The sequence below is a fragment of the Neoarius graeffei genome, chromosome 12 (assembly GCF_027579695.1).
Source record: "Neoarius graeffei isolate fNeoGra1 chromosome 12, fNeoGra1.pri, whole genome shotgun sequence".
Classification (NCBI taxonomy): domain Eukaryota; kingdom Metazoa; phylum Chordata; class Actinopteri; order Siluriformes; family Ariidae; genus Neoarius; species Neoarius graeffei.
Window position 1 is genome coordinate 69,510,298 of NC_083580.1, and position 144,179 is coordinate 69,654,476.

The 144,179-nt window shown below is 42.0% G+C and overlaps 1 protein-coding gene across 6 annotated transcripts; it reads left to right on the plus strand.

Moving 5' to 3' along the window:
* The first annotated feature begins 9,024 nt into the window (after positions 1-9,024).
* slc8a4a (solute carrier family 8 member 4a) lies at positions 9,025-116,411 on the plus strand. Of its 6 annotated transcripts, XM_060935198.1 has the most exons (9): positions 9,148-10,335; positions 12,373-12,881; positions 88,842-88,948; positions 90,489-90,495; positions 93,435-93,472; positions 97,789-97,910; positions 100,589-100,688; positions 104,022-104,294; positions 116,032-116,411. In XM_060935198.1, the coding sequence occupies exons 1-9, from the start codon at positions 9,262-9,264 to the stop codon at positions 116,409-116,411; spliced, it is 2,610 nt and encodes an 869-aa protein (XP_060791181.1). In that variant the 5' UTR covers positions 9,148-9,261. The 6 variants fall into 6 exon arrangements, with proteins under 6 accessions (XP_060791180.1, XP_060791181.1, XP_060791183.1 ...); XM_060935200.1 differs by lacking the exons at positions 90,489-90,495; positions 93,435-93,472 and adding an exon at positions 92,043-92,060; XM_060935201.1 differs by lacking the exons at positions 90,489-90,495; positions 93,435-93,472 and adding an exon at positions 94,695-94,706 and having other exon boundaries at positions 97,786-97,910.
* The last annotated feature ends 27,768 nt before the right edge of the window (positions 116,412-144,179 follow it).

Here is a 144,179-nt window from a genome sequence, read left to right on the forward strand (position 1 = left end):
CTTTATTTTATTTCACATGAATGAACTCAAAACATTGTCCAATGTTAAAGGGGAACTGAAGTCATTTTTAAACTTGCTTTATTTCTTAACATGTTATTCAATTACTTTTTCAGTTTTAGTAACCTTATATTGTGACTTGTATTGGCAACTAATTGCAATTAAATATTCTACTTATCGGCCTATTCAGTTTTTAGCCATGTTGAATTTACAACCCTGATTTCCAAAAAAGTTGGGACAAAGTACAAATTGTAAATAAAACCGGAATGCAATGATGTGGAAGTTTCAAAATTCCATATTTTATTCAGAATAGAACATAGATGACATATCAAATGTTTAAACTGAGAAAATGTGTCATTTAAAGAGAAAAATTAGGTGATTTTAAATTTCATGACAACAACACATTTCAAAAAAGTTGGGACAAGGCCATGTTTACCACTGTGAGACATCCCCTTTTCTCTTTATAACAGTCTGTAAACGTCTGGGGACTGAGGAGACAAGTTGCTCAAGTTTAGGGATAGGAATATTAACCCATTCTTGCCTAATGTAGGATTCTAGTTGCTCAACTGTCTTCGGTCTTTTTTTGTCATATCTTCCATTTTATGATGCGCCAAATGTTTTCTATGGGTGAAAGATCTGGACTGCAGGCTGGCCAGTTCAGTACCCGGACCCTTCTTCTATGCAGCCATGATGCTGTAATTGATGCAGTATGTGGTTTGGCATTGTCATGTTGGAAAATGCAAGGTCTTCCCTGAAAGAGACGTCGTCTGGATGGGAGCATATGTTGCTCTAGAACCTGGATATACCTTTCAGCATTGATGGTGTCTTTCCAGATGTGTAAGCTGCCCATGCCACACGCACTAATGCAACCCCATACCATCAGAGATGCAGGCTTCTGAACTGAGCGCTGATAACAACTTGGGTCGTCCTTCTCCTCTTTAGTCCGAATAACACGGCGTCCCTGATTTCCATAAAGAACTTCAAATTTTTGATTCGTCTGACCACAGAACAGTTTTCCACTTTGCCACAGTCCATTTTAAATGAGCCTTGGCTCAGAGAAGACGGCTGCGTTTCTGGATCATGTTTAGCTACGGCTTCTTCTTTGAACTATAGAGTTTTAGCTGGCAATGGCGGATGGCACGGTGAATTGTGTTCACAGATAATGTTCTCTGGAAATATTCCTGAACCCATTTTGTGATTTCCAATACAGAAGCATGCCTGTATGTGATGCAGTGCCATCTAAGGGCCCAAAGATCACGGGCACCCAGTAGGGTTTTCCGGCCTTGACCCTTACGCACAGAGATTCTTCCAGATTCTCTGAATCTTTTGATGATATTATGCACTGTAGATGATGATATGTTCAAACTCTTTGCAATTTTACACTGTCGAACTCCTTTCTGATATTGCTCCACTATTTGTCCGAGCAGAATTGGGGGGATTGGTGATCCTCTTCCCATCTTTACTTCTGAGAGCCGCTGCCACTCCAAGATGCTCTTTTTATACCCAGTCATGTTAATGACCTATTGCCAATTGACCTAATGAGTTGCAATTTGGTCCTCCAGCTGTTCCTTTTTTGTACCTTTAACTTTTCCAGCCTCTTATTGCCCCTGTCCCAACTTTTTTGAGATGTGTTGCTGTCATGAAATTTCAAATGAGCCAATATTTGGCATGAAATTTCAAAATGTCTCACTTTCGACATTTGCTATGTTGTCTATGTTCTATTGTGAATACAATATCAGTTTTTGAGATTTGTAAATTATTGCATTCCGTTTTTATTTATAATTTGTACTTTGTCCCAACTTTTTTGGAATCGGGGTTGTAGTTCGTTTGGTCCACAGCAGGCGTCACTTATCCGTGCGATCTTCATGAGACTTGTGCGAGACTTCGAAACGTGAAGTGTCAGCCAGGTGTCAGTGCCACCATTTTGAAAACTGTTTTCCAAACAAAATATTGCACAAAAACGAGTTTAAATGACTATTACTGCTTACTTTTTTTCAAACTTTCCTGATTGCTATCAAAACAAACAAACAAACAACTTCCAGCTTGATTACATCAGCATTCGAAAGAAGGCGCGTGTGTCTTGACAACGTTGGCAGATGTTGGTCACCTTTGATTTCCATTTTACTTCCGTCCTACGATGTCTCGCACAGGTCTCAATGAATCTCATTTACGGCCGTTGCTTTGACATATGGACTGATATATTACAGAGCATATTTCAAACACTCATTTGTTAAAGCAGTGACAAAATGGTGATCAAAAATGCGTTCCTATATTTAATAAAATGAGAAATAGAATTAGATGTATCACATTCATTATGTCTTCTTATTAAATCAAGTCATTAGTTTTCTTTTGTTACAGACATGTAAAAGTTTTTTTCCTTTACCTGACATGTTTCGTCGAAACATGTCAGGTAAAGGAAAAAACTTTTACATGTCTGTAACAAAAGAAAACTAATGACTTGAGAAATAGAATTTTGATGATAAATTTGCCTTCAGTTCTTTAAGCTGATATCGGAGAGTACAAATCCCCTCTGCAAAACATTCCAGATGGATCTACTGACTGGCTCATCACTGGTTTGTTTGGGGAGAAAAATATGCTGAAAGAGCAGTCTTTTTGAATGATAACCTGTTGCACTGATGTTAAACTGAAGAGCTCCTACAGAAAATGTATAAAAGGTCTGGCAATATAATCAGAGTAAATGTCACTGGATATTCTTAGTGTAAAATTATGTAGGGAACGTTTTTAAGTCATTATATCGCACAAGCCTATCTCTGACCAGAACTGAATTTGCTCATCCAGATATGCCCAAGATGGAAAATGATAGAGTACTGACTGAACTTTTGCGTATGATTTGACGGTATGCAGATTTGATTAACCCTTTCTCGCAGTACGCTGGTGGATATCGTCTTATTCATTATTAACCCAAGTTATACATCATTGGAAGGCTGTTATAAGATTAGTGAAGACACTACTAGGTTTCTGTGTGCAGAATACTGAGACACTGTGTTTAGCTGCTGGTGAGTAGGGTGATGGGAAAACAAACCGCACGTCTCCACAAGCTGGTGGTGGTTGTTGTAGTAGTACCACCTGCCATGATAAAATTATAACATTTTAAACCTACCAACCCTATTTCCAGGAAAGTTGGGGTATTTTCCAAAAGGCAATAAAAAAAAAAAACTTGTTAATTCAAGTGAAGCTTTATTTAACTGACAAAAGTTTAGTCCTGGGTATGACTTTAAACTGCAACCGGTGGTGAGTCTCAGGTCCGGGAGGACTTGAGTATTGGGGAAAGTCGAGTTACCCCTTAATTACCATTGCTCCCAGGTCCGTTCTGACTCTGACCTGCCTGGGTTCCAGCTATGGGTTAAATAGTACATCAGTAATAAGGTGCTAGCAGCAGGACACTTTTTGGTGCAATGTGGCAGATGAACCCAACAGGGTCAATGGCACACCACCAGATGGCATGAGGAAGAGCCACTCAAATGGCCAGCGGATGGCATCGCTCGGCAAGTCCGTTGTCACTGCAGGGCAACTTCCATACCCGTCAGGTCTGTGGCACTTTTGTGCACCACTTGGCATCAGGTCTGGAGGTACAGAGAGACAACATGATGGGGGCATGACATTTGTTTGTCTTGGCTTACTGTGCAAGGTGCTTCATTAAGAAAGAAGTCATCTGGTGCAGGCCTCGTAGCCCATCTGTGTTTCTGCACATCTTAATAAAACAGTCATCGTCGCTCATGATGGACGGCTGATGACAAACTGACAAAAATGCAAAGAAAAGATTTTCATAAACGGTTAGTATTTGATGCCTGCAACATGCACAAAGTTGGAACGGGGCAAAGTAAGACTGAAAAGTTTATAGGACGTTCAAGAAACTCCATTTTGGAAGATTCTACAATAAGCAGGTTAGTTGGTAACATGATTGGGTATAAAAGGAGCAGTCTTTGCAAGCAAAGATGGGTCGTGGCTCATACCTTTGTGCCAAAATTTGTGAGAGAATTGTTAGTCAATTCAAACAGCATATTTCTCAACACAAGATTTTGGGTCTTTCAAAATCTACAGTACTTGTGAAAAGATTCAGGGAATTTGGAGACGTTTTATTGTGTAAAGGGCAAGGTCGGAAACCACTGCTCAATATGCATGACCTTCGAGCCCTCAGGTGGCACTACCTGAGATATTGCCATGCTAATGTGACAAATATAGCCACATGGGCTTGGGAGTACTTCAGAAAACTGTTGAGACTTCAGAGTTGGCTGCTGCATCCAGAAATGCAACCTGAAACTGTATTACACAAGGAGGAAGCCATTCATGAATTTTATGCAGAAACGCAGGTGATTTCTCTGGATCCGAGCTCAGCTCAGATGGACGGAGACGGTGGAAATGTGCGTTGTGGTCAGAGGAGTCCACATTTCAGCTTGTTTTCAGGAAAACCGAAGGTCGAGTTCACTGTCAAAGGTGAACACGACTATCCAGTTTGTCAGAGAAAGGTGCAAAAGCCAGCATCTGTGATGGTATTGGGAGTTATCAGTGCTCATGGCATGGATGAATTGTGTAAGAAGGTACCACTGATATAGTCGGGCATATATTGGGATTTTAGAGAGAAATATTCATCTAGGCAAAGTCTCTTCCCAGGAAGTCCATGCTTATTTCACCAGGACAATGCCAGGCCTCCTTCTGCGGGCTACAACAGTGTGGCTTCATAGACTGAGTGCGTGTGCTTGACTGGCCTGCTGCCAGTCCAGATCGGTTTCCTATTAAGAATGTATGGTGCATCATGAAGAGGAGAATTGGACAAAAGCGACCACGGACTGCTGAGCAGCTGAGGCCTTGTATCAAGCAAGAATGGACACAAATAATTGTAAAACTGCACCAATTAGTATCCTCAGTTCTCATTTGATTAAAAAGTGTTATTAAAGGAAAGGTGATGTAACAACGTGGTAATAATGCCTCTGTCCCAACTTTTTTTTTTTTTTGGGGGGGGGATGTTGCAGGCATCAAATTATAACTTTTTACAAAATACAATTAATTTGGTCAGTAAAACTATTGAAAATCTTTTCTTTGTACTTTTTTGTCAGTTCAATAAAATTTCATGTAAATTAATGAATCACATTTTTGTTTTTAATTGCATTTTGCAAAATATCTTAACTTTTCTGGAAATGGGGTTAGTATATGAAACCTATTAAATGAGCGATAACGAGAAAAGTTCTGGATCATTGAGCAACAATCCTGACTCACTATGCTGCTGGATACACAAGGCAGCATCTCAGAAATCACTGAAGTGCTCGGAGCCTGGAGTATAGGATGGAGGTGTGTTGTGTATGTATGAGTCAAAGAGACAACTGCATCGGTCACCCGTACATGATTCAGGCCCTTATGTAAGCATTACTGTGGTAATTTTTATTTATTTTTTTCTAAGCCACTTGTGTGCAGTACACGGTTTCAGTATGGGTCAGTGTTCCGGCTGACCAATGGATCTTGGGAGTTTTGTCAAAGTACCCGCATAAACGGTGCTTCTGTAGCAAAAATATCACATTTTGTAATTTGACCATACTTTCAACAACAATCAGTTGAAATTAAAATAGTTTTGTGTTCAAAAACTAATTTAAATGCATACGTCTGTTCCATGTGACTGAGTTGAGTTAATACATTACAAACGTTGAGTAAATACATTTAATGCAGTGCGTTTGTACATCCAGCATGATTTGATCATGTAATTTCAAAGCCTTGAATAAAGGATGCTCTGAAGCTTGGATGCTCACCCAAGCTGATGATTGAACCTGGGTCGCTTTAATTAGGTTAATTTTACTACTGCAGACTAGTAGTTTGTCAGTACTAACATCCTCTTGAGATTTTATCAAATAATTGGATTATGTTAATACTGCACGAATTGATAATTGACTACATAATAGAAATAATTATTTATAAACCTGTTTAAATTGCATTTCATATTAGCAATTAAATCACATTTTTGATTAGAAAATTAATATTCATATGTACTGTGTATATACGAAATGTTCTCTTAAATCTGATCCACCACATGTTCCCTTTTTTCTTTCAGTATACTGTTCATGAAATGTTCCTTTTCATCACAAATCTTTGTTGTAGGCATTGTGGTCTATTGGAGCAGTTTGTGTTTTTAAAAGTGCATTAGAAAAACACTCGTTGAGACATTTAATAGCTGCATGCCACCAAGAGCAAGACACCCCCCCGAAGTTATGAGCAGTTGTGACAGGCAATAACCCAGGGATGAAATCTAAAATTGATGAGATTTATGCAGTATTGACTTCCTCTACATTGTGACATAATAATAAGAAGCCTGCATATACTGTGCGTAGTATGCAGAGATGGTTAGTAATATTAGTTTTCTGTAATCAGATTATAAAACTGAAGAATTTATTAACGGAGTACTTAATTTAGAGTGGTGTCATTTAACTATGTTTACTCTGAGATGATTACATTTCTTCAGTGTTGCCTGTAATAATCTTTTCGTAAGTATTTTAATTTATTTCCATACGTATTTGCACACATCCAGCTCATTTAAGTTCTACACAAGAATTATATTATTAGAATCTGTTTGTTTGTATATGTATCATTTAAGCAATTCATTTAAAGGTTCTGACTGCAGAGTTGAATTCTGGGCAAAATGTTTTATTTCTATTGCTGTTGGAGTTTCGAGATGTTGCGCTGCTGCACACACGGTGTATCCTGTGTGTAAACGTTTTGCTGAGATAAAATGCGTCCTGCGTTTTATGATTCCAGAGATTGCCGAAGCAAGTGAGCAACATCATAGGACCACCGTTTGACCTACTTTTAACTAAAACAAGTCGGCATGGGCAAACATGGCGGACTCCGCTCTCCCAGCAGCTAAAAGTTAGCGGAAAAGGAAAGCTGACTAGTGAGTGTAACTGCAAGATAGAGCAAGGTTGGATGATGTGTCATTTTTCTGGACAGAAAACTAATTCTAGCTAGTGCTTAGCTGTCTTGGCCTTAGAACTCATGGGCTCGACTCCACAGTAGCGAGTATGGAGTTATACACCTAATGTTTTGATCTTCCGGGGGGGGAAGACGATAACAAAAGCAGTGACAGAGAAAAGATATATTTGTCTTTTGTTTCGCAGATCTATTCACAAATGTCAACCAGAAATTACATCCCTGCGACTCAAAACTCTCTCAGGTTGATGCGGAGTCGCAACGTTTTCCTTGCGTCGTCATCTTGGTGTGACACCGTTCCATAATAATTATGCTAATTAATTAAAGCTCTTCGCGTCCGGTTATTTCTGTAGAGCCATACTGTTTACATCAAGAGGGAGGAAAAGGGTCCCAAAACGGAGAAAAAGCAACCCTCAGGACATCAAAATGATCACATCTCGTCCACATGATATTGTTCTTGCGAGACGACATAGGAAAATGCCATGCACAATAAAAATGTTTTAAAATTTCAGATGACTTTGCAGTCAGCACATTTAAGACCCAGAACATTGTGAGGTAATAATGAAACTTTTTCTAAATGGTTTTTCAATAAAATGCAAACCAGTGTTTTTCTCTGAGCAAATGTTTCTCAATTTGTGTTTTGTGAATCGGAATGTGGAAAAAAATTGTGAAAATAGACATTTGGGATTGTATGTGGTTTACAAATACCTTGTACTCAAAACATCAAATACATGATTTTTTTTTTCAAAATGGATTTTTTTCAATGATTTGTGACACAATAGAAATATAAATTATGAATTTGTAGATCAAGTAACTTGTGTGCATCTAAGCACATGAGTCCCCATCTCCACTCACTTTAGCCCCAAATCTAAGGGTTCTAACAATGCTGTCCCCCCCCATAAAAAAAGCAAGCGTTCTTCATAGCGTTATGGCAGGACTTGATTTGGAACTGTGAAATTAAGCTTCATAAAATGGAGAACAAGAAGGAAGGATGCATGCCCGTTACTTGATCCATAAATGCAACCCTTCAAATTCAGACCTGTTTAAACATAGAATATTTCTTTTAGACCTTTTGCATCTTTTCTAGTAAAATAAGCAAAATTATCTGCCAATTAAACAAGAAAATTTCAAGTTTGATATTAGTAATAAGGTTAAGAAAAAGGTTTCAGAATCTTATATTTTGGTTTACTGTTTATCCTTTTTATTATAATAAGAAACACGAGAGAAATTTCACCATGTTCAAGATACACTGTCACCAAAAGTATGTGGACACCTGCATGTTGAACATCCCATTCCAAAATCATGGGCATTAATTGTGAGTTTATCTGCCTTTGCTGCTTATAAGAACCTCCACTCTCTTCTAGCCAGGCTTTCCACTAGATTTTGGAGTATGGCTCTGGGGATTTTGTGTTCATTCAGCCACAACAGTGCAAGAGGTTGGGCACTGATGTGCAGCAGTCATTCCAGTTCATCCCAAAGGTGTTCAGTCGGGTTTGAGGTCAGGGCTCTGTGCAGTACACTCGAGTTCTTCATCAGCCTTGGGGAAACCATGTCTTCATGGATCTCACTTTGTGCACAGGAGCATTGTCATGCTGGAAAATGTTTCAGTTCAACCCCTTAGTTCCAGTTAAAAGAAATGTTAATGTTGCAGCATACAAATATTCTATGCAATTTTATGCTTCCAACTTTGTGGTAACCGTTTGGGGAAGAACCACACATGGGTATGATGGTCAGGTGTCCATAAACTTTTGGCCATAGTGTATTTCTGCTTGCTAAGATTTCACTTTTTATTTTTTATTTTTTGGCTTGTGGATAGTTAAAAAAAAAAAAAAAAAGTGATCACAAATCTATGGATTATGATGCATACATTTTGTAAATAACCAAAATGTACAAATGTGTGTTAATTGCTGTCATATAGAAAGGTACATATTTGAATTGGAAGATACGTCATGGTGTCTCTGGTACAGTGTGTCAAATTTAAAATGTGCCCTTTTCTATTCTTGTACATTTCAGAGGTGGACATCGTGGGGCTGATTTACCACATTTTAGGAGCTGAATTCTGCTTTTGCTGGATTCCATTATCAGTCCTGCAACACCATGCATCGCCTCCGTCTCATGCATACCTCCACTACCTCCCTGTCTGCTCTCATCATCATGCTGAGTGTTACTCAGCTTTCCCAGGCCACCTCTGATGCCTCCCACAGTAGCCCAGGGAACTGTTCTGGGGAGAACAGCTGCTCTGAGGGCGTGGTACTCCCTATATGGAACCCCCAGAACCCATCAGTGGGCGATAAGGTGGCACGTGCCATTGTCTATTTCGTTGCCCTCATCTACATGTTCCTGGGAATGTCCATCATTGCAGATCGCTTCATGTCCTCAATTGAGGTCATCACGTCACAAGAGAAGGAAATCACCATTAAAAAACCCAATGGAGAAACTAGCACTGCCACAGTGCGCATCTGGAATGAGACAGTGTCCAACCTGACATTAATGGCATTGGGTTCTTCAGCACCAGAGATCCTGCTGTCTGTGATTGAAGTCTGTGGGCACAAGTTTGAAGCTGGTCATCTTGGTCCAAGCACCATAGTAGGCAGTGCTGCCTTCAACATGTTTATCATCATCGCTATCTGTGTCTACGTGGTGCCCGATGGTGAAGTGAGAAAGATAAAACACTTAAGGGTCTTTTTCGTGACCGCAGCTTGGAGTGTGTTTGCTTACATCTGGCTCTACATGATCCTCTCTGTATTTTCCCCTGGCGTGGTGGAGGTTTGGGAAGCTGTGTTAACATTCCTCTTCTTTCCCATTTGTGTGCTCCAAGCCTGGATCGCAGACCGTCGTTTGCTCTTCTACAAGTACGTTCACAAGCGCTACCGTGCGGACAAGAATCGTGGCATCATCATTGAAACGGAGGGTGATGGTATGTTCACAAAGATGGACATGGAGATGGATGGGCAGGGCACCAACTCTCACCACAAGGAGGTTCTGGATGGCATGCTTGCTGGTGTGGAAGAGGGAGGAGGCGGTGGAGGAGGAGGTGGAGAAGAAGAAGAGGCACGAAGGGAAATGGCTCGGACGCTGAAGGAGCTGAAGCAAAGGCACCCTGAGAAGGACATGGAGCAGCTGATTGAAATGGCCAACTACCAGGTGTTGGTTCAGCAACAAAAGAGCAGGGCGTTCTACCGCATCCAGGCCACACGCATGATGATTGGCGCAGGGAACATCCTGAAGAAGCATGCTGCAGACCAGGCTAGGAAAGTAGTGAGCTGCCATGAGGCCAATGCGCAAGAAGAGGATCCTCACACCGTCTACTTGGAGTTTGAGCCCTCTCACTACCAGTGCTTCGAGAACTGTGGTTCCCTCAAACTGGCTGTGGGCAGACATGGAGGTGACAGTGGCTGCACAGTAAAGGTGAGCACTGGGAAAACGTTAATATAAAAAAAAAAAAATCTGCCATACTCCAGTCACTTAACGACTGTTAAGAGAATCTTGGCCCTGAAATCCACAGAAGCGCACTGATGGCAGGAAGGGACTTTGTAGATTTTTAGAGGATCACTGAATTTTAATGAAAAAAATTATGGAGATGAATTGCATTAGACTCACTTAGCATCATTTGTCATTCTCAAACTAAATTATCCTTCAGGCATTTTACTTACCAAGCACTAAATATTATGACTTTTCAGAAATTAGAATGAATATCATCAAACTATGATGGGTGGCACGGTGGTGTAGTGGTTAGCACTGTCACCTCGCAGTGAGAAGGTTCTGGTTTCAAGCCTTATGGCCGATGAGGTTTTTCTGTGTGGAGTTTGCATGTTTTCTTCGTGTCTGTGTGGGTTTCCTCCAGGTGCTCTGGTTTCCTCCACTGTTAGGCCAACTGGTTACTCTTAATTGCCCATAGATGTGTGTGTGAATGGTTGAGTGGGAACTGTGCTATGTCCTCGATGTCCACCCTGGGTCGCTCTCCTGAGCTAGCTAACAAATCTGCAGTGAACGGTCAACTATGGCTGATGTACGAGGAAAAAAAAAAGATTAAATTGATGAATTCTGGTTTTTGTCTGTTTTTACATACACTGAATTTAGTTAAGTTTAATTATGGAAAATGTTGAAGCCGCCCAGCCACAGACGTGCTGAGCATCGAGCTACTTTCATTTGCAAGTGTCTAAACCAGCTGTTTGTTCATAAGTTTGAAATTAATTTCAGTGATGCTCATCACAACTATAACACCTAGATTTAGCAGTAATATTTGAAAAAACGTAGCTGATAGAAACTGGGGCTTGTGGGCATCTACAAATTTTGCTGTAGACAATTGAAACAAGTTAAGTCCTTGAAGGAAGTGACGACATGGAGAAAGTTTTTAAAAAGGCCTCTGCAAAGTAGTTTTGTAGTCAGAAAAGATTTTATGTTTAAAACGCACAATTTCATAACTGCACAACTTTACCTGTATTTTTTTAAAATGGTTTTTAATGTAATTACATTTTTTGAGAGCCCTTCTGTAAATCACTTCTGTGACGTTAGTGTCCTCAATAAAGATCGTTTTAAAATAGTTATTTGGTTATTTTTTTGATAATATACTTTTGTCTATTTTATATACAGACTGCTTTATACACTTTATATAAGAAATGCCATTAACACCGAGTAACTTTGTGATAAATTCAATACAAACCAGTACACAATTTTAAAAGAAAATATAATGCAGTGTGTGCTATAGTGTCATATTAGTTTCCGTTGGAAACTTGAGGAATTCTGCTTCAAAAATATCTAACACTTATTACGACAAACTGAACACGGGTAAATTCACTTCTTATCCACTAATATTTACTGAAAAAAGATGCGTAACTCTAACATATAAAATAACGTAGTGCTTATCTAAATTGCGTTGTAGGAGATCCCGAAGAATCCGACTTCTCAACCAATTGGCATATGCAATACACAAGGGTTTCCCTCATACATTAAGACTGGAATAGCAGTCTGCAGTGATGAAAGGGTTAATTACCTGCTGGGAAGGATGAGCACTGAATTGCATTTGAAGAGAAGATGGTGTGGGGGGGATTTCTAAACTTTTAGTCTACAGCCCATGGGGAAGCCATGGCCTAATGGTTGGAGAAGCAGCTTTGGGACAAAAGGTTGCTGGTTTGATTCCCTGGACCAACAGGAATGGTTGAAGGCACCTAACCCCCAACTGCTCCCCAGGCTGCTCTGGGTATATTGTACGATGCTGTGGATAAGGGCGTCTGCTCAATGCCAGTAATGTAACGTAACCTAAATTCCTAGCGATGTTTGTTTGTTTTTGCTCCTGTATGAAAGCTCAAACACTGCTCCACCTGTTTCACTTGTTTCAGCACTAAAGTTTTGGGGATTTTTTTTTTTTGGGGGGGGGGTTGAACTGTATCATCTCGGTATCCTCAGGTCTCTGACTACAGAATCCTGTGCTGTGCCTTCCCCTAGGTGGACTATCGTACTGAGGATGGCACAGCTAATGCTGGCTCTGATTATGAGTTTGCTGAGGGGACGCTGGTCTTCAAACCAGGCGAAACCATAAAGGAGTTGACGGTTGGCGTAATTGATGACGACATCTTTGAGGAAGACGAGCATTTCTACGTGCACCTCAGTAACCCACGTGTCGTTCATCGAGCCGAGGTCTCCATTCTCGATCCAGATGCCCCAGGTAATAGCCTTTTAGGTTCCGTCCCCATTCAGCCAAAAGCTGCGCTGGGTACTGCTCACACTGCCACGGTGACCATCTATGATGACGACCATGCGGGGATCTTCACATTCGAGAGCGCATCGATGCGTGTGAGTGAGAGTGTGGGCATCATGCAGGTGAAGGTGCACAGAACATCTGGAGCACGAGGAAAGGTGGCCGTGCCATTCCACACCAGTGAGGGGACTGCCAAGGCTGGAGAGGACTATGAGGAGGTGGCTGGAAAATTGGAATTCCTCAACGATGAGACCATGTAAGTTTCTAACACCCTTGTTTTTGTTTTTATAAGGCGTTAGCTTGTTAATTGAGCTTTGTGTACAGTATAACAGTACGAAATGAACAAAACCTGTTACAAAACAATCTTGAAAGCATAATCCAGAGGAAGGATTTTGGATACATATTGGCAATTTCTGAAAAATACACTAGAAATGGATTTACTGGATTTATGCAATTGAGCTGGCAAATGACTGTGCTTTTCAAAAATGGCATATTGACTTCATACTCCTCCCTTTATTTGTGAAATAAAGAGAGATCTTTCCTCTGACAGATTCTTAATCTCAGTGGCAGAACCAGTGAACCACCAGTGAAACTCTGAGAACCCACCAGGCGTACATTCCTCACTTGCACTTTGCACACTCATCCCATTTGTTTTACTGTAGATATTGAATTTTTTCTTCTTTTTTTTTTTAATATAAAGAGTGGTGACCTGAATAATATTCTTTAAGATGATTAAAATGATGTGCGCTTGTGTGCTTTGATGGTAATATTAACGTAAATTAAATTTTATAAATGTTGAGCTGAATTATTTCTTGCGGCTATGTTTTTAAGTTGTTTTGAGGCTTCATATGCCAGCAAGAATGAGTTGGTGGGTTTTTTTTTGTTTGTTTGTTTTGTTTTTGTTTTTTTTGAGCGAAGACAAATGAAGAGTACAGTGTAGGTGCAAACATTATTCTATCCACATTCACTGGATATAAGCAATTGCGTGCTGTGATTGGCGACTCTACTACTCCGATATCAGCTCGTATACCGTGAGTAGAGAAAAACAAAATGGCAGAGCGTGTTGCTGAAGCAACCAAGGAAGAAATAAAAACTCTACTTGAACACCCCCCCCCCCCCCCCCCCCCCAAAAAAAAAAAAGCAACAAGATATGGAATGGAAGTATTTGATGGTAAGAACATACCATAGCTTTTTAGAATTATTATAGCATTTTTCACAAATTGCTACCGTCATTTCACTGAGATTTTGTCAGATGTTTTGTATAAAGTTTTTATTTATCAAATTTGCAAAAAATAAAAAATGCTGCTTTTCTCAAAATCCAGGGAATGTGGATAGAATAAAACAGTTATTCCACTTAATCTCATTCTGTATGGCTTATGGCCAACTTGGTGCTACATGCTTCATCGGTTATCAGTTCATGTACGGCTCGATTTCGTGGAATAACTGTTAAATATAAAACCAAAAAGTGATCTAGAAATAAAATACTCTAATTCTAATGACAAGCTACAAGTGTACAGTGTTTGTATGAAGGAAATTATTCAATTATTATTGAACTGAAGATTCTAAAGAGTTTGGAACGGTTTTATTTTAGAAGGGAAGAATATGTGATATTGGAACGACAATCTGGCACATTGTTTTTAAACATAAATTCATGGTTAAAATAAATAGCTAGCTTGTAAACATACCATTATTTTACATCATGTAACCTTTAGACCACGAAGTTCCAGAAAAAAGGGGATCTTGTTCTTCATATAAAGCTTGTGTTAGTGTGGCATGTTTGAAATCGATGAAATACCATGAACTGGTGAAAGTCACTCCTGAGGACATATTGGATTTGAGTTGCACAGGTACTTCAATTTCCAACCAAAACCCTTTGAAGATGTACCGTCACCTCTACCAACATAATCCACCTTTTGATCTTTTAGTGATGGGGATTTCTGCTGTTTTCAATTGGTGGTATAGAGAAGAGATGGCAGGATACTGGAGATTAAGTTCTAAAGAAAGAGAGAGCATGTTAATCTGAGGGAGTGAGGGATGAGTGCTGGAGAATCCCAGAGATCTAACACGGAGTCTTTTATATTCACAGTTGAGAATCAAGATTGATCTATGCATTAAGCTTGCTTGATACTGAAACTGGTGGTCAATTATTTGAGGAAAAAAGTGGGGTGGAGGGGAGGAAAGAGCTTCTTGAACCCGAGTGTGAAGAAAACTGTTGAATGAAAGTTGAATACAGGGCTGTATGATGTGCTAAATTTACACACACACATTTTTGCTCATTATTGAAATCACGACTTTTTTTAATACCTATCCAACCACTTTAGGAACAACATATTGACCTCCAAAAGGTATGATTACTTGCACCAGTATCTAGTCTTGTGACCTTTCAGGAAGTGGCAGTTTTATGAGCAGGAATATTTCATTAATGTGAGAAGAGACTGGGCAGGCCTGAGTTTTCCAAAAGCATCGTAGCACAAAGATGATCGTTAAATGGTCGAGCGAGCAGCACAATGAATGCTCTCTCTCTCTCTCTCTCTCTCTCTCTCTCTCTCTCTCTCTCTCTCTCTCTCTCCTCGTTAAGATGCTCCTAGTGTTGAGGTTTTTGGGAAACCCAGACCAGTTATAGTTGACAAGAAGACTATAGTAACTCGAATAACCACTCTTTACAAACCTGGTGAGCAGAAAAGCATTTCAGAACACATCAAATTTTGAGTTGGGTGGGCTGCAAGGGCAGATGAGCACACTGGATTCCAGTGCTATCAACCAAGAACAAGAATCTTAGCTATCAAAACCTCACCTGATCTTTTTTTAGTCTTCAGCTAGTCAGGTTTAGTGACCTTGTACCCAGTATAGCCTCAGATTTCTGTTCTTGGCTGATGGGGAAGGAACCTGGTGTGGTCTTCTGCTGTTGTAGGTTCAACCTGTTGTGTATTTTGAGGTGATGTTCTGCTCACCATGGTTGGAGAGTGATTATTTGAGTTAAGAGTCTTGCTGTCAGCTTGGAACAATCAACAAATTAGTTGAAATCAATGATTTAGTATGAGAGAGGATCAAGAGACTGATAAGAGGAGGGGATATAATGGAAATTGGCAGGGGTTTTTTTTTGAGGATTGTTTTTCTACAGGAGTGACACAGCAGTGCAATGGGATGAGGTGTGGGTGAACTGAGCAGAATTAAACAGGGTTGCGATAAAACAAGGGATTAAATGGAGAGAGGAGGTGAGCAGCAGGTATAGAGGTGGGAGGAAAGGTACGGTAGGGAAGAGAGGAGGGATAAGTGTGTTAGAGAGAGAGAGAGGGTGATTTGTTTGAGCAGTTAGATCTCAGCATTCATAGCGTTGGTTGACTGAAGTGGTTGAGATGAGAAAGAAGCTATGTAGGTGTGTGTGTGTGTGAGAGAGAGAGAATGCTATTCTTAATCACGCAAACAAAAAAGGAGCTGTGTTGTCTGTTTACAGTAGCGCTGAATTTGTTAAATCAGTGTGTTCATGTGTATAGGTGTGTGTGTGTGTGTGTGTGTGTGTGTGTGTGTGTGTGTGAGAGAGAGGGAGAGAGCGAGAGACGAAGGCTCGATTGAAGTGTGTGCATGTGGGGGTGGACTGAGTGGATAAGCCTGGGAGTCTGTAACCGCAGAAATGATTCTGGCAGTATATGTGTATGATGTGCAAAACCTAAGCAATCTGTGTTCATCAGTGCAACATGGGTTAGGTTTCTTTGACCCGTATCTGCTCACAGCTCTTAGAAATGGACACACGATGCAAAATGGAAGTGTTAAAGGTGGGGCCTTCACATTCTTGCAGCTTCAGAGGAATAACTTCAGTCACTGTGGCATCCTAGGTTATTTAAACTACAGAAGAAAAATGTGGACCAGTAACATGGAACCAGTTGGGACAAAGAGCCAAAGAGCTCTGCTTGCCTTTTTATTCAGAATTGAATGATTGCAGATCAGACGTTTCTGAAATGCTCATACCAGACTGTCTGGCAGCTACAGCCATACTAATGAATCACTGATCACTTTTTAAAATGTGAAGACCAGAATTTGCATTACTTTGTGCATTGTACTGCTGTCATGTGATTGGACAATTGCATGAATGGGCAGTGGTGTTCCTAATAAATTGGCCAGTGAGAGTGTGTTTGTAGGTAGGGGGAACCCCTAAAGAAAATTTGGCTTCGGAACCAGCTTTAACTGAAGTTCAGCTCACTTATTCTCTCAGGAGCTGCAGTTCAAGAGAGCGGACACCAGAATACAGGAGTCTGGGGAACTCTCTCTCCCCATTCCCACTCGCAGTGAAAAACTATAAATTTTCCCTTATTATGCAGTAATGGTGTCATGTGGGAATGGAAGCAAAATGGCCAAGTCAAAACGTTAACCTACCCCCTGGCGACCTTGTAACATTTACAGAAATCTTTTGCAGAGGTGGACAGTAACGAAGTACTTTTTTTTTTTTTTTTTTTAACTTTTATGACTTTGCCTTTCAAATGTAAAGTTAAATATCGTACCTTTCACGCCACTACATTTCTGTCAAGGTCCTCGTTACTATGAAGTGGCTTGGAAAGTGGATGTTTGGGTTTGTGGGGTTTTTTTTCCCCCCTTTTCTAAAACATGATTTTTTTTCGCAGGTGACACCGAGACAGACCATCAGTAATCACTAGGGTTACGTCCATAGACTGTATAAAATCAAGTTCAGTGATTTTCTCAACAGCATTATTTGAGCATGACCAGTTGATGGCAGAATGGAAGGAGGTGGTTCTTCTGGAGAACGCACATGCACTCATGGCCCATGAACCCATGTTTTAGTTTTCTGAAAGGATTAAAGATCCGTTTCATTTTAAATGTTTGCCAAAAACGAACCACATCACGGCCTACAAAAACTTGCCATCCAACCTGTGGAAGCATCTTGAGGTATATAAACGTTTCCAAGAGAAAGCTTGCAACAAAGTTGTCTGTGCTTTTAGAGCTAGCGATAACATTGCAATAGCTATGCAGTCTGGTTAGTCAAATGACTTTCTATGGATTTGCCCACCAAGTTGCCATAGCCTTGTCCACGGCTAACATTAACACATAGCTAGTTAACTTGGACACTGTTAGTTAGCATGTAGAAATGGAGTTACGCGAACATGAATAACGTTAACTTATCTGAAGTCCTTTCAGAAATGTTTTAGCATAAACTTGCCAGATAAACAGAATGTAGAAATCTTTCTTTTCTAGCAGCGTTAGCTACCCAATATGATTTCGAGTTTGAAAAGAGTTTGCTAGCATGTCAGGTGGAGCTTCACTGACTAGCTAGCTTAACATTAAACCATCATGATGGCAAGGCATGCGTTCATTTTGTGAATTCACATTTCTTTCCTTGGTGATGGCATTAGGTTTTGTAAGCATTGTGGCAATAATACAACGATGCGTTGACCAGAAAATGCACTTTTAATACTTAAGTATTTTAAAAACAAGTACTTAGTACTTAAGTAAAAATTTGACTGTACAGCTTTCACTTGTATTGGAGTAACGTTTGACCAGTGGGCTCTGTACTTTGACTTAAGTAATGAAGTTGGGTACTTTTGTCCACTTCTGATCTTTTGTTATGGCTCCACTGGGAATCATGTGACTTACCAGTCACATGTCTGGTAACCAGACTTGCATGTCTGGTCATGATGTTGCTGGCAGTGATGTAAATGATGTAGTGATTGTGCTGGCTGGCACTACTGATACTCAAAACAACCAGCAAACATCAGCAGATACGGTGCGAGCACCATACCTGTGTGGGATATGTTTCAGGATCTAACGCAGACAGCCGAAACTGAGGATCAGAGCGACCCATATATATAAAGCTTGAATTTTTTTTTTTTTTTTTTGTAGCCTACATACATACAATAGTTTTATTTCTAAACTACACACAATATGACTTCAACAACAGTAGCTAAAATATTTTTAAAAAATAAATCACCTCAATGAGGCTGTAGCTCATACCGGCCACTGTTGTGTGTGAGTTTGAAATCTGATCAATCCTGTCGGAGGAGTATTGATTTTTGTGAAATTGCATATGACCTCTGTGTTGCTGCATCCATGGCAGGTGGCGCTACCTGGTGAACAATTCTTGTTGGAATATGTCTTTAGATTCTTCTGGATGAGTTTCAGTGAAAACATCCTAGCAGTTTATGAACAGTAGTGTTTGGTGTGACGAGTCACCCAAAATTTTCAAACGCCCATATGTTAAATATGACAGGTGGCGCCACCATCTTGACAAATTTTATACATACCAACCTGGGGAACATTTCCATAGGAGTTTGAATGAAATCTGATCACTCCTGTAGGAGGAATAGTGGCAGCAGTGACATTCATGAAATTGCACATGACCCCTCTGTAGCCTCATTCATGGTAGGTGGTGCCACCTAGTGACCAATTCTTGTTGGAATATGTCTTTAGATTCTTCTGGATGAGTTTCAGTGAAAACATCCTAGCAGTTTATGAACAGTAGTGTTTGGTGTGACGAGTCACCCAAAATTTTCAAACGCCCATATGTTAAATATGACAGGTGGCGCCACCATCTTGACAAATTTTATACATACCAACCTGGGGAACATTTCCATAGGAGTTTGAATGAAATCTGATCACTCCTGTAGGAGGAATAGTGGCAGCAGTGACATTCATGAAATTGCACATGACCCCTCTGTAGCCTCATTCATGGTAGGTGGTGCCACCTAGTGACCAATTCTTGTTGGAATATGTCTTTAGATTCTTCTGGATGAGTTTCAGTGAAAACATCCTAGCAGTTTATGAACAGTAGTGTTTGGTGTGACGAGTCACCCAAAATTTTCAAACGCCCATATGTTAAATATGACAGGTGGCGCCACCATCTTGACAAATTTTATACATACCAACCTGGGGAACATTTCCATAGGAGTTTGAATGAAATTTGATCACTCCTGTAGGAGGAATAGTGGCAGCAGTGACATTCATGAAATTGCACATGACCCCTCTGTAGCCTCATTCATGGTAGGTGGTGCCACCTAGTGACCAATTCTTGTTGGAATATGTCTTTAGAGTCTTCTGGGTGAGTTTCAGTGAAAAATGTCCCAGCAGTTTACGAACAGTAGCATTTGGTGTGACAAGTCAAATGGCCATAAAATGTTAAATATGACAGGTGGCGCCACCGTCTTGACAACTTTTATACATGGCAACCTGGGGAACATTTGCATATGAGTTTGATCAAAATCTGATCAATCCTGTCAGAGGAGTAGCGATTTTCTTAAAATTGCATATGACCCTTGTGTAGCCACATCCATGGTAGGTGGTGCCACCTGGTAAACAAATCTTGTTGGAATGTCTTTAGAGTCTTCTGGATGAGTTTCAGTGAAAGCATCTTAGCAGTTTATGAACAGTAGCATTTAATGTGACTAGTCACCCCAAAATTTCAGACTCTCATAAAATCATAAATGACAGGTGGCACCACTGTCTTGACAACTCTTATGTACACCCACCTGGGGAACATTGCAAGTTTGATCAAAATATGATCAATCCTGTAGGAGGAGTAGCAATTTTTGTAAATTGTGGACGGATGGACGGGTGACGCGCAATTGCATAAGCTCATCTGGCCTGGTCTGTGGCCGGATGAGCTAATAAATACTGTAATGAATGTTATGTGAATATACTCGGTCTCTCTCTCAAACAAGATTCTGACATTTCCACTTTAATATTTTTATCTTGGTTGAGGCGCACAGACAGATGTAAGTGCAGAAACCTTTTATTGACGCACTCTAGTCAAAGCAACAACAAAATATCATCAGGCATGACAACACGACAGTAGAAGAGAGGAACACAATGAGCATCAGCATGGAAATGCAAACAAACGCAAGACAAACTAACAGAAGCTGGGGATTAAATAAGGTGATGGTAATAAGTGGGAAAATGTGAAGACAGGTATGTATGTGTGGTGAATGCTGTCTACAGAGAACAGGCAACTACATCATGGTGCAGTGTATTCTGGGTGTGTAGTTCAAGGAGTCGTGCTTGTATGGTTGAGTGTGTTGGCAGATACAGCGGTCCTACTGTGTGAGCAAAAATATTATAAATGGCCTTTGTTTGAACAAAACAAATGTTGTGAAACAGGAAGAGAACTTTCTCAACAGAGACATGATTCTGCTTGACTTATGTTGCTAACTAGCTAATGTCTCAGCTTGGGCTCTTCACAACAATGGACTTGCCACCTTGGGAATTGTTATATTTAGTCTCGCACCATTCACATGTTGTGCAGAGGTTTGTGCTTTGTAGCATTCTGTTAAATGCAGTCGCATAGGAATACATGACATCTAACTTTTCTGGAAGAGTGGGAATGAAACCTTGTAGACATATGGATATTTCATATATGTTTAGAAAGGAAGAGCCTTGGTGTTTTTAGTAAATACACCCAAGCTGCAAGCATTCAGTCTCCTGTGTGTGTTGGTGCATGCGTTTGTATACATGATCTACATTCATGTCTGTGTATGTGCGACTGTGATAAATGATTGTTCTCCTCCAGCATGCTTCTGTACCAAAGCCAGGCTGGAAAGATTGAAGGGAAAGGGGACGCTTATGTAAGCCTGCATTTTAACATGAAGCTGAAGCCATGACTAGAACGAGTTCAGAAGAGATGCTACATGAGTAAGGCGGTGCAGCGTGCTCGCCTGGAAATGACGGATCGATGGTGACCCTTGCATTCCGAAACCTTCAATCTACATTCAAGAGGTTGAAGGTTTTACTGTGTGTGTGTGTGGGGGGGGGGATCAGGTTGAGTGAGCTCCTTTAAATCTGCATTGGGAAACATGAATTTGCTCAAAGCAAGCCCTCTTTAAAGGAATATACACCAGTGTTTTCATCTTAATCTCCGTCTACTGCACGTGTAATATACGGTACAGCTGAGACTTTTGTCGCATCTTACTAAGACCTGTTCACTGAAAACTCGCTTGTATGGGGAGCGGCTGTTGAATTATTCGATCAATAAATATTTAAAATTCTTTTGCATGAATTTACACAAATATTGCTATTGTTAGCACTCGTAGCTGTTGACCTAGCTCATGAGCTAGCTCATCATGGATGCAAACAGCGCGCCTTTTGGCGGATGCCGCCTTTTTCACGGCTGTCTGGGGAACTTGTGTGAATCATGCAGAGCTGATGAGGGTTTTTTTTTTTTTTTTTGGGGGGGGGGGGGGGGCGTTGGAGTGTCTGATTTATAATTTCGTCAAAGTAAATTCTATATTAAAATTACTAAATAAGCAAATCCTGTTACAGTCCATGAAACATAGGAAGTATAAGTATGAGAAGAAAACAGTAAATCAGAAAGCTGCGCACGTAAAGCCAATTACGTAACTTGCGTTGGACTGATGGAAATCCTTGCGCGTGCAGTGAAGTGCAGCCAGCAGCAGATAATGGCACGCAGCCAATTGGCTTTACGTGCGCAGCTTTCTGATTTACTGTTTTCTTCTCATACTTCCTATGTTTCATGGACTGTAACGGCATTTGCTTATTTAGTAATTTTAATACAGAATTTACTCTGATGAAATTATAATCAGGCACTCCAACGCCGCCCCCCCCAAAAAAAAAAACTCATCGGATCTGCACGATTCACAAGTCCCCCAGACAGCCATGAAAAAGGCGGCCCGTTTGCATCCATGCTCATGAGCTTTAGCAATATGTCTGCCTAGCCTTGTGGAAGACTTCGGTCACGCACAAGAAGTGCATGGATGGCGTGCACGCAGGTACGTAGGAAGGTGAGTAGGTAGGCCATGTAATCCTTTCTTTCGGACTGAATGAAATGATTGGATTGGCTTTTTGCAGCACTGCGACTGTCACAGATGATGGATTTTTTTTTCTTTGTACCCTCAGAGCATTTGATTTATTCATTACTGTTGAGATGTAAAGAGAATTTCAAGAAACATAGCAAAATCCTTCTAAAATAAATTACCTACCCTGTTAACTCATTGTGTAGGAATAAAGTGTTTTATTTTTATACTCGTTAGCCAACAAGCTTTTTCCCCTTTGTAAATGAGAAATGCAAGTATCAGAATAAATAGTATAACTGGCCCATATGGAACCCAGATATGATGGAAGGTCATGGGTGGTAAAGACAATACAGTATTTCTCCCAGATTGTTATGCGTGTAATGCGTGGCTTACAAAAGATGAAAGCTGACTGACCCAAATGGTCTTATAAACTCTGACATTTGGCGATGTAGCATTTTAAAAAGAATTCTTTTTATGAAAAAGTCCTTGAGAGTACATGAAAATAATGGAACATTTTCTGACTGTGTCTTTATTGATCAATAAGTGCACAGATCTACTGGCATTACAAATGTACCAGTCACTCTCGTTAGTAAGTACGGTTACTAATCTCAAGCACTGACCGTGTACTTGTTCATTAGCCTGTTTTACATGAGGAACTTGGATTAAACCTGCTAGCTATGGTAGATGTAGCTTAGTTGGAAGCACAGGTGTTACCTGCAGGGCATTTCTGCCTGTTGCATCTCTGCCAGTGCCAGTAGGCCAGCCACAAGTTCGTCAGCTGGCAGCCACCCTTCACAGATGTTTTGCCCCTTTGAACCCAGAACATCTCTAGGTGCTGGAGCAGTGATGGGGATGTCTCCCTACCGCTCCCTGTGGCTGGCCCGAAGATCCTTGGTTCCCCCACTTTGGGTCTCTTCTTCTGAGCCAGAGCCAGAAGCTCCCTTTCTCTGCTTCCTCAGCCAGTTCCCTGAGGGCCGCCTTCTGCTTGGACCTGGTGACTCCAAGGGTCTTCAGCAGCTGCCAAGTGGATTTTCCAACTAACTAACAATACAAAATTGATACAAACTATTTGCGACTTTCTGATTTTCAGTTACAACATGACATAGTAAGACAACTTGATTCCCCCTTATCTAAGAACAAATTATTTAAATATACAAGTATGGAACCCCTCCTAGAACTGCCACCTTATTGTGGTGGAGGGGTTTGTGTGCTTGAATGACCCTAGGAGCTATGTTGTCGGGGGCATTACGCTCCTGTTAGGGTCTCCCAAAGCAGACAGGTCCTAGGTGACAGGCCAGACTAAGAGCAGTTCACCAAAACCCCTTATGGATAACAATCAATCAAGGACTGTGATGTCGCCCAGTATGGCGCAGCCGGGGCCCCACCCTGGAGCCAGGCCCAGGGTTGGGGCTTGTGTGCAAGCGCTTGGTGGCCTGGCCTTTGCCCACGGGGCCCAGCTGGGCTCAGCCCGAAGCAGTGACGTGGACCCGACCTCCTGTGGGTTCACCACCCACAGAGGTAGCTGTAGGGGATTGGTGCAGTGTGGATTGGGTGGCAGTCTAGGGCAGGGGCCTCGACGACCTGATCCCCGAACACAGCGGCTAGCTGTTGGGACATGGAATGTCACTTCGCTTGCGGGGGGGGGGGAGCCTGAGCTTGTGCGGGAGGTTGAGAGGTACCGGCTAGAAACAGTCGGACTCACCTCCACGCACAGCTTGGGCTCTGGAACCCAGCTCCTCGAGAGGGGCTGGACTCTCCACTTCTCTGGAGTCGCCCATGGTGAACGGTGGCGGGCTGGTGTGGGCTTGCTTATAGCTCCCCAGCTCAGCTGCCATGTGTTAGAGTTTACCCCAGTGAATGAGAGGGTCACCTCTCTGCGCCTTTGGATCGGGGAGAGGGCTCTTGCTGTTTGTGCCTACGGGCCGAATAGCAGTATAGAGTATCTGGCCTTCTTGGAGTCCCTGGGAGGGGTACTGAGAGGTGCTCAGACTGGGGACTCCATTGTTCTACTGGTGGACTTCAACGCTCACGTGGGCAACGACCGTGATACCTGGAGGGGCATGATTGGGAGGACCGGCCTCCCCAATCTGAACCCGAGTGGTGTTTTGTTATTGGACTTCTGTGCTAGTCATGGTTTGTCCATAACGAACACCATGTTCAAGCATAGGGGTGTCCCATAAGTGCACGTGGCACCAGGACACCTTACTGTAGGTTGGAGGTCGATGATCGACTTTGTTGTCGTTTCATCAGCTCTCAGGCCCTATGTCTTGGACACTCGGGTGAAGAGAGGGTTGAGCGGTCAACTGATCACCACCTGGTGGTGAGTTGGATCCGCTGGCGGAGGAGGAAGCCGGACAGACCTGGCAGGCCCAAACGTGTGGTGAGGGTCTGCTGGGAACATCTGGCCGAGCACTCTGTCGGGGAGGTCTTTAACTCCCACCTCCGGGAGAGCTTCTCTCAGCTTCTGAGGGAGGCAGGGGACATTGAGTCTGAGTGGACCGTGTTCTCTGCCTCCATTGTCGATGCGGCTGTTCAGAGCCGTGGCCGCAAGGTCTCTGGTGCCTGTCGTGGTGGCAATCCCTGAACCCGGTGGTGGACACCGGAAGTAAGGGATGCCGTCAAGCTGAAGGAGTCCTGTCGGGCCATGTTGGCCTCCAGGACTCCTGAGCAGCTGACGGGTATCGGCAAGCCAGGTGTGCCGCAGCTCAGGCAGTTGCGGAGGCAAAAACTTGGAACTGGGAGGAGTTCGGTGAGGCCATGGAGGAGGACTATCGGTCGGCCTCAAAGAAATTCTGGCAAACCGTCCGGCGCCTCAGGAGGGGGAAGCAGTACTCTGCCAATACTGTTTATAGTGTGGGTGGGGAGCTGTTGACCTCGACTGAGAACATTGTCGGGCGGTGGAAGGAATACTTCTTCGAGGATCTCAATCCCACCGTCACGTCTTCCATTGAGGAAGCAGAGGCTGATGACTCAGAGGTAGACTTGTCCATTACCCAAGCCGAAGTCACTGAGGTGGTTAGCAAGCTCCTCGGTGGCAAGGCACCAGGGGTGGATGAGATCTGCCCCAAGTATCTCAAGTCTCTGGATGTTGTGGGGCTGTCTTGGCTGACACGCCTCTGCAACATCGCGTGGCGGTCGGGGACCGTGCCTCTGGAGTGGCAGACTGGGGTGGTGGTACCTCTTTTTAAGAAAGGGGACTGGGGAATGTGCTCCAATTATAGGGGAATCTCACTTCTCAGCCTCCCAGGGAAGGTTTACTCCAGGGTACTGGAGAGGAGAATTCGGCTAATAGTCGAACCTCAGATCCAGGAGGAACTGCGGTTTTTGTCCTGGTCGCAGAACACTGGACCAGCTCTATACCCTTCATAGGGTGCTTGAGGGTTCATGGGACTTTGCCCAACCAGTCCACATGTGCTTTGTGGATCTGGAGAAGGCATTCGACTGTGTCCCTCGTGGTATTCTGTGGGGGGTGCTTCAGGAGTATGGGGTTCGGGGCTCTTTGCTAAGGGCCGTCCGGTCCCTGTACGAACGGAGCAGGAGTCTGGTTTGCATTGCTGGCAGTAAGTCAGACCTGTTCCCAGTGCATGTTGGACTCCAGCAGGGCTGCCCTTTGTCACCGGTTCTGTTCATAATCTTTATGGAAAGAATTTCTAGGAGCAGCCAGGGGCCAGAAAGAATCCTGTTTGGGAACCACAGGATTTCATCTCTGCTTTTTGCAGTTGATATCCTGTTGGCTTCTTCAAACCAGGACCTTCAGCATGCACTGGGGTGGTTTGCAGTTGAGTGTGAAGCAGCTGGGATGAGATCCGCACCTCCAAGTCCGAGGCCATGGTTCTCGACCGGAAAAGGGTGGCTTGCCCCCTCTAGGTTGGTGGAGGAGTTTAAGTATCTCAGGATCTTGTTCACGAGTGAGGGAAGGATGGAGCGTGAGATCGACAGGCGGATCGGTGCGGCCTCCGCAGTGATGTGGTCACTTTACCGGTCCGTCGTGGTGAAGGAGCTGAGCCAAAAGGCGAAGCTCTTGTTTTACCGGTTGATCTACGTTCCGACTGTCACCTATGGTCATGAGCTTTGGGTAATGACCAAAAGAACAAGATCGCGGATACAAGCGGACGAAATGAGTTTCCTTCGCAGGGTGGCTGGGTGCTCCCTTAGAGAGAGGGTGAGAAACAGTCACTCAGGAGGAGCTCGGAGTAGAGCCGCTGCTCCTCCACATTGAGAGGAATCAGCTGAGGTGGCTCGGGCATTTCTTTTGGATGCCTCCTGAACGCCTCCCTGGGGAGGTGTTCCAGGCATGTGCCCCCCCCCCCCCCCCCCCCCCCCCCCCCCCCCCCGGGAGGAGGCCCTGGGGAAGACCCAGGACACGCTGGAGGGACTATGTCTCTCGGCTAGCCTGGGAATGCCTTGGTGTTCTTCCCGAGGAGCTGGCTGAGGTGTCTGGGGAAAGGGAAGTTTGGGCTTCCATGCTTAGACTGCTGCCTCCGCGACCCGGCCCCAGATAAGCGGAAGAAGACGAGACGAGACAAATATGGAACTGGGGAACTCTATCCCCTGAGACACACAGAATTTGGACTCAAAACATTTGAGACTTCTAAATGATTTTATAAATTTCTAAATTTAAAAATTAATTAGTTCCTTATACCTAATAGTACATGTATTTTAAGTCACCTATTGAATTGTTTTGATATTGTATCTCATAGTAAAAAAATTTAATTTATTTTATTCATTATAATTGTTTTTGTATCAGGGCACCTGGGAGAACAGCTATGCTGAACTGTCCCCTGTATTTTATTATTATGAAAAAGTGGCCAAATTTCACAATAGCAATCAGAAGAGTACATTTTAAAAGTAAAACCCTGTGCCAAATGTATTCAGATTTGTCCCCTAAACCTCCACCAGTGCTAATTATTCACCTTTAAACAGGTTAAAGTGGAACTTGATAGATGACTCATTAATAGCGCTAATGATCAATTTGTGTAGAATTAACATACCTAGGTTATATTTTGGCCCCGACACATGAGAATATTAAGCAATTCAACCGGGACAGTGGGATAACATGGAAGGTAAAATAAACAGTGCTGTACTGCACCATTTTGTGGTGGTTTATTTTTTGCGTGTGTGTGGCATAGAATCTGTGTTCTGAGATCTTTCACTAGTTAGCTAGCCAACAAGCTAGGTACATTTGCACACAACCCAATAAACAAATTTGAGCATAATGAGGACGGATTAAAGATAAGATTTATGCTAACGTTATAAAGCTTGGGATGGGAAGCCATGGCCTCATGGTTGGAGAAGCAGCTTTGGGACTAAAAGGTTGCCAGTTCAAGTCCCTGGACCAACAGGAATGGCTGGAGTGCCCTTGAGCAAGGCACCTAAACCCCTGACTGCTCCCCAGGCTGCTCTGGGTATGTTGTATGTCACTCTGGATAAGAGCATCTACTAAATGCAATTAATGTAACGCAACATTTAAACCCTCACTCTCTGTGCATGTCGCATCAGATTACACTATAAACTGGACGATGTCTGTTAAAGGCAAAAGATCATTTGGTTGTACTCCCCCCACCCCCCCCCACCCCACCCCCGGTGAAATATGACCGAGCCTTATCGTTTCTGTGATATGCTGACCTGACTTTGTTTTCTGCACTTGATTATGGTGTGTGTGTGTGTGTGTGTATACAAGCAGCAAATTTGAAAGTTTTACCCTTTCCAAGTTATGATTCAATTTAAGCCCTAGGTTGCAATGGATACATTGGGGCAGGGGAATGTTACAGTGAGATTTACTCAAGAAAAATGTAATAAATTGTACACACAGTCTTAGTAAATTTAACTAAGCATGTTTTAAGTATGAAGCGACACCAAGTGGGGTCTTTTGTGTGGAGTTTGCATGTTCTGCCCGTGCCTGTGTGGGTTTCCTCCCAGGCCACTAGTCTAGCCCCATGATAGATTGACGACCTGTCCAGGGTGAACCCTGCCTCTCGTCCAATGTCAGCTGGGATTGGATGTGCAAGTTTGACTCAAATTTGGGTTAAATGGTTAATTTATGTCCAAATTAAACAAATAAAATTTTGCAAATCATTTCATTTTTATTACTTAATTCCAATTAACACCTCAAATATTTCAAACCAAATACTGAACTCCAATCTTGTAAATGCGCTTACTGTACATCAGCCTTCATAAAGAGTGAACGGTCTTAACTGATTTGCTTGCGTGTGCGCTCAAACTGAAACATTTAAAGATGTGAATCAAGAACACTTGATCTTCAAAAAGATTCCATAATTCAATAATCTTAGGCCTTAAAGCCAACATAAAACAAGAAATATTCAAAACCACCCATCCACAACACTCAAAATTCAACCAGTTTAAAATTTTGCAAATGCAGGCAACAGAAAAGCATTCACGCTATCATCCAGAGATCTCCAGTTTGAATCCCGATGATTCCGGAACCATCCGTGGACAGAAGCCTGAGAGAGCAAAAGTTGGCTGTGCTCTCAGGGAGCGAGGGCTGATGTACTCTGTCTCTTTATCAATCACAGGCAACATTAAACCTAAACCAATCATGGGTATCTGAGTGTTCATGCAACTGGAATTGTGCGGATTGTGCTTTGCTCCCTGTTGCCTGAACAGCAATTTGAAAAGATGCTGTCGGTGCCTTGGAGAAGGAAGTACTGTATGTGATGGCCTTTGCCCTCCCTGGTTGCTAGGTGTTATGTGATCATGGGAGAGCTGTCTTGTGGGTGGGATTTGGCCATGACTAACTTGGAGAAAATCTGGGGGGATTCTGCAAACTTGTATGCAAATCAAGTTGAAAAACTACACCCACGTATTCATATGCAGTCAGTTCAAATAGACATTGCTGTTTTTTTATGTAGTTTTGTAAGCACTTGCAAAATAATAGTAAATTTAACCCAGTAACGTATGTAAAATATACATTTTGGGTTTTAGACGTATAATTACCTACAGTACTTAAAGCGGGTGGCACGGTGGTGTAGTGGTTAGCGCTGTCGCCTCACAGCAAGAAGGTCCGGGTTCGAGCCCCGTGGCCGGCGAGGGCCTTTCTGTGCGGAGTTTGCATGTTCTCCCCGTGTCCGCGTGGGTTTCCTCCGGGTGCTCCGGTTTCCCCCACAGTCCAAAGACATGCAGGTTAGGTTAACTGGTGACTCTAAATTGACCGTAGGTGTGACTGTGAGTGTGAATGGTTGCCTGTGTCTGTCAGCCCTGTAATGACCTGGCGACTTTGTCCAGGGTGTACCCCACCTTTCACCCGTAGTCAGCTGGGATAGGCTCCAGCTTGCCTGCGAACCTGTAGAACAGGATAAAGCGGCTATAGATAATGAGATGAGACTTAAAGTGAGACAGCACAGCCTTTCAATTTCATAAAATCGGTGAAATGTATTCCCTCTGAAACTTGGTCATTGTGATGTTTTTTTTTTTTTCTGTAATATCTCTCAAAATATCCAGCCATTCTGTGGCTGGGAAGTTATTTATTTAATTTGCGGGAATTCCGGAGCAAATAATATGTATTAAATCGCTCATTTGCGCAGTCAAGCAGACAGAGGAAGTCCGTGTGTGTGCACGCATGCGCAGGTTGACCTTTGACCGTGCACTGACAGTTCCATCATTCTGTTGCTAAACAGCTGATCACACTGAGGTGCTGGCTGACCGCCGATATTTATTAGTCTGGTCCTGCGTTTCCTTTCCTTCGCAAGATAATGTCTTTTCTCACTTTCCATTACTGTAGTTGGTCTTTCACGTTTCATTCGCACACTCGCGTACTCCACTGTTCTCTCCTGTTTCAAATTTGTACCCCACAATGCCTTGCGCGAACGGGGAAAACCCACCACGTGATGTATCTTGAATTGGGTCATGGTGAAGCAGGAAAAAATAGCGGAGAATTTAGGCCCACATGGCGCTAAACTCATTAATTGTTCTATTTAAATAAAAACCTAATAAAATTGGAAGTCTGTGGTTTGAATTCATGAGCATTTGGTCCACTAAACAAAAATGACTGGATGTCAGGGAAAATTCTTTTTATGACCTACACTTGAAAAATCTGAAAGGCAGTCTAGCTTTAATGCTTTAAGTACAGTAATTCTAAAAATGTACTTTTGTGTAAAATTCAGATTTGTTTGTAATTTACTGAAATCACTTTTTTTTTTTCCCCTGCCTATAAAGATTTGATTGAATAATGCTGAAGTATGTTGTTAAGTAAAGCACAGTAACTGGTTATAAGGCAAGAGTTTATCGAGTGAGCCACTCTCCTTTTCTCTTGTATTTCACCCTTCCATCCTCTCTCATTCCTTTTCTTGACTTATCCCGTCTCTCGTGAGTTTGAAGCGGATAGCTCTGCATGTAGGCTGGTTTGGATGAACAGGAGGATGAGATTCAACTGACAGAAGAGCTATATTTGGTTAAGGAACCGTAGGCTTGGCATGCATACAAGCGTGCTGGAGCAGGAATTATGTTTTGCTAAGCCTAATCTAGGGAATATAGTGAAGATGTGCTGGCAGAGTTTCTCATTTGCAGACACAGCTGTGGATAAAGGGTAAATACATCGCTGTAAAAAAAATAATAATAAACACGCATCCAGACCCATGTGGCCACTGACGAGTCTTTATTTCCAAGAGGAGAAACGTCAAACACACACACACCCTCTCCATCAACCTAGATGAAGACAAAACACTTTTTTTTTTTTTCTCTCCTTCCCCTAAAATGTGAATTGGGCACTGAATGGAGCAGATCATCTGTGTGGAGTGATGGAGCTGATTAGCATACTGGCTGTGTGCTCCCACACATGCCATACCCTGCTCCTCTCCAAGCGCGCACCAAGGCAACATGGCATGATGACCCTCCAAAGGCAGTATTGTTTGAGCCTTCTATCTAATATTGCTAACATGAACTACTGCTTCAAATTGGCTTGGATTGAAAACGTTTTCCAATTGACTAATTCATCATCAAATTAGAAAGGAGCGGCGTTCTATTCTCTTTCTCCTTTTCCAGTTTTGTCATATTTAATAAGAAAGCTGGGTTTTTCTGGGTAATTACTTTTGGCAGACCACCAAAGAAATGCCTTTCCTCAGTAATGAGGATACAATTTAAGATGTTTAAAGGCAAAGCAATTGGGAAAATTAATGATTTTCAAAAGGATGGTGGTTGGGTGGCTACAAATGTACAGGAATGTACAACAACGGGTAAGATGGGTAACGTAATTATTTTACTCAACACAGAAATCCCAATTACGATTTCAGTCTCACTGAGCTTGAACAATTTAAATAAACAGGAAACTGTTGTTCCTTTTATGCTGGACAAATATATGCTCATCCCTTTTAAATCTTTGGATCAAACAGAGACTCTCTCCTTAATCCCCTTAATCATTGTTGAAAAATGTATCTGTTGAAAGCTTATTTAGCATTTTTCTCTTTTTTTTTTTTTTTTTTTTTTAAGAAAAGCCAGCTTGCACTTATGAAATCATACTATCTTCAAGAAAATGCAACAAAAATTTCCTGGTTGCACTTTTTTTTGGGATGGGTGTCTACTTTTGACACTTTACAATCTATATAGTGTCATGAAGCAACCTAGCAACTGATTCTCAGCAACATGTCAAATGCATTGGACAGCATGGTGCTTCTCAGCAAGAAGGCTGTGGGTTCGAACCTGCTGGTCAACTGAGGCCTTTCTGTTGGAGTTTGCATTTTGCCCCTGCGCCGGTGTTGGTTTCTTCCCACAGTCCGAAGACATGTGGATTAGGTCAACTAATTACTCTAAACAGCCCGTAGGTGAGTGTGTGAATGGCTGTTCCACGATAGATTGGCAACCTGTCCAGGGTGTACCCTGCCTCTCGCCCAGTGACCGCTGGCAAACTTTTACGAACATTTGTTACCTTCATTTTTCTTTACTTTTCAGGAGTCTGCAAAAAGAGAGCTCTGATTTCTTGCGAAATCTATATATACAGTCAATTGCACAACAGCTCTTTCCCATTTTAGATCGGTGTTGTGTTTTTTCATGGCATTAGAGCTGTGTTACTTCTGCCTAGAGTGAAGCCACACACACTCCCATTATTTGAATAATAATAGCTGGTGTTCAGTGGTAGATGTATTCCATTCAGCTAGTATGATATTGAGCGAGTTGAAGATGAGTTCAGTATCATGCTAGCTGAATGGAATATAACTGATATACCACAAAAAAGCCAGCCAATAATTTTTATTACCCTCCATACACATTCCTTTCAGGTGTTCAATGCAGCTTTCTCTTTCAAAATTCTCTCAATTTTCTGCATTTAATGAAGCAAACCTGGCGACCATGTTTGTTTACCAATTGTCACACTCGGTCGCTAGTGCGGAAGTTTTACATCTCTGTGTCATCTTGACAATCATGCAATATCGTAAACCATATTCAATGCTCATTCTCCATTGGGTAGAGTGATGTAATACACGTAGGATAAGTGATATGCTAACAATATTGCATGCTATCAAACCAAATGAATGGAAACCTGCTAGAAGGGAACAGAATACGTTTTCATTCCACCGACAAAGTGTCCTGTATGTATAATGTATGTTATTACACCCTCTGCTGTCTAAACAACACAATTGCAGCTAGGAAAAATGAAGATAATCACAATTCGTTTATTTCGTTGATTCGAATCGTATATTTGTATCGCAATTTATCGTCGCACGATAGCTCATTACCTGCCTAGTTAATAGGCTAGTTGATGAATGGCCTGTAAATGGCTTATTGACTTGAGTGTCTACAGTGGACTCTTGAAATAAAATGTTAGCAATTTACCAACTCTGGCTAAATTCAAGTTATAGGTTTCAGTGTTGGATATTTTGATATAACTTTTTTGATTATTAAAAGAGGAAATCTGAAAATCATTATTGAAAAACATGTATAGGAAATGATTAATTGAAAATCCAAAAACAATGGTACCGGAATGTGATTTTTATTGTGCTGCTACACAAGAGAAAATGCAGGAACATGAGACAAATTTTATTTGTCCTGCACAGGGAGACGTACTCCAGATTTTTCTTACTCTCTGCCCAGTCTCTCTCATTTCTCAGAGGTCTGGCTTCCCAGGCTATTGTTTTTCATCAATCCCTTCTTATCATCAGGCACCTGCAGTGGTTTATGGCTCTGAGTCCAGAGCTGGTGAGCTGTTTAATTTCACACAGCCTGCACAGACAGAAACGAGGGAAAGACAGAAATCAATAAAAATGGAAGACAGGAGAAGAATGTGAATGAAGGCATGAATAGGAAAGCAGACGCAAGCTCATTCTCTATTTTTAGACGGGGGGAGAAGGAAATCATGCAAAACGGCATTTCGTGGATAGTAGCAAAAAGGTCTTTATTGTATCCATGTCTTCACCATAATAATAATGCGCTGGAAAAAAAACCTAAGCTTCATCCATCTGATTCTGCATGGTAGTTTGGTGAAATGATTTGAGCTATTGTTTGCACAATTTTTTTTTTTTTTTTTTTTTTTTGCTCAGACTGGATCTGTCTGTCTTGATGGTTAACACTCATAACACCAATGACCCATATCTGTCTTACTGAGAACACACCTGTCCCCTGAAATTCCCCTGCATGCACACACTGATTTCTTGGACAGTTGTTTCACTGCGCTGCTCGGTTTCATTAAATTCTGTCCAGTTTTGCTTGAAATGATTCCTCAAATATCAAGTACCGATTCCTCCTCCTTCCACTGTACTGTGTATAGTCGTTGCTGTTGTACATTGTTTTGTTGCTGCTGCGCTGACCCTGGAAGAAGATGACGATGATCAGTGATGTGTGCATACACACTGAGAGGAAAAGCCACATTAAATTCCAGTCTGAAAATTTACCATATATTGTGTTGTCAGTCATGTCGTATGGCCACATATTGGGTATGTATCCAATCTAGGACCACACATTAAGCGGCTTAGATCTGGTTTGATCTACAACATTATGAAGAAAAAAATCAGATCGGTGTCGCAGTAAGGCAGAAAATCAGATTTGTATTACTTCATCCTGGTAATGTACACCATAGCTTTGAGGCAATTAAAAAAAACAATACAGCAGAACAAAATTATTGATTATTCTCCATACAGGACACTTTTTCGATGGAATAAAAATGTGTGTTCTATTCCCTTCGAGCAGGTTCCATTCATTTGGTTTGATAGCATGCAATATTGTTAGCATATCGCTTATCCTATGTGTGTTGTGTCACTCTACCCAATGGAGAATGAGCGTTGAATATGGTTTATGATATTGCATGTTTGTCAAGACAACATGATGCCACATGGCGGAGACGTAAAACATCCGCACTAGCGAGAGACTGTGACAATTTGTAAATAAACATGGCCGCCAGGTTTGCTTCATTAAATATGGAGAATTTTGAAAGAGAAAGATGCATTGAGCACCTGAAAGGAATGTGTATGTATAATAATCATATTGGCTGGCTTTTTTTTTTTTTTTTTCCCTCCATGGTCTCACATATATTTCATTCAGCTACTCGTCTTCGGCTCGTTTGATATCATGCTCGCTGAATGGAATATATCTGATGTACCACTCAACGCCAAACAATATTATTTAAATATTAATATTTTTAATACCCTCAGGTGGTAATTTACCATTCAATATTGATTTTTGCTTTAGTTTCAGTTTCTAATTAACCAAAAGATAAAGGATTAAAGACCATTCAACAAAAAGCAACATCAGTAATGGAACAAACGATTTGCAACGTATTCACAGTATATTTCACAAGATTTTGCCTTATTTGTATAAAATTTTTAAAAAAAATCAAGTGGTTAACGTAATAATGAGGTCCTGCACCTGCTAAATGGTGGCGTTTAACTTTCACCTACGTGAATTATCCATGAAGTGAAATGAAATTTCTTTTAGATTTTTATTTTTGTTTTCATCAATTTTTTTTCCTTTTAAATATTCACTGACCTTGTGTGTGTATTCAGTCAGAGTTTTTTCCTTTAGTCTTACATCGGGTACATTGAACAGGACTCCATTACTTTCCCAAAACACATCCGTCAATATCCATTTAATCTCAACATCGAGCTCTTCTTGCAAGCTGTGCACTAGATTCATAAAAAAGAAGCATGCTGATGAGGTACCTTCTGTTTACTATCAGTTCGGCTTGTGGTGATTTGATGGCGTGTGATATGAGCCACTTTCTGGAAGAACAAAGGCATTTGATTGGACTGAATGGTGCTGCATGAATGGAGTGATTGTGTTACAGAGGGCAATACTGCATACAATAAAACCAGGAGACCTCTCAGCTGGGCTCTCTCTCTCTCTCTCTCCCATCCATCCCTCCTTCCTTTCTTTCCACAGTCTGATTTATGAACACAGCTTCCTAAGAGTGTTTTGCAGCATTACCTTTTACCCTGATGTTGCGATCATACACCTGTCCCTGCTCTGAAGATGTGAAATTAAGCAGCCCTGCCTGGATTAACTGCTCCATTTTCATCCTTCAATTGCGTGACACTGGTGTGTCAGATTTTGTCTATTTTCTCCATTTTCAGATACCTTGATTAACCTATTTCTGCAACCTTAGTCATTCTACCGGGAATGAGATCAGAACTGTGAGCATTAAATGTATGATTCATTTTGCATTCATTCCCTTGGAAGAAAAAGGATTGCCAGACAGATTTTATGCATATTTTGGGATAATTCTAAGGATTATGAAGATGTGTTAGGAAGAAAAACATGACTATTTTCCAGGTATGGAGGAGTTACCAAAAAGTTTAGACTGGATGCCATGGGTGTCTTCTAATAGAATGACTGACTGCATCTTCAAGCAGCGATGAAGACGGCCCCACTGTTCTTACTGTGTTTCGCGGAGTGTGTGTGCTTATAAAGACATGTACATGAGGATGTTGGCGTATTTGATATCGGTGTATGTTGTAAGTAGTTGTTTTCTCGACAAAGTTTCTCAGAGTCTCTTCTTGAGTTCAGGATACCAAAAAATACTGTGCGGGAAAATAAAGGAATGTTTTTAAAGACTTTCAAAGATTTTTAATGTGGCTTATTTAAGAAAAATAAGCCACATTAAAATAAGTCAGTCATTCTATTAGAATTCGGCCGATAGTCGAACCTCGGATCCAGGAGGAACAATGCAGTTTTCGTCCTGGTTGTGGAACACTGGACCAGTTCTATACCCTTCATAGGGTGATTGAGGGTTCATGAGAGTTTGCCCAACCAGTCCACATGTGCTTTGTGGATCTGGAGAAGGCATTTGACCGTGTCCCTCGTGGTATTCTGTGGGGGGTGCTTCGGGAGTATGGGGTTCGGGGCTCTTTGCTAAGGGCTGTCCAGTCCCTGTACGAACGGAGCAGGAGTCTGGTTCGCATTGCCGGCAGTAAGTCAGACCTGTTCCCAGTGCATGTTGGACTCTGGCAGGGCTGCCCTTTGTCACCGGTTCTGTTCATAATCTTTATGGACAGAATTTCTAGGCGCAGCCAGGGGCCGGAGGGAGTCCTGTTTGGGAACCACAGGATTTCATCTCTGCTTTTTGTGGCTGATGTCCTGTTGGCTTCTTCAAACCAGGACCTTCAGCATGCACTGGGGTGGTTTGCAGTTGAGTGTGAAGCGGCTGGGATGAGAATCAGCACCTCCAAGGCCATGGTTCTTGACTGGAAAAGGTTGGCTTGCCCTCTCCAGGTTGGTGGAGAAGTCCTGCCTCAAGTGGGGGAGTTTAAGTATCTCGGGATCTTGTTCACGAGTGAGGGAAGGATGGAGCGTGAGATCGACAGGTGGATCGGTGCAGCCTCTGCAGTGATGCGGTTGCTTTACCGGTCCGTCGTGGTGAAGGAGCTGAGCCAAAAGGCGAAGCTCTCGATTTACCGGTCGATCTACATTCTGACTCTCACCTATGGTCATGAGCTTTGGGTAATGACTAAAAGAACAAGATCGCAGATACAAGCGGCCAAAATGAGTTTCCTTCGCAGGGTGGCTGAGCGCTCCCTTAGGGTGAGAAGCACAATCACTCGGGAGGAGCTCGGAGTAGAGCCGCTGCTCCTCCACATCGAGAGGAATCAGCTGAGGTGGCTCGGGCATCTCTTTCGGATGCCTCCTGGACGCCTCCCTGGGGAGGTGTTCCAGGCATGTCCCCCCAGGAGGAGGCCCCGGGGAAGACCCAGGACACGCTGTGGAGGGACCATGTCTCTCAGCTGGCCTGGGAACATCTCGGTGTTCTTCCCGAGGAGCTGGCCGAGGTGTCTGGGGAGAGGGGGAAGTTTGGGCTTCCATGCTCAGACTGCTGCCTCCATGACCTGGCTCCGGATAAGCGGAAGATGAGATGAGATTTAAAAAAAAATTTGACCATGAAAACAAAGTTTAAAGAAAATTGGACAGCGAAGTATGCATTCATTTTCTGTTTCAAGTTCAAATGGGTGTTTCATATGTCCAGAGTTTGATTGGGGGGGAAGCACTTGAAATTGAGGGGTTTTGTTTTTTAAATTTATTTATAGCCATGAACTAATCATGATTGGTTAAGCATTAAAGGTAACGGTTGTCCTCATTCAGCCAGTGATTATAGGGGAACAATGATGATCAATAATTGGTCTTTGGGGAAAAATGGTGATTGGTTGTTGGGAACATTTGCAATTGGGGATTGGCCTGTGGGAATGCTGGCAAGTGGCCTGTGGGAACGCTGGCAAGCGGGAATTGGACTGTGGGAACTTGGACTTGCTTAGGCTTTACACACTAGTGTTGAGTTGACCGAGCCTGCTCTCTGAACTTGTATAACCAGCAGCTGTGATTTGAGCTGGATAGCTGTATCAAGCTGAATCACCAGATTTGTCATGAGGCTTTTAAAGGGGTCTTAAATGTCAGCAAATCTAGTGACACATTCACCAAGTTAGCAGCACTGTTTCTGGTCTTCCTCAAACCCACTTTCACCCTCTGTCCCTTTTTGTATTTTATTCCTCTATTCATTTGCTTGTACTTATTTCTGTATCTGGTGATCATGCTGTCTGATGTGTGTGTGCACACAGCTGCATGTGTTTTTTTTTTTAAATATTTTTGGAAAGTCAGTATAAAATGTAGGCTAATTTATTTGTTTGTTCAGGGAGTCATGGTATTAAACTGAGCTTGAAAAGGATTTTGATAGTCAAATCTATGCCTGCGTGCCCATAGCTGTGTACAGACAGAAATAGGCACCCATCCATCCACCCACAGATTGTTAGAGGGAGAGTGTGAGTGAGTGCAGAGGAGGGTGGATACGACATAACACTCACAGAATCTCATTCTTTGCGCACTCGGGGCATTTCTGGGTAATTTATGACTTAAAGGTAGGTGATGTAACAAAAATATCACAATACTTGATATTTGATTTATGCAGTACACAATATGGATCATTATATACAGTACAGATTTGCTTAAAAAAAAAGCGGCAGCACAAGAGTAGGTGTGCTATCAATTCTCTACTCTGCAGAACTCCTACATGTACGGTGTTGATCAGAATTTATTCCCACAGGTTTCTGGGTGGGGCAACAGAAAAATGGGTTCCCCCTGTCACTAGATGATCACGAGTTTGAATCCTGATGTCACAACCATCTCTCTGGCTTTTGTCACTGTGACCGGCAGGGGAGATGGAGTATGCCATTCCTCCTATCCAATCGCAGGTGTCTTTTAAGCTTATGTATGCAGAAGAGGGCAGATAACACTTTGCTCTGATAGTGTTACACTGCCCTGTGAAGCAGCATGATAAGCAATTTGAAAAGATGCAGTTAGCTGGGTTCATGTGCCTCGAGGAAGCCTTCATCCTCCTTAGTTGGCAGATGGTATGATGAGGGTGAGCTGGCTGGTGAGCTGGCTGGTGATCTAATTGGGGAGAAAATGGAGTGAATTGTCCCCAAGAAAGTAACAGTTTTCCCTTCTTTTGAGTTTTATACGACCCAAGCTACTTTATACAACGTTTAGTTCCAGTTCACTAATTTGATTAGTCAAGCAGTGTTCCAAGAGTGCCAATACTTCCTGTTTCACTATGTGTAACACACTGATCGTCTGGTGAAAACCGAACTCGATTATCTGTACTCCATACACAAGCAGTTAAAAGGAAGGCTAACCACATCATAGCAGACCCCACCCGCCCCCTGCACAAGTCTTTCCAGTTACTACCATCAGGTCGCCGCTGCGAAGTCCCCCTTGCCAAGAAAAACGTTTTCCGTAACTCATTCTTTCCCACTGCCATAAAACCCTTAAACAATAACTTCTCCCTACCTCTACAACCACAATCACTATATAAACACAAGGCTAATCAACACACAAATTGTTCCATTGGGGTTATTTTATTCCCCTGTTCCCTTTATTTATGGCCAAATTGTGGCCATCTCCTGTACCTACGTGCCAAGTTTAGTGAAGATCTGTCGAGAGTTTGTGTTGATAAATGTAACGTGAAGGGCGTTGAGGGAGGGGGTGGGTGGATGTTGTGACCCCCCGGGGGCCCGTACATGAATTTTGTTAATATCTACAAAATTCCGGGTCATCCCCGGACCTACTTGCCAAATTTGTTAAAAATCCGTCGAGATGTGGCGACATTAGCTCAAGACAAACTAATTTTGCCGCTTATTATATAAATGACTCTTGCTTATGTGAGAGTGCTTAATTAGCACTATTTTTAATGTCCATTCTGTACATAGCAGTAGAAATTTCCAAGTTAATTGATATTTAAGAGCTTTCAAATAATTTATTTGACCAGCTGTGTTGTTTTTGCAGTATAGCCCAAGATGAAAAATATTATGCTTCTGTTGTTAAATAAGCCGAGATGTCCACAAGCACTGGCGACCAGCGGTTTTCTCCACCTATGCAGACGGTCTGTGCTGGCTACTCAATCCCAGGAAAAAAAAAAAAAAAATTAAAAACTTGCCTTTCAATGTTCAAGCGCCTTTTTTATATATATTATATAAAATCATCTCCACTGCCCAATTCTGTCACAAAATTGTCTTTGATTCAGGTCTAGCATGACCAGAAGTGACACCGTATTTGTTGACCGATTCTCATGCTCTGATTGGCTGAGTCAGACCATGTGACCATGCCATAGCGCATGTAGTTATGTTACAGAGCCAGGCAGCATACAGTACTATAGATAGTTTTCACTGACGTCACGGCATTCCGGGGAACGCCCCCCAGCTGCCATCTTGGAGGGCAAACAAAACGGACCATCGCCACTACCGGCTACGTTATCTCGGACGAATTTATGAAGTTATATAGTCAGTTTTCTAAAATAAAGATCAATGTCGGCAAAATCAAGCAAACAGAAGTATATAGATACATTAGACGACATCTCACGACAACGGTATGCAGCCAAACTGGCCTTGATTGGGGGAATTGACCCCTACGAAGTGGACAAAGATGCATTTTCAAGTGACTATGCAGGGCTGCCAAAGCCTGAAACTGCCAAAGCCTGCTCCAAAGCCTGAAACTGACTTCATCAAACTTTAAAGGCTGTCTGATATATACAACTTTATATATTCACAGCGCGCCTTTTGGCGGATGCCGCCTGAATCGCGCAGATCCGGTTTTTTGTTTGTTTGTTTTTTTAGGGGGGGCGTTGGGAGTGTCTGATTATAATTTCAAAGTAAATTCTGTATTAAAATTACTAAATAAGCAAATCCGTTACAGTCCATGAAACAGGAAGTATAAGGATGAGGAAAAAACAGTTTAAATCGGGAAGCTGCGCACATTTGCGCAGTCCTGCACACCGCTCGGGCTGCACAAATGTGCGCAGCTTCCCGATTTAAACTGTTTTTTTCTCATCCTTATACTTCCTGTTTCATGGACTGTAACGGATTTGCTTATTTTGTAACTTTAATACAGAATTTACTTTGAAATTATAATCAGACACCCCAACGCCCCCCCCCCCCAAAAAAAACCGGATCTGCGCGATTCAGGCGGCATCCACCAAAAGGCGCGCTGTTTGCATCCCAAACACAAATTAAATCATACAGAATAGACCTAAAATGTTTTTCAAAAATTACCCTTGCGTGAGTGAAGTGACAAGTTTCAAATAGAAACGTGACAAACGAGCGATATTAAGTGTACATTACAATGTAAACATACACTCAGCGGTTCCAGTTAGGCATTCTCCAGAGATTGTTCACACGATGTTTTGGTTTCCAAAAACAAACTTAAACACAATTGATTGTTTATTTAAACAACTTACCACTTATAAAATGATCGGAGCAGACTTTGCTGTGTTTGGAAGGCTGATAATCCTTGCGGTTGATTCTCACAAGCCATAGATTTCTCCTTAGCATACAAAGTTTGTTTGCTCGCCTTCGTGCTCCCAGTGGGAATTCCATCAAAGCTCTGCTTGACGTCATCATCTGACCTATTACGACAGCCGTGAATACAACAGGTGTGCACCATTGCTAGCTTTAAATAGTAGTAATGTAACTATAAATGTAAATATATAAATGAATGTAACTCGCGCGCTACAATGTGTGCTCAGTGACCCGTACGGTAAGCTAGCCCTCCAAGATGGCCGCCACCAGGGAATCCCCGACTCTGTGACATCATGTGAAAACTGTCTATAGAGGGTAACCGAGAAAGCCAAGCGCGCGGACATCTGGAGGGAAGTATTTTACAGGGAAATGGTTAGTAATGTATTAGCTGAGTGCGCACCAAAAGGCATGTAAATTTCAAAACTTTCTGGGGGGGTGCATGCCCCCAGATCCCCTTAGCATTAGCGTACCTTTGGTGCACCATAGCGGCTTTGCCGCTACAAAGTCCAGAGCCCCCTACTATTTATTTATTTATTTATTTATTTATTTTTTTTAAGCCAGCTACTTCAGATTTTCTGGAGAAAACTGAATGTGTTGGAAAAATAACGCATTCATCAGACAGTCTATTTCAGATATCAATTTTTGTGGTTGTTTCTTGACTACAAAACCACACATCATAAATATTTTCAGTACAATGACTTGCTGAAACAAAAACACAAGGCTGAACATATTTCCAAGTTTCAGTTAAAAAAAAAAAAGTACTGCAAAAATAAAGCCTGCATAAAGTCATATCAGTGCAATGATCCAGAATCTCGTAAAGATAGACTGTATCTAAGATGTGATTATTTTCCCCATAATTGTGTGTGTGGCATGCTGCCTGGCAGGACCGCGACAGGCTTCTGTACTTCATGGCACTACATACACAAACACACTCATGCTACTGATTCTGAAACATTTATTTATTTCCCACTATTAGTATTCCCCAGTGGCTGGCTCTGCACACCCAGAGCACATAAACATGTGGTGCTGAAATAAAGCATGTGCAGAACCGCTCCGACACAGTTCACAGCAACTCATAATGAGAAACCAGGGACTGAAGTTCCATCTGGGGCTTTGCCTAAAGACTACAGCTGAACTCTAATCCACACAGTCTACTGCATACTATGTGCTAGCAAATGCGCTGTCGTGTACTATTATGCTAGCATATGTATTACAATGAGTGTCAATACAAAGCTGTGATTTGAATTACAGCCAGATCTACTGGTAGTCAGTCATGCTGTTATATAAAATTAACCAACATCATCTGACCAATCAGATTTGACAATTCAGCTACGATGTGGTGTAGGTTTAGATACAAGTATGTATTAAGGTCATTATTGGCACAGTGGATCCTCCACTCGAGTTTGTGTATAGGAAGATCTGGCAATGTGCACAGAGGTTTGTAGCTTCTTAAGCTGTTGGTTAATGTTGAAGATGGTAGATACAGGTACATCATGGCCTCAAACACCACTTGCATAGCTGGATTCTGGCCACAGAATGGAAAACATTTATATTGGGAGAATATAATGTATCTGCATAGTTGAATAATATTGGTTGGCTCTTTTTCATGGTATATGAGATGTTCCATTCAGCTAGCATGATACTGAGCAAGTCGAAGACAAGTAGCTGAATGGAATACATCTGATAGGCCACGAAAAAAAGCTGCTATTCTGTGTACACATTCCTTTCAGGTGTTCAATGTGTCTTTCTCTTTCAAAATTCTCTCAAAATCTTCTGTATTTAATGAAGCAAACCTGGCAGCCATGTTTGTTTGTTTGTTTGTTTGTTTGTTTGTTTACAAATTGTCACAATCTCTCGCTAGCGCAGAAATTTTACATCTCCATGTGATGTCATGTTGTCTTGGCAACCATGTAATATTGTAAACCATTTTCAAGGCTCATTCTCCATTGGCTAGAGTGACGTAATACACGTAGGATAAGCGATGTGCTAACAATATTGCATGCTATCAAACCAAATAAATGGAACCTGCTAGAAAGGAATAGAACACACGCTTTTATTCCATCGAGAAAGTGTCCTGTATGTATTCGGAGTGGGGGTATACTGGTTTACCTCTGTCCGTATCTCCATATTTGTCTGTCCAAAACACCCTTTTTCTCAGCAACCACAAATCATAGCTACTTGGTACCAAACTTCAGCTTGAGGTTCTGTACCGTGTATACCGTTTTCAGGTCTGTCGCACATCGACTTCCTGTTTACCGACTGAATGCATTTACGAAACCTATAGCATGGATTTACAAAATTTTCATAACACTTTTTTTTTTCCCCCCGCAACTACAAATTACAACTGCTTGACATTTGGTACCAAGCTTCAGCTTGGGGTTCTATACCGGGTGTACCGTTTTCAGGTCTGTCGCACATCGACTTCCTGTTTAATCAATGGAATGCATTTATGAAAAACACGGTGGATTTTGACGCTATTTCAAGAAGCAAAATGCCATTTCAAAATGACAGTTTACCAGGATGCTATTTGAAATCCCTGGGGAGAGACACTGCTCTTTATTTACTTGTTTCAGGGTTCATTATTTGTTGAAGTCAACATTCAAAATAAGTGTCTTATTCCTTCGATTGCTTGCATTCTGATATAAGCGAGAGCGGGGGGATGCGTAAGTGAGCAGTAGCTCACGGTTGATCTTGTTCATTCTCAAGCTCCCCAAACTTGGTGAGAATTGCTCAACAAACTGTATCATGTTCTTTCACCAGAAATCTCTGACAAAGAAATGGTTACACATCTGAAGATACAGTACATTTAAGGAAAGCTATGAGAGCTTGGGTAATATTTTTGACTGCTAAGTTCTACAGCAGAATACTGGACTAAGGTTATGTTGTTTGTACACGTCTCTCGTGTTATGAGTAACTAGGAGAAAATTATTATTTTTTCTCTCTACAGTAATGTGCGAGATCTGTCTAATACTGAGCAAGCAATTTATAGCCACCCATTTTGAGAGGATATTACTAATCTTTGCGTCAGACTCCAATCCGGCAGTAGGCAAAAGGTTTCGAGATTAACAGTTTGACAGGATTGAAATAGCAAACAATGGTCTGGTAGGTGGACGGAAAGAACTCTGATGTTGCTATTAATAGCTATACCTTTAGGCCATGTTCTTTCATTTTCTCTCTTTCCCCCTCTTCAACACTAGCTTATTAGGTTTAACTTAAACAATTAGGGATGACAGAGGTGTATAATTCGAGTTCTGGGAAAGAGAGCAGTGTTGGAAATTAATTACATTCTTCACCTTATAATACCTCAGATCTGTCATACAGACTGTGTGTAATTACACGGCTTCTCTGTAACCGAGCCAGTCTCCAAAGCCCCGAGCACTAGTATACTTCTTCCTCTCTATGTGCCGTTGTCAGACCACACATGGGGCTCATATCGCCTGACTTTGTTGTTGAAAAGCAATTCGTCCCTTTGTCTCTGCTTTGCAGTCCAACAGTTCTTCCTCACCTTTGTAACACCAGCTCTGTTACACCTCCCCACCAGCAGAGGTCGCTCATGAGTTCTACCCTGTGTCCGAAATTGCTCCCTACTCACCTATATAGTGAGGGCGCCATTTTGTAGTGCTGTCCGAAACCTTAGTGGGGATTATTTACACCCTATATAGTGCACTCAAAGTATTCCACAATGCATCACGAAAAGTAGTGTACAACCGATGGTCACTAACCAAGCAATATATCCCATCATGCATTGCGGTCGCACTGAAAGAAATCAAATTACAAGTTTCAAATTTCATTTAATAAAAGACGACGGCAAAGAAGAAAGTATTCAGCCTTTGTTTTAAAAGAACTGAAAGATGCAGGCACTTTGTATTGATTAATGTGGGAAATCCGCTCAGTATAATACGGATTTATCACAACAACACATGCATGTGTTTATTATTTTGAAAACCCACCAGCCGACTGATCTGGCACGTTTTAATTGTGCAACAGTAATGACGTAAATACCTGCATAATGGACTAGTGTCTGAAAGTGTTTTTTGTTTTTTCTCTCCATTTTATCAATGAGCTCACTATATAGTAATTCCCTATATAGGGAGTAGTGAGCGATTTTGGACACTGGGCTAGTGTAACCTCGGACCCAAATTTCCTGTTCACATCCTCATTTCATGTTTGTGTGGTAGCCTGGGAGATCCTTTCGCATTTTATTTTATTTTATTCTACAATATATGGTTACTCCTGAAAGTGAGGGGGGGGCTATGAGCAGAAATATGTCACTAGGAACTGAATTTCAATCACGTGATTTTGAATTTGTATTGTCTAACTCGAATAATTGCATTGAAAAACTGAATCTGAATAGCATAATTTGAAATTGAATAATAGTTTAGATCTGAATACCAGTAAACTTGAAACTAAATGTAATGTTATGGAATTGAATTTATTTGCTCTGTAACTGTAGTTGATCCTCACTGAAAATTCAACTCGTGTATATACTTCCACAATCAGTTCTTGCAATTCATTTTCAAATTTACTGCCTCACACATCCAGGTCATCGAGAAAGAGTACAGATCATTGATGGTATATAAATGTAGCCATGGCAACTGGCTGTGTATCTCTGTAATATAGGCTGGCGGTGAATGGGGCAACCGAGGTTCTCTGAAGCAGGTGTGGGGGTGTGTGTTAAATACTAGTAGTTATTGTCCGTGAACCTGATTTCCTCTGAATGGCCTAGTGGAGAGTTGAGTGGGCACATGTGACGTATGTTTTCACTGTGTTTTGTGAAAATGACCTAAGTTGCTCCCCGCATGTCCTCAGTGACGTAGATTTGGCCCTAGCAGAAGTCTCTGGCGAGGAGCGCTGATTGCAAGGTCCCATACAATCAAAACTCTCAGGCCAGTCGGGGAGGGGATTCCCTGTCGAGGCTGCACACAGTGCGTTAGCGTGAGCATGTACAGTAGTCTATGGGAAATGAATGTGTTAGATTAGCACTAATCCCATGTTTTGGAAAATTGAAAATGTTGTCGTGGGCCCCTCTGGGGTGTCACCAATCAATGTGCGTCCAGCCGTGTTGATTTGCATAGGTGAATAGACAGAGATACAGCCTTCCTTTAGTAGTATAGACATGGAAGTGTTAGTTTGAGGTAGTTGTTGGCCATCAGCAGCACGGTTGACAAGTCGATTTATTGAGCGACTTTGGGCTTGTTTTTCTGTAACGTCTTTTACAAATGTGGGTACGGTATTTGGGGTTGTGGGTCCTTTTTGGGTTTGTTTCTAAAGTGTAGATGATTTTTGGGCTTGCTTCCTATTTCCTGTCTCTCCAATAGATATAGAAACCTAGATGCTGTGTGTTATGCTTTGGCATGCGTCTGTGCATCCACCATATTGGGGAAGTAAATGTTGCTAGTGAACAAATACGGACATGCAGACTTCTCTACCAAATCAACTGTAATTCACTTGATTCCAGACTGATTTTCATTAAATTTGGTTTGTTATAAACACGAAAAATTGAACTAAATTAAATTCAGGAATTAAATTCAGTTACTGGAGCAAGATCTAACCAGCTCTGTGCCAAAAAATGTTAACCTTCAGACTAGCCACAACTACTTCTGGGACATGCAGGCTGTGATCTGTGAATAGGCAACGTCAAGTGTAAAGTATTTAAAAATTTCAGTTTTTGTGGGTTTCTCGAAAAATGTAGATTTCTATATCTGTTCTTTTATAAAGCCGCATGGTTGCTTGTTATTGGACAAATAAATCAATTCATGAATTAATTTTTTTATTAATTCTCAATCAACCCTGACCTATAGAATACTATACTTTCTTACTACCCAACAGGAGTCGACATGATGGCTGAAAAAAATCAAAAAGACTTGAATATTTTGGAGCCATGCAGACTGAGAAAATAGTTGCTGAACCGCTCATGGTTCATTGCAAAGTCTTGCCAATTCTCTGTCACAACATCCGTGCTAGCCTTAAATGTGCCTGTACTGGGGGGGGGGAATCATCTTAAAATCTTAAATCCAGGGAGTTTTATCTTGGGTTTCTTATTATAGATTACAGTAAACCAAATACATGATGATTTAAACCTATTTGACATTAATTCATTTGAAGCTTGAAACATTCCAAGTAAATTTAAAGCTTGATGTGTAAACTGATTTAAAACAGGCTGAATAAACTTATTTGATTTATAATAATCTCATAATAAAAAGAAACATTTGGTCTTGTTCAATATATCTTCACTTGCTCACTTTTTTTGAAGTGCAGACCCTTTGCCTGTTCATTTGACTACTCTGTGAATGATCCTCTGGTTTCGTTGTCTGACGTCTGCTACCATTTTGGATTTTGGAACAGTCAGTAAAACCTTCTCCAATTCAGTGCTTTAAACCATACTCTGTTATCTTGGTTTTATTCCAACGTGTAATATACAGAAGTCTTTCAGTAGCACATAGTGTGTTCAGCTTTCCCTAAATGGCAGACGACATCTGCATGTACAAATATGACCACCAGAGACAGAGACTGCTTAGTGGATGAACTTTATTCTAGGTTTGCTGTGTTTACTCAGTACTTAATGGAGTGTGAAGGTTTATGAACCTGCATGGCAAACGGATTCTAGGGACGGATTCTGGGAATGTGGTGATGAAGCGAGACTCCAGGAAAGATGTTGAAGATGCAGTGTGGTGGGAGGTCATTGATCTCTGCTTGTGAGTTTTGGCTGGCAAGATTGTAGCTCCTAGGGGATCGTATATTGAGAGATCTTGCTTTTGCTAGTCTTTCTTTGACCGGGTGGAATATGAAGGGCACAGACGAAGGGGGGGAGTCTTTGAGACTACAATATGGTTGACTTTTCTGTTATAATTTCTTCCACAGTAAGAAAACATTTCATGGAGCCATAATGGTGGGTAGTGTTTAATGCGGGTTTTTTTGTGTGTGTTTCTTTGCTCTCGTGCCCATTGAACACCAAAAGTGTCTAACTTCTCACTGCTAATCACTTACAATCAATATGAGAGGCTCATTAATACTGAGAGCCTTATACACCGAAAGCCTCATTTGAATTTGAAGGAATACATCAGCATTTTTCAACATGATCTCAATTGGCTGCATTGAAAGTGGAGGATTACCGCAGATGACAAATTTGATGTTTTGCTCTACTGAGAAAAAGATGATCCATTTACTCAAAAGCCAATTATAAAGTCAAAGAGCAGTCAAAAATATTTTCATTGAATGCATATTTTGCAGATGTTTTTTTTTTTTTTGTCTCTGTTCTGTGGCTTTAACTTGCAAGTACAAAAAAAAAAAGACCCAAAATACAGGTCATGTTTGAGGGAAGCCATGGCCTAATGGTTGGAGAACCACAGGTGCTAAAGGCAGCAACTGGATTTTCTTGAAATTCTTGACGTTTCACCTCTCCTCTGCAAGGCTTCTTCAGTTCTGTTCTGTCTGACTAATGGTGAGTTCCAGGTATTTATCCTCTAGTGAACAAAAAGCAACCCTAAGGAGAGTCGTTGAGGTCACATGGGTCGTTGACCCTCTGTCATCCTGGATGCCGGTAGTGAACGGTGTTTGCAGCCTAGAAAGACCCTCTAGGCTGCCAACACCATTCACACCTGGCCTCCAGCGACCCCAACACTGCTCTCTAGGCTGCTAACACCGTTCACACCCAGTATTCAGTGACCCTAACACCTCCAGGATGACTGAGAGGGTCAATGACCCATTTGACCTCATTAATTCTCCTTAGAGTTGCTTTTGGTTCACTAGAGGGATAAATACTTGGAACTCGCCACTAGTCAGACAGAACTGAAGAAGCCTTTCGGATGAGCGGTGAAACGTCTTCAAGGATTTCAAGCAGTTCCAGTAGCCGCCTTTAGCACCTGCGGTTTACTATGACCTGGATGACAGAGAACCTTCACAGACAATGGTTAGAGAACAGGGGCGATTTCTCAGAGACAACAAGGGAAGCCGAGCTTCCCCTAAAATTCTCTCCCCAAACTGCGGCGTCTACGATGTTGAATTCTCATTAAAACAATAACTTGCATAACATAATACGGTATATGCCCAAGATTGTATTTATGTTCATAACTATCCTGTAACTTATTTGAGTGATGTCTGACGAACTTGCAGTTCGCTACGAGGATCACCTTTGCTGCCAGGCTGTAACCTTTCTTATTTCAATGGGCTCTATGGACTGGCAGCAGTGTTGCCAGATTGGGCGGTTTTAAGTGCATTTTGGCAGGTTTTGAATATATTTTGGGATGGAAAACGTCAGCAGTATCTGGCAACACTGACTGGCAGCCGGGTATCCGTTGCAGTCTACGAGACGGCTCTGAACAGCCAATTTCGGCTAGTTGTTATTGGTTAAAATCAACAAAATCATCACTTCCAGGGAAGCCAGGCTTCTCTGGGACTAAACGAGACAGTGGGAGGGACAAGAAGCCGGGCTGATAAAGGATTATTGGAGGTAGTGTTTGAAAGACATGAGGAGGGCGGTACTTCGGCGAGGAACACGGAAGTATGATCAGTCAGTCCCTAGCGGATGTCGAGAAAGTGCAGTCGTGTGCCAAAGTGCTGTCCGAATTTCTTTTCATATAAACGGTTCTTCTCATTGATGTCTCTGTACATTACTCTGTAAATAAATGTAAATATTACTCGTTGTGCTCTGTTAACTTTCATCCATTCTATCAGTTTGATCATTCGTGAATTCACTCATTTATTTCATTTGTAGTTCAATCTGGTTGTAGGCTAGGTTAAGCCTTATTGGGATCTGCAGTGCTAGCTGCTAACAGAAATTGGTGAAGTCTCTGGAAAGCACAACCAGCTGGTATGACAGGGTCACAGACCATTTTCTGGAAAAGGAGCGGAGGGCAGAATTTGTGTATAAATAGTGTTCATGTTCATGAATCTGAAGTGTGTATATTGTTCAGTAATGTTAAGAGAATGGTGGGCTCTGTGTTATAGGCAGAGGTGGAAAAACTGGATTGACAAAGTAAAAGTCCTGCTTAGGTTTTCCTTCTGCCTGTGCTCTCAACACAGGTGATTTCACCAGTTAGCTCATCAACCTGGCTTAGGGGATGTGGTAATTAGGATCAGGTGGTTCATTGAATTGACTGGAGCAAAAATGTGGCAGGGTTTTTACTTTCTGCACCCGGGTTTTTCCACCTCTGGTTATAGGTTATACCTGGGTATAATACTCAAGGTTCTGTGTGTTGCATAGCCTAGCTGGTTATGAATTTCCAGACTGTGTTGCAGAAGATGTTCAAGGATGTGTTGCACAGCTGGGTGTTGTGTTAAAGACTGTATTGCATATCAGGGTATGATGTTCAAGGCTCTTCGTTGAATAGCCAGTGATTTTTGGATGTTTGATATTTTTGATTAAGGATATGAGGCACTAGCCTGGCAAGCCAGACTATAACATGAAATGTACAAGCAAAAATACTTTCTGCCACTAGGTAGGTTTGTCTAGTTCACTGTGCTAATGGGGCACACTTTTCTATGCTTTGATATCCGGCCTACAGGTTTTACGATGAATGCGTAAAATGGGCTTCCCGTTTTAAAAACCAGCAGCCGCCACTGTTAGAGAAGCAGCTTTAGGACCAAAAAGTTGCCGAGTTGATTCCCTGAATCAGCAGGAATGGCTGAAGTGCCCTTGAGCAAGGCACCTAACCCCCTAACTGCTCCCCAGGCTGCTCTGGGTGTGTTGTACGTCACACTGGATAACAGCATCTGCTAAATGCCATTAATGTAATGTTTGTTTCACTCCTTGCAGTTGAATCAATTCATGGTTGATTCACTTGCTTTTCATGGATATCGAACCATGCTAGGGGTTGAATCTCTTTCTCACTGCAATTGAACAGAACTTGTTCATGTGGGCAAGAGAACTGGACTGAGAACACTTTGTACTAGTTGTGTTGGTGCACATCCAATCACAAATGCTGTGTTTGGATCTGTCTAAAGGAAGAGCGAGAAGAAAACACACCAGGATTCAATTCAAACGTCTTTTCGAGAGCAGCATGGTGGTGTAGTACCGTACGTAGCATGGCCACCTCACAGTGTCTGATCTGCCAACAGTCTTTTTGTGGTAATCCATGCATGGCACATGGACATCAGGTTGAAAAATGCTGGAATATTCCTTTGATGCATTTCTAGTATGCCAATCATTTATGTTCATTAATGACATGACGGCTCAAAACCAAGGAAGGATTGCTAATGTCCGTTAAAGCCTAATGAGCCAGATGAAATCAATAGCTGATTAATGAACAGAGGACACGTACCAGTCAGGCCAATGAGGCAAAGGGGGTAAAGAATGAGGCACTGTATGGGATGAAAAGAAAGAGGAAAGAAATAAACCAGCTTAGTTGAGCTTTTCTGGTAACTGTTTGTCTTTTAGGACAGGAATAACTTCTTAAATTCAGTGTGAATGAATAAGCAAACAGAAGAAAAGAAGCGTGGTTAAGTAAAATGGCTATCTAGAATGGCATCACTCAAGCTTGGGACTATTTCATACATCCTGCTCTGAGAGAGGGAGAGCTGGTGAGCCCCTGTCTCGTTTGGGAAGGCCATGGGTCCACCTAAAACATTTCCTGAGCTTAAGCAGTTGGCTGTAATCTCTCGTTAGTGCCTGGCACGCCATCTAAACAGCTCTCGCTATGACAGCTCAGTTGAGTAATAACTTATTTATGTGCAAGATGGCGACTGCAGAACTGCCTTATTTGTAGCCATTGTGGATTAATTATCACATATTAGCTGAGAACAGCTTTCCTCCTGGCCAAATTCTCCATGTCTATTTAAATCGTCCCTGAGTGGTCTGGCTAGTCTTGGATCAGCATATTCTTTTGTGAGTATTATGTATTCAGTTTCTCCATTTACCCCTCGCTAGCAGCTAATGGATTTACTGTATAGTTGTGACTGACAGATTCGTCTTCATTATCTTCTCTGCTTGCATCTCAGACACTCCAGGCCAGAGAAATCTTTAACTGCAAACACAAAATGCTTCCTTGTAGAGACAAAGAAAAGATGAATGGACAAAAGATAATGAATAGAGGATTGGTGGTTTTTCCATGCAAGACTTGTACATCTGCTCGAGTTGTCTGGAATGTGGGTCAATTATGCCATATTTTATTTGCACATATTTTTAAAAGTATTTCCTAGTTAAATGTAAGGAACTCAAAGGATGAGTCCTCATGCGCCTATTTACATGGAATAATTATCGGATTTAGTTTCACGTGAGGTTCTTTTGAATGTGCTTTCTTTTGAGGTTCTACAACGACCTTGTTATACCCCATGTTGTAGTGAGCATGTGTCCTGAATCCATAATAAAGCCAATTGAAATTTGGCTTAATTGTGGTAACAATTTAGTGCACCTCCCACACTGAGAGCTGTATATTTTATTACTTGCTCTTATTGGGAATGTTTTATTTCTTTTGGTGTTTTGTATTTTAGTTTTTTATTGTATAATGCTATTTAGTTTTTGTATTGATCTTGTGCAATGCGGAAATGTTACTGGATCTTTCGATTACGTTCATTATGTCTTATATTAAATATAGTTAGTTTTTGTTTTTTTTTTCTTTTTTATCAGACATCTAATTTTTGGGTTTGTTTACCTGACATGTTTCGACGTACAACTTCCGTCTTCCTCAGAGTGTCACCGGATGTTATTGGTGACGCATCTTTTATCAGCTGCTGTTTCTGAAGGCGTGGCCTTCCTGTCTGGTTTGACAGGTCGGTCACGCCTTATACTGTCTGTTCGTCCCCTGCAAGATGTCACTCCAGGTATGGGAGAGCATGTATGCTCCCTCATCCCGGTTGATGGTCCTCGGGCTTCGCTTACAGATCTCCATGGCCTCCCTGATCCAGCGCTGATGTTTGTTATCTTCTGTGCGGATGACTCTGGCATTCCCCCAGTCCATAATGTGATTTTCCCTTTTGCAATGTTCTGTTATAGCTGACTTATAATTTTCCTGTTGTGCCTTTTCTTTTATTGTTCGGGTTTGTCTTGTAGCTGTCTCCTTTTCGCACTCTTTATGTTCATTTTTTCTTGTGTTGAAATTCCTTCCTGTCTCTCCAATATAAGTTTTATTGCATAATTGACATGGAATCTCATATATGGTGTTGCATCTGTTGTCCGGATGTATTCTGTCTTTGGGATGAACCAGGATCTGACGGAGTGTTGTGTGTGGTTTGACAGGTGTGTTAATGTTGTGTTTCCTCATTACTCTTTGAATGCGTTCAGTTATTCCTCTGATGTATGGCAATGTAACTACTCCCCTGTGTTCTCGTTTGTTAGTTTGTTTTTTCTCTTTCTTCTGTGTTTTGTTGTTCTTAACCTGTTCCGCCCCTTTGGATATTGCCCATTGTGGATATTGACATGCCTTCAGTGCGTGTTGTATATGTTGTTCCTCCTGTTCTTTGTCCTGTGGATCTGTAATTATTGCTGTGCGTTCATGTAATGTTCTAACTACGGATATTTTGTGCATTATGGGGTGTTCGGAAGTCCAGTTTAAATATTGGTCGGTATGTGTGGGTTTTCTGTGTACTTTTATTTTGATGTCCCCATCTTCTGTGTGTTGTATTTTTAAATCCAAAAATGCTATTGACTGCTCTGTTTCTTCTTCATGTGTGAATTTTATATTACCGGTATTGTCTATGGTGTTGAGATGGTCGGTGAGCTGTTGAGTGTGTCCCCTCTTTACTTTTTCCAATATGTCGTCCACATACCGTTTCCAGAGTGTTGGTCTGTATTCCGCTGGTATTGTAGTGAGTGCTTTCTGCTCCAGATCCTCCATGAAAAAACCGCACATGATGGCTGATAGTGGGTCTCCCATGGCAAAACCTTCCTTCTGTCTGTAGATTGTATTCCTGAACTGAAAGTATGTGGATGTGGCGATGAATTGAAGGAGCTGAGTGATGTCTTGTACGGTGAGGTTTGTGCGTTTCTTGAGCGTCCTGTCGGTTTTTAATTTATCTTGTACTATCTGTATGGTGGCTTCCGTGGGTGTTCTGGTGAAAAGAGATATGACATCATGTGAAATGAAAACTTCGTCTTGCTGCATTTTGATGTTTTTTAGTTCTTCTGCCAGATGTTTTGAGTTTTTGCAGTGTTGGTCTGTGAGTCCTAGTAATGGTTTAATTATTTCGGTGAGTGCTTTTGATAAGTTGTATGTGACTGAACCAATGCTATCTACTATGGGGCGTAATGGTGTTCCTGGTTTGTGTATTTTTGGTGTACCGTAAATCCTGGGGATGACATTGGCTGTGGGTACTAAATGATTGTAATCCTGCTTATCTATTTTATTTTCATCGAGTAGTGGTTTTAGTAGTGCTTTAAGTTTCTTTTTCTTGTCTTCTGTTGGGTCTTTTTTTAATATTTCAAATGCGTTGTCGCTGAGTAATTCATTCATTTTTTGTTCATATTCATCAGTGTCCATAATAACTACTGTTCTGCCTTTATCTGCTGGGAGGATTGTGATATCTTTATTTTTTGCTAGTGCGAAAAGGAGACAGCTACAAGACAAACCCGAACAATAAAAGAAAAGGCACAACAGGAAAATTATAAGTCAGCTATAACAGAACATTGCAAAAGGGAAAATCACATTATGGACTGGGGGAATGCCAGAGTCATCCGCACAGAAGATAACAAACATCAGCGCTGGATCAGGGAGGCCATGGAGATCCGTAAGCGAAGCCCGAGGACCATCAACCGGGATGAGGGAGCATACATGCTCTCCCATACCTGGAGTGACATCTTGCAGGGGACGAACAGACAGTATAAGGCGTGACCGACCTGTCAAACCAGACAGGAAGGCCACGCCTTCAGAAACAGCAGCTGATAAAAGATGCGTCACCAATAACATCCGGTGACACTCTGAGGAAGAGGGAAGTTGTACGTCGAAACATGTCAGGTAAACAAACCCAAAAATTAGATGTCTGATAAAAAAGGAAAAAAACAAAACAAAAACTAACTGTTACTGGATACCTTGAATTTCCCTCTGGGATTAATAAAGTATCGATCGATCGATGGATGGATCGATCACTGATTACCCTGTACAAGCAGCTATTCAAGTTAGAGGTTCTCAAATTTTGGGTCTGTAAAACAAAGCCTGGGGTTCATGATGTAAAAAGTAATTGTTGCACTGGTGGAAGTCACAACCCATCATTGACAAAGTGGTCATATTTATGATTGGATTCTTATAGTTATTAATATGTTTGACCTGTCATTTGAATTTAAATGGTTTAATCCAAACCCATCCATTATCCATAGCCACTTATCCTGTGCAGGGTTGCAGGCAAGCTGGAGCCTATCTGAGCTGACTCTGGGCGAGAGGCAGGGTACACCCTGGACAGATCGCCAGATCATTGCAGGGCTGACACATAGACAAACAACATTCACACTTGCGGTCAATTTAAAGCCACCAATTAGCCTAACCTGCATGTCTTTGGACTGTGGGAGAAACCGAAGCACCCGGAGGAAACCCACGCAGACACGGGGAGAACATGCAAACTCCACACACACAGGCCCCCTTCAGCCACTGGGCTCGAACCCAGAACCTTCTTGCTGTGAAGCAACAGTGCTAAGCACTACACCACCGTGCCACCCTTAATGCAAACCCCAATAACTCTAAACCATGTCAGGTGGAAAGGATGGCATACGGTCTCTAGAGAGCCAATCATGGACATCTATGAGCTCATGTATGCAGAAGAGGGTAGAAAGTGCTTTTGTTTCAGTATGTTGTGTTCTCCTCTGGTGCAGCATGAGCAGCAGTTAGAAAAGATGCAGTTGCCTGGCTTAAAGTGTCTCAAAGGAAGCATGTTAGTGGTCATATGATTGGTGACCAGTGACTTGGCAGGTGTGAAAAATGGGGGGGGGAACAAAAGGATTTTATTACGTCAAGTTGGTCACTGATTACAAAAATTTACCCTAAGAAAACTTCATGATGCTTACAGCTTGTGAGATTTCAGCAATCCTGTATGTTTACTGCAAAGCATATTGTGTGACATGGATCTAATAAACTTGGGGATGACCAAGTTTGCAGACTGCAAGATGATAACAGCTACTAAATTGTAGATTATGACGCAAATCAATAGATGAATAAACAGTCCTCCATCTGCGCCACTGTAGTGGTAAACAGTGAAGTTAAGAAAGAGAATGCATTTGGTGCCAGTGACACATTGATCAGTATGTTATTTCATGCTGAATTCCTATTGGTTGTTTTGTAGACGTAGGTTGTAGCAGCAGTTGCATTGTGAACTGGTCATCCTAAATTTCTGATGAGTTAGAATTTTGTCCAAGGCTATCTTTGGTCGCAAGGGGAAGCCATGGCCTAAAGTTTAGAGAAGCCTCTTTGGGACCAAAAGGTTGCCGGTTCAATTCCCTGGACCAGCAGAAATGGCTGAAGTGGCCTTGAGCAAGGCACCTGTTCCCCAGGCTGCTCTGGGTAAGTTGTACGTCGCTCTGGGTAAGAGCGTCTGCTAAATGCCGTGAATGTAATGTGATGACAGCCATCTTTGAACCTCTCTCACAGTGTGATGTAGGACCATGAGCCAGGACCAAAGATATCACCATGTTTCTTTCCGGTTGGTCATCTTTTGTCTGGGGCAGCCCAATAGTGCACAGTGTATACCTGCCATTAAAGTGGCTATGTAAACTCGTGATTCTTAGTCAAGGGCTTGAGGATGAGTACAATTTTAGGGTGTGAGAGCTGTAGCTGGTGTGCAGTGGTCAGCTGGAAAGATTTAGCCCTAAGTGCTAAGTATCATCACTAGTGTTTTATGGATGCTCTTCTCCTCAGTGACCCATAGTTGAGCTGGCATTGAAAGTCAGGACTAAATGCCACCAAATGTGAGCTCATCTGTCTGTGACGGCCTCCTGCTCTCTTCTCTGTCTGCCTATCTGTCCAGCTGTCTTTTTTTTTTTTTCTTTTTGGCAGTGTCTTGGTCTGTTTACCAGGTCATATTCTCTCCTTCACTGTTTATTTTCTCCATCTTTACCACATCTGCTTCCATCCCCATCTATAACGTACCGCTCCAAAGTTTTGTAGTCTCTTGCCATTTCTGCCTCATCCTCCCTATTCATCTACTCTGGTTCATGAATTTATTATAAAGAGCAAGAATGAGGGGGCGTGTGGGAGAGATGAGAGGCCTGGGATTCACGCCACGTCTTTCATTATCATGTTCCCGTTTGTCTTGTACTATCATTCTGTTCTATGTATTTAATATAATACACACCTTACTATGCAGTAACCTTGTATTTTGTCTGGTTTCCTTCTCACTCTAACACTCCTCATATGCTTGCTTGCTACCGGTTACCATGCCAACCCCCCCCCTTTTTTTTTTTTTTTGCTTTGCTATCTTGAATGTTACCCAGAGCAGTGCATCTCCATGGGGTCTGCAAGTTACTGTATATAGTTATAACTTATGCTGAAATATATACTATATGTTCCTTTGCATACAGGCCCTGGAATACTAAAGGTTTTTGTTACCTTTTAGGGGCACCGCATTATTCATAATTCACAGCCAGCTATTAGGTGTTCAATTGAAATGATTTTCTGTCACATCCTGCATTACCTGTTGAGTCGTTGTTTTGCTCTTTACTGTGTCGCGTTATGATGACGTCGGTTGGCGCGTCTAGACTTTACATAAAACTTGCTGCATGTCAGTTTTATGAGACGATTAAAGTTTTCCCGAGTTCGGGCTTTTAAACCTATCCGCTGTGTCTGTGTCTCCCCACTGTGTTAACACCTTTACACTGGTGACCCCGACGACTCTTTGGACGGTAATACTAAGAGGGTTTTTTTTTTTTTAACTACGATGGAGGCTAACGCTGTTGCCTCAAGCTACCGGAGTTTTGGGAAGGTCATGCGGTGGTGTGGTTTGCTCAAGCGGAGGCTCAATTCGCGATCAGACGGGTAACGGATGATGCAACGAGAGAGTACTATGTGGTTGCCGCCCTGGATAGCTCAACCGCTGTCAGAGTCGTGAGTTTGCTGCAGAATCCTCTGGCTGAGGATAAATATGGCAGCCTTAAAGTGCTTTTGCTGGGGACTTTCGAACTGAATGATTTCCGAACGAGCCCACCGTTTGCTTTCATTGAGCGGTTTGGGTGACGCAAAGCCTTCGGAACTGATGGACCACATGCTGTGTCTCCTCGGCAAACATAAGCCTTGTTTTATCTACAGGGAGCTCTCCCTTCAGCAGCTGCCAGGGGAGGTGAGATCGGCTCTTGCTGGTTCTTCCATCAGTGACCCGTGTGACCTGGCTAAGCAGGCAGATAAGTGTGTTTTTTATTTATTTATTTTTTCTTTCTGCCATGCAGCACTGCAAGGCAGCTGTCCACCATTGTGCTGCAGAATCAACGCCATCAGAAGGAGCTCTCGTCGCTGCAACGCAACAAAGGGAGCAAGGCCTGTGTTTCTACCACGCTCGTTTCGGGCCCAAGGCTATGAAGTGCCGCCCACCCTGCCGCTTCAAGGTGTTGGGAAACGGGGGGGGCGACGCTCATTTACAGCAATGAGCGTCGGCCATGCAGGCGGTTTGCTGTTTGTCACCGATGCTGTTTCTGGACGTCGTTTCCTCTGTGACACGGGTGCGCAGGTAAGCGTCTTGCCTGCTACAGACTTGGACATTCAGCAGGGTAAACGGGGTCCCGTATTGGAGGCCGCGAACGGTAGCTCCATCCAGACTTGCAGTGAGCGCAGCGCTGTGGTGTCTTTCGGTGGACAGCAGTTTACCTGGAACTTTGTGGTGGCAAGAGTGTCCACGCCCCTACTGGGTGTGGATGTCCTTTGCACTCATGGCTTTCTGGTGGATGTTAGAAACAGATGACTGATCAACGCAGAGACTTTTACCTCACTCCCCTGCACACGTAGCTGTTCCAGTTCGTCCCGTCTGTCCAGCACCTTTGCGGCGAATGAGTTCTAACGCCTCCTGGGGGAGTTACCCACCCTCACCCAACCAACTTTCTCATCCAGCATGGTCAGACATGGTGTGGAGCACCACATCGCAACCGTTGGTCCCCTGGTTCATGTGCGCGTTAGGCGCTTGGATCCTGGGAAGCTTGCCATTGCCAAGGCAGAGTTTGAGATGCTGGAGCGCTTTGGCATCGTATGGTGTTCTAACAGCCCTTGGGCTTCGCCATTACACATGGTTCAGAAGCCTGGTGGAGGATGGTGTCTGTGTGGTGACCACTGCCACTTGAATGAGGCCACTACACCCAACCGCTACCCTGTTCCTCATATTCAGGACTTTTCTGACCATTTGGCTGGTAAGTTCATTTTTTCAAAGGTGGACCTCATCCCTGGTTATCACCAGGTGCTGCTGCATCCACAGGACATTTCCAAGACTGCTGCCATCACTCCTTTTGGTTTGTTCGAATTCCTCTGCATGCCATTTGAGTTAAACGCTGCTCAGATTTTTCAGCAACTCATGGATGTTCTGCGCGACCTGCCGTTTGTTTTTGTGTACTTGGATGACATTCTCATTGCTAGTACTTCCAAGGCTGAACACCTGGTGCACCTCAGGGTTCTATTTCAGCATTTGAGCGATCACGGACTTATCAACACAGCCAAGTGCCAGTTTGGTTTGTCTGCCATTGATTTCCTTGGCCACCATGTCATGAGCAAGGGTGCAGCTCCACTGGCTGCGAAGGTGGAGGCCATATGCCAGTTCCCACAGCCGGTCACGGTCAGGGCCCTACAGGAGTTTCTAGGCATGGTGACTTTCTACCATCGTTTCGTCCTACATGCAGCCCACCTCATGCGTCCCTTCTACAAAGCTCTTAAGGGTAAGGCTGCTAAGCACACAGTTGACTGGACAGAGGAAAGGACTCAGGCATTCATGGACACCAAGACGGCCTTGGCCAATGCCACCATGCTAGCACACCCATCCCCGGATGCCCCTATTGTGATCACGACAGATGCCTCCAACTATGCTGTCGGGGCCATCCACGAGCAGCTAGTTGATGGCGCTTGGCAGCCACTGGCCTTTTTCAGCCGACAGTTGCGCCCAGCTGAGAGGAAGTACAGCACGTTTGACCGAGAGCTGCTAGGCCTGTTCTTGACCGTACGACACTTTCGTTTCTTGTTGGAAGGCCAAGCATTCACTGCTTCCGTGGACCACAAGCCCTTAACCTTTGCTATGGCCAAGGTTTCAGAGCCGTGGTCTGCCCGGCAGCAGCATCAGCTTTCCTTTATTTTGGAGTTCACAATGGATGTCCATCATGTGGCAGGGAAGGATAATTGTGTGGCGGACTGTCTCTCTCGTCGGTTTGCGGGGGCAGTGCATCTTGGGGTGGATCATCTCCGCATGGTAGCGGACCAGGTCCACGAAACTGACATTCAGGCATACAGGACTGCCATCAGTGGACTGCGTTTGGCGGATGTTCCTTTTGGCAATGCAGGTGTCACCCTGCTTTGTGATTTATTCACAGGTCAGGCCCGACCCATTGTTCCTGGCCGTTGGCACAGGTAGGTGTTTGATGTGCTGTATGGCCTTTCCCACCCTGGCAGGAGAGCATCACAGAAGCTGGTGGCAGCAAAGTTTGTTTGGCATGGCCTCAAAAAGGATGTTCGTGACTGGGCTGCCACCTGCCTTGAATGTCAGCAGGCTAAGGTGCACGGTCACTCCAAAGCCCCTCTTGAAACCTTTCATGTCCCGGAGAGACGTTTTGACCATGTACATGTGGACCTGGTGGGACCCTTGCCAACCTCCCGGGGCTTTACGCACCTGCTCACTGTGGTTGACCGCACCGGTCATTGGCCTGAGGCCATTCCACTCCAGTCTATCTCCACGGCTGATGTCGCGCGGGCATTCCTGAGCACATGGGTAGCCCATTTTGGCGTCCCTTCTGACATAACATCAGACCGTGGCTCGCAGTTCACGTCAGAGTTATGGGTTGCAGTCACCAACAGCCTCGGAGCGCAGATACACCGCACCACAGCCTACCACCCGCAAGCCAATGGACTGTGAGCGGTTTCACCATTCATTGAAAGCCGCATTACGGGCAAGCCTCTGTGACTAAAGCTGGGTGGATCGTTTGCCTTGGGTAATGTTGGGGCTGCGGGCTGCTCCCAAAGAGGATCTACTTTCTTCTGCAGCTGAATTGGTCTATGGGCAGCCTCTGCGGGTGCCGGGTGATTTCTTGCCTGATGTTACCCGCCCATGGTCTGCTGGTCAGCAGCGGCAGGCGCACCTCCAGGGTGCCCAGGTTTTTGCGCCAGTGCCCACATCTCAGCACGGCATGCCGCGTTCACAGCTCTTACCAGGACTGCAGGATGCAGCATATGTTTTCATCCATCATGATACTCACCGCAGCCCCTTGTGCCCGTTCTACGATGGTCCGTTCTGGGTGCTGGAAACGGGGGACAAATTTGTCATCGACGTCAGGGGCAAGCGAGACCAGGTGTCAGTGGACCGCCTTAAACCCACTCACTTGGACTTGGATTCTCCGGTGGTGGTTGCCCAGCCCCCGCGGCGGGGCCGTCTGCCATCTACCACGCTTCCAGTCCACAAACCCTGAACTTCCTGTTCCTGTGGCCCCAGCGCCTGAAGGCCAGAGTAGTTTTGGCCGAGCACTGCGCCCACCTCACCAGATGAGCTTGTCTGTCTTTGTGAATTCTGGGGGGAGGCATGTGTAGGGGCACCGCATTGTTCATAATTCACAGCCAGCTATTAGGTGTTCAGTTGAAATGATTGTTTTTGTCACGTCCTGCATTACCTGTTGAGTCGTTGTTTTGCTCTTTACTGTGTTGCGTTATGATGACGTCGGTTGGCGCGTCTAGACTTTTACATATAAAACTGACATGCAGTAAGTTTTGAGAGGATTAAAGTTTTCCCGAGTTCGGGCTTTTAAACCTATCTGCTGTGTCTGTGTCTCCCCACCGTGTCAACACCTTTAACCTACAGAAAATGTGCAAGCTGATTTAATAATGGGGTTTAGCAAATGGTCGCTTCTTTCACATTTTACTAAATGGTGATATCAGATTTGTAAAATATAAGGTGGTGTTTGGACAGATATTTATTAAGCCCAAAAATATTTGAGAATGACAATTGTATGTGCAAATTAGTGCAACCAAAAGGTAGGTATTAGATTTGCGATTGCATGTTTGTCTCCTTGAAGACAAAATTAAACGACACACACTCCTATTTTAGGTTTATATTGTACAGTATTTTAAATATTAGTCTGACGTGTCTTACTGGCTTTAATGCATGTTATACTGGTAGGCATATCGGATGCTTGCTGGCTGTGCTGTGAAAATTGAGCATGCAGACGCTCATCTAAGTTTCCAAATCTGTCATTGCTTAACTTTTGAATGTTTTCTAGCTTGACTGAGATAATTAAAAAGCTAATCTCTGCCTTCCAAAGAAATTTACTTCGTTAAGATCTGTTTAGTACTTTGGGAGTAATAGCGGGTTGAAATTGGTACAACAGAGTCCATAGTCTGCTCACAGGATGTCGGGAAACCGCCGGTGCTTTTTGAGTCACGGGAAAGTGGTCAGGCTCTCTCTTCTGATCGGTTTCCAACCAGGTTACTCATGGATATCAATCGGATAACTTTTTTTATAGGAATGTTCTCTCGCTATTGCAGTTTCTGATGAAGTATTCAGTCATGGAAATCACATCGCTTGCGATAAAGACGGTTGGTGGTTCACATAGCCCAGGTGATGAAGGCGAAGGTGTGCGACAAGCCCAGCCTTGTTTGCACAGGGTCTTGCACAGAGATGACACACCAACCCTGTTGGGGCTGCATTTAAAGGATCCTTTCTGCGGAGCCTGCTCTGAGTGATGCAATTGGAGTGTTTTGCTTCAAAGTGTTCGATGCCATCATGGATACTCCTACCCCATAGAAGACGATCATCTGCCTTTGACTCCCAAGTTTCTAGGTCGATTCCATAATCTTTAAGTGATGCTTTCAAGCAGTCTCTGAATCGTTTTCTCGGTCTTCCAATCCTTCGCTGACGACCTACAAGCTCGCCATAGAACAGTTGTTTAGGTAACCTATTGTCATCCATTCTTACCAAGTGGCCTGCCCACTGTAGCAGCCTTTTTTTTTTTTTTTTTTTTTTTTTAAATCATACCTTCCGTAGAGGGGCAGCCTGATTTAGAGAGGATGTCTAGGTTTGTTACTCTATCTCAGCCTTTCTCAACCGGGGTGCCATGGCACTCTGGGGTGCCATCTGGCTTCGTTAGGGGTGCTGTCAAAAAATTATATATTCTAGCATTGAAATAATTAAAATTCCAAAAAACGATAGTTACACTAATGCAGATCATCACTGCCTCATGCGTCATCAAAATTTGTCTCACGGCCCCCTTTCCCATGTAACGTCGTCACTGCCGGGGTCAGCGTATGGTCAGCATGACTGCATATATTTTATATTAGGGCGCCTTGAGAATTTGCATACTTCTGAAGAGTGCCGTGACTGAAAAAAGGTTGAGAAACGCTGCTCTATCTTGCCAGGTCACACGTAAGATTTTGCACAAGCAACGTATTCAGTAGTCAGCTAATTTTGATGTGCTTCACAGGAGACTTTGAAGTGAGTTTTCATAGCTTTGCCGACTTATTTCTTTCAAATCAAACTGGCTCATGTAAATAACTATTTTAGAATATAACTGCAGTTGTTTTGAAGAAAAATATTGAGAGCTTAGTGGTCTGAATGAGATTTTAAACAGTAGTCAGAAACGCGAGTGTCAGTTTCAATTTGATCAATGTGAATTGTTTATTGGACGTGGATCAGTTTTTTTCGAGGTTCGCCTTGAAAACTGTTTTAATTAATCAAAATAATTATATTCTTTCATATAAACACTAGTAAGCCCTACTTTTTAGAAATACAAAGGCCTGCAGAGCACAAAGAGAGAATTTAGAAATAATCTTTTATTACTTTTTTATTTTCATAGAGAATAGTAGATGTGAATGATGTTCAGTGCTTTTATGCATATTTTATAATTAGCATTGATTTCTCCTCCTTCGTGATGTATAAATGAGTTAAGATCAGCTTTTTTTATTGCACAAATAAAGCCATTTGGTGAAACTTTGAAGAGTGTACCGATTTTAACATTTTACATAATTAGCATAATACTAATTATGTACTAATTTGCATGAGTTTGTTTTTGATTTTTCAAAACTTTGTATTCAGTATACAACCATCTATGTGCCTGCCAATTTCCATGTAAATATCTTGGAAAAATAGAAAAGTTATTAAGAAAAGACATTTGATGATTCGTTAATGAGGCCCATTTTGGACCATGTGATCCTAATGCAGAATATAACGGCAGTTTTCTAAAAATTAAGCAGTTTCAGTCTGATTTGTAATATCTGAAGAACGGTTTGTTATAAATTTTATAGCAATTTGGGTTGAATTTGAATTTTCACTTGATATGCCTAATACTGGGCATGTGGCAGGTTTTAATTTCTGTTTACTCTCATCTTGTTGACATCTGCAGTGCATTCATCATGGCATCATCGAGAGTAATTATATCACTCACACTCTCTCACACATGCACACCTGATTTACATACCGTTTCCTTCCTCAACTTTTCATGTAATGTCATTCATGAAATTATTCTTTGAAATCAAGCACGCGCACACGAACACAATTTATCCCACACAAATTAGTCCTTATTTACATATGTAAATAAATCAGGGTCAGAATACATTAACATGTGTATTAATAACACACCGGCTCATCCCTGTGCATGCACACGCGCGCACAAACATTTTTTGGTGGCTATTGTTTACCTCATTTGAAGAATAGCAAGTGAATGACAGTCACAGTAAGAGGTTGAAACACCTGCCACAAATCTGTCTGCTGATCTTTATCATCTCCATTTCATCTCAGCAATGTCTGTCTGATTTGCTCAGCAACCATTTGTCTGAAAATAGTTATTAATGCGAAGGTTGAAAGCTTCATTGAATTGTATTAATTTTACAGCAATTTGAGATCTAAAACTAAACTGCTGTCAAGTCGAGCTGGATTCCTAAACCGACATAATGTAAAAGTATTGCCGTCTGAGATCTGGACACTGTGTGGCTGCTTTATTTTTATTTATTTTTAATACGAGAATATGGATGTATCCTTTATCCTCTTCCTGTCCAACAATCCTGTACAGTAGCAGGTCTGGTTCAGTAGTCAGTCTGGGCAAAAATAGCAGCAGAAAACTTTATTAGGTGAGTGATATGAGTTTGTTTCCAGACCCACAAACACTGAGAAATGTGTAGTGCGGTTAGAGACCGTACTGACTTTTCGAGGCTAGCAAATTGTAGAGTAAATTTTGGACAGGTTTTGAAGCCCGTCTCCAACTGTCATAGAGACTGTGGCGATATATCTTGGCGCTTGAACAGTGAAGGCAGCAGGGCTTCTGTTTCAGAAACGAGGTGTGTCACGCTTGCATAAGAAATCCCTGCTTGTGATCTTCAGAGAAGCTGCTTATTGTCTGCACACCAAGTCACAGCAGATGAACACCTGAGGGTCACTGTGAGCTCCAAACATCTGTTTAATCAGCTAATACAAATCTGCCAGCCTGCTCCCATGCTTAATTGTTTTCTTCTTTCTGCTCATAGCCATCCTGAGCTTGGGTTACTGTGTGAAGTTTTGCATGTTCTTTCCATCTCCATGCCAGTTTCTTCACCTCCAGGCTTGACTATGATGCATTGCTTGTAGTTGTGAATGTGTGTGTATGGTGCTCTGCAATGTCCCCATAGGCTCCCACCAGATGGGCTCTGGTGTGGCACTTTCTTTCGTGTAACCTAGGGGTTGGATGCCTTGTTTTTCAGCCATTTCTGCTGGTCCAGAGGATCAAACTCTGAACCTTTTGGTCCCAAAGCTGTTTCTCTAACCGTTAGGCTTCCCTACACACAGGGAAAAGAGGAAGGGAAGTGTAAGGAATGCACAAGTGCACACAAGTGAGCAATGAGCACGCACCCATACATACCCAGAGCAGTGGGCAGCTCTGCTACAGCGGCCAGGGAACAGTTGAGGGTTAGGTGCCTTGCTTAGGGGCGCTTCAGCCATGATGCAGAAGGGGAGGGGAAAGTGCTGCTTATAAGAAGAATAACTTTATTCAGCTTGTCAAATTCCTCTCTGCATTTAACCCATCTGAAGCAGTGAACACACACGTGAGCAGTGAGCATGTGTACATACCCAGAGCAGTGGGCAGCACATACCCAGGGAGCAGTTGGGAGTTAGGTGCCTCGCTCAAGGGCACTGCAGCCCAAGGCTGTCCCATATTAGCCAACTGCATGTCTTTGAACTGTGGGGGAAACCGGAGCACCCGGAGGAAACCCACGCAGACACGGGGAGAACATGCAAACTCCACACAGAAAGGCCCTTGCTGGCCACGGGGCTCAAACCCAGGACCACCTTGCTGTGAGGCGACCGTGCTAACCACCGTGCCGCCCAAATTCACTCCCCCCATGTTTTCCTGCCAGTCCTGGGAATCGAACCAGCAACCCTTTTTGGGCCTAAGGCTGCTTCATTAACCTTTAAGCTCCTCCTCCTACTACTACTACTTCTTAAATAAAGTACGAATCATCCAAAATAATATTTAAGTACAGGAACAAAGTACAATTACTCTGGTATTTTCTGCTTCCTGTTTATTCTTGGGTTTCAGTCACATGACTTTCTTAGCAATTTCACTTCCGGTAAAACTGCTGGTGGTTGAGCAAACCAAAACAGCTGCCGTAGTGCAAACAACTAGCGATAAGTTATCAGAGTACGCTCGTAATCTAGAAGCTGCTGCTCGCTTTCAATATATTCAGAAGATTGCTATGTGCAATGGAATCGACCCCTACAGTCTGGTAAAGGATTTGTCATACGATCTCGAAAACTACCCTTCAGTCGAGTTCCCCGACATCTTGAACTATCTGGTGTTGCAGACGTCCTTCTACACCGCAAAACAGATGAAGGCGTGGAAGAGTATGGAGGTTAACAACTTTTTTGTATGAAGCTGGGTAAAGGACCTCGCTATCAAGTTGCTGCCAAATGAATCCTGTATTGTTTTTGCCCGTGTATGTATGTATTTATTTATTCATTCTTTTTTTTAAGCTTTTCATTCGCGTCTTTACAACGAAGTGCTGCAAGTTGAAGTGTAAACAAACAGTTGGCTTGATTCGCACTTGTTGGCTCTTATCTCTCAGGTAAATCATTCACAAAGATCATCAGAAACCCCTTTAAAGACCTGGAGCTTAGTTAAACAAGACGGAGAAGTGATCACGGCGCATTGTAACTGTTTGGCTGGGTAAGAATTTTGTCGTGACCTTCATGCATACGGACTTTATTACTCGTGGTTGTTTTGATCTTTGCACTTGCTGAAAGACCCGTTGAAAAGACCACCAGGATATCCTGTTAAAGAAAGCAAGACGCACGTTGTTTTCAGTACGGCGGCCAAGTGAGGAGTAAACAAACAAACAAACAGCTGGGGACTTTAGCACGTCGTGACTTAAAAAAAAGTACCATTAAATAACGACACGGGTCAAGAAAAATACTTGGAAAACACTAAGGACATAGCTGAGAGGGAAATACAAACCTTTCACCAAGTGATCACTGCAAACTCGAGCATGCTTCGACTCGGCTCCCTTCAATTTCAGTCAGAGGTTCAAAAGCCACCTTTCTTGACATCTTTTTGTGAAATCCTGTGTTCGTTCACCCTTTTTTTATTAGTGCACAGGGAACCCTGAAGAAACTTTGATCAGTTTCATGGTTTGATTGATTCGAACAACGCAAGCGTAAGGCATTTTTCATGCGAGCAACGCACCTTCTCCGTACAAACGCTGTGTGAACTGAGCTTTGGTAGACCACCAGCTAAAGTTCTGAATAATTAATGAGGCGGATGTGACGTCACGTGAAACCCAAGAATAAGAGAATATTTATGTGAGGAAGGGAAATTTTTTTTTTAAACCATTACAACCTTACCACGTGTACTTTTAACCATTTTTGTGATAACATCTGTGATATTGAGACGTAAGACATTCATCACGCTAACTGTCTCTTTTGTGCTCTTCATTTCACCCTAAGGGATCGCAGGCTTTTGCACTGTAAATAATGGAATTCAATAACTGGCAGAACTGAAAAGCTGTGTTTGTGCTGAATCGGAGAATGTAGCTCAGTTGATGGTGTAATAAATCAGCAAGTTAAAAAATAGAAAGATTTATCCAGATGGTGCCTTGGGTCTTGTAAGGTTAACAGGTATAGAAAGACTGATGTTGGATATTTCCAATAGGAAGGAGGTCAGAAAACCCCAGAAAAGTCCTTCCTCCCCTGCTCGGTGTGTGTGTGTCAGTCAGTCAGTCTGAGCTAGGCCAGGGTGCTGCCACTGAGACACTGACAAAGTGTAGACATGATATTAATTGTGTTGCTGGAATGCAGTCAAAAAAACTACACGACAAAACAAGGAGAGAGAGAGAGAGAGAGATGGAGAGGAAAAAAGTGTTTGGTGTCTGGAGATGTAACAGAGTGTAGTCATGTGGGAAATGCAGTAGACTAATAAATGAGAAACATGTAGTGCATTTAATTACACACATGCTTGGTAAAGATTTTCCAAGGAGTGAAGCTAAGAAGAAGAAAAAAAAGACAATGCAAAGATTAGGACTAATATTTAAATGCAGAATTTCAATAATCATGTCGGAGAGAGAAAATGTTTGTGTTTGTGGGTCTGTCTAACTAAATGAGCAGGTTTCCTGCTTATTTCCCCAAACTGCCTGTGTCTCTGATGCTTTCCATTATTCATGAGCTTTAATCATGCGGCATTTATTCTGCTTTACTCTTCTGAATTTTTGTTTTATAAACGCAGACAGATTTTTTTTTTTTTTTTTCCTTCTCGACTTTCTCTTCTGCAAGGGTTCCTGCATGGCACAATATTCCAACAGTGCCCCTGTGGCCATGAGTCAAGTGAGCAAAATTGGCCGTGCATTTTGGGTGGGCGGGGCGGAATCCTCCCTATCCCCTGTCGATCACGGTGATGCTAGCCATCGTGGGCACCTGTGAGCTCATGTATGTGGAAGATGGTAGATAGCGCTTTCCTGCGAGTGTCTTTATCCAGTTGTGACGCAGCATGAGCAGCAGTTAGAAAAGATGTACGTGTTTGCTGGAAGTGTCTTGGAGGAAGCATGTGGTTACCCCGTCCTCTCTGTAGTGATGGAAGGTTAGCTAGTTGGGAAGAAAATGTAGGGAAACTTGTTTCTGCAGTTTATTGGCAATTTTATTTTCCCCGTTCAGTCTCCTCTAATGTCTGACATTCTATCTCTCTTCGTATATGTGTAGATGCACTGCTTTGTGTCTTGAATCTAGGAGGAAGGAAGAAACCGTGGCCTAATGGTTAGAGAAGCAGCTTTGAGACCAAAAGGTTGCTGGTTCAATTCCCTAGACCAGCAGGAATGGCTGAAGTGCCCTTGAGCAAGGCACCTAACCCCCACCTGTTCCCCAGGGTGCTCTGGGTATGTTGTACGTCGTTCTGGATAAGATCGTCTGCCAAATACCATTAATATAATGTAATCTACATAAATTCAAATTTTTCTGTAGTATTGCAGTTGAATAAAGATAAGCCTCACTGTCACGGTCTCCTCTTTGTGTGCTCTCTCTCACTCTCTCACACACACCGTTTCCACACCACAAAAATAAAGTTTTGTGTGCTCAGCGTTACCTTGCAGCTGATTTTTTTTTTTTTTTCCTCTCCCTCTCTTGCTATCCTGTGCAATAAACAATCTACAGTTTAAGTGATGCAATACAAGTGTAAGCCTATTCCCTTTAAATGCCTTTATTGTTGTGATGTATAAAAAGAGAGGTTATTAGGGATTTAAAGCATAAAAATGGATTTCATATAGAAGATCCATCCATCCATTATTTATACCATTTATCCTTCAGGGTTGCATGGGGAGAACATGCAAACTCCATAAAGAAAGGCACCAGATGGTCACAAGGTTTGAACCTAAAACCTTCTTGCTACAAGGTAACAGTGCTAACCACTGTGCTGAACATACTGAACTGGTTTGAATCTGAATGTTCTTGAGACACGGTGGGATCCAAACATCCGAGACCAAACAGAACATTGGAAATCTCTTCTCTCGCGTGCTCCCCCCCCCCAAAATACATTTACAACTGTAAATAAATGGAAAGTTTTAGAATTTTGGAATAAAAGAAACTGTTTGAATTATTGTCTTGAATATTCAATAATTCTAGGTCAGTATTAAAGTTAAGCAAGTTTGTGGAGTTCTTGTGAACTCCTTTTGTACCAAAGGAAAGTTCTCATCTCATTATCTCTAGCCGCTTTATCCTGTTCTACAGGGTCGCAGGCAAGCTGGAGCCTATCCCAGCTGACTACGGGCGAAAGGCGGGGTACACCCTGGACAAGTCGCCAGGTCATCACAGGGCTGACACATAGACACAGACAACCATTCACACTCACATTCACACCTACGGTCAATTTAGAGTCACCAGTTAACCTAACCTGCATGTCTTTGGACTGTGGGGGAAACCGGAGCACCCGGAGGAAACCCACGCGGACACGGGGAGAACATGCAAACTCCACACAGAAAGGCCCTCGCCGGCTACGGGGCTCGAACCCGGACCTTCTTGCTGTGAGGCGACAGCGCTAACCACTACACCACCAAAGGAAAGATTTTCTGTTATCTCTTCCAGTGAAGCAAGTTTTCAGGCGACACTCCAGTGGATTTGCTCTAACAATATCGTGATCTTTGGATATTATACAAACTTTAGTCCATGCCAGCTCACATGCCCTCTGCCATTTAAATAAAATATCTTGCATATAAACAAATTGAGCTAAAAGTCGCTCTTTATGCCTGTCCTTTATTTTTAAAAAAAGCTGCATGTTGAATTTGTTCTTAACAATATAACGACTAAAGTGATGAAAATAGACGGGCCTTTTTTTTGGTCAGGGAGGCCGCCATAACTCCATCGTGCATGATGTCATTTTCTGCAAGCACAGCGGAGGTGTACAAGTGCATGCTATACTAGACTACAGTATTATAATATGGCCTAGCATGATTTCTCAGTCAGTTTGTTTGCATTTTTCCATAAAAATCATGGCAATGCAGTATTAGAAAAGGAATCAAAATAAAGTAGTGGCTACTGCCTTTTTTTTTTTTTTTTTAAATTACCTGCTTATCTTCCATCTGTTTGATGTGTGGCATGGTATGCTGTCAGTGTTTTGTGGTGAAACAAAGTCGGGATTGTGTCTGGCTTCAGTTGTCATTTCTGCCTCATGTCTCGCTTCTTCCCAGTGATTTGATTTTTTTTTTTTCATCCAAGTCCTCCACAAAACAATCTTCTGTAAAATGCTCACTGCACAATTTGCAACTTTTTCCAGGAATAATGTTTTCTTGCTTTACTTGCTGAAGCCACTCAGCCAAACGTTTTGGATCCAGGACGGAATGAAGACGACGTACGGAATCCTACGTCATGCAGTGCCACCCTCGTTTTTGTCTCCTAATACATCCACGTATCTGGCTAATCCAGTATGGCCATGCCCGGGGAAATGATCCAACGGACTGATGTTACAACTTTTTTTTTTTTTTAAAGCTAATTTCAAAATTTCCTGGTTAATCACTTTAAAGCAAAAGGGGACAAAATGAATATGAAGAAATTCTGAAGCTCATGGAAATATTTCTAGGGTGCTATATTTTACTTACAGTTTGCAAAATTACTCCTGATAAAATGATTTTAAAAGTAGAAGAAAAATGGAAGCAATTTTTCCAGTGATGTCGTCAGACTTTTGGACTCCAAGATGTTCACATTTGTTTGATTTATGTTGAAACAACGAAAACGAGACCTCCATACCATAACAAAACCAGTGAGGTAAATACATCAAGTTTAGGGCTCAAGCAAAAATGTAATATCTTTTTCCAAATTTGATTTATAGTCTGAGGAACAGATTTGCTGTTCATTAAAGAACAGGCAGGCCTGGGTTAATAACACATATATATAAATAATAAAAAATTTTAAATTCACTAATATTGCTAAACTGTTAAGCACACATGTAATGTTTTGATTTTAGATTTATTAAATTTAATTTTGTTGTTTAAAGGTAGACTGCTTTCCAGATTAAGTGTAGGTCATAAAAAGAATTTTCCCCGACACCCAATTATTTTTTTAGTGAACTGAAAGCTACTGAATTTGAATCACAGACTTCCAATTTTATTAGTTTTTTTTTTTTAAATACAACAATTAATGAATTGAGGGCCATGTGGTCCTAAATTCTCTGCTATTTTTTCCTGCTTCACCATGACCCAATTCAAGATACTACATCATGCATCACGTGGTGGGCTTTCCCCATTCACGCAAGGCATTGTGGGATACAAATTTGAAACGGGAGAGAAAAGTGGAGGACATGAGTATGCGAATGAAATGTGGAAGATGGACTACAGTAACTGAAAGCGAGAAGAAAAGATGTTATGTTGCGAAGGAAAGGAAATGCAGGACCAAACTAATAAATATTGGCGGTCAGCGAGCACCTCGGTGTGATCAGCTGTTCGTTTAGCAACAGAATGAGGTCACGGTCAAAGGTAAACCTGTAGATGGCAGTAATGCAACACTGTGGATGTCAGCTGCCGTAAAAACCTAAAGAAGGAGGAGGTAAACCTGCGCATGCGCACATGGACTTCCTCTGTCTGCTTGACTGTGCGAAGCGAGTGATTTCACGCACATTACTTGCTGAGGAATCCCCTCAAATTAAATAACTTCCCAGCCACAGAATGGCCTGTGGGGTGTTGGGTTTTTTTTTTTTTTTTTAGATATTGCAGAAATAAACGTGCACCACAATGACCACGTTTCAGAGAGAACTAAATTTCACCGATTTTATGAAATCGAAAGGCCATCTAGCTTGAAGAACCTGCGTCACATACACTCTATGGATAAAAGTATGTGGACACTCGGGTATTGACCATCCCTTTCCAAAACCAGGGCCATTTAATATGGAGTTGTTTCCCCTTTTCTGTTATTACAGCCTCCAATCTTCTGGGAAGGTTTTAAAATAGATTTTGGAACATGCCTTTGGGTATTTGTGCTCATTCAGCCACAAGAGCATTAACGAGGTCAGGCATTCACGTCGAGCACAGAGGCCTGGTGCATAGCCATCATTCCAATTCATCTCAAAGGTGTTCAGTGGGGTTGAGGTCAGGGCTCTGTGCAGGCTGTTCGATTTCTCCCACTCCAACCTTGGCAAACCATGTCTTTTATGGACTTTTCATGCCGCAGTGGGTTAGTGCTATGCCCCTTAGTTCCAGTGAAGGGAAATTTAATAATGATACAGCATGCAAAGACCTTCTAGACAACTGTGCGCTTCCAACTTCGTGATAAAACTTTGAGGAAGGTTCATATCTGGCTCCGAGGGTCCGGTGTCCACATCTGTTTGGCCGCAAGCATACTTTTTGATGCTGCTACTTTACAAACTTGATACTCCAAATTATAAATGTATGGGAGCAGAATTTGCAATAAAAATAGAATAAAAATGGTCCTGCATTCAAACTCCTGCAAAATCAGCAAGTTGTAGCAATTCACACGAATCAGATCATGTGAAAAGCTTGAAAGTGTCACATTAAGGATTGGCATTCAGAGCATTTCAGTTGTATGAAAACAAATCGTAGCGCACACCCGTCATGTGTGAATTCATGCACGGAGCTCATGAGATCATGTTGGCAGAACATCGCTTACATTAGCTAGATCGAAGTTTGTGGAACTCGGACATGGCCTGTGCTCCTGAGAGTGCTGATACAGTTGTGCTAATGGACTTTAATGAGGAGACTGTAATTAGACTGTACCTGCTTTACCTTTCTGCTAGCAGAGTGTTAATGTGCTAGAAAATTACCCGGGGCCAAACGTCAGTTCAGGAAATGAAGCCTAATGTCCAACTCTGAATGCTGGGAAAATGTGCTGCATTAACTGCTTACACAGTCGAGTAGAGTTTCCTGGTCATCGCCACTTTATTTCTCCTCCTCATTCTGTGCGTGTTGTATACAGCAGATGGTGTGGGAGAGGGTTCTTCCATCACATTTTCTCTGCTGCAGAAATGTTTTGGACCCAGTTACTCTCTAGATTATAAATGAAACCAATTAAAGATTGCTAATTAAAGTGTTTTGTTCCTCCTGCAATAACTGCTTAAAAATTTTTTTGCACGTGTTTTTTCTTCCTACTTTTCCTTTTTTTCCCCCTTCTTCCTTTCTTCTAAAGCCTGGCGCACATGGGCAATTTTCCGTCACTTGGTCGTGCAACTTTTTGACACAAGCGAGAAATTGCTTTGTGTGCAGATATTTGCGACGGCGTTTTTTTGTTGTTGTTGCTTGCAACAGATTACAGGTATCAAACATGCTTGATATTCTGCGACCAAAAAATTGCCAGTCACTGACTTGTTGCAGAGATGGTGCCGTGTGTGCATGTCTTTTTTGCGATAACAAAGCGATCACCTCCAAAGGCTAAGCCAATCCCCGCCCGTGAAGTAGTCACGTAATTTCTATATGAATTGCATCCCCCTCCCCAAATCATCCACTGGTCGCAGATAATGCACACACGCAGCTACCCGAGAGGGGAAACTTGCGTCCAAAAATCGCAATACGCTTGCGACGAGAACTCGCCCGTGTGCACCGGGCTTAACTGATTGATTCAGTTAAAAGGGTGGCACAGTGATGCAGCCTCACAGCTTTGGGGGCCCCTGATTGATCCTCAGCTCCACTGTGTGGCGGGTCTGTTCATGTTCTCCCAGTGGCGCTATGGGCTTTGTCTGGTTCTCCAGTTTCCTTCAGCCTTCCTAAAACATGCAATTAGGTGTATTTGCTATGTTAAATTGCCCCTAATTATGAATGAGTGTATCAGGTTTTGAGTGGCTCAAAAAAAAAAAAAAAGATGGCTAATGTGCTAATGCTAAAGGAGTCTGGGGGCATGCCCCTCACCCAGAAAATTTTGAAATTTACATGCCTTCTGGTGCATTCTTAGCTAATAAATTACTAACCATTTCCTTGTAAAATACTTGCGAAATATATATGAAATTTCCCTCCAGAAGTTTGTGTGCTTGGCTTTTTCAGTTCCCCTCTTGTAGTATGCTGCCTGGCTCTGTAACACAACTAGGTAAGCAATGAGGTGGTCACATGGTCCAGCTCAGCCAATCGGAGTGCGAGAATCAATCAACAAATACGGCATCACTTACAGTTGTGACCTGAATCAAAGACAATTTCATGGTGAAATAATTGGATTTGCAGCAAATTATGGACTGTGGAGACTATATAAATCACTTGAACACTGAAAGGCAAGGTGTTTGTTTTTGTCCCCCCCCGGGATCGAGTAGCCAGCGCAGACCATCTGTGTAGGTGGAGAAAACTGTTAGTGCTTGTGTACATCTCTGGTGTATGCAATGGTGCACCGATCCAGGGTGTATACCCACCTCATGCCCAGTGTTCCCTGGTTAGGCTCTGGATCCACCATGATCCTGACCGGGATAAATCAGTTACTGATGTGTTTTCTGTGTAAATACATTCACTGCTGCAGGTGACGGAAAAGCAGAATGAAGACTGAAAAATGAGTTCTCCCCAGCTGAAGAGACTGCCAAGGGGATAGATTTGGCAAAATGCCTGGCCTTGAACCTATTCTGAAGCTTGTCCAAGAGATTGTTCTGCTGTCGACAAAAACTGTTCTAAAACTGTCTATTTTAGTTTTTGACACAAATGAGAACAAAGAGGAAGGCTGCATGGTGTAGCCTGAAAAATTCATCATTTTGGTTATTAGGCATGTAACAATATATCACACAATGATGAATCACAATAGAAATTCATGATGATTCAAACCACTGAAATAAAAAAAAAGCAATTATCAGGCTTTGTAATCTGTTTTTCCTAGCAGTAATTACATTGTTTAGCCAGCAGAGGGAATAACATATAGTGGGAATGTGCTTGACTTCACCCTAGGAGGAAGTAACACAGCTCTGATACTGTCAAAACACGCAAAAAAAAAACAACACATCTAAAATGGAAGACAGTTGTGAGATTTACTATACAAATGGAATTAACAAGGAATCTGAGTTCTTTTTACAGACTGTGAAAAGCTAAAGAAAAAAGAGCAAATGGAGGTAGTACACACGTGGACAAATTTGCTGGTACCCTTCCATGAAAAAAGAATCCACAGTTTTCTCTGAAATAACTTGGAACTAACAATTAATTGGCATTCATCATTGTTTCTTAATCTAATAGAGGCAATCATTGCAAACAAGCGATCTCTGTAGCTCTCAATGAGACTTCTGCATCTATCAATAGGTACTCTGGCCCACTCTTCCTGAGCAAACTGCTTGAGCTGTCTCAGGTTGGAAGGGTGCCTTCTCCACACTGTTTGTTTCAGCTCTTTCCAGAGATGTTTGACAGGATTCAGGTCAGGACTCTTATAAGGCCACTTCAGAATAGTCAAATGTTTTCTTCTTCACCATTCATGGGTGCTTTTAGCTGTGTTTTTTGGCTCTTTTATCCTGTTGGAGGACCCATGACCTGCGACTGAGACGGAGTTTTCTGACACTGGGGTAGTACGTTTCATTCCAGAATGCTTTGGTAGCCTTGAGATTTCATTGTGCCCTGCACAGATTCAAGGCACCCCAGGTGCAACAAAGCAGCCCCAAATCATAACCGAGCCTCCTCCATATTTCACGGTAGGTATGGTGTTCTTTTCTTTGAAAGCTTCATTTTTTTTTTCTTCTGTGGCTATAGAGCTGATGTGACCTTGCCAATAAGCTTGAGTTTTGTCTCATCTGTCCAAAGGACATGGTCTGAGAAACATTGTGGCTTGTCAGTATGCATTTTAGCAAATTCCAGTCTGGCTTTTTTTTTTTTGGTTTTTCTTTCAACAATGGAGTCTTCCTGGGTCATCTTCCATTGAGCCCACTGTCGCTCAAAAAGTGACGGATGGTACAATCAGACATTGACGTACCTTGACCTTGGAGCTCAACTTTCATCTCTTTAAAAGTTGTCCTTGGCTCTTTGTCTACCATTGGCACTATCCTTGTGTTGTGATGGATTTTCCTCTTGCAGCCACGTCCAGGAAGGTTGGCTACAGTCCCATGGAACTTCTTAATATTTGCAACTGTAGTCAAGCTGCTTGGAGATGGTCTTCTAGCCTTTGCCTTTAACATGCTTGCTATAATTTTCTTTCTAATCTCCTCAACTCCTCTCCTTTGCTTTCTCTGGTCCATGTTTGATGTGGTACACTTGACGATACCAAATGGTAGAGCAATGACCTTTTTTTTTTTTCTCTATTTAAATAGACGGAATGACTGATTTACAAGATTGAACACGTGTGACACTAATTAAAGAAAAGTGTTAGTTTGAAATATCACTACAATCCAATTATTTGTAATCTTTTCTAGTGGTACCCACAAATCTGTCCAGGCTATTTTAGAACATCTTTGTAGAATAAGAAATTTATCTCTTCACTTTTTTTTTTTGCTTTACTCTGACATACCACAGGCATGCAGGATGACATGAGGAAAAATGCTTTTAATTTCATAATTTTTCAGAAGGAATAAAGGATTGTTTTAATGACCTGTAAGGGTACCAACAAATTTATCCACATCTGTAAATGTTTTATAAACATTTTATTAAGAAAAGGCCTATCTGTTGGGGGGTTCTTCTCATTTTTAATAAAAGGAATGGTTAATACGCTGTTAGATTTTACTCCAAGCTTTAAAAATGAGTAAATATCTTTTTTGCTGAAGAAAATGAAATTTTTTTTAAACAAAGGGAATATTTAAGTTGATAAATAGGAAAATGTTGCACTTTTTTCCCCAAAAATGAGTCAATCGAATCATAAACCCAGTATCGCAAATCAAATCATGAATTGGGTGAATTGTTACATGTCTATCGGTTATAAATGGTATGAAATCATTGGAAATGTATTGGAGAACAAGGTCCCCCCCCGAGACAACTCTGAAGTACAGCAGAGTTCGTTTTAGGATGTATGTATGGTGGCATTTATTCTCTCGGAGCTATCTGCATGAAAGAGGATGTGGAACTGGAGCAGGGGGATTAAAGAGAGAAGAATAAAAACACATATGGAGAAGAGAGCAATTTGCATGGCTTAGAAAGGCTTGTTCTAATCTTGCAATGATTTTCCCCCATTACAGCAGCAGATGATGAGTGACACAAGCAGTCACTGATAATATATTTGGCCTGTTCTTTTTGTGAGTTGGATTTCTTAAACTCCTACACTGTGAAATATGTTGAATTAGAGAATAATTGGCAACAAAGGGTGATGTTCAGGCTGGTTTGTAAATGGCAGAGAGTTGAGGGATGGAATTGAATTGAAATTTGCAGATCAAATGGCAATAAAGGATACAAAGCTCTCACACAAAGTGAATCCTCAAACATATTTCCAAAGCTGAGAGAAGACCAAGTCCAGATTCCTGTAGAGCTGGTACTGTTCTCTGGGGTTGTCCAAGTTTAACAGCCGGGAGCCTGGTAGTATGGGAAGTGGTGAGACCTTTGAATAGCTGAGCGTCAGTTCTGGAATTCACCCCCTACCCGGTGCACCTGATGGGGGACAAGAGTGACCTTCTGTCAGCTTTTGCACAATGTAATGAGATTTGGACAGAGTAGTAATAATGTTGCGCAATCATGGGGCAGCATGCTCATGTCCCCATTTAGTGGATAAAATGGGAACTGCACCAAGTGGGAATCGTGCCCCGTGCTCGCTCGATGAACATTTTCAGTAGATGAGGCGTAGTGAATAGGATGGTTAATTACATGTTGCCAGATTTGTTTCTTGCACTAAATTAGGCTCGTTTAAAAATGCTTCACAGCATCCAAGATTTTATTTTATCGCAAATAAGATAAATGTAATAATTTTCCTCAAAGGCAAAGTGTAAGTGCACACAGTGCATCTATGATGTACAGAACCATTACTATTGTACAATAATTAACAATTAGTCCACGAAATTGAGTCGTGCATGAGCTGATGGCCGACGAAGAGCATACTGCCGAGTTGGCTAGAAGCCGTGTACAACCAGATTGAGTGGAATAACTGTTTTATTCTATCTGCATTCACTGGATTTTGAGAGGGAGCATTTTTATTTTTTGCAAATTCAATAAATAAAAACGTCCGACAAAATGGTTTCTGCTTAGGCGGACTTCTTAAAAACCTATCGATAGCTGCATGAATTGACAGAGGTTTTTTTTTTTTTTTGGTAGAAAGTGTTGTCGTGCTGAAGTATAGAATAGCTTTAGACATTTAATTCTTCCTTGGAGATTTCAGCTTTGTAATTTTCAAACAACTTTGAGCTTTTGAACCAGTCTAAAAAAAAAATTCAACAAATTTTTATGCTTAAAGATGAAGAATGTAAATAAACTGGTGAAACGACAGGAGCAATTTGTGGAAAATGCTACAATAATTTCATCATATCTCATTATCTCTAACTGCTTTATCCTGTTCTACAGGGTCGCAGGCAAGCTGGAGCCTATCCCAGCTGACTATGGGCGAAAGGCGGGGTACACCCTGGACAAGTCGCCAGGTCATCACAGGGCCGACACATAGACACAGACAACCATTCACAGTCACACCTACGGTCAATTTAGAGTCACCAGTTAACCTAACCTGCATGTCTTTGGACTGTGGGGGAAACCGGAGCACCCGGAAGAAACCCACGCGGACACGGGGAGAACATGCAAACTCCACACAGAAAGGCCCTCGCCGGCCACGGGGCTCGAACCCGGACCTTCTTGCTGTGAGGCGACAGCACTAAACCACTACACCACCGTGCCGCCCCTACAATAATTTTTGAAAAAAAAAATTCTGACCATCAAATACTCTCATTCCACATTTTGTTGCTTTTTTGCATTTTGGGGGTTTTGTTTTTGAGTAGAGTTTTTTTTGTCCTCTGTTGGTTCAGCAACACGCTCTGCCATTTTGTTTTTCTCTACTCATGGTATATAAGCTGATATCCGAGTAGTAGAGTAGCCAATCGGAGCGCGTGATTGCTCATATCCAGTGAATGTGGATAGAATAAACTGTGTTATGTGCTCTGCATAACAACAAAACAAAGCTATTACGTGAACAAGGGCTGAATATTACCAAAAATGCTTCATCTGAATGAGTGAGAGCCAAGCTGAGAACATTTTCTACACACTGTGGACTTGATTTTATTTACTTTATTAACAAACTTTGTTTATAAAAGCTTTGTAATTACAAGTGGCAGATCACTACAGACAAAACAGGCTTCAAGCTAGACGGCCTTTTGATTTCATAAAATCTGTGAAATTTAGTTCCATCTGAAATTTGGTCATTGTGATTTTGTTTATTTCTGCAATATCTCAAAAAGTTATTTAATTTGAGGGGATTCCCGAGCAAATAATGTGCATGAAATCACTCTCTTCACGCAGACAGAGGAAGTCCGTATGCGCATGCGCAGGTTTACCTCCTCCTCCTTTAGGGTTTTACGGCAGCTGGCATCCACAGTCTTGCATTACTGCCATCTACAGGTTTACCTTTGACCGTGCACTGACAGTTACATCATTTTGTTGCTAAACGAACAGCTGATCACACCGAGGTGCTCACTGACCGCTGATATTTATTAGTTTGGTCCTGCGTTTCCTTTCCTTCACAACATAACTTCTTTTCTCACTTTCCGTTACTGTAGTCAGTCTTTCACGTTTCATTCGTGTCCTCCATTTTTCTCTCCTGTTTCAAATTTGTATCCTACAATGCCATGCGTGAACGGGGAAAGCCCACCATGTGATGCATGACATAGTATCTTGAATTGGGTCATGGTGAAGCAGGAAAAAATAGCAGAGAATTTAGGGCCACATGACCCTAAATTCATTTTTTGTTCTATTTATATTTACAAAAAAAAGTAATAAAATTGGAACTCTGATTTGAACTCCAGTAGCTTTCGGTCCACTAAACAAAAATAATTGGGTGTCGGGGAAAATTCTTTTTACGACCTACACTTGAAAAATCTGAAAGGCAGTATACCTTTAATAATAAACTGCTCGAGAGCAAATGAGACTTTTTTTTTCTTCTTTAGACATTACATTCAGTCTGTTGTGTTAGTGCTCTCTTCATGACAGCAAAAAAACAACCCATTACTAGTAAATGGGAGAGTTTAGTTGAGGGGCGTGGCTGTCAGCAGGGATTCTGATAGCTTTTGTTTAATATATAGGCTTATTCCTATAATTTATAAAACATTTATAAAGCTAATGCTTAAAACATAATCTCATCTCATTATCTCTAGCCGCTTTATCCTGTCCTACAGGGTCACAGGCAAGCTGGAGCCTATCCCAGCTGACTACGGGCGAAAGGCGGGGTACACCCTGGACAAGTCGCCAGATCATCACAGGGCTGACACATAGACACAGACAACCATTCACACTCACATTCACACCTACGGTCAATTTAGAGTCACCAGTTAACCTAACCTGCATGTCTTTGGACTGTGGGGGAAACCGGAGCACCCGGAGGAAACCCACGCGGACACGGGGAGAACATGCAAACTCCACACAGAAAGGCCCTCGTTGGCCACAGGGCTCGAACCCGGACCTTCTTGCTGTGAGGCGACAGCGCTAACCACTACACCACTGTGCCGCCCATTAAAATATAAACTCTTCTGTTAATAATTGATAGATGACTGATTTTTGTTGCGTTCTCCTGATTAATGTTTTCAGTGATTGAACATGACACGACTACATAACGTTCAACTTTTAATGCGGCTGCTTCAGTGGTGGTTCTAGTAGCAGCTGCTGTGTCATCTGAGGACCATGAAGATCTTTTTTAATGAAGGCCAGGATTGTAGATATGTCTTGTAGATATGTAAACTACCTAATACAGAACTGGAGCTGGATTCAATAGAAAATAACTGCAGTCAAAATACTACTTAGAAAAATCACAATTCGACGTTATACCCAAATGGTTCAGCCATACTTCGGAGTACTATGGATCGCTTCTTGTTTTCTTTTCTTGATGAGTCTAGTAAGTAGACTCCCTGGTCATATGCCAGGGAAGGGTGAAGCAGAGACAGGCTACATTCTAGCAGGTTAATGGGCCCCACCTGAGAGACCGTGGCGGCTGGCCACCCTCCCAGATGTGAATTTCCACCAACAGACTCGTATCGTTTCTCTTCTTGGGCGCTCATCCAAGCACGCCCCAGAAGTGCAGCGAAATAGCCAATCGTGTATGGTTGCTAGGGAAAAATAATAAATATTTGGCCAATCAGCATCACCGAATTTAATGGTTTTGGGGTGCTGGAAATTTCGCCCCTGCTACAGAAAATATGAGAAGTTCTGGATTGCTATGGTGATAAACTTGAAGTCTCAGGTCAGTCAGTCAGAGAGATGATGGCGACGACGACAGTTAAGGGGCAGCTTCCACCAAATTCTGTGAGATCTTTGTTGAACTACCCTTTTGCGAAAAAGATGATGGTGGAAAAATCCGTGTTAAGGAGCTGGGACCCAACAAACCCGAAATAAACATCACCCAGCCAACCAAGGAGAAAGTTAAAGCTGACAACAGGACATTTTGCAGGAGTTGGTTCCAGCGTAAGTCATGGCTGACAGGCTGTGGAACAGCCAATGCACCATTTTGTTTCCCCTCCATCCTTTTCAAAAGTGACTGGTGTGATTTGACGTGGACACAGTCTGGACAAACTGACTTAACCCTTTGGTGACTGACCCCTTGAAAATGGTTCCTCCAGGAACGATGACGTTTCAGTTGTCAAGACAACGGAAAAACTAAAATACAAAAACAGAAAGATACGTCACAATGCTCTTGTGCACAAAACAAAATGCTCTTGTATTTGTATTTTAGTTTTTCCGTTGTCTTGACAACTGAAACGTCATGGTTCCTGGAGGAACCATTTTCAAGGGGTCAGTCACCAAAGGGTTAAAGCACTTCTCCGAACACATCAAGAAGCATGAAAGATCAAGAGTTCACATGGAAAACTGCGTAAAGCTAGCTGTGCTCGGAAGGATTAGCATGGCGGCGCAGCTGGACGATGTGCACCACGTTGCTGTAAGAAGGCATGATGAAGAGGTAGATAAAAACAGTCATATTTTAGAAAGAAAGAAAGCCCAACTTGATTCATCACACGCTTGTGAAATTCCTCTCTGCATTTAACCCATCTGAAGCAGTGAACACACACACGTGAGCAACGAGCACGCACACATACCCAGAGCAGTGGGCAGCCATGCTAACAGCGCCTGGGGAGCAGTTGGGAGTTAGGTGCCTCGCTCAAGGGCACCTCAGCCCAAGTCCGTCCCATATCAACCTAACCGCATGTCTTTGAACTGTGGGGGAAACCGGAGCACCCGGGGGTTCTTTTCTTTCTTTCCGTCATATTTTATCTAAGATCATCGATTGTGTTAAATTTTGTGGTGCTTTTGAACTAGCAATGCGGGGATATGATGAAACTAGCAATGCGAGGACATCTTTCTTGTCATAGTTTATGTTCACAACAAGAGTGTTAACACTGTTTCACTCCCCCTCTCTCTCTCGTTTCACAGAAATACACCTAGCTCAGAACACACACACACCACCTCTCTCTCTCTCTTTTCATACACTCAGTCCCACACTCACCTTAGAAACCTTCCCCCCCCCCCCCCCCCCCCCCACACACTCATTCTCTCTCACGCACACACTGTTGATTTGTATAGATTCAGCTGAACTCATACCCTTGCTGTAAACTTCTCTCAAGAAATTGAGTATGGGGGCGTCGTGGCTCAGGTGGATAGGGCGCCACACCATAAATCCGGGGACCCGGGTTCGATTCCGACCCGAGGTCATTTCCCGATCCCTCCCCGTCTCTCTCTCCTGCTCATTTCCTGTCTCTACACTGTCCTATCCAATAAAGGTGAAAAAAGCCCCAAAAAAATCTTTAAAAAAAAAAAAGAACTTGAGTATTGTATTGTATTTGATACCGTTCCTTTCCAAAGCATAAATGGAGCCTAATATAGCTGTAAATTGTTCATTTACTTTATCTGTGAAACTGCTGATTTTGAGAAGGAAACTAAATTATTATTGTGGAATTGTCATTTTCTGACTGTTCATTTGAATGCTTATACTGGACTAGGCAGGGATATCTATTGGCACACACCAGCCCCACCAAGAATTTTTTTTTTTTTCACCAGCCGCCACTGCTGAGAGAACAAATGTGCAGCTAGCGGGTGACTAAAGCAGCACCATCTCCAGCAATAGAGTCTGTTCAGAAATTGAGTTATACTTTTTTTTTATCGCTTTTATAGACAATTTGATTCATTCAGGCATCTTCAGTAATCACCATCTTGGGAACACAAGGCAGGAAGATTGATCTCTGATGAGGCACCAGTACATCGCAGGGCACCATGCAGACATGCGTTTACACCGACACGCTCAGAAAATAAAGTACTGTACCTTTAGATGTACAATGGCTTGTCACTAGGGCAGTACCCTCTAAGGTACTTATTTGTTCTGTTTATATACTGCTTGGGAACATGTGTACCTTTTTGGCCTGAAAAAGGTACACATGGTTACCCTGAAGACCAATAATGAGCCCTAGGCGGTACATTAGTGTAGACTGTAACTTGGGGGACAGAAATGGACTCCTACTGAACCCCTATTTCTGACAGTGTAGCAGTTTAGACAGTGGGACAAAACAGGAGAACCCAGACAAAACCCATACAAACACACAAAGCATGAAAAACTCTACTCGGACAGTAACCATAGCTCAGGATCCAACCAGGGACCCTGGATCTGTACAGCAGCAGCACAACCCACTGCATCACAGGGCTGCCTGTTACAATTTTAATCCAACAATAATATTACACCACACAATACTGTCTCTACCGTAACTTATTCGGAAAATGGATCAGCTTAAAAACGAAATTACATACCTCAGCCAGCTGTTTACTATATAAATTCAGATTTCCTTTGTCAGTTTTATGCTGCACATAAAAACGAAATTGTTTCACACATCCCTTAGTCAGTAATTCAATGCAAAACGCCTTTAAAATGTTTTAAGTTAAATAAGAGCACTAATGAATAAACTAGATGATACTAAACTCAGGCTTGTACAGTGGTGCTTGAAAGTTTGTGAGCCCTTTAGAATTTTCTATATTTCTGCATAAATATGACCTAAAACAACATCAGATTTTCACACAAGTCCTAAAAGTAGACAAAGAGAACCCAGTTAAACAAATGGGACAAAAATATTATACTTGGTCATTTATTTAATGAGGAAAATGATCCAATATTACATATCTGTGAGTGGCAAAAGTATGTGAACCTTTGCTTTCAGTATCTGCTGTGACCCCCTTGTGCAGCAATAACTGCAACTAAACGTTTCCGGTAACTGTTGATCAGTCCTGCACACCGGCTTGGAGGAATTTTAGCCCATTCCTCCATACAGAACAGCTTCAACTCTGGGATGTTGCTGGGTTTCCTCACATGAACTGCTCGCTTCAGGTCCTTCCACAACATTTCGATTGGATTAAGGTCAGGACTTTGACTTGGCCATTCCAAAACATTAACTTGATTCTTTTTTTTAACCATTCTTTGGTAGAACGACTTGTGTGCTTAGGGTCGTTGTCTTGCTGCATGACCCACCTTCTCTTGAGATTCAGTTCATGGACAGATGTCCTGACATTTCCCTTTAGAATTTGCTGGTATAATTCAGAATTCATTGTTTCATCAATGATGGCAAGTCGTCCTTGCCCAGATGCAGCAAAACAGGCCCAAACCGTGATACTATCACCATGTTTCACAGATGGGATAAGGTTCTTGTGCTGGAATGCAGTGTTTTCCTTTCTCCAAACATAACACTTCTCATTTAAACCAAAAAGTTCTATTTTGGTCTCATCCGTCCACAAAACATTTTTCCAATAGCCTTCTGGCTTGTCCACATGATCTTTAGCAAACTGCAGACGAGCAGCAATGTTCTTTTTGGAGAGCAGTGGCTTTCTCCTTGCAACCCTGCCATGCACACCATTGTTGTTCAGTGTTCTGATGGTGGACTCATGAACATTAACATTAGCCAATGTGAGAGAGGCCTTCAGTTGCTTAGAAGTTACCTTGGGGTCCTTTGTGACCTCACTGACTATTACACGCCTTGCTCTTGGAGTGATCTTTGTTGGTCGACCACTCCTGGGGAGGGTAACAATGGTCTTGAATTTCCTCCATTTGTACACAATCTGACTGTGGATTGGTGGAGTCCAAACTCTTTAGAGATGGTTTTGTAACCTTTTCCAGCCTGATGTTCATCAACAATGCTTTTTTTTTTTTTTTTTGAGGTCCTCAGAAATCTCCTTTGTTTGTGCCATGATGCACTTCCACAAACATGTTTTGTGAAGATCAGACTTTGATAGATCCCTGTTCTTTAAATAAAACAGGGTGCCCACTCTCACCTGATTTCAATCAATGGGATGACAAACACCTTACTCTAGCATTGGCAGTTAATTTGAAGGTGAAATTAGAGGTTCACATACTTTTGCCACTCACAGATATGTAATATTGGATCATTTTCCTCAGTAAATAAATGGCCAAGTATAATATTTTTCTCATTTGTTTAACTGGGTTCTCTCTCTATCTACTTTTAGGACTTGTGTGAAAATCTGATGTTGTTTTGGGTCATATTTATGCAGAAATATAGAAAATTCTAAAGGGTTCACAAACTTTCAAGCACCACTGTAGTACTCTAGTCCGACTCCTGCCCTAATTTTAAGGACTCGGACTTGAGCACTGATGACTCCGACTCGTGTCATTAACTCCATTTGGACTTGTAAGTTGGAGACGAGGACTCGGGTGTTTTTTGTAACATGACATAATTTGACATAATATATTTACATCTACATTAATTTTGTACCAATTTTGTGCAAGAGTGTCACACCTGCGCGCCTTGGCATGTGCATCAGAAAGACTCTCGGGTGCGCCCTGGACAGCCTGCGCGCCAAGCCGACTCTCGCATACTTGCCATAAATGACTCCAACCTGCACAGGATTAAGACACAATCAGTGCACCTAATTTAAAAACTGAAAACACACTTACTTTGGGAAGTATTGACTTGCATTGTTGACACATTACTGAGCCTTATTTCCTTGTTTGGTTTCTTGATTTCCTGTTTCTCATCTTTGATTCTGCCGAGTCTACGATAGCCTGTTTGTACTTCACTCGACTTATTGTCTGTTTCAGTGTTTTACAATTTTGCCTGCCGTTCTGGATTGTTTACCTGTCTTCATTTGTATTAATAAACACACCTCCTGAACTTGCATCCCAACCATTTCTGACAGAATACTTCACGCTCCCTGACAAAGAGAATACACATTCACCTGTTCATACATCATGTTCAGGAACAAACTAATGTTAATGCTGTTAAAACGGCCACCGTCAAATGGTGCAGTTGGAGTCTTGTTCTCGGACTCTGATCCATAGTGAACTCGACTCTGACTCGTCTCATTCTCTCTAGCCGCTTTATCCTGTTCTACAGGGTCGCAGGCAAGCTGGAGCCTATCCCAGCTGACTATGGGCGAAAGGCGGGGTACACCCTGGACAAGTCGCCAGGTCATCACAGGGCTGACACATAGACACAGACAACCATTCACACTCACATTCACACCTACAGTCAATTTAGAGTCACCAGTTAACCTAACCTGCATGTCTTTGGACTGTGGGGGAAACCGGAGCACCCAGAGGAAACCCATGCGGACACGGGGAGAACATACAAACTCCGCACAGAAAAGCCCTCGCCGGCCACGGGGCTCAAACCCGGACCTTCTTGCTGTGAGGCGACAGCGCTAACCACTATGCCACCGTGCCGCCCAGACTCGGACTCAACTCGGAATTTTTTTTTTAATGACTTGGACTTGACTTTGACTTGAACACTGGGGACTCGAGACTGGATTCTGACTTAAGGTTTAGTGACTCCGCTACAACACTGACTCAAATAGAATAAAAAAGTTAATAAGAGCACTAATAGATAAACTAGATTGCGCTATAATGGAACAAAAAGTGGTTTAATAAAATAATGCATTCAAATACATGAATATATTTATCAGCAAATAATTTTGGCCAACCAATAAATATTTCGGAGTGAAAGGTTAATGAAAAGCAAAATGCACGTGCATGATGTTTTCTTTTACAGTTCTAAGTAAAGAAAAGTGATGTAAAATGATCTGGTAACATTCATTAATTTGACCCTTGTCCAGGAAAAATGAGACGAGTCTTTATTCATTTTTGTTATTATTTCATCATGTTTTAATCCAAAAATCTTCAGTAAATGTTTCCTAGCTCAACATGCAAGAGTTAAGGTTTGTCTGATTCATGACTGAACTTAGTCTCTGTCCTGTACAGGAAGATGCTTGAGGTGAAGATTATTGATGATGAGGAATATGAGAAGAACAAGACCTTCACCATCCACCTGGGGGAACCCATCCTGCTGGAGATTGGACAGAAGCATGGTGAGGAGAAATTCTCTTTTAATTAAGCAGATCCAGACATAATTCGCAATACGCAAACTGTCTACTATGGTCTTACCAAGGCTGGTCAGTATAAATGGTGGATTAGGAGAGCTAAGCCCTTCCAGTATATGATGGAAAAAATAGATTGAAAACAGGTCTCAAATTTTTGCCATCCACCTCATCTTATTTCCTGTTAACAAATTAAGCTTGATTTTTATTTTCATGGAGTTAGTAGCAATAGCACCACCAATGGTCATAAATAAAAATGCACAGAATAGTATGAAGAAGTGAACCTGGGGCTGATTTCTTTCTAATCCAGACATAGATTCACACATCCTATTCTTTGTTTGCAATCACATGACTTTGCCTCCTGGTTCACTTCCGGTTTGTGACGGGCAACACTCAAAGATAGCGTCCAAGCCAAGTACGCGTCCATCTTGTGGAAAACATCCGTTGCATCTGACCATGTTAACAGACTAAAAGCAAAATCAAGATATCCTGGAAATGTGTGTATGGGATGGATCGGACCCCTACAGCTTTTCAAGCAATTTCAACAACTTTCCAAACATTGTTTCCAGATATTTCCAATTATCTGGTAGTCCAAACATCATTTTACATGAAGAATCAAATGAAAGCTTTCAAAAGTCTTGAATCTGATAACTTTTTCATTTGTGGCCGGGTTCATGGCGTTGGAATAAGACAAAGGACAATCGTCTTATTTTGGCGAGGGTAAGTAATGTAAGCCAAAGTGTAGTATGTGATTCAAGTCGGTGCTTCTGTAGGCATTTTTGCAGTGATAACTTGCATTTTATTTCATGACATTTCAAAGGTCGCTCAGACCTTATGAATTGATATTGCATTACATGACATTTAGCAGACGGTCTTATCCAGAGCGACGTACGACAAGTGCAAGAGTCAGGTGCACAAAGTGCTGAACTTCTAGAGAAGAAAGTTCTAGTGCCAACTGAACAAGTGACTCCAATACCTAGTGTAATATGCTGTTGAAATCCCAATACTCAAACAGCCAAGGAAATAAACCAACCATATAAAGTATAACCAGATAGAACAGCTAACCCCAGGTTAGACCGTACACAGCTTGGTTTGATCAAGACCGAAATGCAGTTGCACAGTGGGCCAGGAAGAAGGGGAGAGGTGCAGCCTGAAGAGGAGAGTCTTTAGTTTGCGCTTGAAGGTGATCAGGGAGTCGGCAGTTCTGACCTCGATGGGAAGGTCATTCCACCGACAGGGAACCAGGATAAACAGTAGTCTTGAGCGGGTGGGGCAGGAGAGGAGGAGTGGGGGCTAGGCGACCAGTAGTTATGGTGTGTATGGGCAGATCAAACTCTGGAGACATGCTGGCCCTAACCCCTTGAGAGCCTGGTAAGCTAGCACCAATGTCTTAAATTTGATGCGAGCTGCAACAGGTACCCAGTGCAGTTTGGCAAGCAGAGGGGTGACATGGGAAGAACGAGGGAAGCTGCAGCATTCTGGATGAGCTTCAGGGGTCTGATGGCAGAAGCTGGAAGGCTAGCAAGGAGAGAGTTGATGTAGTCAAAGCAGGAGAGAATTACCTGTAAAAAAAAAAAAATACATAAATGATCAAGTTTCAGTCGAGGCTGACCTACAAACTAGTTTCATTGTTTCATCAACAGTTTGTTTTACCACATCCAAAACGTACGAAAACTCATTTAATATTAGAAGTTTTGACTTTAGATCCAGAAAGTCAATTGGTGTACGTATTTTTTTAACAAAATGATCGCTGCAAACATGAGCGTATGGACTCTCAATTCCTTTCGAACACAGTGAAAGGTTTGCAAGTCATTTTTCATGTCTTTGCGATTTTTCGTTTTCTTCACCCTTGTGCATGACGACTTTTGGTATCCGATAATACCTATTGTCTTTTTCTCGATTTGATCGGTTTGAACATCCAAATACAGAGCAACAATCTGGCATATTTCGAGGCGAAACACAAGGAAACTACTGCAAAGCGACTGTAAACAAATGTCAGCTGACTGTCAGCTAGAAATCTGAATACATAATGAGGCGGATCACTACCGGAAGTGACGTCTATTGCAAACAAAGAATGAATGATGGTCATTTCAGGTGATTACGTAAGATAAAACACCCCTTAGATTTTGTGCATTGGGACTCATTTGCTTCAGTTCACTTCACCGATGCATCCAGAACATCAGCAGTGATTGAGAAGATTCAGTAATAGTCATCGGTATAATAAACACGAACGAGTTAGATTACTCTCTTGGTAACTGATTTCTCAAAACGCCTTTGGAGGAGAAATTAGAAGTAAATAGCCGAAGCAAAAATTCTGCTGTCAAAGTAGAAAACAATAGATCCATGTGTCTTATGTGGTTTGAAGGGAAGAACTGCCTACCTGCAAGCACAGCGATTTTGGAAAAAATGTCACATGATTATGGACTGTGCGGTTTTGAATGGTATAGCCTTTCAAAGAGTGTGTTCTTATCTAGAAGCGTAAATAATTTATGCCTGTGATGAGATCCTGTACTATAAGCCTCAGCCTTATTCATTTTGTAATTGTAATACTGATAGTAGGTATATTTTTCTCTTTTTTTTTTTTTTTTTTTTTATTTGTTCTCCCTTTTAATACCGTGACCGACTGTTATCGAGTTGGACTACTACAAAAACCTGCAAAGCACATTCTAAATCATCTACACTGGGCTTTGAATACAAATCTAAGGATCTTTTATTCACTAATACCCCTGTTGAAGACTGAATTATTACAACCCCAATTCCAAAAAAGTTGGGACAAAGTACAAATTGTAAATAAAAATGGAATGCAATCATTTACAAATCTCAAAAACTGATATTGTATTCGCAATAAAATATAGACAACATATCAAATGTCGAAAGTGAGACATTTTGAAATTTCATGCCAAATATTGGCTCATTTGAAATTTCATGACAGCAACACATCTCAAAAAAGTTGGGACAGGGGCAATAAGAGGCTGGAAAAGTTAAAGGTACAAAAAAGGAACAGCTGGAGGACCAAATTGCAACTCATTAGGTCAATTGGCAATAGGTCATTAACATGACTGGGTATAAAAAGAGCATCTTGGAGTGGCAGCGGCTCTCAGAAGTAAAGATGGGAAGAGGATCACCAATCCCCCTAATTCTGCGCCGACAAATAGTGGAGCAATATCAGAAAGGAGTTCGACAGTGTAAAATTGCAAAGAGTTTGAACATATCATCTACAGCGCATAATATCATCAAAAGATTCAGAGAATCTGGAAGAATCTCTGTGCGTAAGGGTCAAGGCCGGAAAACCATACTGGGTGCCCGTGATCTTCGGGCCCTTAGACGACACTGCATCACATACAGGCATGCTTCTGTATTGGAAATCACAAAATGGGCTCAGGAATATTTCCAGAGAACATTATCTGTGAACACAATTCACCGTGCCATCCGCCGTTGCCAGCTAAAACTCTATAGTTCAAAGAAGAAGCCGTATCTAAACACAATCCAGAAGCGCAGACGTCTTCTCTGGGCCAAGGCTCATTTAAAATGGACTGTGGCAAAGTGGAAAACTGTTCTGCGGTCAGACGAATCAAAATTTGAAGTTCTTTATGGAAATCAGGGACGCCGTGTCATTCGGACTAAAGAGGAGAAGGACGACCCGAGTTGTCATCAGCGCTCAGTTCAGAAGCCTGCATCTCTGATGGTATGGGGTTGCATTAGTGCGTGTGGCATGGGCAGCTTACACATCTGGAAAGACACCATCAATGCTGAAAGGTATATCCAGGTTCTAGAGCAACATATGCTCCCATCCAGACGACGTCTCTTTCAGGGAAGACCTTGCATTTTCCAACATGACAATGCCAAACCACATACTGCATCAATTACAGCATCATGGCTGCGTAGAAGAAGGGTCCGGGTACTGAACTGGCCAGCCTGCAGTCCAGATCTTTCACCCATAGAAAACATTTGGCGCATCATAAAACGGAAGATACGACAAAAAAGACCTAAGACAGTTGAGCAACTAGAATCCTACATTAGACAAGAATGGGTTAACATTCCTATCCCTAAACTTGAGCAACTTGTCTCCTCAGTCCCCAGACGTTTACAGACTGTTGTAGAGAGAAAAGGGGATGTCTCACAGTGGTAAACATGGCCTTGTCCCAACTTTTTTGAGATGTTGTTGTCATGAAATTTAAAATCACCTAATTTTTCTCTTTAAATGATACATTTTCTCAGTTTAAACATTTGATATGTCATCTATGTTCTATTCTGAATAAAATATGGAATTTTGAAACTTCCACATCATTGCATTCCATTTTTATTTACAATTTGTACTTTGTCCCAACTTTTTTGGAATCGGGGTTGTAGAACACAACTCGGAAATGATACTGGACAGTCTTCTGTTGTGGTCTGAAAGTTTTGCATTCTGAGATGCTTTTCTGCTTAGCACGGTTGTAAAAAAAAAAGTGGTTATTTGATTTATGATGTTTGTCAGCTTGAACCAGTCTGGTCATTCTGAAGTGGATGATGAGTGTACAGTGTATACAGTATTTATCGACTCTCTACTTTAATGCGTACTAATTTTCTAACATGGAGTCGTGTTCTAATAATACTGACTTCAACAGGGCTTGAAAGTATAGTGTTTAGAGGAAGCAAGATGTAAAATTTAAGAGAATTTAAATTCGAGTTGCAGATGGAATGATGAATATTCAGTGCATGAATGTGAATGAGTAAGAGTCCCAAAAGTAAGGGGCAATCATTGGTCTCGGAACACAGGGCCATGTTGGATCATTATCTCAAGGCCATTTCTGCATATTAATTATACCACTGTAATTGAATGATCTTTGCCATTGAATTCACCCAGCTGTTTTAGGATCCTGTGAACAATGTTCCTGATGTCGTTTTTTTTTTTTTTTTTTTTTAACCTCTGTTATTACGTGCTATAAGCAGGGGAAATTAAATTTGAACTCCCCTAGTTCTGTAGAATCATTTAATTATGGGGTGGTGATTTATATATAATATGTTGAAAGCATGCAACAGTTTAGAGGTACTGTCTATTTACAAAGAAAAGTGCTAATTGCAGAAGCTTTAGCGGATTTGTGGTGGGAAAGGCGGTGGTGGAAAGGGGTGGTTTAGTGTGTGTGCTAATAACGTGCATGCAAATGAGCACGGATGCATCTTGCCTAATTAACATATGGCTGATGTGCATATTTTCCAGTAGATTTTGGCGTCATCCGCCGTCGTCTGTCCACAATTTACAAAAAGTGATACTCCTCCTACAGGATTGATTTGTTTTTTAATCAAACTCGCATACAGTGTTCCCCAGGTGGGTGTGCATAAAAGTTGTCAAGACGATGCTGCTACAAGTCATATTTAACATTTTATGGGCATTTTGAAAATTTTGATGACTCTTCACACCAAACACTACTGTTCGTAAACTGCTAGGATGTTTTCACCAAAACTCACCCAGAAGACTCTAAAGACACATACCAATAAGAATTGTTCACCAGGTGGCACCACCTGCCATGGATGCGGTGACACAGGGGTCATATGCAATTTCACAAGAATCGTTACTCCTACAGGATTGGTCGGATTTCAAGCTTGCATACAACGGTAGTGGCTGGTATGAGCTACAGCCTCATTGAGAGGATTTTTTTTTTCTTCAAATTATGGGATTAAGTGGGAATACGGGAATATGTTTTTAGTCTTTTGCAGTGTTAACACCCATCAAAAAAAAATGTTTGAAAACTGAAAGTCATCTTATCTCGTCTCATTATCTCTAGCCGCTTTATCCTGTTCTACAGGGTCGCAGGCAAGCTGGAGCCTATCCCAGCTGACTACGGGTGAAAGGCGGGGTACACCCTGGACAAGTCGCCAGGTCATCACAGGGCTGACACATAGACAACCATTCACACTCACTATTCACACCTACGGTCAATTTAGAGTCACCAGTTAACCTAACCTGCATGTCTTTGGAAACCCACGCGGACACGGGGAGAACATGCAAACTCCGCACAGAAAGGCCCTCGCCGGCCACGGGGCTCGAACCCGGACCTTCTTGCTGTGAGGCGACAGCGCTAACCACTACACCACCGTGCCGCCCCAACTGAAAGTCATGTAAATCTTTATTCTGTGCATCCTGGTTATTTGTGAACTGGTCCTGCACTTCTTGTAGTGACTTCAAAGCTACAGCCAGTACAGCAGAAAAAGTACTATTTACTTTATTATTATTAGTAGTAGTAGTGGTGGTGGTGGTTCTAAAATCATCTCTGTACATAACATATGTATAGCACAGTCCTTACCGTGTGTTTGAATGAATCAACCACCTGCAAGATCATCACAACCATTTTGATATCATGCCAGTAATGTCCTTTGATTTTAATCATGTTGCCTCAAAGCAACTTGTTAGTGGTGCTAGCTTCGAAATGCGACTTGTGAATTGTCTCAAGGTACTCAAATAGCCTAAAGTTTTGATTAACCTACACCGAGTACCAAAAAGGACTTTGTCCTTGTATCACTATTATATAATCATTGACCATTTATTAACTGAGCGTGAGGTCTTTACGGGAAAATATCAGACTGAGGTCTTGATGGTACAAAAAGACCTCGGTCTGATATTTTCCCGTAAAGGCTGAGCAAGCAAGGTTAATAAGGAGTTTATTATATGGCTTATTTTTATTTCTAAGATGAAAATAAATGGTCATTATAATGAGGCATGACACTGCTTTCAGTCACATCATATTTGTAATGTACAGTAGTTGAGTCACGCGTGTAGCATAAACGGCTAGTGGTTTCAAAACTGAATTTCTGTTAGCAGTTTCTGAATGCTCTTCGTTACTCATTTCTTGAATAACTTGGTGACTCTTGTATTGTGTTTCGGCCGTTTTTCATCCCGTTTTGATTTCCAATTAATCTTTTTTGGGGTTTTTTGTTTGTTTTTTGCAACATTGAAATCCGGCACCTTGGAAAGAAAGTCTGTAATCGCCCACGGGCATTGCGGGAAAATTCTGTCTGCCAAAGAACCAATCAGAGCGCACGATTTTACCGGAAATAACTTGTGCCATATAATAAGTAAGGGATAACATGTAGAGCAGGTCATTATTGCAAAAATAAACCCAGATAGGGTGATGCACGGCTACTTACTAAAGAAATCAAGAATTTCACACACAAAACGTTGATTTAAAAATGCTTTTGCTAATGACGTGGCCTATAGAAAGTTTTATATTTTACAACAGTCTGTTATAAAGAAATGACCGAGCACTAAATGCTGTAATTGACCAATCAGAATTGAGTATTCAAATGAGCCGTATAATAAAAAATAGCATTAATAGCTGCGTTTCTATTAACCTGCTTAACGCGCAATTTGAAATAACAAACTAAAAAGCGAGTAATGGAAACGCATGGATTTCAGGGCGGGAAAAACTCTTAAATATCAAGAAAAAAAAGTTTTTACACTCACCTGAAGTGGTTTGTCAGATGATTCAGTAAAGCAATGTTTTGCAAAATGGAAACATTTTTCGCGTTTAAGTCACATGCATGATATGAAGAGCAAATGGAAATGTTACCTTTCGGGGGGGAGAAAACCCAGCTTTAATGGCATAACATCATTCAATGAAAACACAGACCATTTGCAACTGTTTTTTGTCAAAACTTTTAGAATATCACTTCTACTGTGTGAGACTACAGTGAAACCCCTAATGACCTTTACTAATACTGCAAATAATGGAATTAACTAACAAAATGATGCGTAACTATTACTAACATTATTCCCAGTTATTCATATATGCCTCAAGAGGCTGTTAATGCAAATGCTTCTTCATTTCCTAATGCGCCAAGGATTAGTGCATTTATGTATTGGTGTACATGTATTAACTCATAATTATGGACGCGTTAGTTGAATTTAAATTTTTTTTTTTTAAATAAAGTTTTACCAGGAAATGCATTCCGGTCACAATCACAGTGCTTTGAAAAGGAACTGAAGAATAGTGTTTTGGCAGTGCAGAGATGAAGTAACTCTGCTTGAGGCACAGGTTTGGCGTTCCACGTAGTATTTATGGCTTTTCCAATATATTCAGAATAATGTTACTTGGGGGCGGCACGGTGGTGTAGTGGTTAGCGCTGTCGCCTCACAGCAAGAAGGTCCGGGTTCGAGCCCCGTGGCCGACAAGGGCCTTTCTGTGCGGAGTTTGCATGTTCTCCCCGTGTCCGCGTGGGTTTCCTCCGGGTGCTCCGATTTCCCCTACAGTCCAAAGACATGCAGGTTAGGTTAACTGGTGACTCTAAATTGACCGTAGGTGTGAATGTGAGTGTGAATGGTTGTCTGTGTCAGCCCTGTGATGACCTGGCGACTTGTCGAGGGTGTACCCCGCCTTTCGCCCGTAGTCAGCTGGGATAGGCTCCAGCTTGCCTGCGACCCTGTAGAACAGGATAAAGCAGCTACAGATAATGAGATGAGATGAGATAATGTTACTTGGCAGATAATTTGCTGCTTTGCTCAGTGAACATAAACTAATATCAGTTTGAAAGAACTCTTTTCAACAAAAAGTTATAGTAGCGGTCAATGTGTCTCATCTGAGCAATGACCACAGAGAAGTTTACGTAATAAAAATTATTAAATAGCGTAGACGATGACTGTGTATAATAAGAATGGTGGAATGGTGGTTCATTACCATACTCTCTGCCTAGCATGTTCCTGCTTTGACAAGGAATCACTTATAAATGAATATGCAGTTAGTTACCATCCCTTTAAATGAATTGTGTGTCATGAACACCCCTTGGGTCTTTTCCGTAATGGCAAATTTTATTAAAAATACCCTGCTTAGGTTGTATCATGTTTTTGCCTTCAGGAGATTCCAATGACAACAAGCCAGCAGTAGGGATTGAGGAGGAAGAGGTGGCCAAAATGGGCTGCCCATGTCTGGGAGAGCATATCAAGCTGGAAGTGGTGATCGAAGAGTCGTATGAATTCAAGGTAACACCCAAAAAAAAAAAAAAAACTAGATTGTCTGTAGGATTACACAATATCTATGACCCTGGATTTCACCGATAAGTATACATACATACATGTCAGTTTTACTTCACATTAATGATCTTCCATTGATATAATTATTGCTATGGCAACACCTAGAGTTGCCTGTTAAAAGGAAAAATGCACCCTGAGCAACTTGCAAATGACTTTTCATTGAAGATAAACATGCGATCTTCAATAGTGTTGTCGTCGAGTCACTAAACCTAGAGTCCGAGTCCAGTCTCGAGTCCCCAGTGTTCAAGTCAGAGTCAAATCAAAGAAAATTTTGAGTGGAGTCCAAGAACAAGACTCCAATGGCACCATTTGACGGTGGCTGTTGCTGCCTTTATGTGAAATCGCCTCTGCTACTGTGTTGGACTAATGTTACTACTTGATTGCTCCATTTTAAGTTAATAGGCTACAGATAAAAAGCTTGTTCATCACTCAGCAAGTCCCACCCACTATCAACAGGGCGAATAACATGAGAGAGGGTTAACACTAGCTAGTTAATCAGTCAGCAAGCAAACCCCGCTCTCAACAGAGCAATGAACATAGCGTGTCACTTCCTTCTCTGGGTGTGGTCTTGCCAAATGACGATTGAAGTTCGAGGTTGTCCCTGTCGTCTCCTCGATTAGTTCTTTTACATATGGAACACATAGCAGTGTCGTCGTCGGCCCCCCCCCCCCCCCCCCACTGCATGAGAAGTCTGTATAATCCTAGGGGCGTGTTCTCCAGGTATTTTAGCGCCATTAATGTTAGTTTGTTCCTGAACATGACACATGAACAGGTGAATGTGCATTCTCTTGCACAAAATTAGTATAAAAATGAATGTAGATATAAATATCTTCTGCCAAATTATTATGGCATGATACAAAAATGAAGAAAGTCCTCGTCTCCAATTTGAGTCCGAATGCAGTTAATGTACAAGTCCAAGTCAAGTCACGAGTCCTGGACTCGAGTACTACAACCCTACTTCAATGGCATCCAAGGTGAATTTTATTCAGTTTCAAGTCCTTTCATCAACATGCTGAATTTTCACTTTGGTTAGCAGTTTCCTACAGGACTCCACAAAGCAGTTTGGCTAAGTGCTGATGATGGCGCCAGTGGGATTTAGCCCTCAATTCATCTTCACCTGAAGGCTGCAGTGCAGCAGCACTTAAGTCCTTTAGTCTGTCCAGCTCTCTCCTCCTCATCTGTACACTCTACTCAAACAGATCAACATCCAGAGCATCAATGATCATGCTAATAAAATGGTCAACAACATCACACTCGAAATCTCATGGATCGCTGAGCCGAGTCGATGCTGTAACTCAGCACAGCTGCATTGCTTAGCTACACTTCACTCTATACCTTTTGAGTCCAGTGTTTACAGTACCTCTACTAGTTCTATGTTGGATTTCTCATTCATGTGATGTTGAACACCACTGGAGGATAGTGAGAGTGAGAAAAGACTTTGTTCTTAGGAGCGAAACCTGACTACTACTGTTTTTTCCTTATGTTTTAGCTTGTTGAAATTGTAAATGCACTAAATTTCTTCCTGCAGCGTCAGCACAGCACACAACCTCCAACTTCTCACGCAGGAATAAGCACAGATATTTCATATTTAAAGATAAGAATGTTACGTTAAGATATCAGCTTCAAAATCATCTCCGCTAGCTTGGAATACATTACACTGCCCAATGTACATCATGTGCAATATTTAAGTTATTCCACGAAATTGAGTCGTACGCGAGCTGATGGTTGACGAGGAGCAGAGCACCGAGTCGGCTGTAAGCCGTGTACGACAAGATTTGAGTGGAATGACTGTTTTATTCTATCCACGTTCACTGGATTTTGAAAAACAGAGCATTTTTATTTTTTGAAAATTTGATAACTTTACACAAAACGTCCGACAAAATCATTTCCGCTTAAAATGTAAACAAACCGGTGAAATGACAGTAGCAATTTGTGAAAAATGCAATAATAATTCTTGAAAAATAAAAAAGATGCATTCTTACCATCAAATACTTTTATTCCAATATTTTGATGCTTTTTTGTGTATTTTTTTTTTTGGAGTTTCGTTTTTGAGTAGAGCTTTTATTTCATCCTCGGTTGGTTCAGCAAGACGTTCCGCCGTTTTGTTTGTCTCTACTCACGGTATATGAGCTGGTAGCCTAGTAGTAGAGTAGCCAATCAGAGTATGTGATTGCTCACATCCAGTGAATGTGGATAGAATAATCGACTTTATACTACCGTCATGAGGACTACCATCATCCGGTCCTGTTTGTCCACATACAGGGATAAAATCAAGGCCAAAACCTCTAGGGTTACGGAGTTGTTGATGCTTGAATTTTTTTTTCATTTGTCCTTTTTGGTCATTCTCTCTACAAATGGAGGAGCGCATGTGACTGAGGAGAGATGCGAGACAGGGTTGTGGATTCTTCTACAGGATTACACAATGAAACGCAAACCAGTGACACCAAAGCAAATCTTGGTGGACAGAATGATTGGGGGGGTTATTTTTATTTTTTCTTCTGGCATCATGCAGCCTCCCTGTTGTGATTATTAGTTTGACCATGGTGTCTCCCTGCCTAGGGTAACTAAAAGGTTAGATTAGTCTTTTACTCTGTCATAGACAAGTCGGTTTATTGTGTGTGTTTCAGAACACGGTGGATAAGCTGATAAAGAAGACTAACCTTGCGCTGGTCGTGGGCAGCAGTAGCTGGCGAGAGCAGTTTGTCAGTGCTGTCACTGTCAGTGCAGGTCTGTCTGTCTGTCTCTCTCTGTGAGTTTTCCTCAAGGAGACCAGCTAAATGTCCCCACAAGATCTCACACAGATATTCCTATCCTAGTGGGGACATTTGGTCACCATCAAAATAGACAAACATGCACCCTATCCCAACACACATTTACGGTATGTCCACCAGCATTTATTCCATCAGTGTTTTTATTGCTTCAGATCTCATTTTTATTCCAAAGAAACATCTGCTTCATTATGTAGTTCACATCTGCTCATCACCACATGATTACTGCAATGCTGCGAACACAAAGATTTTGAGATACAAACCCAAACATGAACAGAACTAGGAGATTTGGGGAGATGAGAAGGAAACTTACTGGTGCTACCCTGAAGTGGATTAATTTCCTAATACAACAAGTCTTGAAGCCATTTGACATTATTATTATTATTATTATTATTATTATTATTAACAGCACTTTGCTGTTTTTATCCATTTATCGTTGTATGTAATTGTGAAATGTCTGCAAAACAAGTTGGTTCCTATTTTCTATTACGTTATAGTAGCTATAGCCTCTCTGTTGAAGTTATACTACTGAGAACCATTACAATTGCACAGATCTTTTCTTAAACTGACTAACTGTTAAAGTTCTGATGCCTGACATCATCTGTAAATGTTAAGTAAATCTACGTACAGAAAGATTCACCATATCAACGACTTTTTTTTTTTAAATTAACAGTTTAAAGGAATCAAAGATCACCGCTCATCTGTGGCAAGGTGCAGGATTAAGTAAAAACTTTGAGTAAATAGAATACAAATCCGCACACTTGAAGTCTGTGTAATGATTTCTTTACTGAGATAGCAAGCTTTTGGTCGCTAGACCTTCATCAGGCAGAGTGCATAGTCCAACAAACAGTGCTGAGTTAATACATCTTAATCAGGAGCACCTGTAGTCAGTGCTGCAGCCACTCTGTCAGTAGAGCATCATGGGAAATGTAGTGAAAATAGTCATGAAACATATACAAAAAAAGAACAAGTCCATGCTGTGTACACATCAGGCTCCCGCCATCATAAAACAAAGCATAAACAGTTCAACATTCAATAAACAATTCAAAATTAAATACATACACTCATGTCAAAATCCTCGTTTAGACCTGATGGTTGTAGTGCTTCTAATGTATATATCCAAAAGAGTTCCCGTTGGCATAACTTCTTGTCAATGTCACCCCCTCTGTGTAAGGTAACTTGTTCTATACCTCTAAATCTGAGTAAGGAAACAGGATGTGACTGATCATTAAAATGACAGGCAACAGGATAGTTGACATCTTTCCTCCTAATAGAACTCTTATGTTCGCTAATTCTTTGGTTCAGAGGGCGGATGGTTTTACCTATGTAAATTTTGTCACATGGACATGTTAACATATGTTACCTTATGAACTTACTGAGTTCTATAATGGCCCGGTCACACCGCCCGAACTTTGCTGGAGCGTTCCTTGAACGGTAGGGAGGGGGGGCCGAATTTCGACAACGCTCGTCACCGCACACAAAATGGGAAAAAAATCGAAAACACGGGCGTTGGCTTAGCGGTGCACCGCTGAAGCCGGCGTTGCTTTAGCGTTGGTTTAGCGGTAGCGAGGGTTGGTTTAGCGGTGACGCGAGCGTTGGTATAGTGGCGTTTTGTGCATGCGGGCTTTGGCTCGGCGGGGGTATAAAGTTGGTTTAGCACCAATCATAGCAAGTCTCTCAGCATCCATGGTGATACAGTTTTACTGTAACTTTGAGCAAATTCGATATAGATGAGGTCTGAACTCAACGGCAGCTCGATTCCAAATGAGCTCCTGGTCCATTTCTCCCCGTATTTATAGCCAAATTCTGGTCCTGCTCCGACACCTCTATACCAACGCCAAACCAAAGTTCATCGCCGCCATGGATAGCTGCTTCAACGCCCGACACCGTTCCAGCAACCCCGTGTCCGCTCGTAAAACGCTTACAACCGCTCCACCGAAGTTTGTGCAGCGATGGTCCAGCATTCAAGATTTCTGCATTGGCCTAGCGGACCCAAGCGTCCACGAACTTGCGTCTAGCGGTGCCAAACTTTGACTGGGTGTTGGTGGAGCGGGGATGAACTTTGCCGGGGCGGAAAATTGCCCCCTCCTCACCGCTCGCAATATTTTGTGCAGCTCAAAACTTTCGGAGCGGTAGGAGGGCCCCTCGAGAAACAGCGGTGGCCGAGCGTATACGGCGTTGCTTTAACGGGGGCCAACTTTTGTTAAACGGTGGTGAACGGTTACGAGCGGTGATGAATTTTTTTCACCGCTCCAGCAAAGTTCGGGCGGTGTGACCGGGCCATTAGGAGGAAAGATGCAAACTATCCTGTTGCCTGTCATTTTAATGATCGGTCACATCCTGTTTCCTCACTCAGATTTAGAGGTATAGAACAAGTTACCTTACACAGGGGGTGACGTTGACAAGAAGTTATGCCAACGGGAACTCTTTACATTAGAAGCACTACAACCATCAGGTCTAAACGCGGATTTTGACATGTATATTTATTTAATTTTGAATTGTTTATTGAATGTTGAACTGTTAATGCTTTGTTTTATGATGGCGGGAGCCTGATGTGTACACAGCATGGACTTGTTCTTTTTTTGTATATGTTTCATGACTATTTTCACTACATTTCCCATGATGCTCTACTGACAGAGTGGCTGCAGCACTGACTACAGGTGCTCCTGATTAAGATGTATTAACTCAGCACTGTTTGTTGGACTATGCACTCTGCCTGATGAAGGTCTAGCGACCAAAAGCTTGCTATCTCAGTAAAGGAATCATTGCACAGACTTCAAATGTGCGGATTTGTATTCTATTTACTCAAAATGAACAGTTTAAAAATCTTATGGCTCAAAAAACACTTAAATTTTAACCTTAGATTATTAGTGGAGCGTTCCTGTGTATGTCATTAGATACAGTAACATTAGAATGAGCGCATTAATACAAACCTGTGATTTGAATTACAGCTGGAACCACTGTGAGCGCTGCTGTTATAGAAAATTAATCAACACCATCTGACTAAACAGATTCGAGAGTTTAACAGCACTGTGGTATAATTAGCTTTAATTGGGGTTGGAGTGCATATTTAAACACACATCGTGGCAGAATAAAATGTCGGAATCTGAATTACATAATTATTAATCTTGATTTTTAACTGAGATTTTGTTTTTGGAAAAAAAATAAGAAAAGCTTACATGGACCATACATGTGATGGCGTGCAGCATGTCTTCCCAATCCTACATCTTTTTCTTGCATTTCTTGCTTGTCGTTATATAACCTGTCTCTAACCTGCTGATGTCCCCTCTAGGCGATGATGATGAAGAAGAGAGTGGCGAAGAGCGCTTGCCATCTTGCTTTGATTACATCATGCACTTCCTGACCGTCTTCTGGAAGGTCCTGTTCGCCTTCGTTCCACCCACGGAGTACTGGAATGGCTGGGCTTGCTTCTTTGTGTCTATCGTGCTCATCGGCGTGTTGACCGCCGTCACCGGAGACCTGGCCTCCCACTTTGGCTGCACCATTGGCCTGAAGGACTCCGTCACAGCCGTGGTGTTTGTGGCCCTTGGCACCTCAGTACCTGGTGAGTGCGTGTGCTTTCTTTTGCATTACTGAAAGTCCTGGTGCGACGACAAATTCAGTGTGTACATGAGTCGTGGCATTAGAAAACCTCCACCTCTGTCTTTCTCAGTCTCTTTCGTCACTTCCTCAGAGTACATGTATTTTAGTTACTGAAACATTTTCTCAGAGCAGAAATGATCATGGTTGGTTCAGTTGGGTGAAACAAACTGAGTGATGGCAACCAGATACTTTGTTTTGGTAATATTAGTTAACAATTAGCTAGAATTAATTAATTGCTGACCAAGATGATAATTGTATTAGCCTAGATTTAGCTTATGGAGTTAGTATCTGACATGTTAATATGGTAGTTTAAAAGTAATGTATTTGAAGGGAAACAATTGTATATGCTAATAACTCAGGTCAGTTGTTCAGTACATTAAAAAGCATCTTAACAGACATTTTAAACTCCTGAGTCCCATGATTCCTTGTGTAGACACTTGTGGGTAAACGAATATGCTAAATGCTAAGCAACTTACGCCAGAGAATGGTAGAAAGAATCACTTTTGATATTCTATTGAGTTTCAACCTTATTCTACAGTAGGGTTATAAGGTTATTATCGTCCATTCATTCTTAACCCAGAACCTTATTATACTAAGGTCACAAAGTGTTTATCAAGTAGCAGGGAAAATATAAACCACCTGCATACATGTCAACCTATACGGATTGTCCGGAAATTATACGGATTTTAGCTCATTTCAAGGGCATACGGGCATATAAACAAAGTCTTACGGATTTTCAGTATTTCCTGACCTAAATTTATTTTGTGCATCTTATGCCTAGGTCACAACCGGCCGTACGTGCTCCTACGGCCGGTCTACGTGCAAGAAACGCACGGAGGGCGCGCGTGTGACGTGCTGATTTTCGAGCCGTAGACTGGCCGCAGAGGTTCTTTGTCATGTCAAACAAACTCTACGGGCGCTTACGTTTTTTTCAGGTTGCAAGACAAACTTAGAGCCAACGTGCGTCTTTCTCCACGAACAAAAAAACGCAGCGATTTGGGAAACGGCAAAAATCGCACGGCCAAAAAATCGTACGTCCGGTTGTGACCTAGGCTTTACTTGAACATCGTCAGCTGATTGTCACAAAAACGTACAAAAGCTCGATTTATCGACAAAGAACAGCGTGTATGCAGGGGCAGATAACCCAGACTATGTGAAACCGGCTGTTTATTCCTCAAGCCTCGTGCAGTATCGCGACTGCGAGACTTCGCTCATTCCGGTCATGCACACGATCTGCATTTAAATGCGCCAAACGATCATTGTTCGAACGATTTTCTCATTGTTTACACCTGAGAGATTTTGAATAGCATCTGCTGAGTGAAAGAATGGAAACACCACGAAAGAAAATGAGATACGGCGGGTGGTATCTTCCTGAATGGAAGGAGACATTCAATGGTGTCATTGTTCAGGCGAAAAATGAGGAGTACGCGCACTGCACAGTTTGTGTGCGAGATATGAGTTGCGGCGTCTGGAGTTTACGACGTGAGGGAACACATGAGGTCCCTACATCAGCGAAATTTGCACCAGAAACGGAATCAGCCACAAATGACGATGTTTGCAAAGCCTAAAGGCCAATTTATGCTGACAACGCAGTCCTCGCAGATGGCGTCTGCGTAGCCCCCCCCACCTTCGCAGACGCTCTGCGCGCACCTCCCAAAAATTGTGACCACTGCAGAAGCGTCGCAGACGAGAGGGCTCTGATTGGTCCACTCTACATCCGCTGTACACGCACTTCCGCTTCCCTACTTTCCCGGTTTGTTTTGTTTTCACGACCGCCATTTTTAAAAACACGAGCGAAGATGGAGCAGCACGAAGAGCGGTTGATCGAGGAAGTGAGGAAGTACGTACATCTGTACGACTCCAGTTCTAGTCATTATAAGTAACCGGAGGATAAACACTCCACTAACCACACCCACCAACTACTCCTAGCGACTTCGCGCCCCCTTGCATTGTGGCGGTGAATAACATCGCGCACGCCTATTACTCCCCGCTCAACGATAAATTACAACTGTCTGCGAAAAGCTATCTGCGAAAGCCTTGTCGCAAGAGCATGCAGAGGTCCTAAGACTGATGATCAACCAACAAGTGTAATAAGAGCAGAAGTTACGATCTGTAATTTTATTGCTGAGCACAATTTGCTGCTAGCCGTTGCGGACCACCTGACAGAACTGTTGCCGCGAATTTGCACGGACAGTACGATTGCGAAATCTATCAGCTGTAGGCGCACCAAAACAACGCAAATAATCAAAAAGAGCTTGGCCCCCGAAGCTACACTACCGATCATCCACCACTGCCGGACGTCGCCGTTTTCCTTGATGATCGACGAATCCAATGACAAAAAGACGGACAAGCGACTGGCCGTTTTGGTGCGAATCTTCGACATAAACAGAGGGGCGAAGTCAAGAATCATAAACATGCCCGTGTGCAATATCGGCACGGGCGAGGCGATTTTCGACATGCTGGACGAAGTTCTCAAGCAAGTTATATTTACTTATTTATTTATTAAGTTTGGTCCGATTCAAAGGCTATAAGGATTTTATGGATTTCTTCCTCTGATACTACAGGTGGACGCCCAAAGGGGTTGACATGTATGCACCTGAAAAGCTCTGAAGAGTATCAAAGGCTTCTAGGACTGCAACAATGATTAAAAATTATATTTAATGACATTTGAATATAAATAACACGAGCTGAAATCCACCATCCTCCTGTAGCTGGAATAAATTCCAAATAGCTTTGTTTTCACTGTAAATTAAGCTCACTATGTAGAGTATAACATACTAGTGTCAAACACAAGACGCCCGAGAGAACACCATTTTAAGATTCAGCCACAGATAACAGGCGACTCTGAAAATTGGCTGCTGAAAATTAGACTTGTGCTGCATTGGTGGTAATTTGAGTGGTAATTTGCGAGTTGTAATAACACAATTTCCCACCTCAGCACGTTTGATTTGCGAAGTGGGGGGGGAAACCGAGACGCTGCCACAAAAGCACGGCTTTTCTTTGTTGTGTCTGACCAAGTAAAGCTCATAAAAAGCTACTTTAACCACACTTTTACAGTTTTGAGGCCTGAGTGGTGACTGGTTCTGTTCTATTGTAATGAACTTCAAACATTCCATGCAATATTTTGAACTGAAATTGCAGCACAGCAACAAGAGCAGACGATAACAAGTAACATTACAAACAAGGTAACCAGCAGACAATAGCAAGTTGTGTTCGCGACAAGCTAGCCAGCTAACATTAGTGATTACCCTCATGTTGATGGTTACCTTCTCAAAACAGCAGTCGTCCCCCAAGCATAACTACGTCGTCACTTGTTTACCGCAATGCATTGTGGGGGATAGCCGGGGTCGGTAGTTGAGCGATATGACGGATGTCAGATTAATTTTACGTGAGAGCAATGTCAGAGGAGCGATTTTGTCGTGGAAGACAATGAAATTGGTGATTTAAGGACGTGGATAACATGTCGAGGGTTTACAGCAGGAAAATCAGAAACCAAATCCAGCTTGGTGAGAAGGTAAGTGTCTAGAGTGAGTCTACCACACTGTACAACATCAAATCTCAATGTCCTTTACACTACCGTTCAAAGGTTTGGAGTCACCCAGACAATTTTGTGTTTTCCATGAAAAGTCACACTTTTATTTCCCACCATAAGTTGTAAAATGAATAGAAAATATAGTCAAGACATTTTTCTGGCCATTTTGAGCATTTAATCGACCCCACAAATGTGACGCTCCAGAAACTCAATCTGCTCAAAGGAAGGTCAGTTTTATAGCTTCTCTAAAGAGCTCAACTGTTTTCAGCTGTGCTAACATGATTGTACAAGGGTTTTCTAATCATCCATTAGCCTTCTGAGGCAATGAGCAAACACATTGTACCATTAGAACACTGGAGTGATAGTTGCTGGAAATGGGACTCTATACACCTATGTAGATATTGCACCAAAAACCAGACATTTGCAGCTAGAATAGTCATTTACCACATTAGCAATGTATAGAGTGTATTTCTGATTAGTTTAAAGTGATCTTCATTGAAAAGAACAGTGCTTTTCTTTCAAAAATAAGGACATTTCAAAGTGACCCCAAACTTTTGAACGGTAGTGTATTTCTGAGGACGTATATTGCACCAGCTAAACTTTATCGAGAAAACAAATCTATCTGAATATCAGGAATTGTTCTATAGTGTTCATGGCGAAGTTGCATTCATGTTAGGCTTACTGCCAGGTCTTGCGGCCAGGTAGAGCAAAACTTTATGGGCCTAATCAGCGAAAATGTGCAAACAACATAATTTGTATGGTAAATAATTTCATTCCTAATTTTGAAGTATGTTGCTACATCTAGTCAAATCTTAAGACATAAACTATTTTGTAAGTCTAATCTGGGTTTATTTGTTGAACACGGATGGAACTTAATTTTTGGTATGTTTTACAGGGTGAAGGACTTAATAAACAGTGGATTGAGTCGATTCATATGTGACCCAGATGGTGACGTGTTAAATGCCACTAGTGAGGTACACTGAACGTTATACTGTACATACCTGAAAGAGAACCCTTCATGGTTTGGGAGTTTTATCTGTCCGACAGGCTCGTTCGGCTGCCAAGTGCTTCGGTACATTAAGAGGCGAAGGCCAAAGAATGCTTCTGTGTTTTACAGACTTTGGAATATCGCTAGTTTCAGACGATGAACAGAGTTGATTGTTGTAGTCCTCTGTAACCGAAGGCCATTCCGCAGGCCATGGAAATATTGCTGGGTCACAGTTTAAGTATGTCTCTTTCCCACCAGAGAAATGTAAGCTAAAACGCTTGTCCATTTCGAAGGTTTTCATTACGGATTAAGGTATCCATTTCTTTCTTCTCCTCAGCTGGCAGCTGATAAAAGCTCACATTAGGTGTTCTCTTTGTTGTGGAGACACAGTAAGGCACACAGCAATTCACTTTAGGCATGGTTAAAACTGTTTAGACAGAACAACGCAGTGTTTAACAAGGGTGAACGTAAACAATACAGCGCAGCTAACCCTGGGTATCACCCATAATGCATTGCGGTAAACAAGCGATGACGTAGTTCACACAAAACTTTACCTTGAACACAGCGCTAGATTGTTTTATAATTAAAGTTACAATAATCATTTGGAAAACTGCTTGTCTGAGTTTATATACTGTTAGTCTTTTTATAAACGCTCCTCACCATCCCTTCACTCGGCCCCATCTTAGTCTGTTTCAGAGTGGAAAACTTGGCAGAATCCGGGAAGGGTCCAGCTACGCAAAAGGCTTGTACTCTGAGCAAAAAGTATGCCATGCTTCTGAAAAACTAATGATGATAAACGGAGTGAAATTAAAACAAACACTGGTACTGCTTTTCCTAAACTGAGAAACTTATTACCAACATTGAGGATGAAGATGGGTGTGGAATTCATGAGGTGAAAATGGAAGTTGAATTGCATTTAATCTAAACCTTTAAATTTAATAGTAAATTTAAGTTACCTTTAGTGAATTTTTAAATTCATTAAATATACTAGTAACTTCAAGACCCTTTATTGGCATTTTTAAAAGTCGTAGTGACTTTAAATTTAACATTTTAATTGTATTCAGTAACTTTAAGTGACCTCTTAAGCATTCTTGTTAACAGCATTTTGTCATCTTTAAGAAGTCTTGGAAAGTCACTTTAAGAATTCTTATAGTCTAACTTTAAGTAAATACACTGAAATTTTGCATTTCGTAAACTTTTAGGATACTTTCCCTTATCAAAAAGAAGTATACTTCAAGTTCATTTTATTAAGTATACTTAAGTAAAGTTAAAGTATATTTCCTTAAGTATTCTTTTGTGTACCAAGTATACTGATATCAGTATACTTGTAAGTAAACTAATCTAATACTTCTTGTGACTCAATTGGCCCACTTTTAGTTTATAAAAAGTATACTTTAAGTCTAAAAGAAATAAACTTTGAGTATACAACTAGTATTTTTTTATTTTGTACTGCAAGTATACCACAAGTAAACTTGTATACTAATAGTTTACTAGTTTTATACTTGTAGTCCACTCTTTAGTTTACAAACGCATACTTCATATTATACTGGAAATTATACTACGAGTTTACTTGTTTTATACGTCTAGTCCACTTTTTAGTTTACTAAAGTATACTTTGTAGTATACTGGAAATATACTATTGGTTTACTCGTTACACACTTCTAGTCCACATTTTAGTTTATAAAAGTATACTTTATAGCATATTGGAAATATACTATTAGTTACTGGTTATATACATCTAGTCCACTTTTTAGTTTTGAAGTATACTGCAGTTACCCTTCTAGGTATACTATTAGTTTTCTCGCCCTAACCTTTACCTCATGCACACTACCAGTAGACAACTTAAGTGTTTTGTAACTTAAGTTACAATGAAGTTATGAAGGTAAGAATTCACAAAATAACAGATATTCAGGATTAAGAACGCATTCATTTTCTTTAAAAAAAAAAAATCAAAATTTAAAGCAACATTGTATTAAATGCCAAAGTATAAAAACATGGCAATGACAACTGAAATTGACATCCAAGCTCTAAAGAAAATTCAAAAATTCAGATGTATTTTGGTGATGGTGTATGACAGCCAGTATGATTCAAATCTGTCACAATGTTCTCACCTTTTGTTTTCAAATTTATTGGCAAGTAAAATAAGAGAAATGCTTATCCGTCTCTTTGTGGGTTAATAACACCATGTACTGTACATAAAAGATAAGTTTAAGTTCCAAAACTGTTGACTCTTAAGCTATTCCACCCCAGAGCCGACCACAAACTTATGGTACATGTAGGTTTAAAAGATGGACTTTAAAACATGCTGCCGTATATCACAAAGAAGCCAATATGTGTGGAAAAGAAGTATTTTATAGGCTACTATCAAAAGGATAAACACAACTACAGGGCAAGTACACTTAAACATAAGGCACAAATATTTTAATACTTTATTACACTTTTGTTAAGTATATCTTGATTAAAAGTTTAAGTATAAGCTTAACATACACACTTTTCTATATACTTTTCAGTACAAGCCAAGTATGTATAACTTTTATTAAGTATATCTCTCAGTAAAGGAAAAGTAAACTGAAAGCATACTCTTATTTTTAGTTTAAAAGAAGTGTACTAGAAGCATGCTTGAATAAACTTTTTTTTTTTTTGTAAGGGTTAAGAATATTGTAAAGCTGTTGAAACACAATCTGTATAAAGCGTTCTGCTGTTGTAAGGGTGGATTTACATAAAATAAGTGGATACATTTTTTTTTTCAACCGCTTAGAGAGCCAGGTAAGGTCATGCTTTAGGGTGAACCACCATCATAGAAATGTATATAATGCTTGCTAACTCCTGTTCAGTTTATGATGCTAGCTGGCTAACACCAGCTTAAAAAAACGAAGGGCACTCATCATGTAGAAAAACAGGATGGTGGAGGCACTCTCTGGACCATTCTCGTCAATTAGTCTGAAGATTTTCATGGTTGCTAGAATGGTAGGCTGTCATGTTCACATCCTCAAGGAAAGGTCAACAATTTAGCTATGGGATGTAGTGTTATAGCTTTACATATCCATGCACGTAGTCAGAATCATGCTTATTGGCCGAGTATGTTAACACACACAAGGAATTTGGTTCCAGCAGTTGGTGTGTCTCTAGGGATACAGTGGGGGGTGAGTTATGTATATGCAATATAAGAAAAATGTATATATGTAATGGCCAATATAGACATTACACAATATAATAAATGTGTTTCTCGTTTTGGTCGGGCGCCACCCGAACTGATGGTCATATCAGCTTTTCTTTGGCTAATCAGACACAAGGTACGCTACCACTCTTGCCGGAGCAGTTGGGGTGTTGGGTGCCTTGCTCAAGGCTTGCATACATGTCAACCTATACGGAATGTCCGTATTTTATACGGATTTGATTCAATAAACGTAGTATACGGGCGTATAAATAAAGTTGTACGGATTCTTTAAAAAAACTTCAATATTTATTTAGAGCTATAATCAATTCCCACGATGATAAGAGTGCATAACATTTACAAACGTACTGTACACCACAGACAGCCAGTAAAGAGTCTTATGAAATCGCGCGTTATCTTGTGGTAGCGAGACTTCGTTCCACTTTTGATCATGCGCACACCGCATTGCGAGAATCCCGCCAACCGTGAAGTCATAGACATATAAATATAGACGCCGCCTTCTGCGTAGAATCATGCATCATCCTCGCTGCCATATTGGATGTGGCAAAGTGGAGATTCTTCAACCGTCTCTGGTATAGCGTCTAGACAGTAGCCGAGAATAAAGATGCCTCATTCATGTGCTGCGTTTAACTGTACCAACATGTTTACCGTCCAAACGAGATCACATGGGATTACCTTTCACAGGTGAGACTGGAAAAATACTTTTCATTGTATTTGGTCATTATAACGTAATTTTACGAACCAGATTTTTCTGACTTTGTGGCTAATATGAAGTCTCGCGCATAATAGCCGCTCGGTGAAACCTGTCTCCAAACAACGAAGTATTTCCTTCGTAACTACGCTGATAACACTTTGTGTTTTTGTCAAACATTGGAGCTTTGTATTCATTCTGAAGGTTTATTGTTATTAATATTGAATAAAAAGTAACTGGGATATATCATTGTTAATTATCATTCAAATTTTAGGTAAATTATTTTAATTTGCATCTTGTACGGATTTTATAAGGGAAATCTGGATTTTGGAGGTTGGTTATACAGGTTTGATTCACCAAAGGTTGACATGTATGTCAAGGGCACTTCGGCCAGTCCTGCTGGTCCGAAAGCTGCTTCTCTAACCATTAGACCATATGCAATCTATTATACAATATGCATAATATACAATACCTATATTATACAATATGTATAAAGTTGTACAATATCTTTCTATAATGTCTCATCTCATTATCTCTAGCCGCTTTATCCTGTTCTACAGGGTCGCAGGCAAGCTGGAGCCTATCCCAGCTGACTACGGGCGAAAGGCGGGGTACACCCTGGACAAGTCGCCAGGTCATCACAGGGCTGACACATAGACACAGACAACCATTCACACTCACATTCACACCTACGGTCAATTTAGAGTCACCAGTTAACCTAACCTGCATGTCTTTGGACTGTGGGGGAAACCGGAGCACCCGGAGGAAACCCACGCGGACACGGGGAGAACATGCAAACTCCGCACAGAAAGGCCTTCGCTGGCCACGGGGCTCGAACCTGGACCTTCTTGCTGTGAGGCGACAGCACTAACCACTACACCTCCGTGCCGCTTTCTATAATCATTATTTGAGTCTGGCTAGCAACTTGATTTTCTGTTAGCTGCAACGTTGCAGCATGTTTTGCGAGCTAGAGAGTTATGAAACAGTTTTGCAACAAATTTTATTGCCTTGTTTTAGTTTTAATTTCAAAAGCTCTTTCCTGATGTCAACAGCTGGATCATGGGTCTGTGTTTGTTCCAAAAGACCTGGAGACTCCAGTTTTAGTGCTGTCAGCAAACGTAATTTAAACACCGAACAAGAAGTTTAAAAGTGCCTCTTAAATTATCTGGCATTCTTCCCCGATGTCTTCAGTTTTAGGAACTTGATGTCCTGAGATTGGATGAAACCAAATGCACATGTGAATTATTCATGACTTTCTCCAGAGACTGGTATTCTCATCTCTTGCGAGTCGCTAGTGCAGCTTTTCTACGTCTGTTTTTGTCTGAGATTTATCAGTCAATATGGTGATGCACAGGAAACAATGCCACGACATGCTGCTGAAAGATCGGTTGGAGTGGCTGCCTGTCTCTGTGTGGAGACCTGTCCAGGGTGTACCCCGCCTCTCGCCCAGTGTCAGCTGGGATCTGCTCCAGCTCACCTGAGACCCACGATGGATAAGCGGCATAGAAAAATTGATGAGTGAATAAATAATTCATAGGCGCTATCAATAGCTGGAAATATGTACCTTTCAGTGAACTCTGGCTGTTCAGACACTATTGACAAAAACATTGCCCAAGGTACATAAATTTTGCATAAATAAATAAAATAACTATCTTATTGCTCTGCAGCAATGCAGACATGATGTAAGAGTGTTGCAACTCTGATTTAAAAACTTAAAGGATGGTGGTGGAATGATAAACTTTGCTCATCATTATTCCTACTTTTTCAAGAGCTTCATCTCATCTCATTATCTCTAGCCGCTTTATCCTGTTCTACAGGGTCGCAGGCAAGCTGGAGCCTATCCCAGCTGACTACGGGCAAAAGGCGGGGTACACCCTGGACAAGTCGCCAGGTCATCACAGGGCTGACACATAGACACAGACAACCATTCACATTCACACCTACGGTCAATTTAGAGTCACCAGTTAACCTAACCTGCATGTCTTTGGGCTGTGGGGGAAACCGGAGCACCCGGAGGAAACCCACGCGGACACGGGGAGAACATGCAAACTCCACACAGAAAGGCCCTCGCCGGCCGCAGGGCTCGAACCCGGACCTTCTTGCTGTGAGGCGACAGCGCTAACCACTACACCACCGTGCCACCCCAAGAGCTTCACTTTTTATTTAATCAGTAATAAGTACTCTAAGCATTATGTTTTGGGGTTGTGCGTCTGTCTGTCGGTGTGTCCACCAGAGATAAGTTAACCTGATGACTGACGAACATTCGACCAGTCATTTTTAGGATTTATATCGAATTATTGTAACCAGCAGGCAAACTGATTTAGCTTTTGGAACTGATCCAAACAGGATCAAGCTCACAGCAAATTCAAACGTCTAAAATTGTTTTTCTTCAGTAGCTTCCTTCCTGTTTGAAATAAATTTTTAAGGGGATTTCTGACATACCAAGTTGCAAGAAGGAGGACTAGACTTGTTGGCAGCAAATGGCATCCCAATTGATCCCACTGGCATAGAGTTCTCATTTGTTTATTCTCATTTTAGGTCTGAGAAATGATTTACAGTACACATAAATGGCTAATTTAATTCAACTCAATTTTATTTAAACTAGTCGTTATTGCCCATGAACCTGATTTCCTCTGAATGGTGCTCTGTGTTGGTCCTAGGGTTTGGTCATACAGCTGCTTGGAATTGGGTTGAACGGACATGTGTGATGTATGTTTTCACTGTGTTCTGTCAAAATGACGTAAATCGTTCTCCGCGTCTCCTCAGTGACGTAGACTTGGCCCAAGCGGAAGTCTCTGGCGAGGAGCGCTGATTGCGAAGTCCAGTACAATTGAAACTCACTCAGGCGAGTTGGGGGAGAGGATTGCCCGCTGAGGCTGCGCGCAGTGTATTAGCGTGAGCGTGTAGCCTATGGGAAATGAATAGTGTGTTGGATTAGCACTAATCCCATGTTTTGGTAAATTGAAAATGTTGTCTTGGACCCCTCTGGGGTGTCACCAACATGTGCAAAGTATGGAGTATGTGCATCCAGCTGTGTCGATTTGCATAGGTAAACAGGCAGACAGCCTTCATTTAGTAGTCTAGATAGCACTTCACATAAAGCACGATGATACAATGATTGACAGAAAGTCATGAAAAACATAAGAATGAACAAATAGTGAGGTTAGTCAAGTAACTTTTCAATGTGCCCCCCCCCCAAAAAAAAAAACTCTAGTGATTCCTAATGGTATCTGAAATGAATCTAAGTGGTCACCTGATCATATTTTGCTCTGAGAAAACATTTCACTAACTAAATTTCCTATGTGCTCCTTAGACACCTTTGCCAGCAAAGTGGCTGCCATCCAGGACCAGTACGCCGATGCCTCCATCGGCAATGTGACGGGCAGCAATGCTGTGAATGTCTTCCTGGGCATCGGCGTGGCGTGGACCATCGCCTCTGTCTATTGGCACAGCAAAGGTCGGCAGTTCCACGTGCCACCTGGCTCGCTGGCTTTCTCCGTCACACTCTTCACCATGCTGGCACTGGGCAGTGTGCTCACGCTGCTGTACCGCCGTCGGGCCTCGGTCTCTGGAGGAGAGCTCGGGGGGCCGCGGACCGCCAAGCTGCTCACCGCTCTGTTCTTCCTCACCCTGTGGCTCATCTACATCCTGCTGGCTTCGCTGGAGGCCTACTGCCACGTGCCTGGCTTCTGAGAATCGCAGAAAGGCGAGGGAGGGGGGAGAGAGAGAGATGGATAGATGGAGACGGTGAAAGAGATTTCCTTCCTGTGCAACCACCTAATTATTCTCCCTACTGTTGTGACATACTGTATCTATAAAGTGTTGAAATTGATGTTTACATTTGTTATTGCACATAATTAGTGTTGTTGGAATGGGACCAGTTCCTTCTTGCTCCCTCTGAGGTGGATTCTCAGTGCTTCTGGAGGGTCTTGAGATTCTTTTTAATAACTGGAGGGAACTCGGAGACATTTGCTTACGACACAGTTTACACTACTTGCTGTGTTCCAGCACCTGCTGATCTCGAGTACATGGGAAATCCATTCGAGAAATTCCTTCAGCTTAACAAGTATTGGGTCTTTGCTTTTTTTTTTTCCCCCCCCTCTTCAGTCAAATTTACACTCCTTATGTCAATTTTTCCCCCCCATCGTCTGCCACGTCCTGCCCCTCAGTGGTTTAGCAGGGGTGTGGATGTGCTTCATGGCAGCCATTTAGAACAAACCATCTCAGATTTCCCAGTCTCCTCTTTGACCTGCTCTGCAGATCCCCACAAGCCAGCATCATCTCTGTCCAACCCCTCCAGCAACTCTCCATTTCTATTCCCTTCTACTGTCAAGTGCTCGTCTTGTGCAAGTGTTGGGGAAAGGGGTTCCTTTTTGTGCTTAAGAGGCATCACTACAATGTCTAGTATAGCACAAGAGAGCAAAATACATGATTAGAGATAAAACTATTGTAGGTATATATTCATACGATGATTGCTATTTATTATATTTTGTGTTCAGGTGTGTGTGTGTGTGTGTGTTTGAGAAAGAGAGGTGATGTTATGGACAAGGAATATGGTATTGAGAGGAAAAAGCAAAGGTGGGTTTAGCATGGTCACTGGTGTTTGTGTTCCCTGATCCTGTATATTTAAAAAAAAAAAAAAAAAACCTGCAAACACATACACACGCGTGTGCATACACACACATGACTATGGAGTTGTTTTGCTGTCAAAATTCATACATGCAACTAAACTATAATATTTTTACCATATTAATGTGAAAACCAAGTGAGTGTCTTTTTTTAAAGAGTTGAGTGGGCAGGGCTAGGTGGATAGATGAGGGGCGGGGATGAAACAAAGGTGTTATGTTGATCAAAACTCTATTACGTAATAATTTGATACCTAAACAGGTTGATTTTTGTGATTTTATAAAATAAGTTTGTTGCCATATGGCAATATTCGCTCTGTGTCTCAAATCAAAGGAAATGTCACTGCGGCGAGTGAGTGAGTGATTGTTTTCGAAGTAGAATTTGAACAAAGTCCAGCAAATACTGCTATTGCGTTCACGTATGATTACTTTCAACAGCAAATTTATTCTGTGACGTCTTCTTAACTCTCATGAGCTTCCGTACACCCCCCACGAACACATCGTTAGTATTACTGAGTGCAGAATACAGTGATGCTTGGGGGGGGGGGGGGGGATGTGTGTATCAGATGCTGAAATAAGAAAGAGGACCATACTCAGCTATGACGTTTTTTTTTTTTAAATGTGGAGCTGTAATCTTCACTCCATTAATCCAACCCTGTTTGTGATCAACAAGGCGTTGGTTGATCCAGATTGCATCATCGCGGCTTCATTTTTGCTTTATGCGTCCGCTTAATGCACTTTGGATTGAATTTCAAATTGATTTATATATTTTTGCTCACTTTTTCATCTAAGTAATGAGACTTGGTTTGGTTCCAGTAACCCAGGAGCCTTCACGTCAGGTTCAGTCTTGGTCTTTTCCTTTCTTTTCTCACCTCCGGATACGTCATTCCTGTGACTCGTATCGCTCCAATGCAGCATTGAGTATTACATTCTTATGGTGCAATTACTAATAGGGCTTTGTTTTCTTTTATTATTGCACAGCTAGGCTTCTGGAAATCTTCAGAATGCTGGTTGCTCTAGCTGGGATGTTTAGCTGTTCTTTGCCGTCACTGGTCACTAAGCAAATTCTTGTAGGCGTTTTACGTCCTGATTAGCTTTATGAATTTTAAAGAGCTGCTTTTTTCCTTGCATGTCGGATGGATTTAGAAGGGTTGAAAAAAGTAAAGTGTCGGCTTTCAGCTTCTTGCTGGTCTCAGAGAGGGGGTTATTTATTCACTGAAATCCCACAACATGCTCCTCTCTTCAATTTTCAGACCCACATTATCTGTGGAAGCTCCAGAAACCAGCATCACATGAGAATGGTTCAACTTTGTTTGACGTTTTTAGCACAACATGTGTTTGTACTTCATGACTTTTACATGATCCTGGGTGCAAAAAAAAAAAAAGCATCGGGAGAGAATTTTTAATACTTCTTGTTGCTAGGCAACATCTCAGAGTTATTGTCTTTCAGTCATGTTGTCTGACGTCGGTGTGCTAGAACGCATAGCAGGCTCTCTGGGTTTCAATTTTTTTTTTCTTAAGGTCATTACTGTCGTTCTCTGACTCTTGTCACAAGGGGTTATTTAAGTTTTCTGTTTTGAATAGAATAAGGGTGTAATTTGAGTTTTTTTAAAGGAGCAGTTTGTCATTTTAGAGCCACAGGTTGAAATGCAGTTGCATTTACAAACCTCTTCCTTTCCTCCAACTACTTTCACTCCATCAATCTATTTATTCTTTGGTACTGCTCATCTCTCAGGGTCATGGGGGAAGCTGGAGCCAGTGTCAACTGACTTTGGGCGAGTGATGCGGTACATTCTGGGCAGCTCACCAGTCTATTACAGGGCTAACACGGAGACAACCAACCAACCATTCACATGTACCGTATGGGCAATTTGGAGTAGTCAGTTCACCTAATCCGCATGTCTTTGGACTGTTGGAGGAAACCCATTCAGGCACGGGGAGAACATGCAAACTCGAAACAGAAAGGCCTTAGTCAGCGGCATAGTTCAAACCCAAAACCTTGTTGCTGTGAGGTGACCGTGATAACTGCTGCACCACTGTGCCGCCCTACTTTCACTCCATGTTATGAAAGGACTTGGAATACTGGGTCTTACAGTACAAAAGTATATTGCGCACTATGAACACTGTAATCGATGAAAAATTACTTTCTTTACCTGCCTAATTATCTGAATTACTCTACAATGTGGTACCGTTTCCTTCTAATGTCAAGATCATCTCATTATCTCTAGCCGCTTTATCCTGTTCTACAGGGTCGCAGGCAAGCTGGAGCCTATCCCAGCTGACTATGGGCGAAAGGCGGGGTACACCCTGGACAAGTCGCCGGGTCATCACAGGGCTGACACATAGACACAGACAACCATTCACACTCACATTCACACCTACGGTCAATTTAGAGTCACCAGTTAACCTAACCTGCATGTCTTTGGACTGTGGGGGAAACCGGAGCACCCGGAGGAAACCCACGCGGAGAACATGCAAACATGTCAAGATCAATGATGGTTTATTTAAAAAAAAAAAAGTGGCATGGCTCCATGGCTTTCCGTAATATAGAAATGAAGCCAAAATTCCAGATTCTGTGCACTAGAGAGGAGAGTGAGTGTCAGATACGCCTGTTCATTTGTTAGGCCCACCCCCTTCTCCTAATACTAAGGTCCTGCCCAACTCCAAGGCCATCAATAACTACTTTCCCAAGTATATCCCTGCCTTCTTACATGATAGTAGAATAATGGTTTGAAAGCTAACTTCTGGGGGAAAATAAGTGTGCAGATACCAGTACAGGGAAAACTAATGGTTCGACTTAGACACTGTAGGTGGAAAGACGGTTTCGGTCAGAAAAGTGACATTGTATTATTGAGAAACATGCGGATGGGCGGGCGGCACGGTGGTGTAGTGGTTAGCGCTGTCGCCTCACAGCAAGAAGGTCCTGGATTCGAGCCCCGGGGCCGGCGAGGGCCTTTCTGTGTGGAGTTTGTATGTTCTCCCCGTGTCCGCGTGGGTTTCCTCCGGGTGCTCCGGTTTCCCCCACAGTCCAAAGACATGCAGGTTAGGTTAACTGGTGACTCTAAATTGACCGTAGGTGTGAATGTGAGTGTGAATGGTTGTCTGTGTCTATGTGTCAGCCCTGTGATGACCTGGCGACTTGTCCAGGGTGTACCCCGCCTTTCGCCCGTAGTCAGCTGGGATAGGCTCCAGCTTGCCTGCGACCCTGTAGAACAGGATAAAGCGGCTAGAGATAATGAGATTAGATGAGATGCGGATGGGCGGAGCTACACATTATACTGTAGCCAACCAGCAGGAGCACTTCACGTTTTAGAAATGGTACGCTCCATGTTGGGGTTTTGTTTTTTGTTTTTGCCCCCTAAAAAAAAAAATCATAGGTCAGGATTCACAACTTCACGAAAGCCACATGTCTGGTACAGGGTTGAATTTTGTGAGTGATAAGCCAACAAGTTTCAGAAACAGAAACGATGCCTTCCTTTATACTTAATTCTACAATATTAATATTGTTTTGCTTAATTCTTTCAAAAAAAATTTTTTTTTTGGCCATACCCATGATGCATGAGCATGTGACCTAAAAACACATTGCTTGTCAATTGGTCATCATGGAAATTGTACTGTATTTTCAGAAGGATTTTTTTTTTTTTTGGTATTGAAATAAAAAAATAAATTAAATAAAATTAGCGATATCGGATCCGCATAAGTTCCAGAACGCAGGCAATCCAAATCCGAGAGGTCGTACTGGATCTTTTAGGAAGATCTGGGACAAATGAAGTACTGGAAGTACTGGTGCTGATCCAGTTTTGGAGCAATCCTTCTTCCTTCCTAATGTTTATTAAGATTAAAAAAAAAAAAGGATCCTAGATCAGCACTCTTCCTCTGACACATGGATACTCTTTTGGGACTGAGGTAGCGATTGATTTGTCGAAAGATAAAGCCAGCGCAGCGTCTTTTTCATTTCCTAAAATATAAAGGAATCGTCTCAGTTGCGCCTCTTTATCAAACATTTGTTTTCAGCGTGAGCTGGTGATCCAGTCGGTAGTCTTCAGAATTTATTCTTAGAATCTGCCGCCTTCCTTCAGGGCAGGAAATGAGTTTCGTCTAATTAGAGATAACAGCATGTTAGATGTAAGAATTATGTGGGTAATGCTGTCTCTGATCACTGGGGTGTGTGGATTAGTACACTTTTCTCTACACTGCATTAAGACTGGTACTGTGTTATGATACACGGAGAACAGAAAAAAAAGAACAGCCAAGTCTGATGTATTCTGATCATCTTCCTTTCTGTTTCATACGCTGCAGCCTCTGACCTAAAGCCATGTTTTATAATGACACATAGACTAAGCACAAAGCAATGCTCATTATTTAGCCGAAAGCATGTTTCCTGGCCTCTCACACATGCTAACAAACATACTCTCTTCGAACACACGCATATGAATCCTTCGAGTATTAGAGGGACGGGTGTTGTCCTTTTCTTGCATGCTTTGTTTCATCGCTGTGTGTCAGTTTACTAATGTATGCTGTGCGTATTTCAGTCTGTCACACGTGGTGTTGTGATCCTCAAATCTAAAGCATGTCTTTTTCTGTGTGTGTGAGAGTGCGTGTTTGTCTATTTGGGTTCATTTCTTTAAGCACAACACTAAAATATTTACAAAAAATGACAATTGTGGGTTTTTTTTAAATGTATTTGAATCTATTTGATAAATTACTGCTTTAAGAGACATTGTTTTTTAAATGCCAAGTGTTCTTAATTTCAGTACATGATATTACTGTTGGATTGGTACGCTACTGGAGACAAAATTCTATTTTGAGTAAATGAATTACAACGATGTGCTACAGGCATTGCTATTATCACAAAAGAACAATTTGTGTCAATTAATGCCGTAATTGTGTATGTGTGTCAGGATGGCGTGACTTTGTGTCAACTCAACTCAACTGAAGCTGTTCTGTGAAGGTGAATGGAGAACGAGTCTCTGTTTGTAGTGCATAATCACTGGTTTCTTATTTATGGAACACTACATTAAAGTTGAAATTGTATATTATACAGTCAAAGCGAGTGCTTGTCTTTGAAAACTTTTTTTTTTAATTTTTCTCACTAAACGCTGAGGAATCACAGTTGCTGGAGGTGATTAAAGGTAAAGCTGTTTATTCTAGCCACATTCACTGGATATGAGCAATCGCACACTCTGATTGGCTACTCTACTACTAGGCTATCAGCTCATATACCGCGAGTAGAGAAAAACAAAATGGCGGAGTGTATTGCTGAACCAACTGAGGATGGGAAAAAAAAAACTCTACTCGAAAACAAAAGCCTAAAAAATAAAATAAAAAAGCAACAAAATATGATGGTAAGAACATATATTTTTTTCAATAAATTATTATTAATTATTATTATTATTATGGCATGTTTCACAAATTGGTCCTGTCATTTTTCTGATTTATTTACAGTCCAAGCAGAAATGATTTTTCAGATGTTTTGTATAAAGTTATCAATTTTTGAAAAAAAAAATGCTCCGTTTCTCAAAATCCAATGAACGTAGACAGTTATTCCACTCAGTCTTGTCGTACGTGGTTTATAGCCAACTCTGCTATCAGTTCATGTATGACTTGATTTCGTGGAATAACTGTTTAATATAGTGAGTGAGCAATTTAATGGGAGTTGGCTAGCTAGCTGTTATGAAATTCAAACAAATACAGTTCCTACTTGTGGTATTATCTGTGAAGCCACGCCTCCTAAACAAACACATTCTACTCAAGCTAGAAGGGCTAAATCGATGTTACACTAAAATGTGTAAAGGTTCAGTTATATAAAATTCCTTGCTGACAAAAGTCCAGTTAAACAACTAACGCACAGTAAGTGCATGGCATCAACATAATATATCTTTTCTATTTGTTTGACCACGAATTATTCTTTTAATACTCTACGATAATTCAAAGTGAGTTTTTTGTTTTGATTAGCACTATAGGCTGGGTTTATATATGGAGCCTAATATTCCAATTATAATCAGCTTAAAATCCCAAACCGAATAACAATTTTGAAACAAATGATCTTGTATTTGCTGCCTTCCGTTTGGCACTTCTACGAGGAGGAAGTTTCTTTGTAACTGTTGGTTAAGTAAACTAGATAAAAGAAACACAATAAGATTTGCCTAAAATACTCGCCATGTACATCTTTACAGAGCGGAGTAATCCTGCTATGCGGGATTGTTATGCATGTCAGAAATTATATTCCAGTTGTGGGCAAACATTTACACTACCGTTCAAAAGTTTGGGGTCACCCAGACAATTTTGTGTTTTCCATGAAAAGTCACACTTTTAGGCCCTGTCCACACAGCAACGGATTCAGGTGAATCTGATAAAATTGTTTATCGTTTCGGCCTGGCGTCCACACGGCACCGGCGTTTTGGGTGGCCCAAAACGAAATCTTCTGAGAACGGGTTCCAGAGTGGAAAAATCTGGCAACGGCCCCGTTGCGAAGTCGTCTGGATTAGTAGAACGGATTTGTTTACGATGACATCACAACCACATGACTGTCAGTGCTTCACGCCGGGTAGAAGTGTAACGAACTCGATGCGAGTTGTCAACAAATCCTATAACTTGGTTCATGAAACGCGCTTACAAAATATTTTCACTGTGAATATTTATTGTGTAATGGTGCAAAGTGAGAGAGAGTGAGAGAATAGCCCTTAGGGCAGAGTCTTTAGTCCAAACACTGCGGAAGTACTGAGTATAACCAAACCGCGCACCGCCCCTGCACTTAACAAAAACAATCCCGCCAGCAAAAATAGGGAAAAAAAAAAAAGGAGCGATCTCACCTCTTCAGATGTTGGTTTAAGTCCGACAATACATTCCTCAAAAAGGGTGTAGAAGAACAAAGTAATCCATCAACGTGTAGCATTCAATTTATTCCAGACCATTAAAGAATTCTGGAGGATATCAGAATGTTGGCGTACCGGCTTCCATCTACCCCCATTCATTCCTCTTTCCGCGTCTTTTGTTTTATGCTACTGATTAATAATCAAAGCTTTGTGGCTGATGCTACAGAAGAAGGGGTTTATGCGCATGCGTCTACTTCTATTGTTCTGGTGTCTCCGATGGGACCGTCTTACAGCGCACGTAGAGGTGTGGCATATGTATTGCATCGTTTTCAGCAAGCGTTGCGTTGCCATATGAACCTGATATTTTACTAATCCGTTGCCCATGTGGACGCGATATTTAAAAAAAAAAAAAAACTCGTTGCTGTTGTCGTGTGGATGTAGCCTTATTTACCACCATAAGTTGTAAAATGAATAGAAAATAGTCAAGACATTTTTCTGGCCATTTTGAGCATTTAATCGACCCCACAAATGTGATGCTCCAGAAACTCAATCTGCTCAAAGGAAGGTCAGTTTTATAGCTTCTCTAAAGAGCTAAACTGTTTTCAGCTGTGCTAACATGATTGTACAAGGGTTTTCTAATCATCCATTAGCCTTCTGAGGCAATGAGCAAACACATTGTACCATTAGAACACTGGAGTGACACAGTCCCCTCCAAAAGTATTGGAACGGCAAGGTCAATTCCTTTTTTTTTTTTTTTTTTTGTACACTGAAGACATTTGGGTTTCAGATCAAAAGATGAATATGAGACAAAAGTTCAGAATTCCAGCTTTTATTTCATGGTATTTACATCTAGATGTGTTAAACAACTCAGGACAGAGCACCTTTTCTTTGAACCCACCCACTTTAAGTGAGCAAAAGTATTGGAACAGATATTATTAAATTAACTTAAAGTGAATAACATTTAATATTTGGTGGCATAACCCTTACTTGCAATAACTGCATTGAGCCTGCGACCCATTGACTTTACCAGGCTGTTGCATTCTTCATTTGAAATGCTGTTCCAGGCCTTTACTGCAGCCTCTTTCAGTTGTTGTTTGTTTCTGGGGGTTTCTCCCTTCAGTCTCCTCTTCAGGAGGTAAAATGCATGCTCTATTGGGTTAAGGTCCGGTGATTGACTTGGCCAGTCCAAGACCTTCCACTTTTTCCCCCTGATGAAGTCCTTTGTTGTGTTGGCAGTGTGTTTTGGGTCATTGTCTTGTTGCATGATGAAGCTTCTCCCAATTAGTTTGGATGCATTTTTCTGTAAATTGCCAGACAAAATGGTTTTGTAGACTTCAGAATTCATTCTGCTGCTACCATCATGAGTTACATCATCAATAAAGACTAGTGAGCCCGTTCCAGAAGCAGCCATGCAAGCCCAAGTCATGACATTACCTCCACCATGCTTCACAGATGAGCTTGTATGTTTTGGATCATAAGCAGATCCTTTCTTTCTCCATACTTTGGCCTTTCCATCACTTTGGTAGAGGTTAATCTTGGTCTCATCAGTCCATAAAACTTTGTCCCAAAACTTTTGTGGCTGATCTCTGTACTTCTTTGCAAAATCCAATCTAGCCTTCTGATTCTTTTTGCTGATGAGTGGTTTGCATCTTGTGGTATGGCCTCTATATTTCTTCTCTCAAAGTCTTCTTCAAACAGTGGATTGTGATACCTTCACCCCTGCCCTGTGGAGTTTGGCAGTGATGTCACTAACTGTTGTCTTTGGGTGTTTCTTCACAGCTCTCACAATGTTTGTCATCAACTGCTGTTGTTACCCTTGGCCGACCTGTTCAATGTTTGTTGCTCAGTACACCAGTAGTTTCTTTCTTTATCAGTACATTCCAAATTGTTGTACTAGCTATGCCCAATGTTTGTGCAATAGCTCTGATCGATTTTCCCTCTTCTCTCAGCTTCAAAATGGTTTGCTTTTCTCCCATTGACAGCTCTCTGGGCCCTGTACTACGAAGCGGGTTTTCTGGCTTACCAGGGTAACTTCGAGAGTAACTTGATCACGTGCAGCGTAACTTCCCGATTAACCCATACTACGAAAGTTGGCTATGTTCAAACCGAGGTATGCTGCCATGGCAACTTACGCTGCATCTCAAACCTGATCGTCTCAGGTTATGTTCTTGGTTAACCCGAGGTTTCCGATTAACCACACCCTTTTTAAACACCACCTCTCCACCGACATTTCCTCTAGAGACAATGCCAGCGTACCTGGATGACCCGTGCGATATCGGAGCGCAGATTAGAGATGGGATTTATGGCTCTTTGATGGGATCCGCATCTTTGTGATCCGTTCTTTGAAAAGAGCCGTTCAAAAGACTGGCTCATTTGGCTCTTTTTAAATATTTATTCAGTTTTAAGAAGCGTCTAAAGAAGCCAGATCCCTCTGCTTAGACAGTGACATCAATATTTCTGGACATACCTTTTATATAAAGCAACCTAGACTTACATTATTGTAACCCCTAAACGCTCATAAATAACCATTAAAAAACAATGAGGGCTTCAATGAATGTCCATGCAGAACGGCTTTTCTGTAAAAAAAAAAGAACCCACTCAAGAATATAGTTACCAAGAACGCAAGAATATTTTATAGAAAAACACTTGTTTTACAAAAATATTTAAGTCTGAGATACAAAATAGATACAACTACAATAAATATAACACAAGAACTAGTTATCACACAAGAACATTTTAATAGAAAAAAACCAAACTTTCTAAATTAAAAATATTGAAATTGTAACAAAAATGGATACAACTAAACAGTCAGATAAATAGATAAAGTTATAACAAGAACACAAGATTATTTTAATAGGAAAAAACAAACTATTAATGCAAAAAATATTAGAAAAATAGATACAACTAGATAAACAGATAAATAAATAAAATACACAAAAATAGAACAAACAAAATGACGATAGAATAAATTAAATGAACGTCCGTGCAAAGTAGTTTTCCCACAATATTATCATTAATATCACACAACAACATTATAAACTATATACAAAACAATTTGAACTATTAAGCAAACAGATAAAACTTGAATAAATAAAAGGCAAATGGATGCTTGCACACACACACACACACACACCATTATGAATGCTGTTTTTATATTTCATTTTCACCTGTTGCCAGGTGCGTTTGGCACTGCTGTTGCCTCTGAAATGTTCACAGGACGTACACCAACTTAGTCAAAGGGACTGAACAGTCAGTCATCCTAATTCATGTGACTCTGTGCACATATCAGTTTAAGTAGGCTACTCCATGAATTTACCATACCAAATTTTATTCAGGATTTTTCGGACATTAAACAAGCTATATATGACTGGGGCCACGTCGAAGGACCATTTTCTGTGACTTGTGATTGATCATGAAGCTTCTCTCATCCTATACTTCTGTTCTGGAACATGTAGAAGGGAGAATGTACTTACGCATTTACCCGATCGGCAATTCGTTGCCAACATGCTTGCCGCTCCTTATTGGCAGCCGCTGTGTTAGATTTTGCTCTTAATGTTGTTTTGAACTCCTCGTAGCTTTGCATTCTGACAGCGCATTCTTCCTCCGTGAAGTACGGCGACCGTGCCATTGTGAACAGTGGGGATTTGCGCTGATAACCTCCCCTTTAACGTGAACGCGCATTAACCCTGATTAGGTTAAACCAGGTTCAACAAATCAACTTCATAACTGGCGTCGTAGTACCGTTTAACCCCAAACAAGATAACCAGGTTTTGTCAACCCCGGTTTAGCGGGGGAACCCTGGGTTACTTCTGGGTAGGTTAACCTCCGTTCGTAGTACAGGGCCCTGGTCTTCATGTTTGCTTAGCAACAAATACAGTTTTCACAGGTAAAACCCAAAGCCAAAAACAAGAACTATTTAAAGTTTCAGCAATCAATCTAAAAGGCAACACCTGAGCAACTAGAAACACCCATCAGTCACATGTTTCAATACTTTTGCTCACTTGAAAAGTGGGTGGGTTCAAAGAAAAGGTGCTCTGTCCTGAGTTGTTTAACACATCTAGATGTAAATACCATGAAATAAAAGCTGGAATTCTGAACTTTTGTCTCATATTCATCTTTTGATCTGAAACCCAAATGTCTTCAGTGTACAAAAAAAAAACAAAGGAATTAACCTTGTCGTTCCAATACTTTTGGAGGGGACTGTAGTTGCTGGAAATGGGCCTCTATACACCTATGTAGATATTGCACCAAAAACCAGACATTTGCAGCTAGAATAGTCATTTACCACATTAGCAATGTATAGAGTGGCTTTCTGATTAGTTTAAAGTGATCTTCATTGAAAAGAACAGTGCTTTTCTTTCAAAAATAAGGACACTTCAAAGTGACCCCAAACTTTTGAACGGTAGTGTATCTATTTGATTGCTTTCATGTAAACAGTACGAGATGAAATTTAATCTGAATGTAAAAAATGTGTGCATGTAAACATGGCCATGGATTCTGAAAAGACCAGATCCATGAATGAAGCATGAGGGAAATAAAGACATTTTTGTCCGTTTGTCTTTAAACGTCGTTTTCATCGTCAACTTTTGAAACCATGACATCACCTCAGCCCCCTAAAGGTCATGGTGGGGATTTCTTGGAGCTACTTCTGCATTCCCTCGCAATACTTTTGTGTAACCTTGCATTTAGGGTTAACACAACAGTATTGCAAGGGAACACAAAAGTATCCTGGGGCTCCATGCTTCAGGAATCAGTCCAGAGAAAGTAAAAAATAAAATAAATGCGTGTGTGTGTGAACACACTCCTTTCTGAGCTAATGTTTCTAACCTTATAGCTAGACTCTGGTTTGATGAGCTGCCTTTAGCTAAATAATTTACCTAAATGCCTGTGATTGGATAAACCACAACACAACAGAGGATCTGCTACAGGAACCAATCTAGTTCATGTTTTGTTTTGATTTTTAAATTAGCGTCTTTAAGCTACAGTTGAAATACTTTTCTGGGTTCCCTCATGCAAAATAAAGAGCTTTTTTGAATTAACAGACAATGTGATGGACCTGCACATAGAGAGACTCCCTTATGGTGGTGATCCGCATCATGTATTTCATTTTTTTTTCCGTGTACAGAGGGTAGAGCAAGAACAAAAAACAAAGTTTTTCCCTCTAGGAGGATATTTTATTGCAGCTGCTACAATATGTGACGACAACTTGCATTGATTTAAATATTATTGATCTCACCTCTAATTCTAGCAAAACACAGGATCATACAATTGAAACCCACCCCAGGACGCTTTGTGAATTCATCAGAATGCAGTGAACATTTGGTTGTCTGAGGACACCTTTTAATGAGCCTGAAGTTTTAAAAGATGATGTCTTTACCTCCAGAGGGGTTTTTGAAAGGAAGACAAAAACAGGAAGTTCTTATGAAACCAATGTTTGACAGATGGCTTCCCACTTGGTTTTATTCCCTCTACAGCCTGATGAACTGCACAGCTGAGCAAAATACTCATTAGAGAGAGAGAGGCAGGATGTTCTGGAGTGTAGAATACAAATAAAAAAGCAAAGCACATGAGTGTGTGTGTGTGTATATCTTTAGAATGACCCTTAATAAGATTAGCCAAAAATGCCTCAGCAAATATTGTGCAAGTCCGTGACCGTGAAGATGCGAGACATAAAACTGATGAAACACGCTGTCCTTTATTGTCACTCTGGCACTGGATGGAAGAAAGAATCATAGCTTCAAGCGATAGTCAAGGGGTCCAAGTATTTATTGCACTGAAATAGTATTTAATCTTGCCATTACCACAAGGTGCCCTCTCTCAGTAAAGGTTTTAGTATACCTTTTATAGAGGTTTACACAGAGCACAGCAGTAATGATGAAAGAAAAGGCAAAGAATATAAGCGGTCAGGCTTTGAATCATATGAATAGCTCATATGATTTATCTCCATTACAGTTTTAGGATTAACACCTGCTCCCTGGAGATTCCGTGCAGGGACTTTCCACCTATTCTTCTTTCTACAGATGTACAGGAAGAAGTGATGGTGTAAGCCTGACCTTTAGTGGGGAGCAGAAATAAAGGGTCAGCACAAAAAGTGGTGTTTAATAATGCATACGATGTATAATGCAAGCTCTGCATGACGGTCCTGTTTCATCTGGTTAAGCCTTTTTGACTATCACATGACTGCCGAGATGTTTCTCTTCCAAGGCAAGATGCACAACACACCCCATGGTCCCTTTATCCCTTTCCTTTTCTTTAATTTACAATTCGGCATCCTGCTTCCTCTCTATCAAGGGCCTGATTTTCTTCATAATTCAGGCAGATTTCTTTTTTAATTCCCCCCCCCCCCCCCCCCCCCCAAAATTTCCCAGAATAGATTATTTCTCCCTTAGTGGTTCTTGCTCAGCTGTGGGATGTCTTGGCTTTCCCTACTGAGTCTGATAAGTTAAAGCTGATTCCCAGTGGCTTGAGCTATTTTTGTTGCAGGCACCTTTTGAATATCTACTACCATAGAGTGAGAACCCAAGCCAAGAAATCCATACTACTGAACTGGAAAACAATCCAAAATATAGCCACAAGTAGTGATGAAGGGCCAGGGCACCTCCGGTATACCAAATCTGGCATGAAGCCAACAAACTGCCTAGGAAGAGAACATCAAAACGAAACACGTCAAAATGCACAAAACCAAAAATAACTCCCTTCCTGTTGAGTATGCCTGATACAATGTACTGTACATTAAAAAATTTTCGTCTTGTGGCACTCCTACCAAATTTGACACGGATAGGTAAAACTATATACTGGGCAAAAGTCTCAATGTCATGTGTGGGCGCTATGGAGTCCCCTGGACACGCCCAGGGCCAAGCCTCTAATCCTTGAGTAGCGGTGGCCAGGACTGATGTGTGTACCAAATTTCATGAGTTTTTGCCCATGAGAACTACCTCAAAAATGGTCAAGTCTTGACGAAAAAGAATAATAAGTAGAATTAAAGCCGCAAGCGGCCTCGACGGGCCCTCGCGGCCTCGACGGGCCCTCGCGCCAGCGGCCAAGGGGGGCGGGGGCATGCGTCCCCGGTAAAATAACTTCCACAGCTTCTTCGGCAAGAGACATTACTCCCACAATGGCGACAAAGCACAGAATTGGACACATGGTAACAATAGGGTCTCGCACTGCACGGTGCTCGGGGGGCGCTATAGAGGCCCTGAGGCCCACCTGGATCTGGGCTTCTGGTTCTCAGTAGCGGTCTCAGTCTAAGAAAAAGGAGCCAAATTTCGTGCGTAGTCGACCATGGCAAGCGCCCCAATAAGGGTCTTGTAAAGAGTTTGCTTGCCAATGTTGACAAATCAGAAGCTGCAATATCATTTTTGCCATAACCAGCACCCCCAGGGGCGAAAGTGCACAAAATTTGGCGTATATGTCAGGGGAGCTATGAAGAGTTTGTGTATGAAGTTTGATGACAATTGAGAAAATAGAAGATGAGATATAGATTTATGAAGAATAAAGTTTTTGGTTTTTCCCATGTCAGTAGGTGGCGCTATGCTGTACATGAGCGATTATGAGTTGGAAAAATAAGTGTCCACAACAGCAACGTACTATCACAAGGTAGTGGTGTGAAGGAAAAGCATTATGGAATTATTTACCAAAAACCCGTTATGGAGCAATTGCGTCGGCCAAAAACAGCGCCCCCCATGGACGAAAATTCCCAAAATGTGGTATACATGACATGGGAGGTAGTAAGAGGGTGGCCGTGAAGTTTGACCAAATTTGAGGAAAGATTGGATTTTTTGCCCAAAAATAGCGCCCCCAGTGGCGAATGTGCACAAAATTTGGCGTATATGTCAGGTGAGCTATGAAGAGTTTGCGTATGAAGTTTGATGACAATTGAGTAAATAGAAGATGAGATATAGATTTTTGAAGAATAAATTTTTTGGTTTTTCCCATGTCAGTAGGTGGCGCTATGCTGTACATGAGCGATTATGAGTTGGAAAAGTAAGTGTCTACAACAGCAACGTACTATCACAAGGTAGTGGTGTGAAGGAAAAGCATTATGGAATTATTAACCAAAAACCCGTTTTGGAGCAATTGCGTCGGCCAAAAACAGCGCCCCCCATGGACGAAAATTTCCAAAATGTGGTATACATGACATGGGAGGTAGAAAGAGGGTGGCCGTGAAGTTTGACCAAATTTGAGGAAAGATTGGAATTTTTGCCCAAAAATAGCGCCCCCAGTGGCGAAATATCACAGAAATTGGGTAACATGTCAGAAGCCCAATGAGTGATTTGCGTGTGAAGTATGAGCAGTTTTGAGCAATCAGAAGATTTGTCATGAATTTTTAAGCATGTAAAATTTTGCATCGAAAATTGATTGACGTATAACTTCTGAACGGTTGATCCTACGTGAAACGTATTTAGTAACTTTTGTCAGCCATGTCTGTAGATGATTTGTATCAATTTTGGTGACATTCCTATGAACGGTCTAGGAGGAGTTGCGCCATCTTCGTGGCCATGCATTTCGCACAAAAGTGAAATTACCTCACTTCCTGTTGGGCATGGCTAATGCATTGGCATTACATTTTTGTCCGGATTAGTGAGATACATATGCGTACCAAATGGCATGCCACTACTACAAACTACATGGCACCCAGGCACCTTAATGCGGGAGGCCAAAATCACAACGACTTAGGGGGCGCTATAGAGGCCCTGAGCCCCGGCCAAGTTTGGGCTTCTGGTTCTGAGTAGCGGTGGCAATTCTCGGAACTGGCGCCAAATTTCGTGCGTTTTCGCCCATGGCAAGTGCCCCGAAAATGGCCCAACAGCGGAGAAAAATAAAGAAGAAGAAGAAGAAGACGGAAGAAGAAGAAGAAGAAGACGGAAGAATAATTAAAGCCGCAAGCGGCCTCGACGGGCCCTCGCGCCAGCGGCCAAGGGGGGCGGGGGCATGCGTCCCCACGAAACAACTTCCACAGCTTCTTCGGCAAGAGACATTACTCCCACAATGGCGACAAAGCACAGAATTGGACACATGGTAACAATAGGGTCTCGCACTGTACGGTGCTGGGGGGGGCGCTATAGAGGCCCTGAGGCCCGCCTGGATCTGGGCTTCTGGTTCTGAGTAGCGGTGGCAGTCTAAGAAAAAGGAGCCAAATTTCGTGCGTTGTCGACCATGGCAAGCGCCCCAATAAGGGTCTTGTAAAGAGTTTGCTTGCCAAGTTTGACAAATCAGAAGCTGCAATATCATTTTTGCCATAACCAGCACCCCCAGGGGCGAAAGTGCACATAATTTGGCGTATATGTCAGGTGAGCTATGAAGAGTTTGCGTATGAAGTTTGATGACAATTGAGTAAATAGAAGATGAGATATAGATTTTTGAAGAATAAATTTTTTGGTTTTTCCCATGTCAGTAGGTGGCGCTATGCTGTACATGACCGATTATGAGTTGGAAAAATAAGTGTCTACAACAGCAACGTACTATCACAAGGTAGTGGTGTGAAGGAAAAGCATTATGGAATTATTTACCAAAAACCCGTTTTGGAGCAATTGCGTCGGCCAAAAACAGCGCCCCCCATGGACGAAAATTCCCAAAATGTGGTATACGACATGGGAGGCAGTAAGAGGGTGGCCGCGAAGTTTGACCAAATTTGAGGAAAGATTGGATTTTTTGCCCAAAAATAGCGCCCCCAGTGGCGAAAAATCACAGAAATTGGGTAACATGTCAGAAGCCCAATGAGTGATTTGCGTGTGAAGAATGAGCAGTTTTGAGCAATCAGAAGATTTGTTATGAATTTTTAAGCATGTAAAATTTTGAAGTGAAAATTGATTGACGTATAACTTATGAACGGTTTAACCTACGCGAAACATTTTTAGCAACATTTGTCAGCCATGTCTGTAGATGATGTGTATCAATTTTGGTGATGTTCCTATGAACGGTCTAGGAGGAGTTGCGCCGTCTTCGAGGCCATGCATTTCGCACAAAAGTGAAATTACCTCACTTCCTGTTGGGCGTGGCTAATGCATTGGCATTACATTTTTGTCCGGCTTAGTGAGATACATATGCGTACCAAAGGGCATGCCACTACTACAAACTACATGGCAACCAGGCACCTTAAAGCGAGAGGCAAAAATCACAACACGTTAGGGGGCGCTATAGAGGCCCCGAGGCCCGCCTGGATCTGGGCTTCTGGTTCTCAGTAGCGGTGGCAGTCCAAGAAAAAGGGGCAAAATTTCGAGCGTTGTCGACCATGGCAAGCGCCCCAATAAGGGTCTTGTAAAGAGTTTGCCTGCCAAGTTTGACAAATCAGAAGCTGCAATATCATTTTTGCCATAATCAGCACCCCCAGTGGCGAAAGTGCACAAAATTTGGCGGATATGTCAGGTGAGCTATGAAGAGTTTGCGTATGAAGTTTGATGACAATTGAGCAAATAGAAGATGAGATATAGATTTTTGAAGAATAAATTTTTTGGTTTTTCCCATGTCAGTAGGTGGCGCTATGCTGTACATGAGCGATTATGAGATGGAAAAATAAGTGTTCACAACAGCAACGTACTATCACAAGGTAGTGGTGTGAAGGAAAAGCATTATGGAATTATTTACCAAAAACCCGTTTTGGAGAAATTGCGTCGGCAAAAAACAGCGCCCCCCATGGATGAAAATTCCCAAAATGTGGTATACATGACATGGGAGGTAGTAAGAGGGTGGCCGTGAAGTTTGACCAAATTTGAGGAAAGATTGGATTTTTTGCCCAAAAATAGCGCCCCCAGTGGCGAAATATCACAGAAATTGGGTAACATGTCAGAAGCCCAATGAGTGATTAGCGTGTGAAGTATGAGCAGTGTTGAGCAATTAGAAGATTTGTTATGAATTTTTTAGCATGTAAAATTTTGAAGTGAAAATTGATTGACGTATAACTTCTGAACGGTTTATGCTACGTGAAACGTATTTAGTAACTTTTGTCAGCAATGTCTGTAGATGATGTCTATCAATTTTGGTGACATTCCCATGAACGGTCTAGGAGGAGTTGCGCCATCTTCGTGGCCATGCATTTCGCACAAAAGTGAAATTACCTCACTTCCTGTTGGGCGTGGCTAATGCATTGGCATTACATTTTTGTCCGGCTTAGTGAGATACATATGCATACAAAATGGCATGCCACTACTACAAACTATATGGCAACCAGGCACCTTAATGCGGGAGGCCAAAATCACAACGACTTAGGGGGCGCTATAGAGGCCCTGAGCCCCGGCCAAGTTTGGGCTTGTGGTTCTGAGTAGCGGTGGCAATTCTCGGAACTGGCGCCAAATTTCGTGCGTTTTTGCCCATGGCAAGCGCCCCGAAAATGGCCCAACAGCGGAGAAAAATAAAGAAGAAGAAGAAGAAGACGGAAGAATAATAATAGTGAACTCTTACAAGAACAATAGGGCCTTCGCCCTATAGGGCTCGGGCCCTAATTAAAGCCGCAAGCGGCCTCAACGGGCCCTCGCGCCAGCGGCCAAGGGGGGCGGGGGCATGCGTCCCCGCGAAATACCTTCCACAGCGTCTTCAGCAAGAGACATAAGTCCCGCAATGGCGACAAAGCACAGAATTGGACACATGGCAACGATAGGGTCTCGCACTGAACGGTGCACGGGCCCTAATAATAATAGCGCCCCAATAAGGGTCTTGTAAAGAGTTTGCTTGCCAAGCTTGACAAATCAGAAGCTGCAATATCATTTCTGCCATAACCAGCACCCCCAGGGGCGAAAGTGCACAAAATTTGGCGTACATGTCAGGTGAGCTATGAAGAGTTTCCGTATGACGTTTGATGACAATTGAGTAAATAGAAGATGAGATATTGATTTTTGAAGAGTAAAATTTTTGGTTTTTCCCATGTCAGAAGGTGGCGCTATGCTGTACATGAGCGATTATGAGTTGGAGAAATAAGTGTCTACAACAGCAACGCACTAGCACAAGGTAGTGGTGTGAAGGAAAAGCATCATGGAATTATTTACCAAAAGCCCGTTTTGGAGCAATTGCGTCGGCCAAAAACAGCGCCCCCCCATGGACGAAAATTCCCAAAAGGTGGTATACATGACATGGGAGGTAGTAAGAGGGTGGCCGTGACGTTTGACCAAGTTTGAGGAAAGATTGGAATTTTTGCCCCCAAATAGCGCCCCCAGTGGCGAAATATCACAGAAATTGGGTAACATGTCAGAAGCCCAATGAGTGATTTGCGTGTGAAGTATGAGCAGTTTTGAGCAATCAGAAGATTTGTCATGAATTTTTAAGCATGTAAAATTTTGCATCGAAAATTGATTGACGTATAACTTCTGAACGGTTGATCCTACGTGAAACGTATTTAGTAACTTTTGTCAGCCATGTCTGTAGATGATGTGTATCAATTTTGCTGACATTCCTATGAACGGTCTAGGAGGAGTTGCGCCATCTTCGTGGCCATGCATTTCGCACAAAAGTGAAATTACCTCACTTCCTGTTGGGCGTGGCTAATGCATTGGCATTACATTTTTGTCCGGATTAGTGAGATACATATGCGTACCAAATGGCATGCCACTACTACAAACTACATGGCACCCAGGCACCTTAATGCGGGAGGCCAAAATCACAACGACTTAGGGGGCGCTATAGAGGCCCTGAGCCCCGGCCAAGTTTGGGCTTCTGGTTCTGAGTAGCGGTGGCAATTCTCGGAACTGGCGCCAAATTTCGTGCGTTTTCGCCCATGGCAAGTGCCCCGAAAATGGCCCAACAGCGGAGAAAAATAAAGAAGAAGAAGAAGAAGACGGAAGAAGAAGAAGAAGAAGACGGAAGAATAATTAAAGCCGCAAGCGGCCTCGACGGGCCCTCGCGCCAGCGGCCAAGGGGGGCGGGGGCATGCGTCCCCACGAAATAACTTCCACAGCTTCTTCGGCAAGAGACATTACTCCCACAATGGCGACAAAGCACAGAATTGGACACATGGTAACAATAGGGTCTCGCACTGTACGGTGCTGGGGGGGGCGCTATAGAGGCCCTGAGGCCCGCCTGGATCTGGGCTTCTGGTTCTGAGTAGCGGTGGCAGTCTAAGAAAAAGGAGCCAAATTTCGTGCGTTGTCGACCATGGCAAGCGCCCCAATAAGGGTCTTGTAAAGAGTTTGCTTGCCAAGTTTGACAAATCAGAAGCTGCAATATCATTTTTGCCATAACCAGCACCCCCAGGGGCGAAAGTGCACATAATTTGGCGTATATGTCAGGTGAGCTATGAAGAGTTTGCGTATGAAGTTTGATGACAATTGAGTAAATAGAAGATGAGATATAGATTTTTGAAGAATAAATTTTTTGGTTTTTCCCATGTCAGTAGGTGGCGCTATGCTGTACATGACCGATTATGAGTTGGAAAAATAAGTGTCTACAACAGCAACGTACTATCACAAGGTAGTGGTGTGAAGGAAAAGCATTATGGAATTATTTACCAAAAACCCGTTTTGGAGCAATTGCGTCGGCCAAAAACAGCGCCCCCCATGGACGAAAATTCCCAAAATGTGGTATACGACATGGGAGGCAGTAAGAGGGTGGCCGCGAAGTTTGACCAAATTTGAGGAAAGATTGGATTTTTTGCCCAAAAATAGCGCCCCCAGTGGCGAAAAATCACAGAAATTGGGTAACATGTCAGAAGCCCAATGAGTGATTTGCGTGTGAAGAATGAGCAGTTTTGAGCAATCAGAAGATTTGTTATGAATTTTTAAGCATGTAAAATTTTGAAGTGAAAATTGATTGACGTATAACTTATGAACGGTTTAACCTACGCGAAACATTTTTAGCAACATTTGTCAGCCATGTCTGTAGATGATGTGTATCAATTTTGGTGATGTTCCTATGAACGGTCTAGGAGGAGTTGCGCCGTCTTCGAGGCCATGCATTTCGCACAAAAGTGAAATTACCTCACTTCCTGTTGGGCGTGGCTAATGCATTGGCATTACATTTTTGTCCGGCTTAGTGAGATACATATGCGTACCAAAGGGCATGCCACTACTACAAACTACATGGCAACCAGGCACCTTAAAGCGAGAGGCAAAAATCACAACACGTTAGGGGGCGCTATAGAGGCCCCGAGGCCCGCCTGGATCTGGGCTTCTGGTTCTCAGTAGCGGTGGCAGTCCAAGAAAAAGGGGCAAAATTTCGAGCGTTGTCGACCATGGCAAGCGCCCCAATAAGGGTCTTGTAAAGAGTTTGCCTGCCAAGTTTGACAAATCAGAAGCTGCAATATCATTTTTGCCATAATCAGCACCCCCAGTGGCGAAAGTGCACAAAATTTGGCGGATATGTCAGGTGAGCTATGAAGAGTTTGCGTATGAAGTTTGATGACAATTGAGCAAATAGAAGATGAGATATAGATTTTTGAAGAATAAATTTTTTGGTTTTTCCCATGTCAGTAGGTGGCGCTATGCTGTACATGAGCGATTATGAGATGGAAAAATAAGTGTTCACAACAGCAACGTACTATCACAAGGTAGTGGTGTGAAGGAAAAGCATTATGGAATTATTTACCAAAAACCCGTTTTGGAGAAATTGCGTCGGCAAAAAACAGCGCCCCCCATGGATGAAAATTCCCAAAATGTGGTATACATGACATGGGAGGTAGTAAGAGGGTGGCCGTGAAGTTTGACCAAATTTGAGGAAAGATTGGATTTTTTGCCCAAAAATAGCGCCCCCAGTGGCGAAATATCACAGAAATTGGGTAACATGTCAGAAGCCCAATGAGTGATTAGCGTGTGAAGTATGAGCAGTGTTGAGCAATTAGAAGATTTGTTATGAATTTTTTAGCATGTAAAATTTTGAAGTGAAAATTGATTGACGTATAACTTCTGAACGGTTTATGCTACGTGAAACGTATTTAGTAACTTTTGTCAGCAATGTCTGTAGATGATGTCTATCAATTTTGGTGACATTCCCATGAACGGTCTAGGAGGAGTTGCGCCATCTTCGTGGCCATGCATTTCGCACAAAAGTGAAATTACCTCACTTCCTGTTGGGCGTGGCTAATGCATTGGCATTACATTTTTGTCCGGCTTAGTGAGATACATATGCATACAAAATGGCATGCCACTACTACAAACTATATGGCAACCAGGCACCTTAATGCGGGAGGCCAAAATCACAACGACTTAGGGGGCGCTATAGAGGCCCTGAGCCCCGGCCAAGTTTGGGCTTGTGGTTCTGAGTAGCGGTGGCAATTCTCGGAACTGGCGCCAAATTTCGTGCGTTTTCGCCCATGGCAAGCGCCCCGAAAATGGCCCAACAGCGGAGAAAAATAAAGAAGAAGAAGAAGAAGACGGAAGAATAATAATAGTGAACTCTTACAAGAACAATAGGGCCTTCGCCCTATAGGGCTCGGGCCCTAATTAAAGCCGCAAGCGGCCTCAACGGGCCCTCGCGCCAGCGGCCAAGGGGGGCGGGGGCATGCGTCCCCGCGAAATACCTTCCACAGCGTCTTCGGCAAGAGACATAAGTCCCGCAATGGCGACAAAGCACAGAATTGGACACATGGCAACGATAGGGTCTCGCACTGAACGGTGCACGGGCCCTAATAATAATAGCGCCCCAATAAGGGTCTTGTAAAGAGTTTGCTTGCCAAGCTTGACAAATCAGAAGCTGCAATATCATTTCTGCCATAACCAGCACCCCCAGGGGCGAAAGTGCACAAAATTTGGCGTACATGTCAGGTGAGCTATGAAGAGTTTCCGTATGACGTTTGATGACAATTGAGTAAATAGAAGATGAGATATTGATTTTTGAAGAGTAAAATTTTTGGTTTTTCCCATGTCAGAAGGTGGCGCTATGCTGTACATGAGCGATTATGAGTTGGAGAAATAAGTGTCTACAACAGCAACGCACTAGCACAAGGTAGTGGTGTGAAGGAAAAGCATCATGGAATTATTTACCAAAAGCCCGTTTTGGAGCAATTGCGTCGGCCAAAAACAGCGCCCCCCCATGGACGAAAATTCCCAAAAGGTGGTATACATGACATGGGAGGTAGTAAGAGGGTGGCCGTGACGTTTGACCAAGTTTGAGGAAAGATTGGAATTTTTGCCCAAAAATAGCGCCCCCAGTGACGAAATATCACAGAAAGTGGGTAACATGTCAGAAGCCCAATGACTGATCTGCGTGTGAAGTATGAGCAGTTTTGAGCAAGTAGAAGATTTGTTATGAATTTTTAAGCATGTAAAATGTTGCATTGAAAATTGATTGACGTATAACTTCTAAACGGTTTATGGTACGTGAAACGTATTTAGTAACTTTTGTCAGCCATGTCTGTAGATGATGTGTATCAATTTTGCTGACATTCCTATGAACGGTCTAGGAGGAGTTGCGCCGTCTTCGTGGCCATGCACTTCGCACAAAAGTGAAATTACCTAACTTCCTGTTGGGCGTGGCTAATGCATTGGCATTACATTTTTGTCCGGCTTAGTGAGATACATATGCGTACCAAATGGCATGCCAGTACTACAAACTACATGGCAACCAGGCACCTTAATGCGGGAGGCCAAAATCACAACGAGTTAGGGGGCGCTATAGAGGCCCTGAGGCCCGCCTGGATCTGGGCTTCTGGTTCTCAGTAGCGGTGGGAGTCTAAGAAAAAGGAGCCAAATTTCGTGCGTTGGCGACCATGGCAAGCGCCCCAAAAAGGGTCTTGTAAAGAGTATGCTTGGCAAGTTTGACAAATCAGAAGCTGCAATAGCATTTTTGCCATAACCAGCACCCCCAGGTGCTAAAGTGCACAAAATTTGGCGTAGACGTCAGGTGAGCTATGAAGAGTTTGCGTATGAAGTTTGATGACAATTGAGTAAATAGAAGATGAGATATAGATTTTTGAAGAATAAATTTTTTGGTTTTTCCCATGTCAGTAGGTGGCGCTATGCTGTACATGAGCGTTTATGAGTTGGAAAAATAAGTGTCTACAACAGCAACGTACTATCACAAGGCAGTGGTGTGAAGGAAAAGCATAATGGAATTATTTACCAAAAACCCGTTTTGGAGCAATGGCGTCGGCCAAAAACAGCGCCCCCCATGGACGAAAATCCCCAAAATGTGGTATACATGACAAGGGAGGTAGTAAGAGGGTGGCCGTGAAGTTTGACCAAATTTGAGGAAAGATTGGAATTTTTGCCCAAAAATAGCGCCCCCAGTGGCGAAATATCACAGAAATTGGGTAACATGTCAGAAGCCCAATGAGTGATTAGCGTGTGAAGTATGAGCAGTTTTGAGCAATCAGAAGATTTGTTATGAATTTTTAAGCATGTAAAATTTTGCATCGAAAATTGATTGACGTATAACTTCTGAACGGTGTATCCTACGTGAAACGTATTTAGTAACTTTTGTCAGCCATGTCTGTAGATGATGTGTATCAATTTTGGTGACATTCCTATGAACGGTCTAGGAGGAGTTGCGCCGTCTTCGCGGCCATGCATTTCGCACAAAAGTGAAATTACCTCACTTCCTGTTGGGCGTGGCTAATGCATTGGCATTACATTTTTGTCCGGCTTAGTGAGATACATATGCGTACCAAATGGCATGCCACTACTACAAACTGCATGGCACCCAGGCACCTTAATGCGGGAGGCCAAAATCACAACGACTTAGGGGGCGCTATAGAGGCCCTGAGCCCCGGCCAAGTTTGGGCTCCTGGTTCTGAGTAGCGGTGGCAATTCTCGGAACTGGTGCCAAATTTCGTGCGTTTTCGCCCATGGCAAGTGCCCCGAAAATGGCCCAACAGCGGAGAAAAATAAAGAAGAAGAAGAAGAAGGAAGAAGAAGAAGAAGAAGAAGACGGAAGAATAATAATAGTGAACTCTTACAAGAACAATAGGGCCTTCGCCCATAGGGCTCGGGCCCTAATAAGAATCCTTAGGAAAACAATAGGGCCTTGCACGCCGGTGGACACTGGAGGTCATGCACCTCTGGTGCTCGGGCCCTAAAAATTTTTGAAATTTCTGACTGAATACAGTACCAGTGAGTGGCCTAGTGGTTAGCATGTCTGCCTCTCGATTGGGAGATCGCGAGTTCTACCTCCCGGTCGGGTCACACCAAAGACTATCATAAAAATGGAAATGTTGGAAAGCTTAAAGTTACAGCTTTAGCTCTGACTGATGCAAAGTGCTGATGCTGGAGACTCCTCCTAAAAATTCTAAGTAAACAGATCCTCCCAGTTAGCGTCATCAAACTAATGATTAACATGTTTTTGAGGCGGCACAGTGCTGTAGTGGTTAGCAAGCAGGTTCTGTGTTCGGACCTACCTGGTGACCATGTTTACACTTTCTCCTCATGCTTGCGTGGGTTTCCTCTATGTTCTCTGGTTTCCTCCCAATTTCCAAAGACACACAGATTAGGTCAACTGGTTACTCTAAATTGCCCATAGGCGTGAATACGAGTGTGAATGGCTGTCTGTCTTTCTGTGTTAGCTCCATGATAGACTGGTGGCCTGTCCAGGTTGAACTGCACCTCTCACCCAGTGTCAGCTGGGATTGGCTCCAGCTCAATGAATAATCAGATCAGTTTATGTGGAACATCTGCCATATCGGTCCCTGTGCAAGCTGTTACTATAGAAATGATGACGAACGTATTTATAGAAATCTGTCAAAGCTAATAGCGTAGAAAATGAATCAGCACCTTCTGAGCATCAGTATCAAGCATTCAAAAGCACTGTGATATAAATATAAAATAAATTAAGCATAGACCACGATTATTAGAAGGATTTTTCTTTTAGATTTCCTTTCATCTACCCATCCATTATCTATACCACTTATCTGTTAACATCAAGGGGGAAGCTGGAGCCAATCCCAGCTGAGTTCAGGCAGGAACACTCTGGGTGGGTTGCCAAACTATCACAGGGCTAATACAGAGCTGAACAACTATTCACACTCACTATGGTAATTTAGTTAGATTGGCCAGGCTTGTAGTACTCGAGTCCAGGACTCGGAATCAAGTCTGACTCATGCCCTAATTTTAAAGACACTTGACTTGGACTTGAGCACTGATGACTCGGACCTGAACTCAGCCTCGTACATTAACTGCATTCGGACTCGTAAATTGGAGACTAGGACTCTGATTTTTTCTTTATTTTTCGCAACATGCCATAATAATTTGGCATAAGATATTTACAGTTAGGTCCATATATATTTGGACACTGACACAATTTTTTTTTTTACCTGTTTACTGAAAAATATTCAAGTTATAGTTATATAATGGACATAAAGTCCAGACTTTCAGCTTTCATTTGAGGGTATCCACATTAAAATTGGATGAAGGGTTTAGGAGTTTCATCTCCTTAACATGTGCCACCCTGTTTTTAAAGGGACCAAAAGTAATTGGACAATTGACTCAAAGGCTATTTCATGGGCAGGTGTGGGCAATTCCTTCGTTATGTCATTTTCAATTAAGCAGATAAAAGGCCTGGAGTTGATTTGAGGTGTGGTGCTTGCGTTTGGAAGATTTTGCTGTGAAGAAAACATGCGGTCAAAGGAGCTCTCCATGCAGGTGAAACAAGCCATCCTTAAGCTGTGAAAACAGAAAAAACCCATCTGAGAAATTGCTACAATATTAGGAGTGGCAAAATCTAAAGTTTGGTACATCCTGAAAAAGAAAGAAAGCACTGGTGAACTCATCAATGCAAAAAGACCTGGATGCCCACAGAAGACAACAGTGGTGGATGATCGCAGAATAATTTCCATGGTGAAGAGAAACCCCTTCACAACAGCCAACCAAGTGAACAACACTCTCCAGGAGGTAGGCGTATCAATATCCAAATCTACCATAAAGAGAAGACTGCATGAAAGTAAATACAGAGGGTTCACTGCACGGTGCAAGCCACTCATAAGCCTCAAGAATAAAAAGGCTAGATTGGACTTTGCTAAAAAACATCTAAAAAAGCCAGCACAGTTCTGGAAGAACATTCTTTGGACAGATGAAACCAAGCTCAACCTCTACCAGAATGATGGAAAGAAAAAAGTATGGTGAAGGCATGGTACAGCTCATGATCCAAAGCATACCACATCATCTGTAAAA

Excerpts from the sequence above, each read along its gene's own strand:
- slc8a4a (XM_060935197.1), top strand. The coding sequence starts at position 9,025 with ATGCATCGCCTCCGTCTCATGCATACCTCCACTACCTCCCTGTCTGCT. Across the intron at positions 10,336-12,372 it reads ACAGTGGCTGCACAGTAAAG|GTGGACTATCGTACTGAGGA; the intron begins GTGAGCACTGGG and ends GCCTTCCCCTAG. Across the intron at positions 12,882-88,841 it reads TTCCTCAACGATGAGACCAT|GAAGATGCTTGAGGTGAAGA; the intron begins GTAAGTTTCTAA and ends TGTCCTGTACAG.